The 144,179-nt window shown below is 38.9% G+C and overlaps 2 protein-coding genes across 2 annotated transcripts; one reads left to right on the top strand and one right to left on the bottom strand.

The window, feature by feature from the left end:
- Window positions 1-41,487: 41,487 nt before the first annotated feature.
- LOC137294742 (limbic system-associated membrane protein-like) lies at window positions 41,488-103,736 on the top strand. Its single transcript, XM_067825835.1, has 8 exons — window positions 41,488-41,560; window positions 88,802-88,911; window positions 91,069-91,273; window positions 95,845-95,997; window positions 97,161-97,289; window positions 99,292-99,579; window positions 102,950-103,156; window positions 103,633-103,736. Exons 1-8 carry the CDS (start codon window positions 41,488-41,490, stop codon window positions 103,734-103,736), a joined length of 1,269 nt encoding a protein of 422 aa, XP_067681936.1.
- A 9,358-nt stretch (window positions 103,737-113,094) lies between these two features.
- Window positions 113,095-134,354, bottom strand: LOC137294399 (limbic system-associated membrane protein-like). The gene is made up of 10 exons (XM_067825403.1): window positions 134,204-134,354; window positions 130,437-130,546; window positions 126,767-126,971; window positions 125,142-125,291; window positions 123,207-123,335; window positions 121,939-122,060; window positions 121,335-121,500; window positions 119,298-119,474; window positions 118,492-118,848; window positions 113,095-114,933 (listed from the first exon to the last, which is right to left on the bottom strand). Exons 1-9 carry the CDS (start codon window positions 134,352-134,354, stop codon window positions 118,727-118,729), a joined length of 1,332 nt encoding a protein of 443 aa, XP_067681504.1. The 3' UTR covers window positions 113,095-114,933; window positions 118,492-118,726.
- Between the last annotated feature and the right edge of the window lie 9,825 nt (window positions 134,355-144,179).

Genomic DNA, 144,179 nt, shown 5'->3' with positions numbered 1-144,179 from the left:
TGGAACCTTTTTAACCGAACCTCATACACCATTGATGAGCTGATAAGTTTCAAATAACATTTGTTACTGGTATATTGAACATAACTATTTGACTAACGATGAATTAATATCGGGATGTCATGCCGCACTACACAAGAAAGCCATTTGTCATGGAAACTTCTGTAAATGTTTTTTTTTCAGATATCAACCATACATCGTTTTTTTGTGATTTGTTCATTGATTACACGATGCCATTTAGAAAGTGGTCAAATGCAACATATGTCATATTTTGGGTTTCACTTTCTTAGTAAAGTACAAATTCTAGTACTTTTTTCGGTTGAGTCCCATCCGGGATTCGAACCCGCACCCTCAGAGTCTGGCACCTAATCGCCAGCACACAAAGTCAGCCGCCTAGCCCGCTGAGCCACCGCGACTTCCACAGAATGAAAGTAGGCTAGACTGCGTACTTTGTGTACCCCTCTGATGAGTGTAAATTGGCACGGCTACCACGGCCGAAAGCTATGATTACACGATGCCATTTAGAAAGTGGTCAAATGCAAGTTATGTCATATTTGGAATTTCACTTTCTTAGTAATCCCGGATGGGACTCAACCCAAAAAGTACTAGAATTTGTACTTTACTAAGAAAGTGAAATCCCAAATATGACATATGTTGATTTGTTCATTATCCGTTGATTTCAGAAACTATGATTAAACATTGTTTCAAACTAAAAATGTATTGCCTGAAATACGTTTTAACACGTAATTAAACTTTCGGTATATTGTCGTTCATACACAGTCAAATGACCCATTCTCCTCTACTGATCTACCCGCTAGGGCTGGTAATATGTGAGACCAGGCACAATATCTCTGCTATACGTTGAGATCAATGCGTGCATAGTGACATGATAGGCTGCATAAGAATACATGATAAAATGAGTCACTTTCAACTAGGCGACTGCATGAGTTCAACGTTAATTCTTATCCAGTAGGCACTCTTCATAAACAACAGCTTTTAGCAGAGATTCCTTAGCATCTATATTTGACACCATGCCGTTGATGCTTTTGGTTTTAGGTTTCATGTGAATATGACAAAAATGTTTTGTCGCTTTTATTTATCATGAATGTGGAACACCGTTTGTTGTTGTATCTTCGCTGCTAAACATTGTTAGGCCCGTTACGATCTGGGTTTGAATTGATCTTCAATAGCCCATTCTTGACAACCAACGGGATCCAAAGGTCAGACTCACAGACTTGGTTGACACTTTTCATCATATCCCAGTTGCGTTGATCCATGTTCAAGCTGTTGATCACTGGATTGTTTGGTTCAGACTCGATTAATTACTGACCGCTGACATTTGCTGAAACATTGCTGAGTATGGCATAAAACTAAACTCTCAACATTGTCTAAAAGCGACATGAAGAGAGTCCATCATTAAATACATGTATTCGTTTCACTCATCAAAATGTTTGTTATTTATCTATTTAGCGTAGCCAAGTCATGCATTCAAACAACAGTTAGATTTTAATCTTCACGTGTTAAGAGCAGTTTACACTACTGTTCAGACAAACGATGTTTGAAAATCCTCTGGACAAAAACTGCTATTGAGACAGTGTTTTATATTACTCTGCTCTATGGTGGTTACCCCACTCTGCTATTGGATGATGATTCTTGATGATTGTCTTATAGCAGATGGTTGTTACCGCACTGAACTATTAAGACAACAGTGTTTGGTATTCCTTTAGTTGACGGTAGTGACCCAACTCTACTGTTAACAAGAACGGTTAGTGAAAGATATAACTTAATAGATACCAACTTCAATATAGCATTATAAAATTTCACATTGTTTGTGTCACTTCTTGAGAGTTTAAACAGTAAGTGTTTTCTATTCTTTTCGTAAATCCAAATGTAGTATTAAGGTAAAAGTAACTAGTGTGTGGTACTCCAGTGGTAGATAAAGGTGTCACCACTACAGAAGTGTCACTACTACAGAAGTGTCACTACTACGGAAGTGTCACTACTACAGAAGTGTCACTACTACAGCGTTGTAATAAGGCAGATGGTAACTTGAGTAAAGGAAAGTAATCTTATATCCTCTGTTACTTTTTTCACATCCCGTGATATTGCCGGATTATCAAGAATGGTTATTCTTTGAGGTTGAAGTGGTGTATTCGATATGATAGAATATTGTATTTCAAACAGAGGGAAATAATCCTTGATAGTCCTCTCTCTGATATGCGGTATCCTACTGAAGTAAGACTACACGATACAAGATCGGTCACCCAAATGTATACAATTTCTGCTCGTACGTTTACAGTTCCTCTGACAGTTAATTTACTTTCTGTTTTCAGGACGGAAAACAAATACAGATGCTTTCAAGCATGGGTTTACCAAGCTGACGTGTGCTGTATATAAGATGCCCATGGTTTGTGAATCATTAGATAAATCCGAATCATACTTACCTTCTAAACCTTCTTTTTAAACCAAAGTGTTGATATACAACTGCTGAATAGACCATACCCCATGTGTTTGGACTGAGCTACATTGCATGCCAATTTGATTGAATGACTATGTGCAATTTGTCAACAAGGGTCATTTATATTGAAATAGAAAGTCAGCTTAAGAAAACATTGTGTATTATATGATAGCAAATATAGTCATTACCAACGATTTCGCGCAAGTATTAACATGAAAAGTCTGCCTGTAGGAGGAGAATCAGGAGTGTTGTACCACAGGTTCGGTACCGTTAGACTGGTGGCATCTGCGCCATGTGCTGTTACTTCACTTACTTCAGCCAAATTCTTTATTAAATCCCGAACCAACCGGTCATGTAAATTAGAGTACGCAAGACGATAATTTACCTTAAGCCAATAACGCTTGGTTAGCCCTCTCGATCAGTAGCGAATAGAGGAAGAAGGCATTACTAATGATTACTCCAACTGCTGGTAATCAATAACACACACGTCTGCACGTGCTTCTTCCTCTTCTTTCAGTGCCGTACTTGAACAGTGCAATATTTGACATGTCTTTTTTTCTGACCAGGGGAAAGGCGCTGAATGATTCTAGGGATAAAACACCGTGAAAATTTGAAGATGAAAACTAAACCTGTTGAATTAGGCACTCGGTTCTTTTAGCCCACCCATGTGATCCCCTGAGATGTATTGTGTCAGAAAGCAATATCATTTGACTGACGTATGTCAATTCTTGTTATATGGCATCATGTACTGTCGTTTTATTCAAAGAAACCAAGTCGGTGGATCAGTTGGAGTTCTAGACAAGAAATTCACAGGAATTCTATCAAAGGAATTGAAAAAGAAATAATCGAGGGCAGAGAATGCCACCTAAGAATATATGGTTCTTCAAAGGGTTAATATGAAATGTCAGACGGTCCTAGGAGACATCCGATTGGCTAATCCTCGGTTAGACGATTCCTACCAGAATTTCCCTGAAGATATTCGCTGCTTAGTCTTGAAATCAAAGACCATGAAACCAGCGCCACAAGGCAGAGGTAGAATTGACCATCGTTGTGTCAAGTAGCTCAAGATATTGTAGATGATATTTCGTATGAGCGTGCGAGCCTGTTGTGTTTATTATCATTCACACCTTGCAAGAGAAACCATTAACGGACACGCTTTGCTGAACCATAGGCTTTGTGCGGATATTTTGATATGATTAACTCGAGATTCACTTTTGCTTTAAGAGGAGCTCGCAATTGCACCTGAAGAAATAGTGGTGAAACATTGTCTTTAAAAAGGGTATTATCCATTTGCAAAGTTCGTGACATCTCGATCCGAGCATTATGTCAGATAACTCGACAGAGGAAATACTTTTTTTCTTTCATCTGCAAAACTCTCTGCAGTTTCCTGTTGCTAATGAACGTTAGATTGTAATGATGCAGGCCAAGGTAAACCTAATGAACTCAACCACAGCCTACATTTCTTGATCACGTTTGGAACTGAACATCAATACTAAATCTTTCTGTTAAGAACGAATTATATCATTGTAAATTCACTGAATTATATTTGTAACGAACATAATTAAAAGTGTCATATAAAAACGTGTGATGGACATTTAAAAAGCGTTTAACAAATTGGTAGTGCTCAGGGATAGCGCCCTTTAACTCAACCGATGGCAAATTCCATCACATTTTCAAAATTGATATTTGTCCCTATTGAGGCCATGTGGAAGAATCTGTGGTTTTGGCTGCAACTCGGACAGTATGAGCTTATTGGAAATATATTTTTAAATATATTTTCATATAAAAACAGCGAAACATTTTTCAGATAGGCGCACATTTGAAGATCTTTCATTTTGGCACCCGGAAATAACACAAAGCGATAAGAGATCCCTGGTTGCAAAAACTCTTCCAGTGACTGTTGGGTCGGTCCCCACTCGCCATCTTTCATGGTGATCGAGAGTATAGATCTATACCAACTGACGGCAACGGCAGATCTGAAAAGTCCCCATGACACAAGCTTAGGGAAAAAGTTGGGTGCACAGGTAAATCTAATTTCCTGCCGCTTGGCGTTGAGATCTTTCAAATCCTGAGGGATGCCAATTACCCATTTACATCAATCTCTCTCCGTTAACCGTCGCCAATGTTTGACGATAGCAGAAAATGGTTATTAAATCCTCCACTGTTTACAACCTTAACCTGTCATGAGTTCGGTGCCCCCGCTGGGCTTCGCTTCGGTACAGTGCCCATGTCTCCAGCTTTGATAGGCCTGCCTAACATTAGGACACACCGTAGGCACACCGTAAACAGTACGTGGACTTGTTTGTTCAATTGAACTTGCACATAGTGTAAATGTAAACGTTAACCAACAATGTTCTAACGTTTCAAATCTCAGTACATCTGACCAAGAGAACGGCTTCAGTGGAAGTAAAAGATATTTGAGAGCTATTGTGACATTTCTGGCCAGGTTTGCTTAAAGGTGCATGGGTTTCAGTCAGTGTGTATATTCCCTAGACATACCTTTTGTTTCAGTAAAATTGTTTTCGGTGATATATACAGGGATCGACTGGTTGGAGAGACTTCACATATAAAGAAATGCATTTTGGAAGATTTGTCAAGTTATCACTTCGCAAAAGAATTTCTGGAGCGGGTACAGTGTCCGCTTGGTATCATCACAACAACAAAATATGTACCTGATGAATAAAGAACACACATACGTATCCATGTACCTTATGTCACCAGTCCCATACGTACACATGTACCATATGAATCAACACAACACATATGTATGCATATACCTTTTGAATTAACAAGACACATACCTATTGATGTACCTAATGAATCAACAGAACACATGCGTCTCCATGCACTTGATGAATCAATAAGACATACGCATCCATGTACCTGGTATGTCAACAAGACACATGTGTATCCATGAACCTGATGAATCAACAAGGCACATATCCACTCATGTATCCGGTGTCTCAATAAGACACATACGTATCCATGTACCTGGTATGTCAACAAGACACGTGTGTATCCATGTGCCTCGTGAATCAACAAGACACGGACGTTTCCATGTACCTGACCAATCAATAAGACACATACATATCCATGTACCTGGTATGTCAACAAGACACATGTGTATCCATGTACCTCATGAATCAACAAGACACGGACGTTTCCATGTACCTGACCAATCAATAAGACACATACATATCCATGTACCTGGTGTCTCAACAAGACACACGCGCTGAATCAACAAGACACATGTGTATCCATGTACCTCATGAATCAACAAGACACGGACGTTTCCATGTACCTGACCAATCAATAAGACACATACATATCCATGTACCTGGTGTCTCAACAAGACACGCGCTGAATCAACAAGACACTTGTGTACCCAGGGACCTGATGTATCAACAAGACACATACGTTTCCATGGACCTGATGAATCAACAAGACACATACGTATACATGTATGAATGTAGAGTATCTTCCAAACACACAACATTAGGTTGAGACGAACATTAAAATGTGTGTAGGATTGGAATTACGCATGCCCATGTTGATTGTTATTATGATATTGTGTCAACGTTAGGTGTCATTTAACTCCAGCTTTTATGGAAACCCAACAGGTAGTCAGTACTTCCGGACTGTTCACATGCACAAATCTTGAATAGTTATCATACTCCAAACAAATATTCAAATCGAAGCATTCATTTAAAGGCATTCTTGTAAAATGCGAATTTGTCCAAGTGATGTTTCCATGACTATAAATTAAAACGTCCATTATTTAATTCAGAATAGCATTATTCTTGTTTAGCTGTGTGTGAAGCACAGTTACTTTCCCCCGCTAGTATACAAGCTCAACAGCGAAGCTCACACAACGTGTTTTTAAGTGCAGGTAACCGCTAGAGCGTCCATAAATTCGATTGACGCGCTGAGCCTGTTGAGCGTAAACATTTTCCTCGGGATGCGTACTCTCTGACAAATGTTTTCTCTCCAAGGTAAATTAGACAGAGAAAAACCATTGCACTAATTGAACAGCATCTCGAAATGTCCAACCCTGGCACAGCCGTACAGAAAAAGTCGCTACCTTCAAACATGGACGACGAATGAAGATACCTCCATACATATCAAAAATGCAGTGATTCAGTGGGAATGTATAACAAGGGACGACAACAATAGATGATGTAGCCCAATTGTCTTCCAAATAAACGAGAGAGTAGATGCATAAAAAAATTACTGACAGCACGGCGTAGTGTTAGGAACTGCTTGACAAAATGACTGGCGTGTAGGTAATGGATGCATGCCTATATGACTGCCACTGTAAGTTGAAAAACAAAACAACACATTTGGACCTGTTTTACGCAAACGTAACCACAAGTACGACCTGTGAGACTGGGACAGAAGTTTGTGTTATTGTCTTGGAGCCTTGACACTGGGTGCTTCGACGAACACAAGAAACAATGGAATATATATATACACAACGGATTTTTAAGCGCAGGTAACCACTAGTGCGTCCATAAATTCGATTGATGCGCAGCTGACAAATTGGTTACTTCTGCTTACACATTATTACGTTATTTGCAGCTGGTACCCAGGATACCCCTTCTTATTTACTGTAGGCACACTGGATACCTCTCCTTCTTTCGCCTCTGCTGACACACCAGGTACCTCTCCTTTTATATTTGCAGTAGTCACACTGAGTACCCCTCCTTATTTATTTGCAGATGGCACACTGGGTACCTCTCCTCGTGCATTGGCAGTAGGCATACTTGGTACCTGTCCTTTTTTATAGCTGGCACACTGGGTACCTCTCCTTATGCATTTGCAATTGGCACATTGGGTATCTCTCCTTATTTTGCTTCAGCTGACACATCGGGTACCTCTCCTTATTTATTTGCAGTTGGCACACTAGGTACCTTTCCTTATTTCGCTTTAGCTGAGACACTGAGTACAAGTCATTATTTATCTCACATTATATGTTTTACAGATTAAGATTGATATGCAGCAGAGAGGGTTTGGGTGATCCTGGCACAGTCAGGCTGGTAAGGCTAATCATCAGCTCAGGGCCCTCACCCCTCTACACGCAGCCCAGACAGCGAATGGGACTTCTCCCAGAAATCACTGCCTAGTCGAACCCACCAAGAACTTTCCGGAGAATATGGAGGCTCCACAACACTGCAGCCTTCTGTATTACCCAGACTGTCAGAAGGGCTGTGCTCCCGGTGGAGAACCCGGGCACTCTCCTTCATTATTATGTTTTACAGATTAGAAATGAAATGCAGCAGAGAGGGTTTGGGTGATCCTGGCACAGTCAGGCTGGTAAGGCTCATCATCAGCTCAGGGCCCTCGTCCCCTCTACACGCAGCCCAGACAGCGAAAGGGACTTCTCCCAGAAAACACTGCCTAGTCGAACCCACCAAGAACTTTTCGGAGAATATGGAGGCTCCCCAACACTGCAGCCTTCTGCATTACCCAAATTGTCAGAAGGGCTGTGCTCCTGGTGGAGAACCCAGGCACTCTCCTGATCTGCGCCAAGAGACCAGGAGGTACCAAACCAAGGGCACCGAGAAGAATGGGGAACCTGACGATAGTGAACTTGGGATACAGGAGAGACATTTCAAAGGCGAGATCCGCATATTTATCATGATTTTTCTGTATCTTGACAATCACATTGCTGTCAAAAGGGACAGAAAATTCAATGATATAAATAATTTCATTAGTTTTCAGAGAAGTCTGAAATTATCATTTTCCAGGACACCCTGGACATGTTCAGGGTCATACCATGGATGGACCTCGGAGTCAAAGCCACAGGCATGGCGGAGACGATAGTAAAAGCAGCGAGACATGCCATCATGTCTTTTAAGATATGCTGTTTGTGCCAAGGAAGGGCATCCACTGACAAGGTGTTGGACAGTCTCTGTGAATTCATTGCAAAGACGACATTTCATATTGATATTTTCTTTAAGAATAACATTCTGGCGATTGCGAGTGGGAAGTGACTGTCTTGAGCAGCAAAAAGGAAGCCCTCTGTTTCACATTTGAGACCAGCCGACTTCATCCATGCAAAGGAGTCGGTTGGATTGCTGTTCTGTTCCACACACTGCATGTACACTCGGTGCAGTGGCTTCTCAGACAGCTTCTCCACAAAGGACCGACTCTGGGCAGACTTGGTGAAGGACTTCACCTGGTTTGCTCTCATCACTGTACCGTCCAGCAGTACATCGCCATCAACAAAATCAACTTCAAATTTCAAATTGTGTCCAACACCCTTGGCACGTTTAAAATAGCTGTGGAATTCCTTGCTTTCATCGTGAGTCTTGACGTGCATCACCAGAGGATCATCTGACAAATAAATATGTACAAAAGTACACAATAAAATTCTGTCATGAAGAGCTTCCACATTAATCAAACCGCGTCCTCCCGAATTGATAGGCATATATAAACGATTAAGAGAGGAACGAGGGTGGTGTGTTCTGTTATCTGACATGATCCTTCTGGTCAGGCGGTCAAGACCCTGGATGTCTTGTTTTGTCCAATCAACTACTCCAAAGGAATAGGAGAGGACTGGCACAGCAAAAGTATTGGTGGCTTTGACCTTGTTTCGAGCATTTAGCTGGGAGCTCCAGATTTTCTTTAAACGAGATTTATACTCGGCCCGAAGTTTATCTTGAATCTGGGCATTCTGGAGCTTGTCTCGAACTTGCATTCCAAGATGGGTGTAGGCCTGATCTTCCACAAGATGCTCAATAACTCCTCCAGCTTGTAACCTGACCGAACCATTATTGGTTACCTTGCCACGTTTCAAATGAAGAGTATTACATTTGTCGAGTCCAAATGTCATGCCAATATCATTAGAGGACTCGACAAGGAGGACCTGTTCTTTCAAATTGGTCTCTCCTTTGGCAAGGAGCTCGATGTCATCCATGTAGAGGAGATGAGTAAGAGGCGTTGGGGATCTGTGCTGAGGAGGCCCGGGATGGTACCCCTCCTCCCTATTGAGCAGAAAACTCAAGGGATTTAGAGACAGACAAAAATGCAAAGGACTAAAGGAGTCCCCCTGGACAATTCCCCTTCTGATTGGAATAGATTCTGAAGTCTGCACCTCTCCTCGACCAGCAACTCATTAAAGACTTGAGTAAATCAAGTAGTCGCACAGGGAGGTCAATACACTGAAGAGACTTCAGAATCCATTCGTGAGGGACAGAGTCATATGCTTTTTTGTAGTCTATCCAGCACATGGAGAGGTTGCGATGATACGTTTTAGCCTCTTCCAAAATCATTTTCTGTACAAGAAGTTGATCCTTGCACCCCCAACATCCCTTCCTCGGCCCCTTCTGCTCTCTGTAAATTATCTCATTGGACGAGCAATATGATGACACGAGGTTCGTCAAACACCCTGTGAATAATTTGTATTGAGTATTTAGACATGTGATAGGGCGGAAGTTTTTGGGATCAGTCAAGTCTCCTTTTTTTGAGAGAAGTATTGTGCGACCTTTGCAGTACCATGGAGGAACATCACCTGTATCCACAAGAGAATTGAAACAGTGAAGGAGTGGTGCTTGGACACAGGGAGACAGTTTCCAATACTGGTTTCGAATGCCATCAGGCCCTGGAGCTGTATTAGATTTGGACTTCTTTATAAAAGTCTTCAGGCAATCTGGTGAGATGTAACAGACAAACGACCTGGTCAATTTCTCATGCATTGCATGGTCATAATCACTGACCCATGGTGCCTCCAGGTTACAGTCGCCGGGGACAGACCACAGCTGTTTCCAGAACCTTTCATTGGCAGCCATCTGTATTGGGCACTAGGTAATCTATGTGGATTTTCAGACGTATTTGCCTACAGCGTGAACAAAGGGAATCTAAACTACATCATCATTGGGCAACCGAGAATCTTGCCTGTATTTTACTGAATTTTGTATCCTCAGACTGGTATCTGTATTAACCTACAGCGCGACCCAGGGGAAAACAATTTGTATGTACCTGCGGCGTCACACCTGTATGTACATGCGGCTTCACCTGTATGTACTTGCGACGTCACACCTGTGTGTACCTGCAGCGTCACACCTGTATGTACCTACAACGTCACACCTGTATGTACCTGCGGCGTCACACCTGTATGTACCTGCGGCTTCACCTGTATGTACCTGCAGCGTCAAGCCTGTATGTACCTACAGTGTCACACCTGTATGTACCTACAGTGTCACACCTGTATGTACCTACAGCGTCACACTTGTATGTTTTTGCAGCCTCACACCTGTATGTACCTACAGCGTCACACCTGTATCTACTTACAGCGTCACACCTATATGTACGTACAGCGCCACACCTGTATGTGCATGCGACGTCACACTTGTATGTACTTGCAGTGCCACACCTGAATGTACCTGCGGCTTCACCTGTATGTACTTGCGGCTTCACCTGTGTGTACATGCGACGTCACACCTATATGTACCTGCGGCGTCAGACCCGTATGTACCTGCAGCGTCACGCATGTATGTACCTGTGGCTTCGTCTGTATGTACTTACAGCGTCACACCTATATGTACTTACAGCGCCACACCTGAATGTACCTGCAGCGTCACACCTGTATGTACATGTGGCGTCACACCTGTATCTACTTGCAGCGTCACACCTGTATGTACATGCGACGTCACACCTGTATGTACTTGCGTCGTCACACTTGTATGTCCTTGCGGCGTCACACCTGTATGTACCTTCGGCGTCACACCTGTATGTACATGCGACGTCACACCTATATGTACTTACAGCGTCACACCTATATGTACTTGCGGCGTCACACCTGTACGCACTTGCGGGGTCACATCTGTACGCACTTGCGGGGTCACATCTGTATGAACTTGCGGCTTCACCTGTATGTACCTGCAGCGTCAAACCTGTATGTACCTGCAGCGTCAAACCTGTATGTACCTGCAGCGTCAAGCCTGTATGTACCTGCAGCGTCACACCTATATCTACCTGCAGTAGCAACGCGGTTTCCGCACCTTACGACCCGCTCCTGATACTGTGGGTGGCAAACCTACATCGATGCGAATTATTTGCTCAATAATGTATCCCATTATTCAGGAAATTTGTCTTGAGAAACCGGATGTTTCTATTAGGGAACTAATTTGCTAAAACATGACAAACTTGTTTCAGAAGCGCTACAATTACACTTGCCAGACGGATGAGTCGTAATCCAAATAATCTGACCGCTCGCCATCCGGATTCAGGGATTTGCGTGTTCACAGGTAACGTGTCTCTGCACATGTAATCACTGTGGTACATATTTGTGACCTGGAATATTCTCGTGTACATGTCATATTTATTGTGCACGATAAGAGTAATTTTTCATGAAGATTCGAAAGCGCATAGTAATTTTCTAGTTTTATCTCATTCAGCAGATGGACAGACAGTGAGTCTATTGAGTCTTATGCTGTGTAGAACAGAATTTTAGTTGTGTCATGACCCACCGATTACTGACAAAAATCGTAATACAACTGACTTTGGTAATTGAAAGGATCGAGCTGTTTTCGATAAATTCACAATATATGTTTGTTTGAAGTATATCTTAGTACAGAGAGAACTGTTCCAGTTGTGTATCTAAACTATAGATTGTGGATTAACGCTGGTGTGTAATCCGAGTAAGCAATTTGTAATCAAATAATAGATAAGAACTGGGTTCGTATTCTGATGACACATGTCTCGGCGGTCTTAATTTGATTAAATCGATCAAATGCCATGTATTAAATACCACTTCAAACATCTGCTTACTCAAATTTTAATATTTCTGTTGAACTAACAAGTAGCGAAAAGACACACACCAGCTAGTCAGAGACAACAGCTCAGTTTTACATGCCTATTATGACGTCTAGACGAGTGCCTCATTGGATCATGGAACCTCCTGAAGTAGTGAGTTCTCTAAACAAAGCGCCCACAACTGTAACAGTTCAGCACAATACTATTCTCACATTTTGAAATATATTTTCACAAAAATTGAAGTAAACGTTCTTTTCCAACAAACGACCCGTGAAGGTCCGGGGTAGAATAGTCCTTCAGCAACCAATGCTTGCCATAAAAGGCGACTCAGCTTGTCGTAAGAGGCGACTAACGGGATCGAGTGGTCAGGCTCGCTGACTTGGTCGACACATGTCGTCGGTTCCCAATTGCGCAGATCGATGGTCATGTTGTTGATCACTGGATTGTCTGGTCCAGACTCTATTATTTACAGACCGCCGCCATATAGCTGGAATATTGCTGATTGCGGCGTAAAACTCAACTCACTCACTCACTCACTCACTTTTCCAACAAACAGAGGAACTGTATATACGTTAGTGTGTTATTTCTGCTGAATGTCTTTAAAAGCACATCGAATTTATGTATTTCTTTCTATTGTTTACAGGGAGTAATAAAGTGCTATGACGTCATAGAAAGATATAACAATACCGTGATGTGAAGTTTTAGAACGTTGCTGGGTTACACGAATTCCCTTTTATCGTAAGCAACGCAACACCTGTCATAAAATGGGAGTTACTTGTCTCTTTCATTTAATACAGGTATTTTAGTCGTAAGTTTTATGACGTAACCGTTATAGTGCTATCCCAAACTGCATCAGTTCGTGGAGGTGACATATTGATTGAGCATATTTCGCTGACTTCGAGATAGATTTGAGCTTGGAACATCAAACAGAACAGTTCCCAGCCTGCCTGAAGTAGTCTAATTCATCTTGAACTGTGTTGATAATGAACAGCTATTTCCAAACTAAAGTAACCAAAACTAAGGTAAATTGACCATTTAAGGGTTCATGTCCACGGTCATCGTTCATGACACAACATACTGCATCATCTTTATTTGTGAGCAAGAATGTCATACCACAGAAGTATCCTACTATTTCGGGTAAATTCCTTAAGTCTATACGTTTGAAGAATGTAGGTTTCTGGAAAGATCCCCAGTAGTTCCGGTACACCGATTTCATCCAAGACTATTCTGCGGTTACAAGGAATCTTAGGGCCAAAGAACACGCGCATTTGGCTATATACTTTTACTAAGTTCCTTCTGAGTTTCTTTCGTCTTTTTGCTTTCATATTTCGACAGAATCATAAGATCAGGTTTTGACATTCTGTTTGTGTCTGTTGTCTTGACAATATCAGTTTCTCAGTTTGTTAAATGTCGAGGTATGAAGGTTATTATGTCTTGTACGTTGCCAAAGGATATGAGAATGAGTATATAACGAAACTATTGTTTATTTTAAAAATGTTTTTTACGTACTTGTACGATACGTAGCTATAACGATGACAATGTTTGACTTTAGAAATATTGTTTCTCTCTAATCACTTTTGATATGATATAACATCATGATGTTGATGTTTTTTATGCTTTCTGTACACTAATCTTGAGGAGAATTCTGTAAAATCCAACACCCAATGAATGTTGTTTGTGTGTATTGTTCGAGCTGACTGACTGTGCTGGCATATATTCAACAACCACAACGTATTTCCAAAGCTTTAGTTAAGTCTTGAAAGAACCCTGTCTGCATTTAATACAATAATAACGTTTACAGTCGTCAACTAATTACATGAAGTACGTGTGAGGTAGGTCATGTGTCTGAGCATATACGTTCACGGGGAACGCTATATGTTTGAAATGGTATCAGGTTGTTGTGATGATAAAAACCAAAGGACCAGCCTGTCATGTAAAACAACGTATGTCAAAAGAATAAATATTTACTTTGTGTACTTGTTTTAGCATGTTTATTTGCAATTATTAAAGACAGGTTCACGTAACACTAATGCATAATGAACCGACGTTGGTGATGGAGAGAGTCGATCCGGCACGTTCCACGCCGATCCCACAAGGCAATATACCCACAAAGGGAGGTTTCTGTATCAAGAAACACGCAAACAGATCGATCCAAGAAAGGAACTACGTTGGAGAAAATGTCCACTGTTTTTCAACTTTCTTTGTCTCCCTTGTCCTATCAGATACCTGCGCATGCGCCCTTACACAATTTCTTTTTCAGGCTGTGATTACGTTATAACATCTCTGTCGAGATTTCTGTGTTGGAAATCTCTCATAACTGACACGGTATGTGCCATAGGGAAGGCATTTCTATCTTGAAACTGGGAATTAACACATCGCGTTGTACGATGAGAGTGAATTGAATGAATTTACGCAGATCAGAAATTCTTAGAAAGGTGTATTTTTTAGTGAAGCAGCTTCTTGAGATTCTACGGTTACCATCTTTGTTCCTTCAGTTATTGAATAATTCCGCATTATGCTAAACATATGAAACGGTATAATTCATTTGATTTTGCATTTGATAGCACACATGATGCTATCAAATCTTTCGTTATATACTCATCCTCATATATATACCTGGCTGAACCTAGTCATTGCTTCCTGGGTCAGTGTATTCCGTAAGAAGCAGTGATTATTACAGTTCACGAGTCATTGATAGTTTTGTAATCCGTTACTTACCAACGATGGGTTGGACGTTAAGGGCATGTTATCACCTGATTGGGGCCTCAGTTCTTTTACCTTAGTGAATAGCAACATTTTGAAATCAAAATAACAAGTATTTCGTTAAGCCCCAGATCATCATGAAATCAAAGTAATACGTATTTTCTTCAAGCCTCAGTATAAGCCACGGCCACGGTGGTTCTCGTAATACGTATCAAGATATCAATGCCTCTTGTAAACCTGCCTTGAGGGGAAATAAAGCTATCGTGAACAACCTGCTAGAGCCATTCGATCACATTTCCCTTTTGTCATTTTTCGTATCCCTTCTTCGTGTCCTAGCTTTGTCTGTTGAACTTCAATCTGTTTCTGTTATTCGAGGCAGAGGGGCTAGGGGAGTATATGTGTACTAATGATGAGCTTACTGTGCATCAATATTGTTTATGGCACTGGTGATATCATACTACATTACACTTTGAACACATAATGACTGTTATCGTTGCGTTTGTTGTCATATCATCAGTGTCTCCATGCCTATGATAACTGATAGTGATTAAAATATATATATTTTAGTCGCTTCGGCGAGATCCATCTTTTGTGTATTTTTTCCTGTATTTTGCTTTTTATGTTCTCACATGTCTCATTACCCACATTGTTTTGATCGTAATTAGAATACGGTAATATGTAGTTTACAGTTACACAAGAAAGAACTTCGATCCTGAAACATTAGTATTGTTATTTGTTATTTTCATAATTATTTATCTGACATTTCATCACTGAAGTCATTTTCTAATTTCTTGCCCAAAATATTGTTTCCAATACATTTTGCATATTCATGAGACATCTCAGTGACGGAGTTGCTTATACTATGATTCAGACTATTACATAAGACTATGTATGAGAAAAATTATCAAACAATTATGATGCCAGGAATTTTAGTAATGGCACCAGATTTGACAAGATGTTGGGGGCGGCGTAGTGGTTAAAGCGTTCGTGAACGCCATTACCGGTGACCCCGCTCTGATATTGCTGAAATATTGCTAAAAACGGCGTAAGACACTCACTCACACATCCCATAAAACCTTTGAATGCATGGCATGACGGATTGCGAACCCTCGATAGAAAGAGCTACCATGATAGTGCGTCAATAGATACTCAGAGATGAAGCTTGTGGAATACTGTTGGGGATGAAGGGAAAATGGACCACTTGAAAGTACTACTTTCCTTCTTCAGATGACGTTTCTAAGAAATTACCTTGAACCTCCGAAGAAGGACAAGTTATTGTATCGATGGTCACCACGTTTCGTAACAGAAGACTCGAGGATCAGCGAATGAAGTGTTTCGTGTGCAATTGTAAATTGTTGTAAAATGAATTGTTTTGACAGAACCAGGTCATCTTCTGACATTGTACACAACACAAGAAAATCCTTTGAATTGTTTTTGAGAATTCACATGGTATTAATTTCAATTGTCTTAAATATTTTCTGTAAACATAAGGAGACAACTAGATTGTGTTCACGATGATAGTTGGACGTATATCATACAACAGATCTTGCTTGTTCTATCGGAATATGGACGTTTGAATCCGCACAAAGGCGAAATAGACACTTTTAAAGGGTTTAAGGTATGCGATAATACTTCGTTGTCGTAATTACAAATGTTTAAGAGAGGAATATGTGTTCTTTTGAAAGATACCACAACAATGGCCAAATCGTTACACATTAAAGTGTACTACTATGATCTGACAGAGGTATTATTGCGGCTGGTATAAAAGTCTGTCTGGTCCTGTTGGCAGACCAAGGATCAGAAGATAAAAGCTTATATCCAGAGAAACGTCCGTGAGTGCTGCATTTCGTTAGAATTTCGGTACTTGAATAAGCTGCCAATACTTGATATGATATGAAATGAGTTTAGAGTTTTAAGAAAGCTGTCTTTATTCCCAAAATTGTCCTGTACCACGTGTAAAAGTCAAAATACACTGGGGAAATGCGTCCGTAAAACAAATCCATGATGGTCATGTCAACATATAAATATAGAAATACATCCAATGCTGCCCTCTCTTACAGATAAAATCAGTGTTACAATTCCAATTTGTGTCAATGTAAGTCCCTGGATGCCTTTACTTTATCAACCATTTGTTACGGAAATAAAAATGATGAGAGAAAGTACACCGCCCTGTGAAACAACAGAGGCTCTGCGGGTAACCGACGAACTAGTGTCGTTTATTGTTTGGTTCATAAAAGTGATTATTCACTTGATGACACTATAATTGCCATACGCCCGTGAAAGTCCGGGGTAGAATAGGCCTTCATCAACCAATGCTTGCCATAAAAGGTGACTATGCTTGTCGTAAGAGGCGACTAACGGGATCGGGTGGTCTGGCTCGCTGAATTGGTCGACACATGTCGTCAGTTCCCAATTGCGCAGATCGATGGTCATGTTGTTGATCACTGGATTGTCTGGTCCAGGCTCGATTATTTACAGACCGCCGCTATATAGCTGGAATATTGCGGCGCAAAACACAACTCACTCACTCACTACAATTGCCATGCACATCTGTTAGTTTTGACATGAGTGAAAGAGGTTGCATATATAAAAACGCAACAAATAAACCTCTAACATAATCAAAACATTTAACCAGATGAGCATGTAAGTCCCAGGACAAACACAATTTCTTAAAGGTCACATGCAACAAAAAAAATCAAACATAATTAAAACACATTCATCCCTTATTCATGACATATAATATACATTGCTGCTCTTAAAAAAACAAATAAACAAAATTATAAGCGTACAATCGCGATTCAAAAGTGCAATATTTTGTTCTTGGGTTTACTTCACCCGAAACGAAACCCTGGGGAGACCGAACCCAGTCATAGTAGGTGAATGTGTATTCAAGTGTAACGACGGCTTAAGATTGGCTGTTTCATTTGCTGATATGCTGAGGGTTGATTGTGTGTACAAAAAGATGATCTGTTTGATGGGCATTTTAGAAGTATAGCCAGTCACAAGAAAGTAAGATTCTTTATGGATAACAACTTTTTTATGTACTTTATGCGTCGTTTCAGTATGGATTCATATACTGTTGTCAAACAAAATCACGTACACGAAAAGAAGTCGTTATCCATGAAGAATGTATATAGAGATGTTGGGTTTTGAAAATACATATGCATGTTCTCTGAATTTGCGCTCCACCCAATAAAAATCATGTCAGTAGAGATGGTAAACTACTGCGTGGCTGGAATCTCGTCCAAGTACAAAGCAGGACTTGAAACTGACAAGACTTTGCACCAGTTTCCGTCAGATCCAGTCATCCGAAAAAAATGAATGTAGTTTGTTTGCAACCCACAGACATAAAAACATGTCATGTGTATCACACGTGCCTAATTACATAATGTGGCAAGGACGGGACTCGGGTGCACGAGTCATAAATCAACTTATTTTCGTTATGTCGTATAATCTGATAGGTGTTAAGTTCAAATTGCACGTGGTCAATGATTGAAGCTGTGTACTGCGTGTTGTCTTTAGCAGACAGGCAGGCAGATATATAGGTGTGAATAAACCAGACACTGAGCTTTCTCTGAGACAGAGACTGCTTACCACAATCAACAAGTTTTTTACGTAACGAATAGATTATTTACTTGTTTGTGTACACAACCAAGATTACACTACTGCTCACGACCTCAGACGCTGGGCATGCATACTGTTTCAAGCTTCACGAACCTAGTCACTGCGCATGCGTTATGGACGCAGCGCAGCAAAGCTGTTGAAACCAGTTTCCCCCCAGCGCTGGGGGGAATTTAGTGAAACGTTTGAACTCCGATTTCGCGGGCTTTTTTTCATCGCGTTTTTTTCGACTTTATAGGTTGAATTGGCATTTTTTATGATTTGTTTCCGTAAGTGCATACCAAAAGGTACCAGAATCTGCAAAGTTGTGTTTTACATTGCAAGTGACCTTTAAATTTGCTCGTACGAAAAAGCAAAGATTGCTTTATGCAGGAGTGGCATGCAAAACTCCAAAACAGTTCCTGCACCTTCACTTATTCCTTGTTTAAAGAAAATTTCATATCTGAACCATATGTACGCTGTATTAATATCAAGAAAGTATGAATAGCCATGTCACAGTTCCGTTCCGTTTATTATGACTTAAGCTGTTACAAAGGAAAATTCCATAAGAAATCCACTGTGTGCAAATACTGTAAATTGAATATCTTGGAGGACGAATACCATGTACTATTAATTTGTGATTACTATAGAAACATTAAAATCAAATATATACCCAAATATTTTACGATACAACCGTCAAAAGATAAATGTATCCAACTACTGTCAACATCCAATCGGATACTCATTGAAAATGTTGCTTTGTTTATTTATCATGCTATTTCGAAACGAAATCCACTCTGCTGTCGAACAGTTTTTATATATCTGTACTACGGGCCTGTGGCCTCCTGCTCTGAATAAAGATTGATTGAAAAGTCCAAGGAACATTTGTACCTCCAAGGGAGGATTCAGGTCTTGTCAGAATCACTGACTTCACCCGTTCATGTCAAGTGGCAGTTTAAAAACAGAGAAGCTTCCATATCGTCTTTTATCCAATAGAACAGTTCGAAATCGGGGGGGTATAAAGAAGCCTGACGATCTATCGGACGTCAGTTATTATCCAAAAAAGCAAACCTCTGCAATGGTTCTTGGCAACATAGTGACATTACGACAGATATGGGTTGTTGCTCTACTTTTTCCTGTGTATATGTTACAGTCACATTGTGATATCAGTACTTTCAGTCATTTCGTGACATGCCTACGTGGGTCAGCCATTTCGCGAAATGACTAAAATGTCCTGTTATTTCATGTAATGACTGATTTAGAGGTCTGACCATTTCATGGAATAACTGAAACGCAGTGAAAAGATGTCGTTGTGGAGAATATTGCTGGCAGAAAACATGGTGCGTTTTTCAGATAAACAAATCAAAGTGTGGTACTCAGGCAGGCAGGTGCACGCACGCATGCACGGACACGCACCCACACACACGGTATCGTCAGTACAAAGGATGAAATGTTAGTTAAATATTGTGGTGCTTAGTTGTCGTGTCGAATGTGCCGAAGGTGGGGTGATATCTATAGTGGCAATTCTGTCTACGTTTCCCGTGGGTTTCCAACAGAACCTTATAGTTCGGCTAGTATTTGACGTGTTCATTTCCACATGACGATAATGTTCGAAAAAATATTTCCATGCCCCCTACCATGATATTCGTGAGCGCAGTTTGTTTAGGGTACTTTCTGGCCTTAGCGTTTCTATATTTATAGGACATGTTAACTGATATCTGACACATATCAGATGAAACCTTAGTCAAAGCAAAGCAAGGCAAAATTCCTCACTATTCCGTCTCTTAGGTAATTTTCTCGTACGTGACCGTCTCTTGACATAAACCAAAATGAAAATACAAAACCGCTTGTAAATTGGAGTTACTGTATCGAGTTATTTCGTATATTCCTCACACCCACACCTTATACGCTTGATGTTTCACGTTGACATGTTACACAGACAGATTTTCATATCCAAAATAACAATACCTGGTTACCAGACTAACGCCATTTGAAGCAATAGATTTAATGACATGATAGGAATATATCCTTCTGACATGATTTTGACACCTCAAAGATACTTGCAATATGTGTACTGATACTAAATGTTCTTATATTAATTCTAACGCTCGAAATATAAAGCTTAAACGCCTGTGGTAAAAGCATCGTTTGCGTGTGTGAGAATCATCGTTTTGGCAGTGCGAGCAATTCGTGTCATGTGTCCAAGACAAACGTGTGATTTGTCACCTCACAGAATCATCATGTACCATTATCTGTCCTCCTGAAAATGAAGAATTCTTTCATGGTTTGGGTGGAACAACCGTAACCAATGCCAGATGGGTCAGCCTGATTTATTCATCTTGACCAAGAAGATCGTTATTCCCTAACAAAAATTTAACACTTAATCAATACTGAGAGTTATAAAAACATAATAATAGTAAAAAATACACATTAATACGAAGTGAGAACGGAGATAAATTATTGTGGTAACTAAGGGTGTTGATTACGTAGAACATCAATTCGGGGGCTTGTATTCATCATTACAATTTCTGGTATCATTCATCAAACACTCTATTTCATTCTAGTAATTGTCCATGAACACATCGAATTTAACACTCGTAATGACACTGGGTGTCACTGAAAACAATGTGGTTGTCAGACCATAGTCGCACGCTTTTATGTGTAACGATTTGGTCATTATTGCGATACCTTGTGAAAGAAAATACATTTCTCTCTTAAATATCCGTATTTTGACGTCGTCAACTTGCCTCGGGAACGCGGTTATGCGTGTCTTACTCATGTTTGGCTTTTGTTACTGAAGGTGGACTTCTGGAAATGAATTACATTCCTGGTCCGTGATCCTGCCTCCAGGTTGTGGCTTCTGCGCTTGAAACCTTTACTATAGTAGTCGTTGCCATCAAATCTTGCAGATTCAGCTCTAGTGTATTTTCTTGTTGATATAAGCCGATTGTCATCTGGATCTGACCATTGCTAGTTAATTAGTCAATATGTTGCAGTGCTTGGCAAGATATCTGTGGGAATTTGGGACATCGACGCAAGGGCGAAAGTGATGACGAACATCTGTTTACGTTAGATGTTTCAGTTTAAAAAAAAAATCAAATTGTCCCCGGGAAGCGTCTGTGCTGCTATCAGTTGGTTATCTGATACGTTGGTGAAACATAAAAGTATGGAGGTTTTGCTCATCAAAATACACAGCAAAGACCATTAAACATCTACTGTCTATAAGCAATGTGTACAGAAATTCAACAGATATAAGAGATAATCATTGTATTCTAACCAATTTATCAGCAATATTCGTAAAGGGTAAACGCACCAAAAGACTGTTTATGGGCATTAGGAGGTGAAAGATGGAATTGCTCAGTGAATGAGTAATGTTTTACTCCACACTTATAAATGTTCCAGCTTTGTGGCTAATTTGGATTCTGCTGAATAGGACGTCATACAATCATTCAAATGGATTGTTGCCTAATATGGATATTCATGATTATGAATAGTGTCAGAGTTCATGATTAACTTGTAGGAAATGGTAACAGTTTACCCATTAGGCTGAAAGCAACGATTATATGTATGGTGCGGTCAGGATACTGAACAACAACCTGGAATTCAAACATATGCTAAGTTTATATCAGAGTTTAGATATGGAAGACATCAAACACACATTAGGACGTTATTTTGAAAACGGAAACATAACAACACGCACAACAGCAAGTTTAGGACTGGAATAAAGTCGGTCTGATGACAAAAAAATATCTGATCGGAGGCCTCGTTAAGTAGACATACACACTAATGACATATCATTCCGATAATTAACAGACATTACAATAAAAGCAACAACAAAAAAAACCCCAATTCTTTTAAAAGTAGTTTGTAAACAACTATCTTACATTCAACTGCTGCGGTCATACAACGTACGTAAGTCGTGATATAACCAGTCATCACAAACACTGCGGATGCCAAACCTATTCAGGTAATGGTGATTGCAAAGCTTCATACGAATCTGATCATCATCAGTGTACATATTTGCCCCGGTTTCCGATAACTGAAACAAATTAGATTTCATCATGTTGGCAGGATGGAGCACGAGACAGGACACAAGGTGAAGGTCAACCTCGCACCGAGTGACAGCCGTCACTTATTCGGGATGACACCTGCTTCCCCTCCAGACGGTTTTACATTCGGCCCTAATCTCGAAAGAAGTATTACAAGGAACATCGCCACAAATGGCAATGACTGGAATGGCAGAATGGTCATTAGGAGTAACTGCAGCTGTTTCATGGTGTTCAGCCAGTGTGCATTTATTGTTACACAATCCGGATTTCATGCTTACAGCTGCAATGTCAAATGATTGATAACTGCATAGTTTGCAGTAAAAATGTTTCACAAAATGTCTTACAATGGTGTCGTGTTGTTAAACAAACAGATGTAATTCAATGACTTGTTATTCAATTTGATGTTGAACCTTCGTACACATCTTATACCCAACAACTTGAATACTTACTCATTACTCGCAGTCAGTTTACTTATATAAATCTCATTGCACTGTGAACTGCAGAAGGTTACACAGTCAGTTATACGGTATATTGTGTTTTTCTTTAAGTAACACAGATAAACACATCTGTGGGGGAACCGTTGGGCCAGTTGTCTGAGGCGTCGCAATATGCTGTGTATTTGTATTCCATGGACACAGCAGAAGCCTTTTTCTGGTTTTGAATATCGACTCTCCCCGATTATATTTGTAGGTTTGCTAGCACCAGTCCAGTTAGCTTCACTAAACTGAATCCGTAAAGATTTGTCTTCAGTCGTAGCCCATGCTTGTCGTTAGAGCAGGGTTTGATGGTCAAAGACACTGACTTCGTTGATACGTCATCGTATCCCAACTGATGTTTATGCTTATGATCACTGGAATACATGGTCCAGACTAAGTAAAGACCACTGTCATATAGCGGGGTTATTGCTGTTTAACAACAATTCCACCAGACATTCACTAAACAAGTAAGCAGGTAAGCGTCTAAGATTACCACTTCTGGTTTTCCTCGTGGCATCGACATGATGCGTCTCTCGTGATGTTTTTGAACAAGTAAACAGGAGAGACAAGTTATCAGGTTCACGGCGACACATCTGTGTCATCTAACAGTTAGTGTCACCTGTGTCTCATCTTGTCGCTGCTACTACCGCCTGCGACCAAGAAGCCAATAGTAACATCAGATGCTTTGTTTTAAGATTAAATCATTTAGCACAAGATTTCTTAGCTATTGTATTGTGTCCTTTAAGACCCAATTACCCAATGCGTGACTCCTACGCTAGACGCTTTGAACTTAAACCACTGAATCTTTCCTTTTGCACTTCGTGTGAGCTCGTTTTTTAGGGGGGTCTCTGCTTGATTAGTGTTTTAGGTTTAACATTTCATGGTTTTATATGTGAAGCTTAAAGGGGGTGCTGGAGTAGCTGAGTGACTCAACCGTCCGAAGACCTGGTTTCCATTTCCAATATGGATACTATGCGTGGTATCCCTCGTGACATTGCTGGAATATTGCTAACACCGGCGTAAAACCATACTCGTTCACTCACTCATTGTAAGGCTTATACGTGTTTTGGACGATACGTTCGTCAGACATCTTTGGATCTGACGTTCCAACACGTATGAACGTCAAACAACACAGGTCTGAAAATGACGGTCACTTGAAATACCACGGAATTCATGGCATGCGTAAAATGAGAAACGTATTATCATTTAGGTTCTTTGAACTCAGCTTTTCGGGATACACTGGGGTAAGTCAGAGGCTCTCCATGCCCGTTCACAAATAATCAGCTCATCGTTCAACACAAGGAACAAATGCACATACAAACTATCGCCTTGATCCGTGTCTAGACGGACAGCAATCTATGTAATAACCCCACTGTCTATGTGACACAGCTTTATAATCACTTTTCAATAATCGACCAAATGATCAATGATGACTGACACTTCTAATCGTCTCAGGGTCATTCACAATTTCGGCACGTAATCGAAATTGACTGTTCTCTGGCCTTGAAGGTTCATGTTCGGGTGCTACGGATAAGGCAGAGAATGCACACCTTCTGAAGAAGACTCCTTGTCATCACCACCCGAAGCTGATAGATTACGAGACTACGATACGGGCTAGAATCTTTGCAGCCAATGCCAGCTGTAGGAATAACCCGACTAACGGAATCGGATGGGCAGGCATGCTGACGTGATGAATGACTTTGATTGTTCATGATATCGACTGCTGGATGTGGGGTTTACACTCGAACATGTCGACGCCCGTTATACAGATGGAGCTGAGCTGTATGTTTGGTTATACAGCAAACAACACAAACACAAACACAAATGATTAGGAAAACGTGTCTATATCACAGTCACAATCGTTCACTGAACTTTTCAGACATAAACGGAAATATTTTGCATTGTGTGTTACTATAGTTATATAGTTATTTGTGTGTTACTGGCTCACTCTGCGCCAGCTAAAAGGGATCATACTAAAATATATATGAACCTATTGCCTCAACATACCCTGCAGTAAAGAAGAGTTTGTTGAAGTAGTGCAGGTAGATTGAAGAAACGATCGCGTGCTCATGGCACACAGTTACATAAGGCAGGAGAGACACACCCTCTGAAGAATACTCCTTGTCGTTACCATCCGAAACCATATTGAACCGACGGAAACAAATTAATGACAACATATTTGGATACACGTTACAGCCTTCCAGATCTATGTTTTATAAGAATCGATAGAATGTCTGGCCATTGTGTAGAATGTCGGCGGTCCAGTCCCTCCAAAACTCACTTGTTGTCTTTCTGGTGCCAATAATAAAACTAGGAGTAGTCCAATGGGAGTCACCGTACTGTGTCTGAGTGTGATATTGCAGTATGGGTAAAGTAGGGTGGGTTTGCATCATGCTCACACACGTACACACGTGTTCGCACACACTCACGCACGCACGCACGCACGCAAGCACGCAAGCACGTACGCAGATACTTATCGAGTTGTGTAAATACCCAATGATCTTGAACGCGGTTTAAGGTGAAATGCATGAGTAGAAAGGTTGCATTTTAACGAGACATTTATTCAAAAATAACATATTACACACATACGTAACTGAAATCAATTTTCTGAGAAATCGTTTTACATCACGACAAAGTAACCATGTTTAAAACGAGCGCACTGGCATTTTTCCTCATGAGCAGCTCTTACATTCTGACTGAAGTCAAAATATAAATCCGTTTGCAAAATGTCAAACGCGACAGTACAGTACACTTTTGTCAAGTATGAAATCTGATCCGAAGATATTGTTTGAAATGTATCGCGTAAGATGTCTGGATTTGATGAGTTTCCAAATACTCAAAGAAAAAACAGTTTGGAAAACCCTTCTACTATACCAAATAGCACTCAGGGTTAATGTGTTATAGAAATGATTACACTTTTCTCCGGCTTTGTAAAACCAACTCTCCACTTGAAAATGTAATCTGATAAAAGAATTACTGAACAGTTGAACTCTTCCTAAAGATCGCCACCACTCAGCTCTTGGTCAAAGATTTTGTTTCTTTGTTTGCCTGTTTGTTGTTAATGGAGCACTCAACAATGTTTCAACCATATGGCAGCGAGTAAATCGATAAATAATCGACTCTTGACCAGACAATCCAGTGATACTCATCATGAACTGATCTGCACAATACGATGACATGTGTCAACTAGTTTCATCGCACGATCACGTTAGTCGCCTCTTACAAGACGCCGAGGCCCAGTTCCAACCCTGTTATTTACCTAAACCTTACCTGTGTGCTTGTGTGCGTGTGTGCGTGTGTGCGTGTGTGCGTGTGTGCGTGTGTGCGTGTGTGCGTGTGTGCGTGTGTACGTGTGTGCGTATGTACGTGTGTACGTGTGTACGTGTGTACGTGTGTATTACTTTGTATGATTTGTATTGGTATTAGCTTGTGGCATGCTCGCTAGATGGAATATGTGTGTGTACATTGTTTCTGTATTACATCGCATTAGAGAGTTAGAATATGTGTTGGCAAGGACGGAATCAGTGTGTCGACGTATCCACGTTAACGTGTTGATGTCATTGTAACACCAGATAAAGTAATCATTGCAATAATAGCGAATGGTGAATTGGTGGGCTACAACCCGCACATACTGTAGTTGTTGCCTAGGTTTTGTAATTATACATGTAAGCCTAATGTCATATGTTTTGGTACACGATGGAGAACTTGACAGTCTTGAGTCAAGGTGCAAAAAATGAATACTTGAGAAATGAATAGTGATTAGATACATTTAGAATTTGATCATTTTATAAATAAAAAAAAATAGACTGGCGGAAAAAAACATAAACAAAAAACAACAACAATGCCCTATGGTCATACCTTACCATATCTTTGAGCTGAACTTTATTCACCTCGTGATTTTGAAAAGCATCTTAAAGTCGTTTCCTTTTCTGTATACTGGTGATAGTTTGGGCTCATGTTACAATAGTTACAATTTGATCTAAAGTAAATTCCTTATTTATTTTAAAAAATCCATTCTTTTGAGCAATGTTTTTGTATTTTCCACCGAGTTAATGCTGAATGTCTAGACATAGCCATTGCCAATTACACATAATTAGCAGTTGAAATGAAATGAAAACGTCAGGTATCGTGGTGCCTGTCAGACAAGTACAATGGGATCCACCTGACATGTTTGTTTTAGACAAACTTAAAGTTAAAATCACCTTTTCCTCCCCCACCTCCTCCACCTCGTACTTTTTGTTGTTGCTGTGCTTTTTCTTCTCTACTCTTTGCCTATTTTGTGGTGCACCCTTTGCGGATGATAACGAACAGTCAAGCTCAGCTGCAGAAGAGTTAACCAGAATGTATATTACGGTAACACTGAATTATTAATAGTTGCTTTTGGTAATATTGTTGCCAGGAAAAAGATCTAACCCTGGAGGAGAGCAAGTTGAAGACATGCAGATGTGTCCTATAGAATATGCCCTGGCTGTACAATGAACAGAAATTCAGTAACAGCATGCTCCCAAAGCGTGTGTTATCGAGCGCGCGTTTCAGATCTGAATTTGCCAGTTCGCAAATAGAACGAGTTTAGCATTATTTTAAAACATATCTTTCCTGTGTTGTGTATGAATATTTGCCTGTATTACTGATGAAAACGCACAATGTGAGTGTCAAGTTCTCACCTTAAAGCTGGAGAAACTAGCCGGGTCGTAGCAAATGTGATGGGGCCAGTGAGGCAATGTTCGGACAGACAAAAAACATTGAAGGGCGAACCTGAGAATTAACAATACGTTCAAGTCTGTGAAAAATGAACAAATGTTTTGATATGAATTTTAAACTCAGCAACATTGTATTGCACCCATATTTGATGGAATGCAAACAAGGAACAAACATTAGTATGAACATTTGTTATTCAGTTTAGGTTCAGAGAGGATTCATATAATTTCCAATAATTCAAGTTAATATATCTAAGAATGGGAAAGCGGTTTGCCAGTGACACATAATCTGAAATGGCGTAAGCTGAAAAATATGGATACTGACATGTTGTTTGAAATCATTGTCTGGAATGTCGAATAATTTTGTAATTTTAATAGTTTTAATTTGTTTTTTCTTAACGGCTTACCATAATGATACACATGGTACGAAAAAGCTATAAAGTTACGTTTGTAACTGCTATTTTCAGAATAGTGAAATATTGTTTAGGAATGTTATTATCTTGGAGAATACCTCAGTCGTTACTCTGTACATCGAAATGCAATCTCATGAGAACACGATTACGGACAATCAACGACACGGCATTGGGATATAATGTGAATAGGAGAATGACTTTTGGACAAGATAATATTTATCTTTAAGACACCTGATACCTAATCGGTTGATATGAACACAATGCATATCTGTCTCCAATCTCATACTTCTAAAAATACGGGGAAGTTTGATCTATACATTTCATTACATCGGCTAACGCAATACGTGTTGATTTTGAGCTTCGAGATAACAAAGAATCCGCTATGGGACTCTCCATGTCACTTTTAATTTTCGACACAGTAATCTCAACAGAGATGCTATAACGTAATCACAGTTCTGAAAAAGGATTTCAATATGACGCATGCGCAGATAACTGACAGAACAAGAAGGATAAGAATCAAGAAAAAGTTGGATGTTTTCTGCAAGAAAGTTTCATTCTTGATTTGATCTGTTTGCGTGTGTCTTGATACTGAAACCTCTCTGTGAGCACAAGACCTTGTGTGCGTAGTGTGTGACAGGTCGTATCTTTAGGCTCCAGTACTAGATGCAACGAACAATAAACCCCATAATGCCGTAAAGATGCTCAACGATTTATGTGAATAGAAGTACCTTGCCAGCGTGAAAATGTAGCCGATTTACATTGAATAGTGTAATCACTTTTTCCACGGCGTTGTTAAATTAGAGTAATCAGACAAACGATTTCTTGAAATCAGAACAGCACTGTCTTTGTATACCAAAGAACCAAAACCAATGAATGAAATAGTGCTACTTAATATGATTTCTGTGCGATTTCCTGAATGTACATGTATGTGTTTATATAGCAGAGAGAGAGAGAGAGAGAGAGAGAGAGAGAGAGTGAGAGATAGGGAGGGAGGGATGGGGGCTGGGAGAGAGAGGGACACTGACACACCTGGTCCCATCGAACCTGTGATAAATGGAAATATTTAAATACGCCCCTCAATTGTCCATTACATCGGTGATTGATTGCATGACATATCACCAAGACAAATATACCTATGGGAAGCTTATTTTCATATATTTGATTTGTCTACATCTTGCGAAACTGATACTTAGAGACGAAATGCAAGTACATGTACATACTTCAAAACTGACATTGTAGTAGAAGCAAAGAATTAAAGACATAAGAGATTTACGGACTTTTATAATTAACGTCTGTACTATTAAGTATTGCAAGCGCAGTCATCAATTACAGTGAGAAAAAACTTGATAAAGTTGATATAATCCATCCAAGAAATAAATTAATTTTCAATGTTGGTGTTCAAACATGATGCAAGTTAAAGAGACAGTATTCTAAAAATGGATTAATACAGAAAGCCAATACCTGTATGTACATCAACAAAATGTCATTAAAACAAGCAGCTGTTACACATATGTCGCTTTTGACATTATGTGTCTTTAGCTTTGGAAGATTTTCCTGGGTAGCGTTACGTCATCAACTATTCATGTATATAGTTCAAAGGTCAGTTAAAAATGATAATGTGTATTGATGCATGCATGAAAGGGATACCCGTTGGATTTTAATATTTCATGATGAGCCTTGAATTAGCACATGCGACGATAGATATAACGTGGACATCAATAGTGAGAGAGTGAGTGAGTTTAGTTTTACGCCGCACTCATCTATCTATCTATCTATATCTATCTATCTATCTATCTATATCTATCTATATATATATCTATATCTATATATAACTATATATATATAACTATATATATATATATATACCCTTTAAGACAGCAATCGTTATTGGGACTGTCAACATCATCTGTCTGAATCCAATCAGCCAAAGACAATAAAGTCACAATAAGAAATTATCAATCCACTACCTGTAATGGCACGTTTGAACGACAATGTCACATGAATATCAAATATCGTGTTTTTGTGTTGGAGGAGCTATGATGGGGTTTTGTATATTCAGTTAATCGAAATTGTTTACGAAGCAGAATCATATAGTATTTCTGGCATATTTCAATGCATCCCAGGGCGTGATTACCAAGATTCGCCCCAGATGACAACTAGTACGAAGACCAGCGAGATAGTTTACGCAATTACGGAAAATATATGATTCAAAATAAGTAGGGGATGTTGGGCTTGCCAGATTGCTACAATGGAAATGCTGAAGCCAAAGAGGAAACAGATGATGAGTTAACGGAAAATGTGACAATTCATTGATTCAATCTCTCTCTCTCTTTTTTTTTCTCTCTCTCTCTGTATTTCTTTGTATCATTTGATTCGGTTTGGCTTGTGATATGCCCTAACCTTTTAACCGGTCATAAAAATACGAGAACACGTATATATTGCGAGTAATGTTTAACAAGACATTTCAAATACACCATACCGATAACACGAATACATGTATGTCCGTTGACTAATTGAAACAAGATCTTCACCGGTCCAAAAGTGCAAAAAGGGTACAGATACGGCATAGTACTAGGTTTTTCATTACTTTTTTTTTAAAAAAGTGAAAGAAAAGAATTCTTCACACCAGTAAGAACTCGTCTGAGGCAAGTCTTCAAACAATTTATTTACTCAGTGTGCAAATAATAGACTTAAATGCCTGTTATAAGTAAACTATTTAAACCAGGTCCTGTTTTTCGCAGTGTTATTTGATCTAAACACTGATGATTACAGTTTAATCAAAAGAAATGTACTACAGATCTGCATCGCTGCGACATGTAATCAAACCTATGAAAGTCTGTTTGCAAGGCTAGTGATATTGAAGCCATTGACGGCGTTCAGGTTTGGGTGACGCTCGTATAGGCACATACAATAATTGGCTCAAATGGCAGTTTTCCAGCAAGATAATTAGTGGTGGGGATAGCATTATAGGCGGTAATTAAGTGCGTGTGTGTCAGTATATGGGTTGGAGAAGCATTTCTATTGGATTTCTACAGCAATCTGTCAGTTGAGAAACTACTTTCCAGTCAACCATTAGATAATGAAACGCGTATTAAGGCCTACGACGTATTTGATCACTTGTTATGCTTTTTCTCAATTTGGCCTCAACAGCATTTGACAAATTTCAAAGAGGCATGGAGGTATGTAAGTAAAGTTTTTGTCTCTGGCAGACGCTCCAGACAACAGAAGAGAGAAACATCCATTACATTCCTCCAGTCTTGACATAAACAAATAAAATGCCACCATGAAGTGGTACTTCATCGGTCAGCTTAGAAAAAATGATCGGTATCTACAACAGGGAACAAAGGACAAGTCATTTCGTATATGCTTGACATCTAGCACCAGAAAGGACCGCTCTTTCCAGAAGATCACCGACGTGTACTTTAACAACACTGTTGTGATTCACACCAGAAAGGTGTGCAAGCCACGAAAAAAGAAGAATGTTTGTTTGGGTTCGAAATCATGTTATGTTTCACGGTTAGTTTTTCTTCATTTCCATTCAAGATGGATTTGGGGGACGACCACGTCCCAGTGTTGCGGTGCTGTGACCAATAGTTGAATCAGAGATGGTTTTGTAAATTATGTGGATTTGCTACAGTGAAATAGATGTCTGTCCAGTGTTTTCTGGTGGTCCGTGTGTGTGTTTGCTTGTTTCGACGCATGGTCTATATTCCAGCTTATTTAACCTGGTCATTAAAGTAAAAATTCTAATAATTCTGAATTTTAATCTATTATCCGTTGGAACAGATTCCAGTCGGCATAAGCAGCATGACAGTGAAGACTATCATTTAAAAGAACCGCTGAAAAAGAACACTCCCACAATCTCAATTGTGTGTCTGACGCTCCCTCCAGCAATACAGTTTGATACGGATCATTTTGAAGTCATTTTCACGGGACACTAATATATACGGCGTCCACGTTGCTTCTTTGATGTCTAGCTCATGTAATGTGATGAAGTGAGACACTCTGAACATATCAGGTGAAGTTTCCTCACTATTACAATCTTGTATTCTCCTCTTGTTTTTCTAGTAAAGCAAACTGGACAAACAAAAACACAACGTTGGCGTCTTGAGATCAGGTATAACAGCGTATACTATAACGTCGCTGATAATGTGATGCTGTAGGTTTAACAGATCCCCTTACACGTTGCATGGTAACAGAATACCATTTGCTGGACAGGTAAGTGTGCCATGATGGACAAAGTTCACATTTGGTAAGTTAATCATATTAAGAATATTGTGTATGAAGACATGATGACGACAAAGCAACTCCCATCTTATCATCTGACAAAGTAGTGGTCGAATCAGAGTAAAGGGACATAAGCGGACAACATGGGTGGAAGGTCACAGGGACAGACTGACATGGAACCGTGTCGCCAAGGACGATCTCAGTACCACCACCCATACCAACAGCATCAAAGATGGCTTTGAGACATTCCAACTTTCTTATTTTCACGTCCATGACTAAGAAGGAACAGTCAATAATCAAGGAAAACATGGCTTCTCCTATAGGAGGAGGCAATATATCAGTCCATCAAAGGTGACTTAGGTCATGAAGAACTGCATATGTTTGTATCTTATTACCGTGTAAATAGTCGAGTCGGGGCCAGGCATTCCAGTGATAAACATTATGGGTATCGAACGAGAAGAACATCAACGTGATATGTGAACGTTGTACAAATATGATACATATGTACAAGAAAATGCAATGAAATGTAATACCTGGCTAGTTTGTTTCTCTGTAAAATCTGAAATAATGCCTAATTTAATAAAAAAGAAGAACGTCATCCAAATTTCATCCGAGTTTTTTCAGATAAACGAGAAATAAAGACAATGTGAAGAATATGCTTCATCTATTTAGAGAGAGATAAACAGTATCTGTGTACATTCACTGATTGAAACACGTATCCAGAGGTATCTGTGTACATTCACTGATTGAAACACGTATCCAGAGGTATCTGTGTACATTCACTGATTGAAACACGTATCCAGAGGTATCTGTTACATACACTCCGGTGTATGCGTCATGTAACCACTGGTAGCTTCTCGAAATATTTCATAAGATTATCTAGCATCAATATCGGAGTTTATCGTCTTGTAGAGAAAAATGTCCTTTTGGCTTGCAGAAGACTAACTAGGCGTGAAAACTCTCTGATGTATTTGGGTATAAGTAATGGATGACTGACAACTAGTATTCCATATGTCTTCAGAATGATCAACGGGTAGCTTAGTGCACGTGGTTAAAGCTCTCGCTCTTCACCTCACGTCGAAGCAGGGCTAAAATGCGTGAAGTTCATTTCTGGTGTTCCCCACTGCGATACTGTTCTCTCACATCGCTAAAAGTGGTGACTCACTCACTCACTCACCCACTCACTCCACTCTGAATGGTCCTGATTTAGCGTGGTTGTAATCTATAATTTGACCACAGACGACATGTTGGCAAGCATAATTATCACGTGTAGCATATTTTATCATCACTCACACATGAATGGCTTGGTAGTACTTCTTTATCTCAATTATTACTGAATCACTCATGATGCACGGAAATTATCGATGTTTGCTTGTGTCGTCTTCAAAATGACCAACATGATCATGAAATAGCGTTTTCACCACCCCACATACATGCACGGACAAGTGAGTTAGTGAATAAGTATGGTTGATGTGGCTTTGGACATAATTTCAGTATGACTAAACTACACCGTCGAATGTCAAATACTCCAATGACCGAACAGGGATCCTTGGTTTCAAGAAAGCTGAAAAGATACAACTGCACATCAAAGCCAAGAGAATAATCTCTCTGGGATATATGCCGATACATATTTTACAATACTTGATACGAATGGATCAAAGGAAACCGGCCATAATACCAGGTATCCGGTAAAATAGGAAGGAACTGCTCCCAGGATCAACATTCGGTTTTAAACTGGTACGTGGCCGTAATGTCCCCCAGCTATTTCTGCGGTTTGGGCATATGCCTCTGACTACTATGGGCCATTCTGAATCTACAATACTGGTCATATGTCCATACTGACCACCTGCCCCGAAAATGCTTCTCTGCCATTGGACCGAGAAGCCATATGAGCATATTGCTCGGCTACGAAACTGGTACACAAGATTGTACGCAAACGCTCGAATCAATGTTACGTCCCTTGATTCGGCGTATGATAAAAGTACAAAGGCCGCCCGATATGATTGTCTCGGGCTCATATGACTGGCGAAAGGAAAATGACATGTTAGTATATTGTCGGAAATTTTACTTTCCATGTCAAGAATCTCCCAAAAATACGTGCAGAGGCATGTATATCAGTTATGTTCTGATGACAATAAGATAGAAATTATCTCTATGGCAACATCTTGTAAAAAAGGTCAGTATCACCATGACATCTGGGACATCTGATAATGTCTGAATATCAAAATAAAAAACAAAGATATTGTGTCATATTCTAGCCAAAAATGTATCGTAGCTAATGTGGATTTAGCCCTTTAAGAAACATCATTATACATTAGTGCAACATGAGAGATAAATGGCAATTTCCCAAAAGAAACGGATTGTTCCACCAAGGTTTATTAAATGATGTAGGTCAAGATTTTTAAGAAATCTGAACTCATTACCGGAGGTACGTCTGTATGTATTAACTTTGATTATCTTGTCCGGGCACGCTTCGTTTTAATGAGGCAGATTTAGCAGACGTAATGTATCCATTTTCAATCGAACTAATGTTTAGGAGAGCCCCTCGGGACAAGCTTGGAGAAACATAATGAGCTGATGTCTCAAAATGACTGGAGCAAAAGGTCAAAATGATCAACATCGACTTCTGTTGAAAAATCATTTGTAGCAAAGTCGAAGCACACATAAACATGTTTATGATGAAGCTTAATTTAACATACAACTACGTATTACATAAGCGAGTAGATGAATTAGAATACTTTTACGCCGCAGTGACAACAGAGTACGTTTCTTCTTTGAGTGGCATTTTAGAACTTGGGAAGTAGGATATAGAACAAACTTTATTTCATGCTTGACAACGGTACTCTGTATCGAAACGGCATACTCACAAATAAAAGAATTTGTTACTTATAAAATTTGTTCTATAATGAGTAAGTTGGTTTGGTTTTACGCACTTTTAAAGCAATATTTCAGCAGTACCAGTGTGGGGACTCCAGAAATGGGATTCAAACATTGCAACACTGGAAATCGCACCCGGATATTTAATTTTAACCACTAGGCTATCCCATAGCTACCGCCCTGTGACAACAGAATTGAGCCCCGTTCTGGGACCAAATAAACCATCGACCTTGAATCTAGGGATTATATAGACACCGGTGCAAAACAATACCCAGTCCAGACTCAAATTAAGTTTTTGTTCGTAGGGGGAAAATAGCTGTGCATTGACACCGGGTGCCCGCGAAAAGGGAAAGTAAGCACCGTCACCACGGCAGCACCCGCCATTCATGTAATCAGACTTTATGAGAATGTAATGAGGGAGTCTTGGCCAGGCACCAAGGTTGCTTGCGTGATATTCTTAAGTACTCTTTTACGCAAGATGAAACTAGGAACCTAGCTAGGACACCGACTGCTCTGTTCAATAACTTTGATAAGTATATTGGTTATGTAAACACTGCAACTTCCCCCCACCCCCAGTCTCACCCCCACCCAACCCACACCCCTACAAAGAGAAGCAATTATGCTTGATGTTTGTGGGGACTGATATAGACAAATATCAGTGATTTCATAATCACTTACCATCGACAACAAATGTAACGGGTATGTCAATAAGGGGAAAAAATTGAAAACAAACAGCATTCGAAAGGATCGTATGACAAGAGGGGAGACTTTAACATTCTTATGAGGCATTGTCGAGCATCATACGACTCTAGGCCAGAGGCTGTTTGATCCTAATTGCAACATTCAAGGCCTACATGACGTTCACAAACATTTTCATGGTACACGTTTAGAAAAAATAATTTTCCAAATATGTCATATCAGTGACGTAGGAAGTGAGTCTGTTTACTTGTGGAATATGCTTCGTTGGACTTGATTTTGTTTATTACATGTGAAACAGGCTGTTATCCTTTTCACCAAGACCTGGTGTCACGCCTGATAAATAGGGATTGACGAAACGTCCTCATAAGATAGTGAGGGGTTGTCGGGTAGCCAAGTGAACCCGTGTTCGATTCCCAGCATGGGCGCAATGTGTGACACCCATTTCTGATGTCCCCTTGCCATGATATTGCTGGAATATTGCTGAAAGTGCCGTAAAAACAAATTCACTCATAACATTGACGGAATCGTAAAATGGACCATGTCTTTATTAGTGATTTTACTGGGGCTGGGACGGGTCCGACTGTTGTACCTCACCTCTTCCCCTACCCTATCCGGATGCCCGTTATGTTAATTCCTGACATCAAATCTGAAAGAAATGGCAATATCACTCTTCATCTCGGAGGCTAAATTTTCGAGTTTTTTTCAATATCCTAACCATATATTATATGGTCGTGACCTGGTAGTGATTCTAATTATGTCTAATTCAAAGACAATAAAACCTTTTAATCATGAAAGACATTGTTTAACCTATCATATGATTATATCAGGTCCGGCTATTGACACGGATACCAGGGTACAACCCAGTACCCACATGTCCCGGATATCCGGATTACCGATCCCAGGCCCTCTTATTACTTATGATAATAAAAAGTGTCTTAACGCTTTTTGAACATATTTGACTGTTAAAAACGTCGCTGCTCCGAGGGCAATGTTCTCGCGCAAGAGAACATAACTGCACTTAAAAGCCATTGATAATAGCCATGTTTTACCTATTAAAACATTAAAACCCACATAAGGAAAAAAAAGTTTCAAGAAAAATGTGTCTGACAAGACTTATCCGTCAACGTAAGAACGAATTTTGAAAGCGATCGAGAAAAAGGTGTCTGCACGACTGTCGAGGAGAATGTGTGTTTTGCGGGCCCGTTGGTTAAGATCTCACTCTTTAAAAAGGTTGTTTCATGTATGTGCTATGAACACAACCAAAGACCTTTTCAGTGACGTGTTCGGACATAACTGGGCATATGACAGAGGAGACACAATATTTCGACGTCGGTTTTCAAAGAAGGGGAACACTTTGTAGGTATTTCTGACTGTTTAAATGCCTTCGTGAGTGAGGACATGATAAATACGGGAGGATAAGTGCAAAATACTCCTGCGTGTATGTACCTGCTTATGTGCAGAATGTCCATAGGTATGTAAATCTGCCTGTGTAAACGGGGTTTAATTAGAAACAGGTTACTCACGTCTACACTTTCACGTGAAGAAGCCCAATGTGTTTGTTGATCTATTTGCTGTGGTCATATTCCAGCTTTATGATTGTGGTCTGTATATAACCGAGACAATGGCTTACATTCGGACCTTAGTCAGGGTACGATAGTACTATCAACCGAGTCACCGAGCCATGAAGTCGCCTCCATCGAAATGTAAAGGTTTCCAGAGATCTATTCCAACCCGAATCCCCATGGGAGTCACAGTGGCGTCAGTCGGGGGATTTCGGGGCATTGCTGGGCCTACATGAGTCAAACCAAGGACCATGATTGCTGGACGTGTGGGAGAAAGAGAAGGAATACTTATGCAAGGACAATTACGGTTGACACTTAAAAAGAGGCACCGTATACTGAGTCGGTATAACTTCACCTCAGACAGCGAACGAAATGTGTAAGAGAATGGTTTTAATAGAAATGTCAAGAATCGACAATGCACAAAATACGAAACGATTTTTTTACTGTGTTACTAGTAAGCGCCCAAAACCAATGATCTGACCAGCTTCTTTCATGAAACTGATTACACTGTCACTGTCAAACATCATCTCAAAAATCTTTTCGAATCCAAACATAATGATCACACTCCTTACATGTAAACAATTTTGTAATCTATGATATTTAAGTGAGTGACTAAGCGAGCGGTGAATAAGTGACTTAGATCCACGACCATGGACTTCAAGAGGGGCAAATGGACGACTGATAGTCAGGTACTCCGTTGTTAGTGTGATTGATTGGAAAGGAAAACAAGTGACTGACCGAGTTTTGTTTTACGCCAAACTTAGCAGTAGTCCAGTCATAAGACGGTGGTATGTAAAGAATCTAGTCTGGACCGGACGATCCAGTGATCAACAGTATGATCACGAACTATGCCATTGCGAACCAAGTCAGCGAGTCTGACCACCTGATCCTGTTAGTCGCATCTTACGACCAGTATGGGTTACTGAAGATCAATTCCAACCCGGATCTCCATGGGTTGTAAACACAAGAATTGATAAACAAATCAAATAAGATGGCCATTGAATCATTATTGAATTATAATTAATATGAAAAAAAATCCAGTCAGTGGTTCTTAAAATATTCCAATTCGCACGTACGTACGTACGGACGGACGGAGCCTAATACTATACTCCTCGCTTCTCGCTAAACGCGCGGCGTGGGATAAAAGTGCAAGCGTATGTGACTTCTAAATGTCATGAACCTACCCAAAAAATAGCCGACATCTATTTAGAAAACATATAAAAGATATAAATCGGATCAATAACCTCGGGAAATCTAGATGTATTGTATAATGGTATACAATTTCAATAGGTCAAAAATCTTCAACGATGAAAGGTGTATCAAGTGAAGAAAAAGCAAGCTCTATGGATAGTAAACTTCTTTACTGCAATGGCGGCGTGGTTTCGGCGTAGGTACTAATATCGTTACTTGCTTGATAACGGTGTTAGTAGCTACGCAGAAACGTCGCCCACAAAGAAGTTGACTATCCATAGAGCTTGGTTTTTCTTCATCTTTACAACACCTAACAATGCCTCTAAAACATGTATCAAGTGGTTCCTGTGAGCAGAACATACTGAGACAACAGCGACAAAACCGTTTACACGACCATAGGAAATCACTGCTAAAGACATAGTACGATACTGACCTCAAATATTCTATGGTCAGGGTTACAGCATTCAGAACGTTAGTAGAAAGGTTATTGTAGACATTCCAAAGTGTGAATTTCATGTGCAATTCTCAATTTTGACTTCCTTTGTTTTTCTGTTATTAGTAGTTCAGACGAAAACGTGACGTGCATGTGTTTGTGACGGGTGCCTCCGGGTCAGGATACGCTCTTTTTCATCACAAATGGCAAACCGTAACATACGCTGTAGGCACTATCGTTGAACTGACTTTCTTTGATTAAGCAAATGGCTTGGTTGCTTCCATTGTGGTGAGTAAATCACCCGCTTCATACTTTTCATCACTAGTTTCCCTTTAACGCCCGGTAGAACCTATTTCGATCGATAATCGAAACGTTTTAATAGCTTATGAGTATATAAATAATTGATTTCATTTGACACGACGTCAAAGCAATATCCGAATTTCATCAAAAGTTTGTATTTAGGGAATGGTGTCATTCTGTAACGTAGACTATCGTATCCATTTTCATACTGAATAGATTGAGGAGATACTTTTATTAAAAATATATTTACAAACTGAATGACCGATTACACTCACCGAGGATTTAGACTTTATAACTTTATGGGATTTTGACTGCAGATATTCACACATCTGAATCCCAACAACACATCACACCTCGCATTGTGCGGATACTTACGTTACAACGTGTCAAAGATGGCAAACTGATAACTGCTCCAGCCGTCATGACAGATGCAAGTTTGACGAATATAGAATTTTCTCTCGGACCAACCATTATTCTACTCACATTTCAAATGCTTGATACAGCATACAATAGCTATAACAGTACATGCACACATTGCAATATAATACAATATTGAGGTAAGTAGTAAACCTATCTTATAATATACAGTTACAAATTTAATTTGGCGGTCTGGTCTCGACATGCTATAAATGTACAGGAGGAATGGCCCTTTCTCTGTACATGTTTATGAATGAGGAGACGAGAGTAGAGGATCGATAAAACTGTCTGGTCACTGAAAATCCAAGAGAAGGAAGGCAAATTAAGCATGGGTGGTTTGTATTGTTTAAAATAAATTATCTAAAGTAATCCTCTGTAATTACTTAAACCTTCCATGGTCTTTCCTTCAGTGAAATGCTTACATATAATACATAATTCACACAGCAATTGTTCAAGTACTCTTCCACACGCCACCATGACCTTTGTTCAATTTCCAGTAGACGGTTCTATTAAATTTCCCTTTTTCCTGTCTTCAAATGATAATTAGTCGAGCACATGGATGGGTCGTGAGTATTTGATAATGTGTTATTGCGCAAGTGCGTGATTTGTAGTAATAAAGACAACCTTTATCGAGGAGCAGACAAATCTCCATGATTGCTAAACATTTAATGCGTAAAGCAATAAAACTTCATTGACTGGTTTCTACATTTCTGTCAACCAAAATTTGAACACTGATCAAAACAATCCACCGTTTATAAATTAGTTCACTGATTACTAGATACAGAGCACTGATATTTGTAGGAAAGTATGTAAATATGTCGAACTGATGACAAAGCCGTGGTAACGTTATGTGAAACGCTTATTGCAAAAGAAAGAACTAACGTCTGATACTGAAACCAGCGAGTTATCTTTCCTTCACACTAATGGTATTCAACAAATGGAATTCCTTGTTTAAACTCACCCGTCAGTGTAATACCACATCTTAACCACAAAAATCAATTTTTGTTGTAACAGAAGAAAGATTTATGGAGCTAAGACATTGTCAAGCGGTCTTAAAAGAACCATTCGACAATGGAAACACCATTGCGATAAGCTTAATTGGCCGCTGCATTCTCTATCGACACAAAATTACTAGAGAGTCGAGCGATGTTGATTTGTCTGTGTGGGGATCTTGTAGCAGTGGACTTCTTTCCGTTCCTCTCCGCACCTGACTGTGCAGCTTCACGGTGCAACTCTCTTCTCACACTCAGTAGAGCCAATAAGCAAATTGAAAGTAGCTGTGAAATTGACATGCGCTCATTGGGTGTTTATTTCCGGTACTGGACACGCAAAGAGAAATATACCTCCCTGGACTTTGCATCGACTGGCTTCCAGGACACGTGGTTTGTCCACGAAGGCTGACAAGGGCTATTCTACCGCCACAGACCGAGAAAGTCTAACTCATGTATATAGAAACAGGGAGGGTACGGGGAAAGACACTTCGGAGTGCCTGTGTGTTTTGCGGAGATGCCTATTCTACTCAGGAGGCGGGTCAAGTGTAGTCACTGACGCGGCTCTGACTGAGAGACGCTGTTCGCATAACTCATCGCGGGATTAGCGTTGATGAACCAGATTAGGGATAATCTGTATATAATGACCAACCCATGCAGGATGGATTTGGAGTGTCTTGCACTTTCACTTTTCCTTATTTGGTTTACTTCGTCAGGTGAGTGACAATATTTGTGCTTGATAATGGTTTACTTAAACATGCCTTTGTGTAACTAACGTTTGAATGACCAAGTGTCATTAGCCTGCATGATTGACAGATACAAACTATTAAACGTCGGAAACTTTACATAAAACTGTATCATGTTTGATATTAAACTTCTTTATTTAAATGATAAAGCCATTCGTAAATTCGTTACAGTGACGATGTTTGCATGTAAATATTCCTGGATCCAATTATTCCCACTCAATGTGCGCTTAACGAAATTCCCGACGCGAGAATGTCGAACTGTCCAAGACCAATAATCCGGGGAAATATCTCACTCATGTCAAGGAAAACGAGCAGGCATTAAATGGCCTTACAGTTTAATGTTTGAGGATTTGTGATTCGAGTAAAGATGAATTAAGTCCCGTGTACCGCTCTGAGTCCTAAGCCGTCGTTATTGAACGGGTTATGATGAGGGAATAACCGCTTGGTGTATTTACACTTCACATCTGAGACATTTCCAAGTGTGACGTGTCGTGTTATCTCTTAAGTCATGCAGAGACAGTTGAAGGACGTCCACAAAGCAAGTATTGATACTAACAACATACAAATTAAAAAGCCTTTAGATGTTAAACATCTTTGATTTTTCAATCATTCAAAATGCATATATGAAACTGAACTTTCCATACGTTGTCATTGCTTTCATCTGATATTTTACGTTGAAAATGACACGCGATTCCCAGACAATTAGGTGTCTATTTCAAAGGCGCAAAATCAGACGTGGCCAGAAGACGTAGGGAGGGTAGCAAGTTTTATGATCTTCTCATCAAAATGTCACCGCCTGTAATTGTACCAGAATGTGCTCGTCCTTGTAGCTAAAGAGGTAACATGCTTCCATCGCATGGAAGTATCGAGTATAATTCAATGTATACTGTGTGGAGAGCCGTCTCTGGTATTTGATAACCACACCCTATGGTCAATGTCCATTTCTTTGAGGCCTATAGTTTATGAGCTTTGTATCACATTGTTGGTGCAACTGTCAAAGAGGAATGCTACTTAAATTTCATATGACCTTAATTTTGAAATGTGTCCATAGGCGTTTGTCTTATTGCATTAAATGTCTACAAACACCGATGTCGCATGTTTAAAGGACCAGTGTAGTTTCCCTTGAAGACCCGAGATAATGGTCACCTGAATCAAAGAGGCAAATGAGGCAACTGAAAGCGTCACCAAAAATTGCGATGGAACAGCTAAAAGAAGTAATTGGATCATCATTTTAAATATTGTGTGCCAAAATATGTAAAAACAAAACATAAGCTGTTAAATTGCTGTTTAGTATTGCAGTGGTCTTTTTCTGTTCCTCATCATTTACAATACGGATACAGCTGGCATCATCCGTATACCAGGGGTAGAAAGGAATAACATATCAGATAACGTATCTCATAGAGTGCCATCAGTTTTGTTCCACAAAATATTTTGAGAAACTCAAAAAACTACACTGAACCTTCTAGTTACCCACAATTTTTCTGATATGCACTTTGTGGTCAAACGACTTGTCTTGCTTCAGATCAACTGTGGTTATCATCATTAATATTGGCTATATTGATATTAATGCATATAACCATCAAACCTGTTTTCAGCTCATCTGATAGCTTCTGTCGGGCTATTGTGTTGCTGCTCCTTATGCAACGGCAGTACCTTTAAAATCAATGACACCTACCACTACTACAACTACTACTGCTGCTGCCGTTACTATTAATAGTAATAGTGGGTATCGTACATTATTTATGGTGCGAATATACGAGAAATGTGATCAAAGTAGCAGCAGTAGTTCTACTACTACTACTACTGCTGCTTTTACTACTACAGCAGTAGTTCTACTACTACTACTGCTGCTGCTTTTACTACTACAGCAGTAGTTCTACTACTACTACTACTGCTGCTTTTACTACTACAGCAGTAGTTCTACTACTACTACTGCTGCTGCTTTTACTACTACAGCAGTAGTTCTACTACTACTACTACTGCTGCTTTTACTACTACAGCAGTAGTTCTACTACTACTACTACTACTGCTGCTTTTACTACTACAGCAGTAGTTCTACTACTACTACTACTGCTGCTTTTACTACTACAGCAGTAGTTCTACTACTACTACTACTACTGCTGCTTTTACTACTACAGCAGTAGTTCTACTACTACTACTGCTGCTTTTACTACTACAGCAGTAGTTCTACTACTACTACTACTACTGCTGCTTTTACTACTACAGCAGTAGTTCTACTACTACTACTACTACTACTAGTAGGTGTTTGCAAGATACCCACTACTACTAGTAGTAGCAAAAGCAGTAGCAGCAGTAGTAGTAGTAGCACTAGTAGTAGAACTACTGCTGCTACTTTGATCACATTTCTCGTATATTCGCACCATACGATTGTAAGTATTTATATACAGATGCATGTTTGTCCTCTTTGCTTGGAGTGAACACCTTCACAAGTTCATTCCCATTCATGCAATATTCCCTCTCAGTTCTGTGTGAGGCACATGCTCGGCACTCCATTTCGCTACAGTTACCTCCCTTAGTGGTGCCAGGAACCGCTCACCGTTAGTGCCTCATCCAAATGAGATATATATTTCGTCATTTAAATGCACTATTGAGTTGTTACGTGAAATGCAGAAAGGTGGATGTATTGGCTTGACGTGAAAAGGTAGCATAGACCAAGGTACCATGTCGATCCCTTCAAGATATTCAAACGCCACACTTCAGCCACGCCGTGTCAAAGTGACAGACTCAGAAAGAAAACACCAAGAAAATAAGAAGCCATTTTCTCACGGATCAGACTTCAAGTAGTGTGATTGGGTTTAAGATGGCGATATCTCGCATTATCACGTTCCGGATCACGTGATCGATATCAGCATTGCCCACCATCCAAAATTCCCCTCATTACTGCCTAAATCGAAAGTTCTCTCTGCAGTTTTGAATCATAAGTCAGTAAAATTATCCCATCAAAGAGATTTGTTATCATGGGATGGTGGATGTCCGTACCATCCAGGTAGCTAGCAAGTTGAGGCGACTTTTGAAGTGCGCGCCATGATTGATTGAAGTGGTTAGGGTAAGGGTTGAAGGAGGCTTGCCGTAAGAGCATTATACTCCTGGAGGGAGCTTTGGAGTCCGCCTCAATTGCTTTCAAAAATATCCCTCTTCTTAGGGTCTGTAGTATGTGTCCGTGCAAGTGAATGAATCGTCAGCTAGCAAGTAAGAAGTTAGTAGTCCACGAATCCTTCATCCCAATATCGTCTATTGTAGATTCCGTGGTCGCCAGATTACGTAAGTTACTAGCAGAGATATTGCCAAATCCCTTTTTTCAACATCAGTCTTTATTCTTTGAGATTTGATATTTTGTTTCGAATTGAAAAGCAACGATGCGTGTCGTATAAGTTTATTAAAGAACAAATAAACCAAAGCATAATGAAATGTGGCAAAAATGAAAGCGTGGCTCCTTCTTTAGACGATGTCAATATTGGATTAAGTACCACGAGTCGTTGATGCGTGAATGTGGTTTGTTCACAGTTTGTCCCCACGGAATCTTCAATAAATTTTCAAAGCTGAAGATTTGTTATTTGTAGCCTGGCCTGTGTTTTAATCTCAAGGTGGTAGATTCACTGGAAGTGAAACAGGAAATTGACAAAGGCTCTTCTATTTCCGATTAAGCCCCAGTAACGAGACGGAGGGACAGCCTCAGTTCAATTATTCTTGAAAGGGCGGTATAACGGATAAGGAGAATTCAAGAATACTCAAATATCCTTTGAATCAAGTGGAATAACGAGGGAGGTGCGGTACTTTCAACATAGTTGTTTCCACCTCAGAAAGATGTTCTAGTCTTGCGACTGACAAAGCAATAATTGTTTTAGATATGTATTTTATGTGCCGAGTAAGTTGTCATTATCACAAATGACACATTGGTTGATCTGTATCTGAAAACTTTGTAAATTCTTGGGGTGGCATCATTCAACGTTTCTTCTCTGTTTTATGGGGCCTAGATGGACTAGCGGTCCAAGTCAGTGCAGCGCAGATTGCTATCCTGTAGGACGTGGCAGATAATGAATGATGTTTGGTTCTTGTACCGCTCTGTCCTAATAATGTATTTAAGTTTGTCAGTAAGTTGGTAAACGTCTCTGCCCTTCATCATTCATAGACAAGACGTGATATAGACAGAGCACTGCTCAAAGCACCGTTTAACGTGAGAGTGGCTTCTGTCACTTGTCCACTCTCTCTCGATGTCAGCCATGATGTTCTCGGATATGCTCTCTATGCTGGGCGTTGCACGAAGTGCAGTCAAAGTTTCCTGTGGGGATATTTTGCCACCATTTTTACTCCTTTACCCTTTGTCATTTTTTAAGTGAATGAAGGTTTGTACCAGAAAGGAAATAAGTGTTCTGGTTGACTGGAGAAGCCAGCGTAACTAGAAATCGGTTGATCCGCGCAAATAATATTTCGGAAAACAGGACTGATTGTCCTATCCAGTGAAGACGAAGTACATTTAACATTAACTTTCCTAAAACTAATGTATAGGCGAGTCCAATTTGGCTAGGTTGATTGCAGAGACCTGTTTGTCTTCATACTCGCCATCTTCACGGTTTCTTTTAAATGCACTCGGGCATGCTTTTCCTCTCTTTTCTTCTTTGGGGTATTTCGAGTGCAACGGGGAGAGGCACATACTGGGTAATTCTAGATTCTACGCATCAATGACACAAATGATGTGTAGATGCAGTTATCTGTTTGTGCCGTGTGCTGTGTTTGTTGGGTGGGTGGACAATTGTCGTGTCTTTGCTTCTGCTTGTGACAAATGGCACCTCGGAGTGAGACTGACTATGGATTAGGTTCCCTTTGGTCGATCACCAGGTGACGTGATTATTGGTGATTCTCATGTTATAGTCGTAATACTACCAACAGCACTCAAAGATGTAATAGGAATATGGGCCTTTAAACTTTATTTGGATTTTAAGGTTAAGATATACAAGAATAATGATATTCAATATACAAGTAAGCGAAATTCATTTTGCCTTATAGTTATATAGCAATATATAGTCTGGTTCATAATTATTGAGAATTTTTCTTCTTACTTTGAGCTATCCTAACACCTCAACTGATTCACTGATACTTAAAACTAAGTAATGGTATAAAGGAGGTAACTCATCTTGGCCTACTCAGTATAGTACAATTAGAGTTACCTCCCCTGAATTTGTAGCAGACGTCATTTTCCTCAGCACTGTCAATAATGTCTGCTGAAGATAAAAGAAGGTTGATTTTTGAGTTGTGTAATCAAGGAATTGATGATGTAAATACATTGGCAGAGAGAACAGGAACTCCTCTTTCTACTGTGTATAGGATTGGGAAGAATTTTAAAGAGGGAAAGGATTTTGGGCACCAGAAAGGAGCAGGGAGGCCCAGAAAATTGGACTTCTCAGATCGCGTCCGGTTGGGAATTTTAGCGTCTAAAAAGCAAAGGGCAAGCATCTCCAACATCAGGTATGAAATGATAGAAAGGGGATCAACAGTTGTATCAAAATCTACAGTTAGAAGAAATTTGATTGATCTTGGATGGGAGAAAAAGACTGGAATTCCTTCTCCTCTCATGAAACAAGAACATAAAGACAGGCGTGTTGAGTGGTGTTTGGCACATGCAAACTTTGACTGGGAAAATGTGATTTTTACTGATGAAAGCTCAATATGGGTATATCCCAATAATGTGAAAATATGGACAAAGTCTGCGTCAGCACCGTTGTATCAACGACCTAAGTACAGCCCAAAGTTTCATGTTTGGGGAGGGATATCCTTATTAGGAACGACCCCGCTGTGTGTGTTTGAGGGAAATCTGACAAGTCAACGCTACACTAACATATTAGATAATTTTCTCCTTCCAAGTGCACATGTGTTTTATGGAAATGACTGGATTTTGCAGCAAGATAATGATCCTAAACACATCGCAAAACATGCCAAGCAGTGGTTTCAGGAGAAAAATGTGACTGCATTACCATTTCCTGCATATAGTCCTGACTTAATCCCATTGAGAACATTTGGGGGATGATGAAGGAATGTGTGAATCAAAAGGGGTTGACAAAAATTGAAGACATGAAGAGAGAAGTGGTCCGATACTGGGACAGCATAACTCACGAGACACTAACCTCTCTGATAGGAAGTATGCCTACCCGTCTTAGACTGTGCCGTGAAGCTCAAGGAGACTTGATAAAATATTAAATTGTTACCTACACAACATGAAAAGGTCAGTTCACTTTCACAATACATTCAGTTTTATCTGATTTGTTCTCGTTTAATAATATGAAATGCTGTAGCTATTCTCAATAATTTTGAACCATACTGTACATGTGTATTGCATTCATTTTGAGTGATATGTTTATAGCTAGCTTCAGCCATCTGTTTATTGGTAATTTTACGCTACCTACGACAACAGACATATATGTTAAATGCTTACAGGATAGGTTTCATCAGTTAGAAAAAGCTGTGACTCTAACTGTTGGTTTTCTTCAATAACATGTTCCTTAGAAACCGAAAGTTTTAGGATGTCTCGCCTTCAGAAGGTTCTTGTTACAAACAACAGTGCCGAATGCAATAAAAATGCCAAAGTCGGAAAAATATTAATTGATTTATCAGCTCCAGAGAAGAAAAGCGTAACAAGGTCCAGCACACAGAGAGACACCTGTGGCTGCAGTTTCATTGGTTGTAGGATCCCTTGTGTCCTGAAATACTCATTGAGTTATGACTGCACATCAGCGATGCAGTCTTCTATAGCCAAAGAATATAAGTTTATATGTGATACCTTCATACTGAAACGTTGAAGCATTACCGACTCTAAACACGAGAAGGCACAGTAAAACAAGCCGGACTTGAAAAAAATGGTCAACTGGGAGAGAATATTTGTTAAGCCACTCACGCCAAATGGAACCTTGCGAAGCTTCAACAGAAATGGTGTAATAAAACGGAATCTTCTGTAAGACGTGATACATATTTGCTCAATTTGTACAAATAATTGCTTAAAATTGAATTAACGCAACGTCTGTAGTGCGTTAATACTAAGAAAGAGACTGAATTATTTCATCCTGATAAAGGTCAACAGGAATTCTTCTCGTCTTGTGATGGTATGATCTCCATGTGTCCGTTGATAGCGTGCGTGTCGGTGAGATCGTGTCCAAGACAAGCTGCGATTATGATCCTGATTGCTGGTAAGGTTAAACGTAGCTGGGTATATGTGCAGATCAAACATCGCCTCGGATAAGATAACATTAGTCACTTGACGACCATAACATCGGAAATGGCACACATTCAATTAAACAACCAAGGTTTTTATGTACAGGCATGTCGACATAAATTGTCCGCGTAAGCACGAACATTCTCCATTAAACCGACAGTCTAATTCGTGTCTAAGTACCAATTATGTAATCCCATAGCTGCCCTTAAGGAACTTAATGGACTCATTAAAGTTGTTCATCCATCGGTTATATCCATAATTAAAGAAGTTCCTTCCTACTGTGTCATGTCGTTACCATTGTCCATAACAGCATCATGTGCCATGTGCCTGTTGACGTGTCTCGGGATGCAAGTAGTCTAAGAAAGTTTGGGGGCAAATAAAGGGTATTTTGCTAATGATTCAACCTCCTGCGAATAACATGATCCAATGGTAGGAAAATGAGGCCAGCATGGAGAATGAACCTGTTCACTTAGTAAACCCCTGTAATTGACTTCCATCCCCTGCGCTGTTGTGAAGAGAGTGATTTTATTGGGGTCATTAAGAAGCCGTAGGTGACATGGAATGTACTGATCCTACATTTTAATGAGTGAGTGAGTGAGTTTGGTTTTACGAAGTGTTAGCAACATTTCAGCAGTATCACGGCGAGGGAGAACAGACATTTCGTATCGTCTTCACTACTCCATCACAGCCAGAGCCCCCCCACCCCCCCCCCCCCCCCCCCGCCTACGTTTTAAGGATTGATACCCGTAGGATGGAAAAACTCCCATTTGACTTTGGTCCTGACAATGTAATGATGGTCGAAAGGACCATCCAGCGTCACGATTATTGATTTTTGTGAAACTAAAAATCACATCAAGTTAAACCTCAGTATCAAGACAATTATGCATTTTGTTTTGATATCGTTAAAATATTAAAGGTATTAGAATGCAGATAGATGTGTTTGTTTGTATCCATGTTCTGAAGTCAGTTCAGTGCTAATATGTCATGATGACATTGCACTGTCCTGATGACATAGGTAATTTTATCATTAATTCTTTTTTAAAATGAATTAGTTAGTAACCACTGTGTTTTCACAAAACCCCTAATCTTACGGAAAATCATACAATATACGATAAACTTATACGATATAATTAATGTTTTCTTGTTTACTCACCAACTTTATGTTTATTCTTAGTTTATCTGAAGAATGGTTGTTTTGGGTTAACTACAGGAGTTGATTTACTTATTTAATTACAGGGGGCTTCTGTTTACTTCATGTTATGGGTAGTTTTCTTCACTTCATTAAAGGGTAGGATGTGTTTACGTCATCATATAAGATGTTTTGTTCACCCATGATATGGGTGGTTTTGTTTACCTTATGCGTCGTAGTGTTGCCAGTTTTGTTTACTCGATTATATGGGTGGCTTTCTTCATTTCTATAGTCTCTTTTAAAACCACTCCTCTGTTTCCAAGCATGTTTGTTCAAAGTCAGTGAAAGTGAACTTTAGATGTGAACGTTAAAAAAATACTCACCAAGCTAACAGTCGAGTATGGCTGACAGGAGAAGTGTGTGACTTTGAATTGCCCTCTGAGACAATGAGCAAAATTTTCACTTGATTTGTTCATTTTAATGAGCACGGTGTAGAAAAGCGACACTAGCTGACAGCTGTTTTTCCCGTATTTCTTTATGAAGCCACTCAGTGGAAAATGACCTAAGAAAGGGCATGTACAGTGTGCTTGTTCTTAATGCACAACGTCTCGACATATGCTAATGTATATTTATGTAATATCTGTTTTTATTAAATTTGCAGAAGTTTTATTTTGTGGTCATTTTTAGAAGTAAAATCGTGAGGTAGTTGGACATGTTGCAGTAAAATGTGCACATATCTCCGATATAAGATAAAAGGTGAATGCAGGTTTACTATTGCGTCTTTAGTTCAGCTGAAACAGGAAATCGGATTGGGGAATAGGAGACATTCATAGTTGACAGCATCTTGCCCATCACTTGACAAGAAATATATTCACCAGGGAAACCAGCAAGGAAATGTTAGTGAGCGTATTGTTTTAATGTCAGGCCTGTCATCCTTCTTCTGTTGGTGGCCATATTGAGTAACCTCGGGTGGTTTGCTGTAGATACATTTCACAAGTCTTTTAAACTAGCGGCGATAGTTTCCTTAGCAGTTAAAGCATTGTATTATCTTATAATGCCAAGAATCGATTGCAAAGATAAAGTATCACATATCTTTGTGACTTAAACATAATATTAATTTATCCTCTTTCTCTTTATGATATGCCTCTAAGGTATTTCAATTTAGTTTGCCATGTAGTGTTTGGTATATAATGTCTTTTTGATGGAAGTTTGCTGACTTCTCGAATGAATTTCATGTGCTTTTGTTTGACATTTTCGTGTGTGAAGAAGTAGGACGTTGATTATCATTTGATTATTACAATGAAAGCCTTATTCGTAACGACTGGTAAGTTCAGCATAGCATAGAAAGCAATTTAAGTCAATAATTGATATCAGAAGCATTTCAGCTACATGTCAAATCTCAACGGGTTGTCCACAACATTGTGTCTACTTTTGTAACCAGTTTAGCTTCAATAGGACTTCACATGACCATCCACGTGTAATGTATGTGTGTAACATACACAAGTAACTGGACGTTCCTGAAACTTTAGTTGTGACTGCAGTACATGGGCGGATCCAGTGGGGAGGGGTTCGACAACCCCCTCCCCTACACACACACACACACACACACACACACACACACACAAACACACACACACACACACACACACACACACACACACACACACACACACACACACCTGTTTGGATAGTGTCTCACACCCGTTGCATGTGCAATTCCCAGTAGAACCTGTCACACTCTACACCAACTCATTACACCTTAACCTAACCGTATACCTGGTTACAGTTACAATGTATGGGCATATCAGTTTAGTGGGATTCTTATAGCGTCGTGTTGTCAGACTCAAGTTTTGGTTCCCCAATCTTTTCGAGACCGTTGCTAATGTGTCCTGACAAACCCGATACTGGCCATCAGACTGCAGGAACATCAGGACTGAACATGTAAATATATTCATAATTCTGATTTGAAACGGATGAAGAGAGTGATGTTCTGTGCACTATTATGAGTTGGTATGACACCAAGTGTCTAGAGGCTTTGGATCACAGGCAAAACTTTCGGGCATGAACTGAAGACAAGAGTGTGCATCTGATAGAGTGGGCTGGAACTCGCCTCATGCATTATTAAGGAGGAGGGCAAAGTGAGTAATACACTCTGCTTGCTTCGTGCTCGGAATGCAATCGATCCCGCTCCTCCCGTACCTCTACCGTTCCAGCATTTCTAGATGTGGACGGGCGTAAATTAGAAAGGAAATATTGTCTTTTACAGATTCTGAGCAAGATAGATTGTTTTCTGCATCTGCCACAGACAGAGCATCTCGCGTTTTTAATGAAAGTGCACACGAAGAATGGCAAAGAGACACTCTTCCTGCCTGCTCCCAAACAGCTTTCTTTGTCGGGTGATTGACTTGGGGACTTGTCACTTGGATGCTTATGGTGTAATTTACAATAGTTACCTTGGAGGATAACACATATTTGCACTTAACGTTGTAAAGGCAAAGTAAATATTTCAAAGAAAACGATTATGTCAATATTTTTAGTCGTTCAGTTGTCTTGTAACAAGGCTCATATTGGCTTCTCAACCTTTCTATCTGTCGCTTCTAGTGTAGCCGTTAAGTCAATTCATTTAAGGCACATGGTCTGTTAAAAGAAGTCAATTACGTGTGTGAGACTTTCTTATACACTAATCAGTTAAACATTAACTTGTAATGCATTTTGAACATCGGTATTTGCATTATTGCGTTGCTGATTGAAAACTTTAGGTGATATAGAACACGTCAACTCGTGAGTTTTAAATGCTCTTTGAAGAATGGTAACAATAACAACAATAATTTGAAATGTTTTGAATAATGCTATTACCGCTATGTATTGTGACATATTATGTTACAGTTCCATTGGGACCATTTCTTCAGTCCAGCTTGTGTAAACTGAAAGGCAGTAATGTATTATTATCCATTATTGTTAAACTTGATAATCCAGCTCCACAGTCTAAAAGACAACTGCAATGGAAGACAAATACTATATTGGTTGCACGAGTAATGTCAAAAGCTTTTGATAATAGCGCTGGATAAATCATCTCATTTAATCATGCTAATAACAGATCAAGTATGCTGGACTCTAATATATTAATCAAGTGTGTTGATCCAGTGATTACAAAACCAATTTTTATGCATGATTTATTTTGTGATCGTGTTTAACAGGATATGAATTAATCTTTTCTAAAGCAACAAATTAATGTTCGGACACGAATGTTTTCAAACCTGTCTTCTCTGTTCCCTTGTTCCACGCTGATTGTATTAAAATATTTAACGGATGAATGAAATAAATGGCTTACAGGGTTTGTATGTTTGAATACTTACGATGAAAGGACTAATTTAATCAGCATCTACCAGGACGGATGCTAAACAAAGCTTGCCTTTTCTGATTGATCGTGTTCTATTCAAGGTACTGCCTTGTAATATATATGTCACTGAAGCAGATTAAAGCTACAAAACTAATGGCTGTTGCTGACAACCTTAACATGTAACATGATGTCACCCCATACACAAACTTCGTCCCTTTTGCGACTTAACTGAACATAAAAACAGTATTGTGGAACATGAATTCTCCAGTTTTAAGGTGGTCTTAATTTGAACAATGAGCCATAATTTGGATGACATGGATATCTGTTCCAAAATAATGTCATGACTTGCCATACAGTGCTATCTACATGCCATTTTGTATTGTGACTGAAATTTCATTCATGAAAGGCACTACTTGCAGGTACTACACAATTAAGATTTCCTGACCACCAGGTGTCCCCAATGTAAGCGTGCGACTGTTCGTCGGGCAGTATGAGTATTTTATTTCCTCCATGTGTCGGAAGTATGATACTGAATAATCCAAAGGCTTTGATAAATAATAAAATGGGCTAGCGTAAATACGCAGGATTGCACAATACTGAGTACACCAACGTGAATGTGATCATTTCGCGGTCAACATGTTTATACATGGTTATGTTTCATCCTGTTTTCTTGCGTTACCGTTATCGGAATATGACCTTATGGACTCCAGCAAGACCGGCACGCCCATGCAGTTCGAGAAACGGACAGTGGGGTAGACTAGTGGCTAAAGCGGCCGCTCGTCACGCCGAATACCCGGGTACAATTCTCGACATGGCTTCAATGGTGTCCCCCACCGTGATATTGCTGGAATAAAACCATACTCACTCACTCACTCACTCACTCCTCCCAATTCAAGAACTTACGGTGTTTACCTGCAGATATGTCGCCAAAAAGTATAAAATCCTTAACAAGATATAAGACCTTTATGGGTTTGCGCGTCGACACGTTATTCAAACATACAAATTGTGTGAAAGGATTTTCCTCACCATTACATGAAAGCTCCATGAGAAATGTGTAGTTTACGATAACCAGTAGAGACTAAGTCCTAAAATCCCAAACAACAACAGTAAGGTATTCAGGAGCGAATTCGTGTGAATAGTACAACATGTATCACGGTTATCATGTTAAAGTGATACATTGTTACTACAGTGATTCAAATCTTGGAATGACTAATGCCTATACGTTCTTATGTGTGATTCATGTAGTGAACGTGCGTAATTCAAAGTGAATTAATCGAATCTAACCAAATAGATGGCCTAATAGCAGTGTTTTTAATTACATGGTTTCCAAACATTGCAATAATCCATTCGCTACATGACTTAGTCGCTTACTTTTGTGGGCAGCTGACTAAATATAGTTTATTTTGTTGTAGGCAGTTTAGAACATTCATAGCATTCTGTTTATAATAGACGTTATAATGCTTACGTAATAGCTAATGCAAGTAAACGGAATTGGCGTAAATAAAATTTAACAATATAAATTAGAATTACGTGAGTTTCTAGATGATATATAAAAGAAACCCTATGTAACTTTATATGCATAAGGATGCTATCAGAGAGTATTTACACTAAATTCGTTTGAATGAAAATCGGAAACAAGCCTGAAGCAGCTTCGCAGAGTACATGGATTTGCAGGCGACTTTGGTCACAGTTACCTCCGTTGACACAGCAGAAAGTGAGTACCCGGTAGGGCAAGTCATGTGACTTATAAGCCTATCTCAGGTTATCCTCGATAATAATGTGGTAGCACTTTGAGCATGCACAAGTGTGTAACTGGCCATTATTATTATATCTACCATTGCTGTAGTTGACATCTTCATAGCAATGCATTACATTTGCAAGGGACAGTTTTCGCGTGTCTTGTTCCTACAAATGATTCCGAGATTCGTTTTGTACAAATCCAGCCATAGGTGGTAACGCATTTTCATCTTATTCTTGCATTCTCCGTCATATGCGTGCACCAGACGGCACAGACAATAATAAATCAATTTGAGCAGTATTATAGGTATGTTACAAGGATTCAGTTCTTTGTGGCTGGAAAATCCGATAGGCAACCAGGATTCGAACTACCTGAGGATCCTAGGGCATGTGAGGGATGGAACACTTGGCATAGATGCGCGCCTTTAACGATGCTCACTCAACTACATTTCCGATGTATATAGGATGAGAGGGGGGGGGGGGGGGGGGGGGGGAATGAAAAAAAATGCTTTTGGTATTGTGAGTGGGGTGCATCTGCGATGGTTTAAAGATTTTTATGCACAACAAATATTGTATTCAGAAGGATCTGAAGCATCACATAGATGAAAAATTTCAGACCTGAGAATAATGTAAATATCCTACAGATCACAGAAGTTTTTACATGTAACATGGCAATATCAACGATACAGTCACTAAACACTAAGGATGTATTTGTTTGAAGAGCTACAAGTCGAACAGTATCTAGATCACAATCTGAAAGTTAGCCAGTTTGTCACAGACTTCCCAACATCAGCTTTATATCATATCGATTCGGTGTCTCCAACTATATCCAAATCCTGTGTTAGTATTCAAGAGGGAGATTGGCGGACAACTTCACTCAAGCTCATGGATTGGGCCATGGTAAGAAGACCGAATCAAAGATTACATTTCCGGTTGAATTGACCTCCCAATTTTCACGATACCCAACTCAATCGCAATTTCATTGCATGGCGAGTTTATAACATCGGAAAACATGAGCGCACCGCCGGCTTCAGGAATAATGAATTTAGGAGTTTCGCTCGCAGAATTCTTCGTTATTATAACGAGGGGAAGTGTTTAGTAAAGCATATTGGCTTGCCACTTAGAGAGCAGTCCAGCCTAAATACGGTAATCTCAATTTCTGTATCAAATCCCAGTCATCGTCTATGGTGCAGGTTGTTTGAAATATTTGATTTAGTTTGCGAAGTTGAGTAATTTTTACAATTTGATTTCGGTGACACATACAAGCAAGAAGTGTCACTGTTGAACGGAAATCCAAGTGGGCGTTTAAATCAAAATCCCTGAAGAAATATATTTTATGCCCTCTGGTTTATAAGTTTTATTCATCATTTCGCTGTCTGTTCCAATACACGTACCAGTCTTCATTCCCACCAGTAGCTGCAATCAGCGGAATCCGTGTTCTAATTCTCTGAGTCAACTTAACATAACGCTTATTATACGGAGAGTACAACATAACACATTGCACACGGTGATAACGTAGGGGTCAATACATTTCATTATGCGCTGGACAGTGCGATAAATGTCTATGTAACCGAGGGCTCAATTTGGTATTGAATTCTAGAGTAGCCATAGGTTTTCAAGAAAAGGTCTATCTTCAATGACGTAAACTGGAAATATAATACATTTACGGGATTAGTCTGCGTTTGGCTTCATGTTACTCCACTGGTATATAAGTCACCATGTTGAACAATATATATTGCTTTTGAATCGCAGGAACGGCATTTTTATAATAAGCTAATTTTAGAATCCCATTTAGACGGCGGTTGTTGACCAGAAAACACTCTTTATCATAGACGTGGAGGCAGGAATAGATGAAGTACTCACAAAGCAGTCTAAGGGAAACATGTTCAAATACAAATGCCAACCGAGAGAAATGTAAGAATATGATTTAATGCAACACAGGTGATATTATGCTCTGAACAAATAACGTATTGATCACGCTCACACACACACGCACACACAGACAGACACAAATCCGCGCGCACACAGACACAGGCACACAGACACACCAAGTGCCACCATTTTACGTCATTCGATCCAATAGACCAAGTTCTAAGAACTATGAAAAGCAAGAGAGAACAATGCCCCTTGTCCTCATTAGACTTTGGGTTAAATGCAAGGTTGGTGTTAATGTAAGGGTTATGTTATTGGGGCTTCACTCGATCACAGTGGTGTTTAAAGTGATACCAAGAAGTACAGAGTCTCTTTTGGGTCTCTTGTAGAAGCAAAGGAGGACCCATTCCACTAATAGCATCCACCAGAGATTCTTGGCTAATGATTTATCCCATGAGATGTTGAGTCACTGCTACAGAGGCTTCGCTCCCACACAAGTAGTCGTTCCAATTAACTGGGCAGAACCATCAGTTTCACATATTTAAGAGTGTGACTTGTGAGACGTGCAGCATGTGCATATCAGAGGCTGATTTTCAAACGATTTTTGAAAGATCACTGAGAGCATAATAACTTCATAATTCTTTATTTCTTTATTACACATTGATGACCCTCCCAAAGTTGTCCCAGCTAATAGCATTTCAGTTAACTCAGATCTAAACACAATACTTGGCACGAACGTGCAAACGAAAGCATTGGATGAATGTTTCGGTAATCATGCACGGACGAAAACAGTTAAATGACGTTCTTATGGTTTGCTAAACATTGACTCAGCGTTACAGTCCCTTGTGAATAGCTGTCAAGGTCTTATCTGAAACAGTGGGATCTACTGACGTACATTTAATAGATTTTCTTGACTGTTGTAGATCTCCATCAATAGTCAATAATACGTATTTGGCAGACAGGAATGTCCATTGGCACACAGTAATTCAATGAAGCCACACCTACACTGGAATAGAATTATGGCATGGGTGTTGTTTACGTGGTCACAGACATTTCATATTATCCAGTGCTTTGAATTGTTATGAGCACATATGAAGTTACGTTTAAGTAGAGTGATAAACAGTTTCTGTGTATTAATACGAGTAGTTCGATCTTGCCCTGACACCTTATGATTCCTATGAGTATAATCTCAACTATATGCACAATCCATTTCACAATTATGATTATATCATACGTATGCCTTCGTGGATCGTTGTCAAATACTGATGATGCAGGTGTTCGCGAACAGGTCAGCGTATCCTAACCATATGATGGCACTAATCAAACATTAGTCTATAGCAATATTTTATATTTGAGTCTGTTGTAGTGTTTGCAGTTTTCATGATTCACCAAACAATCTTCAGAAACAAAAGCAAAAGAAACAACAATAGAATCTATTTTGATTATGCATAAGAGAAAAGTAAAATTGCTTTACTGAAATCTTTTGTAAGCAAAAAGGTTAACTGCAAAATAATGCAGTATTTCAAAGTTTTAATGTATCAATGATAAGAACCCACCATCATCACAATCGTTGTAAGATGCAGTGACACTAGCACTTAGACGAGGACTAGCGGACTAGCCTAGTGTATCTGTTAATTTTTTTCATTATCTTGCTGAATAATATTTTACACTCTAAAAACATGATATGTTTTGCTGAACAGACTCATAGATAGTCTGACTGTAGACGTAAACACAGCCGATCAACCTTTAAACTGCATATAATACAATCTGGCTGGCATCCATCGTAATCCTGAAATGGAGAAAGCAACCACTGATATATTAGTACTGGTAGACAAAATGTAGGCGTCAAGCTGGTGGTCACATACTATATTGGCAATATTGGAATCATGTTGCAAATTAGCACACACTGACCACAAAGACCAGACTCACCATAGTGGGAAAACACACATGAAGATTAAGGGATGTTCACACATGTGTGGATAATATCAAACATTAGTATTAAGTGCCAGACCCCCCTGACAGGCAAACTGATGTCTTGTTCTTTAGGCAAAGGAAAATATATGTGAGCACTTCAATCTCTAAACAAAACACTTTTTGGAAAAAAAACATAAGGAAGGATTCTTATTTGGACAAATCTTCAACTATTATTGATCACACTAGTAATGATTACAACATATTTTAAATGACAATTGACGGGACCATTCTTCCAGTTTTCATACTTCCTCGGTAAGGCTTTCATGTCATTAACAAGATCTGTTCAGAGAATCTTCAATAATCTTTATTGTGTTTCCTATACATCCATCACATGCACATTTTATAGAGACAAAAATCTGCTACAGAATTTCCTGCCATGCAAATGTCATTCAAACATGCATTTCATTCTACTGTGTTTTACGTATAATTAAGCATTTTACAATAAATAGAATAATTATTTCTATAATAAGAAAAACAAATAGGTCTAAAAACGGATATTATATGTCATAACAGAACAACACATTGTAGCATCCGCTTGCGGTTTTTCAACAAGTCATCTATACAAAGTGATGGCATGGCAAGCATGATGTTCCTCCAATATGTCTGTCCTGTTTCACATATGCAGACAGCGCAGCTAGACTTGCACCGTAATACAATATTATTGAGGGGAATTACTTTCAAAGTCTCCTTCTGTAGCGTGGCAATCTGTCACAGTAATCGTTAATGTCACTTACATGTAACGTTCCTATCTCTCCGAGTATTTAAACACCAGCAAAGTCGATATTGATCATTGGGTGTTTTAAACGGAATGTGATATGAAATGTAGCTTTTTGTATTAAATGACACACAAAGAATTTCTTGTGATCATGATCAGAGAAAGCACAATTTGTTTCTTTCAAATTCTCCTTAGATGTGCTATGATCATTCTTGCTTGGTATTACTTGTATCTAATCAAATATCTTTGACACTGACACTGGTGATAATGGTAAACAGCTTTTGACCCTATAGACGAATGTGTGCTTAAAGGAAAAATAACCGTTTACTTAGTTAAGTTTACCAGTGTTTTCTGACTTGTTCGTTTGTGTCTTCATGGTTATTCGTTTGTGTCGATGATTCATGTCGGTGACTGACTGCACCGTTATTTGCCACGGTAAGCGTCACAAGTATCGTAGACATTTCAAATTTGTCGCCTTGTTGACCAGAGTGATTCCATATTTGATTCCATATGTTCCCGTGTTTCTTCAGTTCAACGGTTGACTTGAATTTGGATGTGTCTGTGACGGACACTGCCGGTAGGGCAGGATACGACAATCCTTAAACAACATCGTTCTTCATGACATGCTCAGAGTCAGTTTCTCATGAGCGTGGAAAGCATCTTATCGTTTGTGTTTCGGTTAACCCTTTTCTCAGAAGACCGTGAAGATTGTCTTTCAGCATCCAGTGCTTGTCGTATGAGGCGACGAATGGGATCGGGTGGCCAAGCTCGCGGACTTGACAAATCATGCAAGTATCTGGAATATTGCTGCGTGAGGAGTTTAACAACAAACAACAATCAGTTTTTTCACAGAAACCAACAGATACATATTTCATGACTTACAGTTTTATATCATATCTAAACGTATACTGCCACATGATACTTACTGCCAAGGTCAGATGTACAGTTGATAGTGGAGTTGTGAAACGATTGGTATCGGTTAGAATAATCTACGTTTACAATAAACAAAAGGAACCATGGTTGGCCGTACCGCCAATGGTCACGACAGAAAACGTCTTATATATTCATCAGTGTTCTTGTGCATTTGTTGAACATTCAACGCGTACTGGAGTCGTCAACGTAATAACTATGTAGTTATTCTGAGAATTTGAAAATTCATGATTACACAATGCCATTCAGAAAGTGGGCAAATGGTCTTATATTTGGGATTTCTTTCCCCAGTAGGTACAGATTCTAGTACTTTTGTTGGGTTGAGACCCATGCGGGGTTCGAACCTACACCATCAAAATCAGGCAACAAATTGCAAGCACTTACGGCTGGTTATGATCGATGGAGTACGAACCGAACATGGAAATTCATAGGCTTACGAAGATACCAACACCAGTTCCCCGATCGGCTGTCAGTGTCACTGAACATACGTCACAGGCAACTGGTGCTCAATGTCACGCGAACATTAAAGTTTATTTGCTGTTCGAAAGGTTAGTTGGACGTTTCTAAGGTGTGCTGTTAATTGTCAAACGTAAGCGAAGATTTGTTCAAAACAATGCCTGCTTTAACATAAAGACTTACAGGGAACTAGATAACCTGACGCAGTTATTTGAGCGACCAGCAGAAATAGCGCCACCTAGCATGTGACGTAAATTATTACTATGCGCTAATTTGTGACGTCATAGTTGATTGTGTACATTCCACGAAGTTGACTTAATGACTTGAGGCAATTGAAATCACTTTTTAAAAATGACAAAGTATGAATGACAGTGTATGATAAATAGGTTATCACACTGTTGTGGTTTAGGATGGTTGTGTTATATAGTGGTTAAACACTAAATACAATGATTATTCCCAGTGCAAGATATTAATATCCCCAAACACACTCGCTACCTAACCTAGATTTAACTCCTGACTGACTAATTCCGATAGGGAACTGAACAGGTAAAATGCCAAGTGAAATGAAGGGGTTCCATTTCATGTAAGTATACCGTTTGATTGGTGACTTACTTCATTTGTTCATCATTCATTTTCTATATCTGTTTTACTGTGATGGATCTCAACGCTGATTTGTCAATGGATTGTGCAGGCCGTAACCTTTGGGTATATGATTCAGGATTCAAATCCGTCCGATTCTCACTTGCTCAAGTGCTCAATCAACCACTCATGTCTATAAATGCGTACATGCGCGGGTTCGCACTCACAAAAAGTCAATCTGGGTCGACGAAGTATGCAATTTGTCATGTATTTTTCTGTATACATCTAACGGTGTCGAACTACATGTATTTGCTCTTGTACAAAAAGCCAACTTGTGTCGAAGTGTGTACCCTGTCAGGTATATCCCGATTTGGATATACCTCTTCCTGTGTCGAAGCACATGTTTGTACTTTGTACGGACTATCAACTTAGGTCGAAGTGTGTACCTAGTCAGGGATATTCCCATGTAGATATACCTGCTACTGTGTGCTATGTCGAATTACATGAATGTACAAAAAAAAGTCAAGTCGTGTCGAAATATGAACCTTGTCTGGTATTTTCCGGTGTACATATACGTCTCACGGTGTCGAAGTACATGTATGTACACTTGTACAAAAAAGTCAACTTGTGTAGAAGTGTCTTCTCTAGCTTCAAGTATTTCTCATCATGAAAAGGATTATAAACTTATTATGAACTGGGCACCATTTATATTCAACCAAACCTGAAATCTTATTCCACTGAAATGTTATTTCTGTTCAGTTCAAAATATGCTTACAAGAATACCATGTCTGACATTCTGTTTTCAAGAATTGCAATGTCTGACATTTTGTTTTCAAGAATTGCAATGTCTTTGTCATCAGTTTAATCAAATGGAAAAGGAAAGTGTATGGTATGAATCTGACTGTCACTATCAAATGCAGATAAAACTAGATGTCTACATGACGGCTTGCGTATCACGCTCTAGATGGCGCAGGAAATGAAATACTGTTATGCAATGATAGAATATAACGTTTGCATGCTCACAAACAAACTGACACAAAGATTTACTTAAGTCTGTAGTGAGTGAGTGAGTTTAGTTTTACGAGGCAATATGGCGGCGGTCTGCATAAGATAATCCAGTGATCAACAGCATGAGTATCGATTGGGGCATGATGACATGTGTCAGCGAAGAAAGCGAACCTCACCACCCTACTCCGTTTGTCGCCGCTTACGACATGCGCGGGTGACTGAAGATGAGTTCTAACCCGGATCTTCTCGGATGTATAATTTTGTAAGTGTAACGTTACGTGTTATATTTAAACAGGTCTTTCGGGGTTTTTCTTTGTGCACAAGATCGGAATAAATTGCTAAGCATGCGATCTCACGCTTAAAGCTTTAGATTAATATTACACAATATATGAATATTTTTTTAAAAACCCGAAAAGTTGTGGATGAAATTGCTATAAATACCTGTCTGTAAACAGACCAAAAGAACGGTAAATTCTTATCTTCCACAACGACGGCGACAGTACCATCTTAAACAAGCATGCATTTACATATATCCAGATCACGCATGCTCTGTTTAGCAATTTAGGATATGTACAGTGCGTTCGATTGTTACTGATTGGTACCGTTATCATGAGTCATCATAAGACTAAATATGCATATGAATTAACATGCAACATCTAGACCATCATCGAATGTCGTAAAAAGGTCTGATCTGATCACTTCTACTCAGTAAGCGGTGAATCCGTGGCACGTTGAAAACCACGTTTCTTTTCCTGGATACATTTGCACAATATATGAACCTAATACTTCATTCTCATTCTCCGCTGAAATAGTGCTTAAACGGTTAAATTGCACAAAACACACTACTGCCGTTATACCCGCATCCATGCCATGGCTAGTATGGCTTTACGCTTTCATTGAGCAATGTATAAGAAATATCTTTTGTTGCTATGAAGGAAAACTTTGAAAAAACTAGGATTCCTTCATTGCATGAGTGCCAGTCAGGCTTGGTATAGTTCTGAAGTCGAAATGTCTGAGATATTCGTTACTTTTGGGTCTTCAGCCCACCCACTCACTCACTCACTCACTCACTCACTCACTCACTCACTCACTCCAGCACCTGCACTGATAACTGTAGAGACCATTCGAAAGTTCTTTGAGTATTCATGAGTATTAATTCACAGTAGCAAAACAAATTGTCAATTACTTAATGTCTGAATGTCATTACAACGTAACAGCTTGAGAGTGACAATTAACGGCGAGACGGATTGCATTAACTCATTTGATATTTCAGTATTAAAGGTTGAATGAAAATAAGTAAGACGCTAAGTATGGTGAAAATTAGCTCTATCAACGCTGATTTGACATAGATTCGTGTGAACGTTGTCGTATGTGTGATGGTACTATTACAAATATAGGAAGACTATAACGGGTATTCAATTCATATGGATACGTTACGCAATATGAAATATTATGTTTGGATTTTCTGTGCAAGTGAATATATAATCCATAAGTAATAATTACTCTTATGTAATTTATATCTTATGGATAACAAACTCATATTTCGTGATTAAACGCCGAAATGTTTAGGATGACCCTCATGTGATCTTGTTCAATGATGACGTAATGCCCTATAGCCATGGGTGGCTCAATCTGTAGCGTCTTGATCTTTAGCAGTATCACGTCTTGTTGCTTCAGATAGCGAGTAATTATGTGTGAACGGGGCACCGAAATTTGTGCATAAAAATATAGTCAGACTGCTGTGAATTTAAATAGTTAGCACAGTTAACGTCTGTAATAAATATTTCAGAAATACCTTCCTTAGAAAAAGTTAAATACTTATATTACAAACCGACGGACATGATCGAGGACCGTAAAGATGGTCTCTCGACACATGTGTTCAACAGCGGCAAATTGCGTCAACACTTGCAGACAGCTAATATTTTAACATCGGAATTTCCAATTGTTTTAACTAAATTACACCTGTCACTGTTGGCTATAGTTAAGCAGCTAGTCGTCCAAAAGTTTGACTCTCGTGGTCCTGAGGGAATAACTGCATGTAATGAGTCGAAATTAACTATGAAGCTCTTTGTGGCTTGCTTTTAGCATGAGCTGATTATGTATGAATTACTCGGCTGGGTTTCATGACATACGTTAACCAACCATAAATTCTGGGTGAAGACGTGCTGAGATGATTACGTGAAACTAGAACTTAGAAAAAATAATACACGTGGAAAGAAAGTAATAGAATTATATGTTCTTTAAATAGTAGAAGCTAATTTAGTCGAAACAGTATGTTGTAAATGTTTACATTGAAACCCATTTATTCAGTTCTTTATCATTCTTCGGAAATCTGGATAAACAAAAACTTCACTTGAGGAAAAATTAAACGTTTTAGGATACATATTAAATAGAGACCTAAACAGTTCACATTTCGATACTTTAATATATGTCGTAAATGATTGTCGTTCGGAGGTATATACGTATGACACAAAACCTCATTTTGGAAATGTTTAAAGGCTGACGATACACGTTGAATAATTAGCACAAAACACACTGGGACAGTTATAACGTATGTTGAAGATATGCAAACAATAACATATGTGTTGCATCATTTCAGTCTTAAGGAACACTCTTTTGGAAAATATTTACATTTATATTTTATCAAAATTTTATACAATAATATTTCGACAGATGGTGTGGATCAAGAAGGCTTTACTGTACATAGGGTACTTTTTCAATTGTATGCAACAACTTTCCACGGTGTATTCCGACAGACGGTGTGGATTAAAGACTGTTAATACAAGTGATTTAAAAACCCTTTTCAGGTTAATATCAAATTTTGTATGTGTCACGAACACATAAATCTTAAAAGAGTTTAAATGACCTTGTATGTAGAGAACTGAAGAATATACATGGCCTGCACAAATACACTTAGTATCAGCGAAGCGGTTAAACAGAGGTGCTAGTATTTCCTTAAAGCTCTATTTCCAAAGTACCCCTGTGTGAGTTAGTTAGTGATGTAAATGAGGAACCAGAATCAACAGGGCGGATGGGAGTCTGAGGGATATTGATCAACGCTGATGAGTGAAGCTGAAACCCACCTGCCACTGGAGAGAAATAGAGCAGAAGAATTGTATTCTCCAACTAAATTCTGTATTCGTTACATGAAATGTTTTGTAAGTTAATTAAGGCAGCAAAAGCATGAATATACTCATAACCATAACATATTTGTACTAAAAACAAAGGCAATTGCGTAATATCATAATCATTTGTTTATGAATTACTATCAAATAGTGATGATACGGGTGTTCGCGGTAAGATAATTTAAAACGTATCCAGCCCACCATATCACCCTTCACAAATGTAAAGGCAAGTAAACACGTTATCCACATGTCTGAGATAATAGTCAGGAGAGGTATATGCAGTTATCACTACACACAAACCTGTTCACTTGATGTCCATTGTATAAGGAGCTGCCCTGTTACGTTGGGCGCTTCTTGTTCGCGTAGAAAGAGGACGTCTTACAATAATACAACCGTGTGGTTGTATCATTTCAAGTTTTATTGCGAAGATGACATTTCTAACTGAAAAGCTGAAAAGAATCCAGCGTGCATGTAGATTGTGTTGATGAATTTGGTTGAGCACCTTGAAATTAATTCGTTTCCTCAGAAACTTCGTCATTCGCATCTTATTCTCTGCATGCACTATCGGAAATATAACAGTGATGCACTGTTGGTAAACACGATAAATATGCAGTGTTCAACAATTGAAATAACATCTTCACGAAGACCTTGTCACTTTGTTATAATTTTACTTCCATCTGCCAAACAATAAGAAAGTGAACAACAAATGTGTGGTGATATCATGTTCTGATCAATTACTACAAACCACACCTAAACTGGCAAGCAAAACAACATATACATCTTATTTTACCTTTAGCCATGAGATACCACCTAAAGGCGTACGCCCATACATGTATTAAGTCTTGAGTTGAGATAAAGACAGAGGTGTGATACACTAAATCTGTACATTATATGTATGTCAAGAAGCCTGACGTCCTCGTAATCTACTTATTGGATAACTTTGACATCGCCAAAAGTAAAAGGTAAGGTTAAATTCTATGAGAACAGATTACCACTGTGAGGATTAAGATTTGTGAAAGGAAACGTTACATTATCTGGTCTTAATTCTAGGTTTCTTCCATACAAACAATGATGTTTTCATGTCCTTAACACACGTCCATGTCATTATCAACCCAGCACACAAGCAGCTAACCCCCGCTATTCTAGATATTGTTAAACTTATTTGATGTCCTGTGTGCGACCTTGGCTTACATCTAACTTATCCATCCTAATTCTGTCATATTGTATCATGCTACACACAGACTGACTTCATCAGAATGTCTAGGAGATTTATTACATTAGATCAGACACACACACAAAGACACAGACATACACACAGACAGCGGCACATGCACGGAGACAGAGATGCACATACAGATAGAGACACATACATATGCAGAGATAGAGACAGACACACATTGAGACAGAGACACACAGAGATAGAGACACACATATAGAGACACTCGCATATGCAGAGATAGAGACAGACACACATTGAGACTGTGGCTTACGCAGACACAAACACAAACTCACATACACACAGAGACAGACAGAGACGCACATACATAGACAGAGCTACAGACACACATGCTCACATGCATAGAGACACAGGCACACAAACATACTTACACACGCATCTGGGCACGAACAGATACACAGACACACATACATAGAGACAATCACACATACAGACACACACACACAAAGTATGTATGTATGCATGTGTGCGTGCGTGCGTGCGTGCGTGCGTGCATGCATGTATGTATGTATGTATGTATGGATGGATGGATGAATGGATGGATGGATGGATGTGTCTGTATTTTTTAGATAACCTGTGACTGATTAAGTTCAGATTGGAGTTGTCCGAGCTAGAATCTTCCAATGGAGACACATCTGTGCCAGGTTATGATGGCAAAGATCATAGTACCAGTACAACGCCACGAGCGGTCCCTGGTGCACAAACATCTCGTGCGTGTTGCCGTGGCAGGAAGCATAAACCAGTGTAGTTATCGCTTTGTGAAACATCACAGCTATAGGACCAGCGTTGTTGTAATGGCGAGGAACTTAATCAACCCAGTCCAACTAGTAATGGTTATTTTGTCGTATAACTTGAAAATAATAAAAGACTTGTATTGCTGCTTAGGAGGTTGATGGTTAACTTGGCATTCAACAAAAGACAATGAGGTCACGATCGTCACCTGAGGCCTTCATCAGTGTTTGTCTTACACAACCTGAAGAACACTGTTCTGAAGAAAGAACAGGACCTAGCATCTGACTAACTTCAGAAACAGCTGTGGATACATTTGTTGAACATTATCGGGCACAAATTTGATTGGTTCTTTTCAGATCTGGCGAGAGATAAGCATAATACAGTATTGTATCATTTATTGTCCATAGTAATTTAGTACCACGATATAGGGCTCGTTTCCTGAAGTCCCACATGAAAACAAGAGGATTTCATCACCTCACAAATTCATCCAAAGATTTAGGTGTAAAAAGAGCTCATGAGATGTGCATTTAAAACATTAATAAAACCAGCTGACATTGGCATGAACGCTGTATAGAATCATACAGTTGAGACAAAAATAGTCAAGAAACCTGATTTCGTGAGGTTTACTAATATATGAAAAGCATCATATGTGTAACTGATTATTGCACACATCTCACATTTGCAAGATGGAGAAGGAAAAAGGGTCATGGGTCAACCATAACAATAGCTTTAACAGTTGACGTGTTCAATGAGCCAGTGGTACTCTTATCCTACCTGGCTATCTGCATATGCCGTTGTTCATTTGCAACTTCTGTCGCATGAGCTCAACTGTGTACGCCTTATCCTCAGATGAAATCAGGATGAAGGCCTAATCGTGTTCTGGGTACGGGATACTCAATAAAGATTAGGACCGGGCTCAGACTTACATATTGACGGGGAAGTGAAAGAGGATTATTATTCAGTGTTTGATTAACTTTTCCACAATGAAATATTCACGGTGAGCCGTTGGCCATCCTCTTCTTCTCACATTAAAAGGGGGACGAGGTGTGAAGGCAGGCGTTTCACCCAATATTACCTGCTGTTGGCGGTCTCAGTCGGCATAGACTCATCTGGACATGAGGCTTCGGGTTTAGTAGTCCCCAGATTTTGGCCAGCCCCCAGACAGGTCAATGAGTATTAGGCAGTAGTGTGAAGTTAAAAATCGTGAGAGTTAGAGCTGTGAATCTTTAAAGACGAAAGGAGTCTTCTTGTTAAAGTTCATGTCTACTTAGATCCTTCATAGAGGTGTTATTTTCACGACTTCTTTTTCAAAGCAAAAACCTTTGTCTAAAGGTACGTTATTGATGGGCAGGAAAGTACTGCAGCTGAAAGAAGTTCGTGTTAAGTTTTATTCTGTACGTAATTTCATTACAAATGTGTCATTGGTCACATACTGAAGCAAAGGTATGTAGAGGTGATTGATATAGCACCAAGGACAGACGTCTGTGTCATCAATTGAACACGTAATCGTTTATTTCAACACATCATTTCCCAAACTGTAAAACACCTCATCAACACGATCGTTATACCATTTGGGTGGAATAAGACGGCCATGTATGATTATATTATTTGTCAATCTGATATTTTAAAGAGTTTGACATATGTCACTGATATTGTGAAATTAGCAATGCTGCAAAATCTTACGCATGTAAGAATGCAGGGTAATTATATCATCCTATTGATAGTTAATGAAAAGTGTAAGGTCACAATATCCACCTCTGCAAGAAATCTATGACAAAGAAAGACAGATGTATGATACAATAAGCAATGATAAATGAGACAAAGAGAATTGTACTGAACGTTATTTTCGTCACAAATGCGTCAAATTAGGAATGTCCTGCACGGGTCTACCATATACAGTTTTGAAAGTTTTATTGAGACTTTCGATGTAACAAGCGGTGTCTGAGTCGTATTGCGCTGTTTATGCTTGATAATAACGAAAGTAGTTATGAAAACGGACCTGTTCATATCAGATGAATAAACAGGCCATGACAGTGAATTCCTCGTTGCGCTAGTCTGTTCAGCCCACCAACATTGTTTTCGTCGGTTAACATAGTGGTGAGATGTGCAATATTCACCCATCCAACATTGTTTCGATCGGGTAGATGGTGGTCAGATGTGCAATATTCACCCATCCAACATTGTTTCGATCGGGTAGATGGTGGTCAGATGTGCACTATTCACCCATCCAACATTGTTTCGATCGGGTAGATGGTGGTCAGATGTGCACTATTCACCCATCCAACATTGTTTCGATCGGGTAGATGGTGGTCAGATGTGCACTATTCACCCATCCAACATTGTTTCGATCGGGTAGATGGTGGTCAGATGTGCACTATTCACCCATCCAACATTGTTTCGATCGGGTAGATGGTGGTCAGATGTGCACTATTCACCCATCCAACATTGTTTCGATCGGGTAGATGGTGGTCAGATGTGCAATATTCACCCATCCAACATTGTTTCGATCGGGTAGATGGTGGTCAGATGTGCACTATTCACCCATCCAACATTGTTTCGATCGGGTAGATGGTGGTCAGATGTGCACTATTCACCCATCCAACATTGTTTCGATCGGGTAGATGGTGGTCAGATGTGCACTATTCACCCATCCAACATTGTTTCGATCGGGTAGATGGTGGTCAGATGTGCAATATTCACCCATCCAACATTGTTTTCGTCGGTTAACATAGTGGTCAGATGTGCACTATTCACCCATCCAACATTGTTTCGATCGGGTAGATGGTGGTCAGATGTGCACTATTCACCCATCCAACATTGTTTCGATCGGGTAGATGGTGGTCAGATGTGCAATATTCACCCATCCAACATTGTTTCGATCGGGTAGATGGTGGTCAGATGTGCACTATTCACCCATCCAACATTGTTTCGATCGGGTAGATGGTGGTCAGATGTGCACTATTCACCCATCCAACATTGTTTCGATCGGGTAGATGGTGGTCAGATGTGCAATATTCACCCATCCAACATTGTTTCGATCGGGTAGATGGTGGTCAGATGTGCACTATTCACCCATCCAACATTGTTTCGATCGGGTAGATGGTGGTCAGATGTGCACTATTCACCCATCCAACATTGTTTCGATCGGGTAGATGGTGGTCAGATGTGCACTATTCACCCATCCAACATTGTTTTCGTCGGTTAACATAGTGGTCAGATGTGCACTATTCACCCATCCAACATTGTTTCGATCGGGTAGATGGTGGTCAGATGTGCACTATTCACCCATCCAACATTGTTTCGATCGGGTAGATGGTGGTCAGATGTGCAATATTCACCCATCCAACATTGTTTCGATCGGGTAGATGGTGGTCAGATGTGCACTATTCACCCATCCAACATTGTTTCGATCGGGTAGATGGTGGTCAGATGTGCACTATTCACCCATCCAACATTGTTTCGATCGGGTAGATGGTGGTCAGATGTGCACTATTCACCCATCCAACATTGTTTTCGTCGGTTAACATAGTGGTCAGATGTGCACTATTCACCCATCCAACATTGTTTCGATCGGGTAGATGGTGGTCAGATGTGCACTATTCACCCATCCAACATTGTTTCGATCGGGTAGATGGTGGTCAGATGTGCAATATTCACCCATCCAACATTGTTTCGATCGGGTAGATGGTGGTCAGATGTGCACTATTCACCCATCCAACATTGTTTCGATCGGGTAGATGGTGGTCAGATGTGCAATATTCACCCATCCAACATTGTTTCGATCGGGTAGATGGTGGTCAGATGTGCAATATTCACCCATCCAACATTGTTTCGATCGGGTAGATGGTGGTCAGATGTGCACTATTCACCCATCCAACATTGTTTCGATCGGGTAGATGGTGGTCAGATGTGCAATATAGAGTCTGGCATTATCTTTGTGCTAACTGGTTAAAATGGTGGTCATTTATGCAATGTTCACCCACCCAACATTGTTTTGATCGGTTGAAATGACGGTCATTTGTGCAACATTGAGTCTGGCATTATCGTTGTCTAAAATAGTGGTGAGGTGAGTAATATTGGGCCTGGCTTTTATATTGTGCTAGATGATGAAAATGGTGACCAGTTGTGTAATACTGGGACTGGCATTAACATTGTGCTAGTTGGTTAAAATGGTGGTCAGGTGTGTAATATTGGACCTTGCATTGATATTGTGAAGGTTGGTTAAAATAGTAGTCAGGTGTGCAATATTGTGCCTTGCATTGACATTATGCTAGTTGGTTAAAATAATAGTCATGTGTACATTATTGTGCCTTGCATTAACTTTGTGCTGGTTGGTTAGAATGGTGGTCGGGTGTGAAATATTGGCCCTGGCATTAACAATGTGCTGGTTGGTTAGTATGTCTGTATGGTCTGTTAGTATGATATATAATACGTCATTATCAGGAAGTGGTCTATAGGAATATACGACTAGTTATAAGTACAGCTACATTTACTCTGTTAGTATATAAAATATGTCATCCCCATGTAGTGTCTACAGGAATATACGAATAGTTATAAGTACAGCTACATATCACGACGAAGTTATCAGTACACTTCAAAAGCTTTTAATGATGACAAGTATAAGAGAATCATTAGTGTACGTTTTAATGTTTTGAACCTATAACATCATTGCAAATGAGAGGTGAAAAAACAAAGCTAACAATTAGGAGGTAAATTGCGTGCTGAAACCGCACTATCTGTACATTTCATGATATTCAATAATCATTTATTAGTTTATTGACAAAGCATTGTTTCGCTTTGCTCTTTTCACTCAAACGAAAATACTCATCTGTTTCAGTTTTATAAGGTTACAAAAATTGAGACCAGGCGTATTTGCAAGCATGCCAAATCATCGACAACTTTTATTAAAGCCTCTAATAAGAGCCCTTGACCAATCCAAACGGTCTAATTTCTGCTACGCATATTTGCAGTATTTTAGAAGCTCAAACAGACATGGGATTGAATTCCTTGAGAGTGTCGGGGAGAACCACGCAGTAGACCCAGCTGGGCTTCTAGCGAAGCTCTCACTTCAGTCACAGATAATTAGATTTGGTGCCCATAAATTAGTTTAGTTAACTCCCAACTTTCTCTAATTGCTGATTAGCTGTGTTAAAACGATATACATCATTTCTCAGCTATTGTCTATGTTTTCCAATGTTGCCGAACCCGTGGACGGTTGGGCTCGTTTCGAGACGTGGTAAACACTATTTCAGGAAGACATTAATTTTGCTCTGGCCAGAAGCAGGTTTCTATCTGACCAAATACTACAAATTCAATCTTATGCGTTCCTCGGCATTCTTATATCACATTAAACCATTGAGGTCGTAGGTTTCCCCAGACAGACGATGGTAATTTTAACGTCGGAAATACCATGAAAAATAAGATGGGGAAAACTAGTTTCAGGTGTAGGGCGTCGTTTTCAGTGGAAATAAAAAATGTCGTGTATTAAAAGAGTATGACACAGTCAACGAGAAAACATGAATTCAAGAAGTAAACAGATGACATATCATATGCAATATTCACGTTCTCGTCGGTTCTATTTTTCTATCTGTCGTACGTGTATATGAAACAGTTTAGTTAGCGTCAAAATGTTTTACTGTTATGTGACACACGTTACAAATTGTTCCAGTTACAGCTATAGATTATTACTACAAATTACACGTTTCTCAAACTGGATCTCCATAGCAGTTTATCTGTATCTCGTTTTCTATCGCGGGTATATTTCTTTCTTTTTTTCAGATAAAAAATGTATAACTGAATCCATCCACCAACATGGTGCTTTGTGATGCACAATACACTGGGCTGGCATTGAATATGTATTATTGAACTCTCTCTGTAATCTTGCCGTTTTTATTTTCTATCAAAAGAGATTAGGAACACGATTTGTAGAAAGTAAGATATATGTTGGGTTGTCTGTAATTTCGATAAAAAAAAAATTTTCCCTTAAAATGAGTCAGTAGCAATGTTGTGAAACGTTTACACAATGTATACTTGCATGTATGTATGTATGTATGTATGTATGTATGTATGTATGTATGTATGTATGTATCTATGTATGTATGTATGTATGTATGTATGTATGTATGTATGTATGTATGTATGTATCTATGTATGTATGTATGTATGTATGTATGTATGTATGTATGTATGGATGGATGGATGGATGTATGGATGGATGTGTGTGTGTGTGTGTGTGTGCATGCATGTACGAGCGTGAGCGAGTGCGTGCGTGCGTGCTTGCGTATGGATGAATGTTTCTGTTCCTGTGTGTGGAGGTGTTTTTCGTATGTACGTATGAATGTACACTGACTTTGTACTGACATGTTCCAAAGTATTCTTTAAAGGTTTTGCAGTTAATTTTGCCTAACATTCACATATTTAAGTCTTAGGATAAACCTTAAGGACTTCAAATCTTAGGGGGTATAACTGCAGACGAAGTGCCTCCAGCAGAGTATTTCTTACATTTCCCATTACGCTTATTCTAACCAATCAGAACCAAGCATTCTTTAGTGCCATCGTAATGTTAGAACAAGGAATAAAACCGAATATGTGACATTTAACATTTGAGTTTAAGGTATATTATATTCCAATATATTTAATACGAAATGTCAACCGAAATCAGAGAGAGAATTAAAAACGGTTTAATTAGTAAATCTGGCGATGTTAGTATTTCAATCTCCTCAAAAGTGTCTGACAACTATAATTGATCTTATAAGTATGCGAAAAATGTCTTTGTGTTTGTTTAAAACAGGCATGGAGAATTAACTGTCTATGTGGAAGTTTTGCCAATATGTTAAATCGTGGCTTTATGACAATCACAGTTTCCATAGATTTCGCCTTCGACCACAAATATGAAAAAGGAATAGGCCGAAATAGGTCTAACTTAAAGGAGACTACAGGCATACCTTGTATACGTTCGGGGCGTGAATATGCACACAGACGGACGTGCCCACGTACGCACGTGCACACACGCGAGCACACATCATACACCTGTATATATGCAATGAAAACTATTGGGTTAACACACACACAACACACAAGAACCTGACACATATGTAACATCCCCTTATCGGTATCACGCCGCTGAGCACAACGCAAATTTCCCATACTGCTCAACAACAGTCCTCACCAAATACTACATTGTCTAAGATACCACATCACACTGCACAACACAATAGCTTTCAAACGGCCAGATGCTGACTGATTGAACGGGTGACTGAATGGAAGGGTGAATGAAGGATTGAACGAAGGAATGATTGAATGAAGGGATGTAGATTCATGTTGCGTGGCTTCGTCTTGTGGTTTACGGTTGTGTTGGTTTAGCGTTAAGGAAGATTGTATTCTCAACAACATGTGAGGCTAACTGATGACTTCCACCTGGGTTTCTTCCTATTAGTCATGCCCAACTGCGGTCTTCACATTGGTGGGAAGTAATTATCACTAATTATACTCTTTCTCACTGACGTCTTCAAAGCTGAGTTCAAACTCGTTGCCATGTTATTTCATTCAGCTTTCACCTTTTGTGCATGCTTTTCTGTCTCATATTTCATAAACACGATGCAATACATAAGTTCAGTAGTAGAAGGCTCATACTGGTTTCATTGTCACCGAAAGGTTTCTACCTTAGTCATTCAGTTTGAAGAAATAGTGTATGATTGTTTGATTGGTCGACTCCGCAATCAGCAGGTCTGTGTACATCGATTTTTCATCAAACAATCCAGTGATTGACATTATAACCATTTTGGATACCATGACAACTCACTCACTCGGGTGACTTCCTATGACAAGCATCGGTCACTGAAAACCCGGATATTCATCGGTCAGAAAATGAATTGGCTTCAGGTTAGCCTTTACCAATATTCTTGTTGTATTCGGCTTTCCGGTTGGTATGAGAGGACGTAATGAGGTAGGTGTCGGCTTTGTACCATTTTGGTCTCACTGACGATCATAGGCATAGTGTTGGAAAAACCTAGAAATATTCTCGAGGCGAACCGGGATTCATACGTCACCGACATTCTTAGAGAAGATATGTTGCACTGCGACATACAGGACAGGACTACCCCTGTCCCCTGTTCTCCTAATATAGACAGATAGATCAACGACACTCAAACGCCACAGCTACAGCCACACCCACTGCTTATCCTACAGAAATACCGTTCTTTTCAACAATATGGAGCCCATATATCCATGCTTCCTGGATATATTTGCTGAAATTCTTGACATGTGTTCATCCTTGTTCATCTCAAGATACGTACCCCACGGTGTAAGGAGCTAGAGAGCCATTTATCGCTGGTGAGGCAAGTCTACAGATTCGTTCTCCAGACCTAGAGTGCTCGTTTATATGGTTACATATGTACCATAACTTCACCTGATATCCATGGGTATCAGTATTTGCTGTTTAGTAGTTAATGTGGCAGAATTTCTGCAAAAAAGTTATGTGAATAATTATGTAAATGAATGTAACTGGAACCATAGCTAAAGGGTTATCACAGATGCAAACATCATACTCAAGGATGCTTATGATATCATGTTTGTAATATACTTACGTGCACACTAAGTTCACCGCATACAGTTTAGAGTGTTTTCAGTGAGCTGTGGTTTGAAATACCGCTTGCGAAATAGCACATGTGAATGTAATTTTGTGATTACATTACTGTGCAGAATGGCATGGCTATGTTGCAGGAAAAGAAGCCTGTGTCTGATTTTTCCATGCGCGGACTGGTAAGAATGGAACAAAGATCGACGCACACAAATAGCAAGTAGAAGGTTACATTTACAAGTCACAACTCCTCGTGCGTTCATTATATGAAACACACGAGAAAAACTGGCGGTTGGTTTATATAGATGTTAACACTGAAAACATGCACGCATGATTCAATGAAACTGAATCCTGTAACATGTCTGCTTTCCTGATGGAGTGTTTGGTACAAACAAAGGCGACTTGCATCGCCTTCCGCATGTATCAGGTCAAGAGCAGGTTGAAAGTCTTCCCGGCGAGTTCTATAGGGTTGTAGATGGGATGCACAGACTATGCAAGCAGTCCCTACTGGGAGGAAGATTCTCTAATCACACGGCCTCATACACAACAGACCGTAACACCGCGGCTAATGAAAAGAATTAAATCATTGAATTGCTGGAATTTCTTTAGGTGTCAATAGACGGACGAACTGGGTGCCACAGGGATGGTTACGATAACGTGTTGGAGAGGCTTCCATCAATAAGACACTAACGGCTTGCTACAGATGCCATCAAAACATCGATATGCCATTGATACTGCCAATGATCGCGCCGCGGAACAACTCAAAGCATTTAGCCACTTGCTTGCAATCGTGTTTGGTGGGCAAATACGTTGGTTTTCCGACAATATCGCTACAAGGGTCGACCGTCGGAATGATAGGCTAATCTTCTCGCGATCTTTAATAGGGCTGATTAGGGGGTGTCAGGGGGCGCGATTTACTACAGCGATTACGGGTCATGGTTGCAATTCGGACGAGGAAATAACGCCCGTATGTTCTGATCGTGCAATAAGAACTCCGCATCAATCAGTTCTGCTAGTTCAAAGCGTAATTTCGTCTTTGTAATGAAATTGTTGTGAATCACCGTTAATCTTGTACAGATGTGAAAAACCGGGCTTGATGTGGACTTTACCTCGGGGAAATGTACGTTCGCTTTGATGAGATGCGGAGACAATTCTGAAACTGTCTTATAAACTGTCTTCAAAAAGTTTCACTGAATTTGGATCATAGTTTCAGACTTTTTTGTGACTTTCAGAAAATATTTACCACAATGAACAGCCAGCACTGACGGTTAAGTGGTGATTAACTCGTATTTGAAGATCGTCTCCGCAACGGTGATACAAATATTGTTCCTTCAGTGGCAATATAATGTAATTGACCTCTCTTGGTGCTGAGAGTCTTGGCGTTTTATTCCTTGTAAACCTATATTGTATGTCAATGGGTACATGGGAATGTCGCGATGCAGTTTTTGCCTTGTGAACTATGTCTTGCGTAGCATACTTCTTCATGATATTGGATTATGATTGCGCTTTATGAGTATTCATAGCCTTGGATCGATTTGCTGGTTCATCATTAGCCTGACATCAGCACTAATCGCCGCATGACGAGCAGCAAGGGGACTGTATAAATGGGTTTCACCAACTCAAGCAATCGATGTGTGTGACCAAGAAGACCAGTTGCCTACCTCTCCATCTTCTTTATCTTCTTTATCTGAATACATAGCTGAAACAGATCACGAATTACAATTTCCTTATCCCAGTTTGAAATACGTTAATGTTTGTTCCGATGTAATTGAAGGATATATTCCACAAAGAATTTGGAATTAAGGTGAATATGAGACATATATTTCAGGCGATACGAAACGTAAGAACATAAGACATACTACTTATACCACTCTGAAGAAAGGTTCACCGCTGATCTGGAATGTGTTATATTTATAGCACGGCGTGACAGTTGCGACTGAAAGAGAACCTGAAGACTTCAACAGTGTACAGCTTTAACAAAGTTAAGGGTAGATTTCTGACACACCAAGCAACATGTATGAACATGCGAGTACGCGAAATGCATGCTGCTTATAAAGATAACAAACAGGCAAACACAAAGACGTCCGTGGACAGATAAAATAAGGTTTTCGTAAAAGCGTCAAAACAACTGTTCTCTGTGCAGCAACCGATATTCTTTAGATAGGCAGCGTCAGAGAAAACCTCAGGGATCAGTAAAACACCTTGGGCAAGAAGGAAGGTCACATGGCAATTTTGTAATGAGTTTGTGTTATTTTTAATATGCTTTTTCCACCACCCCTTGTGGAAACGTTATTTTACAAGAGTCAAGCACATAAAATGCATGACCTCGACATTTGAAATGAAAGATTAATGAAAGGAATCGAATTTTGAGAGTGTATGGTTAATTCCCATGATTAAGACTGTCAAAATGTCAAATGTAAACATGACACTTAAACACTAACGTGAAAGCTTGTCCCTGATTGATTAAATAATACAATATTAATACCACGCCTTCTATTTGAGTATCAATTTGCAAGATGAGTGATACAATGATCACATCTGCTGATGGGGAAGACATGATCGCTTAAAGATCAAACACAGTAATTAGGCATTTCGATGATACTCTAGAATTTAGTTCATAAACATTAGATACTCTTTTCTAAGGACAAATATTTACTGATCAAACCGACTAATCCTTGGAATAGTATCAATATTTAAAGTGATAAATGATCGCTTATAAACGGCTGAGTACTTTTGCAACGATTCGGAAAATGTATCAGAGTAAACATGACTGTTCAGCTCTCGAACTGAATCACATCAGAACTATATCATTAGAGGTTCATATTACTGGTCGGTGCAGGATCATCATAGTCTGCGGAATCCTGCTCAACACGCCCTGTCGTTTTATTCAAGAATTGCATAACACACTATAACATATGTCATAATTTTGAATTACACTTTCCTAGAGAAGTAGAAATTGTAGTACTTTTTTCTGGTTGAGTCGCATCCGTTATTCGAACTCGCATCTCAGAGTCAGGTCACTAGTCGCCAGCACACACAGTCAGCCGCCTAGCCCGCTTAGCCACCGTAAATTTCCACAGAGTGGAAGTCGGACAACAGGTAGTCTAGACTGCGTACTTTGTGTACCCCTCTGACAAGTGTAAATTGGCTCTGCTCCCACGGCCGAGAGCAATGATTACACAATGACATTTAGAAAGTTGGCAAATGTAATATATGTCACATTTGGGATTACACTTTCTTAGTGATGTACAAATTCTAGTACTTTGTGCTAGTGTGCTTTCGAGTAGGTGCCTAACCCAAAGGGTACGGGTTCGAATCCCGGATGGGACTCAACCAAAAAAGTATTAGAATTTGTACTTGAATAAGAAAGTATAATCCCAAATATGACGTCTGTTACATTTGACCACCTTCTAAATGGCATTGTGTAATTCCACAAATACTATTACTGGAAGAACATGTTGCAATCTGTTCATGGCGTTCTTGTTCAAATGGCATCCCCGGTAAACAAAGGCTATCTATTATTGAAGGAAGATTAAAAGGTGTCCGTCTCCCAGTCACTACAATCCATTTCTTCAGTTGACGGATAATAAGAAGTCCTATCTTCTCCAGTAAGAGCCTGATCCATCTTCTCAATGCTGCGGCACTTTGCGTGTCTCCACGCTCTCTAAACCACCGGCTTTAACACCATTAATATCATTTCATATCGACCTTTATCTCATGCAGTGTCACTTAATGCCCATGGTCTGTAAATCACACCCGAGGCTTATCATAACTTGCATTGCATTTAGTGGGCAGAGTGGGATCTTATCCATTATCTTTTCTCAGTTTGAATGTAAACCTGGCTATATAAGCTGATGCGAATTGAAAATATCTTTTGGAATTTCCCAGTTCATCAAATTCTGTCAACTGATACATGTTACGTTGAACAACAATTAAAACCCTGCATAATTTTAAATTGGTGTAACTTATAATCGAGTGGATATGAATGCATGTGTTTGTAGTTCCGTCTCCGATTAATTTATAAAGCTATATAGCTAGCAAAACTATAGATTCGTTTACATATAAGGCCTCAGTATATTCATTGACGATATATTTATTATAAACGAATACCTTCGCGCAACGTTTAAATAAATCTGTACAAGCTCATGCTTTGTTAGAATTTCGATTAAATGAACATGAGATGGTTCAATTTAATTACAACAGAAAACAAAGCGCATTTACTGTATGTTATTCTTTGGCTGCAGAAATCTCAACAAAGGAAGAATGTTGGCTCCAAATGTCAAAAGCAGTATTATTGCATTTCTTCTACTCCTGTACAAAGATAACACACTAGCATGTGTTTTGTAATATTTGTTGTTATGGGCTGACATCTTCGATTGGAGTAATGTTTGTTTAATGGATACAGAATGCTGATATAAATACGAGAACCATTTGTTCAAGAGTATACTTACTGGAATATATATTACAATTTGAGATAGGGCTTTGCATTCTGATCAGTGAAGTGTGAAATGTGTTAAGGTTATCCACATGTCCAACTAAAATATAATGAAAGTTTAGCAAGGCATTGAATGTTGTAAAATAGCTGGTAAAATGAATGCAACAATATGTTTCTTTGTGAATGTGGCAGATTTCCTCTTCAACTTGCTTTTATGTCCAGGGCAGTTCAATATTGGTGTAGGCGTTTACCTCTTCCAAGTTGTAGATTATTTCATCTGTTTTATGTAATGCTAAAGCCTTTTGAGGAATCTGGACTGACAACATGGGCATGGCATATCAAGGATATATTATTTAGATGTCCCTTTGTCTTTGTTTGGATTTCCCAGGATATTGAATACACTGATGACTTCATTTCTGCTTTCAAGCAAAGATTGTCTGATATCGTTCAGAAGATTGGTACTCACCTCTACATGATACAACTAAGTGTTCTAAACATATACTTTTCAAGTCCTAAATGTTATAAATAATTAATGCCTATTGCCATATAATGTTAAAAATGAGATTCTAATTTTTTTATGTAAAACGCGTGTAACACATTATTATATATATGTATGTATTTTGGGCCAGTGGCCCATTACTGAAAGAAATGTCTGTCTGTCTGTCTGTCTGTCTGTCTGAATGTTGTAACATTGGTCAAATGAACAGCCTTATGAAATATACAATTAATGATAATATACCACCCTTCTGAGAGTGGAGGGAGCGCTTCATCTGAGAAATCCCATTCGCTGTCTGGGTAGCGCGTAGAGAAGGCAAAGAGTACCTGAGGTAAGCAGTCTGGCTGTGCCAGGACCCTCCAACCCCTCTCGGATGTACTGTATATTTTAAACGTGTTAGAAATAACAATTAATATGATATTAATGTGTACTTACATCGTGGTACCTGCCGTATGCAAAATGCTAACATTATAATAGATTAGCTAGAACTGCAACGGAATCTGCCCGTTAAATATTAAAGGCTTAACAGTCTATGACTAAACCCACTGGGTACCCATCCACTGCTGCACAAACAAAGGCAATTTTGAACAAAGTCTGGAGCTACCTGGTGCTGAACCTTCGATGCTAATGTCACCAATGTCAAGAATAATCGGGAGATGACATGTTGTGGTAATTTTGTATTCATAAGGCAACTTGGCGGCATAGCCATTATTGAACGATCAATAAGTTAAACGTCTTGACCAGATTTCCGTGTCTTAATTGTGCCGATCTGACCTGAAATTTCGATTGGTATGATAAGTATAACTCTGGCACAGTCACGTAACAAGCGAAAAAAGGATGTGCTGTTCATAACTGAACATAATTTAATAGCCGAATAAAACAATCATATTTGAATATTTCAATGCAAATTTCTATTTGAACCCGAGGCGTTTATCGTAAACTAAATACGTCATTTGACATTTTCTCAAGCAAACATAATTTCTGACTATATGACCTTGTACAACAAACATGAACTTTCTCCGGTATGTTCTGTTATCATTATACCACGGGTGACGTCTAACGCTTCATAACGTAGCTATATAGCTTCACATCGTAGCTACATAGCTTCACAAGAAGAAACCAGGTCCTGTCTAGCAAATATGTTATTGGGAAGGAAACAAAGGTGCAGCAAGATGGGTATTCATACAACGTAAGAAGTCCGAATGATTTGTGGGATACAATCCCATTCAACAACGTCCTCAAGCCATTCGATTGAAGCACATACCGACATTTATGCCAGAATAGTGTATGGTTGGATGGTGATGTTGACATGGCGTAGTGCACACTACCGTTAACGTCTGAAAGGTTCCAGTTCTCAGCAACACGTATTTTGCACACAGTAGCTAACCTGTTGCTGTGTGGGTGGTAGGGTAGCCTAGTGGTTACGGCTTTCGCTCGTCAAACCTAAGATCCGGGTTCCATTCACCACATATGCACAATGTGCGAGAATCATTTTCTGGCGTGATATTGCTATAATATTACTAAAAGCGGCGTAAAACTCCTCTCACTTACCTATTACTGTGACATTTTCGAAGAGTGCTGACCAGGTTTGAACTCTTATGTTTACCAATCTTCCGATAATTCCTGTTGTATCATGCTTTGTCATTTCAGGAGACAAAATCAATTGTTTCCTATGATATGGTGGCCGTAAAAGGCTCATAAGAAGCAGACACAGAATTACATACATAATACATGCAATGTGCCAGAAAAGTGTGTCCCACTGAACGAAGCACGTACTTGCCATGATGGTATGTGTCAAACAGTTTGACCCAGTGTATTAATAGTATGTGCATCATCCAAGCGGTAAGATGTTTTTGTTCACGATCTCAGATTTCCAGAGGAAGAATTCGTTTTCATAATAGAAGGAGATTAATTTTCGTTGTTGCTATTGTCTCATGTCCACCCCCATCTGATAAAATATACATGGTAAGACCGGGTAATAACAGTGATAGTTTAATTTAATACGCATTCATCATTCAAAATGATGAGTGTACGTGAACAAGCTCCATCGTATAGCAAAACCATCTTGTGAGGATTGAAATTCCTTTGTGAAGTATGTTCATTTGTTGCCAGTGTTTCATGTAAAATATTGTTCAGACACAATTCTCGATAAATATCAGATTCAATATCCGGATGTACGTCTGAAGTTGTAGACAATATCTCTTCACAAGTTGCAGGTGATGTTTGCACTCATTTATTTGCAAAAGAAGTTATTTACATGTTTTTGTTGTGATAGCTGGTGAGTTAATGATTTCCATGAATACTATTTTTTCGAAGTTGCACGTGGGGAAATGAAGCAACTGTTCTTGATGGAGTTATAAGTGTTACGTTTACGGCAAAATATCATTGTTTATATTTTTCCCACATAAAATGCGTAATAAAAACGACAAAGCAAACGTGTCAAAATTCATTTGCTCGACCAACACCAAAGTCAATAAGTCACATGAGCGTGGCTTGAAGTCTAGTCCCCGTTAAATCGCCATACGAAGGCATGAATAGCCTGTACCAATATGTGTACATTTCACAAAGAATGAAATCTGGGCTTCAGGAAATGCAGCCTTCTCGAGCTGGTTCTGTGTTGGGGAATCAATGCTGAGAGACGGCCTCCGACATTGATAAAACGTACACTGTATTAACAGACATTTCTTCGGCAACAAATGGGATCCCTTGAGTATAGAGGCCGAGTTTTTGACTTAATTCCATTACACGGAAAGTTCTCATATTGGATTGTGAGGCAAAAACTTTGTACATGTTTTTAAACAGTTCCCTTTTGTACTGCCAAGCTTTTGAAACCCATCCTGTAAATTGTAATAATTGGCTGAGACGGACCATGTGACAAGGTTTGGTGTTGTGGATCTTTTTGCATTTTGGGAGGTTTACTGGGGATATCATTGACGCTGGCTACATGCATTTGTGCAGGTCAAATATATCAGGTAACCGTTTAGTCCATGATTGGTCTAAGAAGACCTTGATGCCAAATTTCCTTAAACCTTTAAGAAAGGAACATATATTGTATACGCTGACTATTAGTCATGGAAATGCAACTCGCATTCCATGAACATTTGATTGAGCCAACGAGCTGTTGTTTACAGCACCAAAAATGATTGACATTTGAAAAAGTGCTCGACATAAAGTATTAAAAATGTCTGACTACAGCAAAACATGCTTCATCCAGATATGTCAGAGGGATATACCATAGTGACCTATATGAAGGACAAAAAGGAATATCTTTCCATGCATCGACTGTAACGCTTGAACACAAAAGGCTAAGAATATATGATGCTGAAGTGCGTACATAATTACAACAGTGTGACTATTTTATTACGCGTTCCTAGGTAACACGGTTTTATGTTGATAGGAGTCAGACATTATCGACCAGAAAATAACCTGTTTATTACCCTTCATCTTTTAAGGGGGTATCATTGCGTTTTTGAAAAGGGTTGCATGCCAGGTGTGTTGAAACATTGGGTATTCATGTATTGAGGATGATTTGGTGAAATGTTACCTCGTGGGATTCAAACTATGTACCTTCTTTGCAATGCATGTATCTTTAACATTGTCGTCAAGTGATATAGCGTGATAGATTACTCGTTACATTGTGTCTTAACGACAGATGCCACCTGTTATTTTACGAGTAGTGGTGAATAAGCGAGCGATAGTCATGCATTGGTAACACTGCTAATACACACGAGAGTCACCACAACAAATACATAACTGTGAAAGACGGTGCATCTACATCTGGAGGTTGTCATAAGCTGACATGTTTCCAGACCTATCAAATGTACGCAACTGTGACACTACTACATGTATCCAACAGTGACTCTCCTAGAGGTACACAACAGTGATACTACTGCAGGCATACAACACTGACACTACTACAGGTATACAACAGTGCCACTACTACAGGCATACAACAGTGCTACTACTACAGGTATACAACAGTGCTACTACTACAGGTATACAACAGTGCCACTACTACAGGTATACAACAGTGCTACTACTACAGGTATACAACAGTGCCACTACTACAGGTATACAACAGTGCTACTACTACAGGTATACAACAGTGCCACTACTACAGGTATACAACAGTGCTACTACTACATGCATACAACAGTGCTACTACTACAGGTATACAACAGTGCCACTACTACAGGTATACAACAGTGCTACTACTACATGTATACAACAGTGCCACTACTACAGGTATACAACAGTGCCACTACTACAGGTATACAACAGTGCTACTACTACAGGTATACAACAGTGCCACTACTACAGGTATACAACAGTGCCACTACTACAGGTATACAACAGTGCTACTACTACAGGTATACAACAGTGACACAGCAACATGTATACAACTATGACTCTGCCATATGCATACATGGATCACGTGATGTACATAAACATGCATGGAAAGAATAAGAAGAAGAAGAACAAATGGGTTAACCCAGACAATTTAAGCTGAAATACCACGATTAACGAGGGTTTATAAGGATGGCGCTGTAGTTTTGTTTGTTCTTTCTATGATTGACAAAAGTGTAGTCGTATCTAGTGGGCATACTCTATGTTATTCTGTCGTAAAAGAGTCGTATCACAATTTGGAATTACAAATATCTGCTCATTGAATGACTTTCCTATATATCAATTTGATAATATCACTTCCAAATTGTTTCAGTATTTAATCTTGTATATACATGTAATCCTTGGGAAGGGAAGGATACGCGTGACATGGCTTTTATCCCCTTTAATATTACATTCAGCGTGTAAACTGTTAGAGGAGCGGTCAGCCTGAAGGCCACATTGACGAAATGATAATATTTCTTATCAATACAATTATATGTTTTATTTGGCCACAATTTCTCGAAACAAAATCTGAATTTTAGTCAAAATGCATTTCCCAGAATGAACTGGAATCGATTTTTAAAATCAAACATAAACAATTTGAGTTTGGGGGATAGATTTCTTATGTTGTTTGGGCGCTTTCTTTTAAATATGCAGTTGAGTAAAAAGTTCAGCTGTTTCAAGTTGTCAAAATCAGTTTAAATTTGAGTAAAAATTGAAGTCTGTGTCTTAAAATCGGGCATGGACAGATGTTACCTATCTACTACCTAAACAAACAAATAACTGATCAAAATAGTTCAAAATAGGACAATTTGATATGAAACAGCAAGACAAACACCAAAGATACTTCATTTTTCATTTTTGATTGCGATTATATTTCCCATACCTAACGTCCATCCTTCGTTTCAAAGATGATCGTTGTACATGACATTCGGCTTTTGGTAATGAAACTGTGCCCAGGCCCTTCATACCAATTTGTTTTCAGTCTCCTTCAAAATAGTTTTATAATGAGTTCGATAAAGATAAATAATTGCCCCCTTCTTAAATTCGCGTATGATGAATGTCCCTCTTGTTTGATTTTTTGGCTCAGAAAAGACTGAATGCTGAAACACGATCAACGGAAAATAGACATCCTTGCCTGTTTCGTGCCTAAGGGTATCGATCTTAATAATGTGTCTGGTCCATTAGGCATGGGCAGAATAATTAATTCACTTCTGTCAGAAACATCCCCAAAGTTCACGTTTGAAAGGATATCATCCTTCTTTAGAAACATTAAAGTTTTGGTTGTCAGTGATAAACCCTCCCTTGCGAGAGGAGTCTATCGCGGCGCATTCCAAAGCCTGTATGCATTTTTCAGAACCAAACTGGAATTACCTAATGCCTTCGGACATGCTTTGCTTATCTGGGTACTGGAGAATGTTTCCATACTACGTACATGCACTCGTTGCCGCACCTACCAATACATGTAGCTACACTGCACAGGCTTTGATCTGGCATCATGAATACGTGTTTGATAACATAAAATCGAAATAATTGTGTAATACAATTTGACTGAATTATTTTGTGTTTCAGTTTTAATTACCTTCTACTGCCTTAACAGTTTTACATAATGAATAAATACAATTCAGTTCAACAGTTGAAATATCAGCATCAAACGACATATAGTCACATAAGTCGGACTAATATATACCGGGAAGTGTCTGTTCGGCACATAAGACACACCCACTGCCAAACCGCTGCAATAATGGCGATGCGATGTAAAATTACAACTCACCTGAAGGAGATTTAACCAAATTTTTCAATGTCAGTGAAAGTCAAGATGTTTACGATATTAGCAGACTTTTCGAGATGGAGATTAACTCTGCAGTGACTGTAAAGTGAAACAGATGACGACAATATCAAATGCAGATGTTGATCTACATTCTCTGAAGACAGGGACATTAGCACGAATGTGTTCACATGGACATTACCAAAGTAGAAAGCGTCTTCTAACTGGCTTTTCTCCTACCATAACACAACACTAGGTGTATAACGTCTTTATATTAAAGTTTCAGTTATTAGCTGTTATGACGGAGAACAACAATATTTATGGATTGACAACGTCTTTATTGCTTGGATGCAATACAATGCATCTATATATCGCAGTCTTCGTTAAACTAGGCGCAGCTTAAAACGATGTTGCAACACATACGTTTTGCTGATATCGCTGTGACGATAGTGGAAATATTGTAATAATATGCACAGGCTAATGCTGGATATCAACTCATCGCTCGTAGCAGCGTCGTGACCATTACAACCTTTCACCCGTTTCTCCCGTAGCCTTATCTTCCCTTATAGTCCAGTGGGCAATATACTCGGGCCTTGCACACTGCCAATACACGTGAACACAAGTGAAGTAATGACCTATTTCGTTTGCGTTTTTATCTTCACAATTTACCGATATGGCAATGGAATTTCTGATGAATGATACGTTCGATCACCCTCAATGACGCTGTCATTTATCCACTTTAGCTTCTACCGATATCCATATAGCCATTAAATATATTTGCATAAGTAGTTTCCGGATTATATTTATGTTGCTATGTATACAAATGTTCTTGTTTTGTGTTACAACTGGTGTACATTATATGCGTTATATGTACGGTCATCTGAAGGCAGTTGGCATTCTGAGGCATCTCAGTCTTTGAGGCATCTTAACCTTCTTTATTCCAAAAGTATTCAGCAACATTTATGTAGAGAAGACGCTGAAATTTATTCGGATGTCAACGTTTCAAGAGTTCCATAGTCAGTGATAGTACCATGTGCATATCAAGTATTACAATGACTTCAAACTGTTATTCAAAACTTGATACGGAAAACTGTTCAATTCGAGTTAATTCATCCAAATCTCATATGCTGTCCCGGAAGTCTCAAGATAAAAGAAATAACAAATTTACTTCAAATGTAGTTTCTGATTTTCTTTCACTAGAATATGCGCAATCGTACTACTGTCAAGCGTTATGTAAATGACTGTGTTTTACTGAAAACAATCAATTATTGATTTATGAATACAACATTCAGTGTTGAATATCCATATGATTCTTTTGAATTATGTTTATATATTATAAAGCTACACATTGTGGTTTATAGAGTTCATGTTCAAATGTTTTAAATGTTCATTCCGCACTTTCCTCTGTGCTATATATATGCTGTGGCCGTGACCTCTTGACAGTGTAGGTCAAGGGCGTGGCCCTCTGTAGACTGTATGTATCTTGTTTCAGACGGACAGAACCTCACACCCAGTTTTGATGTGCCCTTCATGAACGTCACCGTGAGAGAGGGAATGACTGCAATCTTACCATGCTCTGTTAAAAATCTTGGCAAACACCAGGTAAGCATAATAGCAATTAAATAATTAAGCGAATGATATTTTTCCCCGCCGTGAATGATATTTACACCTCCATCAAGGACATACCTTGTTTGACCTCGGTTATCTATAAATGATTACGTTTTACCAAGCAAACAACTGATGACAAGTTAATCAGAACGATATTATATAAAGGACGTCTTCTGAACTTTAATGAAATCAGTTTACCTTGTCTTTAAATTTCCGGGCAACATCTCATTTAAATATCATTACCCATCCTATAAGTATTAATTTAAGTCAACCTTTGCACTATTAATATCGTTTTTGTTTGCTGAAATTGAAATTCGAATAACGTTAACGGTGAAAACCCAAATGAATTAGTGTTCAACCACATATCACCATCATCAAGCTGGCGATAATAGCCTAGTTTCTGTTGACAGTTCCGAGAGTAAATGTTCTAAAGGAAAGCCATTTTAAACCAGTGTGCCAGGGAGGCATCGTGCGCTTTTATTGCTTGGGCAGTTACATTGAGGATCAATGCCGAAGCGTTGTTATCTGGGTAGAAACCATACATTTAACTTGCCTCTGACGGAGAGAATTCAACCTGACGGTGGGTGGTAAGAGGTCTAGAACCATCAGGATCGCGTGACTGAACTTGGTAAAGTGTTGAGTCACTTGGAGATCAGCAGTTTGGAATCATAATCCTCGCCATTCCAGAATACAAGTGTATCATTGTACCGAGGCACTACGCGGACTTAAAATTGGGATGACATGAACAGTAGAAAATGTACAACCTTGAGCGCATATCGGATTCACTTTGATATATTCGTTGCACATGCCTCCCATGAATATCTAGGTGTTGCACGATGGCCTTTAAATGCTTTAGATCTGTATCATTCAGAAAGTTGATATTAACCTCAGTAGAATTTTAATAGTTGGAATTTTCACAGCAACAGTCTTTGAAGGCGCATGTTCCATTAATTCTGCATTTATGTAAGGTGAATTTATTAAAAGTGAAAAGTTTCTCGGGCATCTGCGTGTCACTTTTATTTGTGCGCGTAACAATTTTTTATCGTCATTTAAAAAATAATAATTTTGACTTGGCCGCGTCCCGATCATCCATTTGTCCACTGTTAGAATGAGTGTCTGTAAGTACGAGTGTGACTGAATCTACTACTCAATACATCGCATGATGCAGTTCTTGTGAATTTGATAGTTCGGTAATTCGTAATGTTGTTAGAATATTGCTACAAATTCAGTTTTTAAAAATATTTTATAGTGGACATACGGTAAATAATATCACATTTGACATATCGGCAACCGTCATGATATCAAAATCCCTATTTTGATCTATACCACACGTTCCCATGTTTTGTCTGATGCGCAGTTGACAGGCCGTTGCGTGTGTTTTTGACGGGTGTCATGGAGGGGACAGGATACGTTCAACTCATCAACGCGATCTGATAGTGAATTAGAATCACACGCTCATGACATAGTCTGAAATGTGTAATCAACTCTACTTTCAATATATTTATTATAGATGTGAAAAGGGTTTTTGTCGTTTTATTCGTTTATTTTATTATCAATGTTATTAGCTAAATTGCCACACGAAGCTACAGGTTCATTTTTAGTATTCATAATAATTTATCTCAATTCAATGATGATAACACTCTCGATTCCCTTCAATGGGACCGATCAGATCCGGATCAGAATTGCATTTAGTCACTCATGCTAGTTAGAAGAGGCAACTAAAGGGAACGGGTGGTCAGGCTTGATGACTTGGTCATCGGATTCCAATTGCGTAGATCGATGCTCATGGTATTGATCACTAGAGTTTCTGGTCCAGACTCGATTATTCACAGTTCTTCCTTATATAGCTGAAATATGGCGGCTTTACACAACATACCAACAAAACATTCAATGGCCCGGTTTCGGAAATGACGACACGAGCTCACCAAGCACTGTTTCAATAGCTCGTGACAGTCAGTTGATTGGACAGCTATTTAGCGTTGTTCAGATGGTGCTCCTGACAACGGTATGTTGGCAATTTGGTTGATGACATTTACCGTAATAGTCAGATGTATAACATACTGATTAACTGGTGATGATTGATTCTTCGCGTTATTCTCTTACGACCATTGACATGGAATCTGACCAATCATTGATGTTCTTGCTACAAAGGTGATATGGACCGACCAGTGGTCAACGCTGCTGACCTTTGAGGACCGTCGCATCATTGACGATGAGCGTCTGAGTGTGGAGCGTCCATACACGAGGGACTGGAACCTTCATATCCGCGCAGCCAAACACAGCGACCAAGGAGGGTACAACTGTCAGATCAACACAACGCCTGTCAAAATTAAAACCGTGCATCTCAAAGTTCAAGGTTTGTCTCAGCTACCGTCTAGCTTTCAGTACATGACCCTTATAGGGGATTTTACTGTCTTGATATTATACTTTCAAAACTCCATGATGTCGGATATTACTGGAAAATATTATGATCTTTTCAGCACCCTTCACATCCTTTTGGTATTTACTGCTTGACAAGTATTAGATGAGCTAGCGCCGTGAACGCGTTTATGACAAGCAGGCGAGGTAAGTCATGTGGACGAATACACTTGGTTGCTACAGGTAGATTGGCAATTAAGCACGTACAATACATGCTGACCGTGGCGTGAAATCAATACCGCTACTGTTTCACACGTGTCTCGTAGAGCGATTTAGTTCAGTGAAACACCATCACGACACGATTCGCACGAGGAAAGTGAACATTTCAATGGTTAGACGGCAACCTGTTTCCCTCTTGTTTCAAATGGAATGTTCTTGAGGGCGTTCCCATACATGAAAATGTGGGTCATTTGTCAGGCCCTGGCTCATCTAATACTTGTCAAGTAGTAGTTACCTCAAACACAGATAGGTTCAACTTCGTGGTAATGATGATGTACTTCTTTGAGAGGCATTTAGAAGTTGGAACAGTAAGGAAGGATGCCAATATATAGATGAACAACTTCTTTATAGCTATGAAAGCGACGTTTCGGTGTAGGTTCTACGTGCGTGCGAGCGTGCCTGCCTTTCTACCTATATACCTACAGACCTACCTACCTATGTACCTGCATACATACATACACACATACACACACGCACACACACACACACACACACACACACACACACACACACACACACACACACATACATACTTGGTGGTTAGAGCGTTCACTGATCATGCTAAACCCTGTCTCATTCACCTCCTCATCAGTTTTATACAACGCTGTGAAGTCACAGCCATCATCAACATATAGAACTGTTTGTTGAAAGATCTGTACTTCTACGAATATACGCACCCACTTATTTATGACGGGCATTGTTTTTTTCAAAACCTGAAAGAAGACACATTTCTGTTAAATAATTCCGTTATCTTTTCCATTCTTATCATTTATATGACTGTCCTTGGAAGCAAGGTAAACGGAGAAAAGAGACCCATATTTAGAAACATACAATGTATACTTTGTTAATCCCACACGTTGTTTCTTGTCAACACATGGCCTTGTCAAGCCCATAAATAATTATGGTTAAGTCTTTCTTTGCATCTCATATTGCTGTACACGTACACACATATACGCAACATCAGCTATAGACTCATACACAGGGATGAGAGAGACCGACATTGGTCGACAGACAGACACATACACAGAGATGCTTCAGTGATACCTTGGTAGGATCGTTCCATGTAATCTGCCAGCGCCTTGTAGCCGTAGTTGTAGTTGTAGTTGTAGTTGTAGATACTTCATGCAGCTAACGAATGATGACTCAAACCTTAAGAACTAATACAAAATGGTACCTGTAAACCACTTCCATGCATATGTTACTTCCATGCATATGTTTCACAGATATCTGGAAGAACAAAGGTTTATGGATGTCGACGTGTGTCTACGAGGAACACGGGGTCTCGGAGTACTAGTATACATGTTAACCATATTTTGTCAGTAACCGCTCAGTCCTTGATAAAAGAAATGAATGAAAAAGGAAAACAATAATCTTCAATTCATATTTGCATATAACATGTCACTTCAGAAACTACTACAGGTAAATACAAGCTCTTTTAAAAACATGTTGTTTGTATGTACAATATAACTTTGACTCTTACCATGTCAACGTTTATACCACAAAACGAGGGCATTAAATCTACAAGTACACAAGAATAGCGACTTCAGAGGGAGATACATGGTATTTTCTTGCAATTTCAAACATTGCAATTCTTCTTTAAAAATTTTAAAACCTTGATAATCAGAATTTCCTTTCTTTGAGGGCATCATTTTGTCTTGAGATCGGGAGAAATACCAGTAAGTTTGACACTAGTTCATTTTGTTAACATTTCAGTACGTCAAAATAGAGTTAGAGCTTTGAAACTTTCAACTTGCATACCAATATAGGGCGATTTTCTGAGTGTGACATAGCCCAGATTTAGTTCTATTCAGAACCCATAAATCATTGTTTATCTACAGTGTTTCTTATGAGTGCACCAGATATCGATAGCAGCATAAACATTGTCTTTATCATAGGCATTCTACAATACGTGGTTGAGACGAAACAATTCTAACGTGCTATTTATAGAAGACTACCTGTAATTTGTCAACACAAATGAAACATTCAAAACCTTTTAGTACTTCCCTGGTGAGAAGTAGTGCTCGTGTTAAATTTACTGCTTTTGGAATAGAATGCACAGTGCCGTCGACGAAGTGGTTGGTGGCATTGACCTCGTCATATCTGATCTTAGCATCGACTCCCTCATTGTTTGACGGCATTGTCGGTTTGTGCTAATTCATCTAAAACAGACACCGCGTAGAAGTGAACGAGGTAGGTTTGCTCCTGTGGTGGTTCACATTCGAAGTCATCTTTCCACACGAATCCTTGTTCGATGTCAAATTTTCATTTTTGTATTTTTGTAACATTTCTTTGGAGAAAGTGTCAAAGATGAAAACTGCACTGAAAACGATGTGTGTTCTTTAGCCACACATTTCATGAGAAATATATCATGGGTATGGTAATGTGTCAATACATACGTATGAAAACATTCCCTTCAGCCAAGGCAAAAAGGGGAGGGGAGTTAAACGGGTTTCTCTGTGGATTCTACATGCCCGTATTTATTCTTTCGCGCCATGACCTTGTTGGCATAAATGTGATATAAAACCATACTCACTCAGTATCATCATTGCCGGAGAAATCATTCACACTTATTGTGTATAACAATAATATTCTTAGAAATAACAAGCATTAGATTGCTATATGATCTCCTTTCAAACTCTGAATATTCTAACACTTTAAAGTTCGTGTGACATTTTGTACTAACGCAAACAAGATAGAAATTGCATATGTCAATAATATCAACATTCATACTTAGGTTTACGGCGTCCTCGAGGTGCTGTTTCAGCGACCTCTGGTCAGATGTAAAAACTATATACATATCATCTTGAAGTTTATGACTGTTTAATGGCGTGCCCTGGGCCATCATATTGCTAACATTTCTTAATGTAAACTGTGCCTTGGTCAGGCACAAACATCTGATAGAGGGAGCCATTGTCCAAAAATATTACTCTATTGTATAAAGAATGTCTTTCATTGTTGGTTTTCTTCACAAGAAAATGGACCCCTGGGGGCTTTGAGAAGATAAAGAAGACTTTCCTCATGAAAAATTCAGAGCAATGACGTGCTTATCTGCAGTTAATGTGACACTTATTGGGGATACCATTTGGAGACCTGAGCGGTTATAGTTTACGGTGAAGGGTTAATGTTTGTCATGTCTAGCACCTTAATCAACATCGACTACGCCATTAAATCATGGGTATATAACGTAACGTATGCAATAAGCCATTAGATAACCAGGAGGCGATCGTGTATATTACTTTTGAGTGTATATGTAAGAGGTAAATTAAAATCTAGAGTTGGGTTTTATGCTGTTTCATCAAAATTTGTCTTCATTGTAATTCATTTGGTTATATATTTCAATTCTAATTGATATTCTGTAAATTTTTCATGGCAGAGCGCTACTTTTTACGAATCCCTACCTGAAATTATTTTTCATGTCTTTAAGTCACTAAAGAGCGAACCATCCTTAAAATATTTAATTTATATTGCTAGCTCGACTTTCATGCATGTTGAAACGATCTATAGACCTCTAGAATTCACAGCGAAAAGAAATTTACATCATGAAATATTAACACCTTTCAACGACGGATGCGTGGAGAAGTGTAATAATTGGAGGAGGCTTTGTCAAAGCTATGGCAGTGTATGTCATGGGGGACTAGTGTCATCAAGCACAGCTAATTACTGGCCAGTTAGTGGGCAGTTAGACGTTTGTGAATTTTACACTTCACTATGACTTGACAATACCTCGCCTTATTAGGGACACATGGCATCGGAACTTTATAAAAATGATCCTCAGCACATGAAAATTTGGAATCATATGATCGATTCTGCAAATTGCAGAGATTTCCTGTTGCTGTAAAACGTTTATGTTGCTTTTATGTCTATTACACAAAAGAGGAGAAATTAGCCAACCCTTTAAAATTTTGTTGTGATTTGTAATCGCATGATTCACAAATGTGAGTTTTCCTAAAGTTAATAGAACGATTTCATGTACTCAAACATACACATGGGATTTTAGTGTTTGTGTGCGTGTACCTGTGTGTGCGTCTGTGTGCGAGTCAGTGTGTGTTCTGGATAGTTGTGGGTGTACGATTATAATTGTGCCTCTCTTTGCTCTGGAATTGTACAAATTATTTAGAACTAATTTTAGTCAGATTAGAAGAATAGCAAATTGCTAATAATGTATCAAATATCATCTCCAATCTCTTTAGACCAGTCTACACTCATCCTGCCCTTCGCTCTAAATCATATGGGGCGTTTACATATAATTGTGTTATAAAATAAATGATATATTTTCTCATATAATTTCAGTACCTGCCAAAATCAATCATGACGTATCATCAGAGGACATCACTGTTCGAGAAGGGGATACGGTGACTTTAATATGCAATGTCTCGGGCATCCCTACGCCAACAATCACGTGGTACAGACACCGGATTACTGACGATGACGTCGAGAAAGAAAGTAAGACACCTGAAATGGGGCCTAATCATTAAATTTGGTCTTCACTTTTTTTTCAAAACGTAATTTCAGTTGCTTTGTCTAATTCTTATTTGATGATTCAGAAATCTCATATTCAGTTTGAATTTTAAGAAATGTTTGTCTAGATTTTGTGCTTAACGAGCGTCTATCTGCTAATGTCTGAGTGCATTCATGTTACAGGTCTATATAAAGATTACCAAAGAGTGAAACTAATTCTTGCCAGACAAAACAAACTTTATGTGTAGCGCTACGTTTCCGGTTCCGGTTGTGTATCATGTTTCAAAGAATCCGTCTAGATACTTAAACACTGCCGAGAATATGTCTTTAAAATCCGAACCCACCAATCCCTTTGCAATGCTTTAGATAGTAGTATGTTCTCCAACAACGTCAGACTGGGTTGCGCAAGGTGATCAATTAATGGTCGATGTTAATTTCTCTTTATCTCATATATGAAAATGGATTGTATCTCATAATTAATGTTGTATTCTTGTTGTGCAACTTCATGCAAACGTTTTATTTCTTCTTCATTGTTAGTAGAACTGTTTATATTAACTATGAACCTCTGAACCCTTTATATTGAAAGAAACTTGTATCTGAATTATAAATGCACTTTATAATTCATATTGCGACACAGCTTTGTGGTGTGACGATAAACAGAGAATCACTTTTGATATCAATACATCACCACGACTTGATAAAGTTGCAAATATCCGAGGCTTGCCGAGGTCATTAACGTGTGTTGTTACATGTGATATCAGATTCCACGAATGTGGGATTCTATTTATCATAAAATCACTTTTTATTAGTTTTCAGTGAAAAACGTACTTCCCTGAGCATGTTACTGCCATTAGATTTGCGGTGCAGCGATGTCATAGCATTGTGACGCCATCAAGTCTTTTTCCATCACTCCATTGTGGGTCAGAAAATATTGACGTCATGGCACTGTACAAAATCTACTGACCAAACGATATCGTTTGATTTCACACAAGCATCATTGAGGGCAGTTTTGGATGATAAATACATTTTCTGTAAAACTATGATATTAACTATTTTCTTTATGAGCATTACATAGATGCATATGCATATATATCCGCCGCGCTGTTACAGTGCGAATAATTTGAAAGTAGAAATGCTTGTGACAACAGGAATAGGAATGAGCGGCGAGGTCCTTCTCATCCACAACGTCACTCGCTACTGTGGCGACACCTATGAGTGCGTGGCCTTCAACGGTGTTCCCCCTGCCGCGAACAGGCTAATCAAAGTCACCGTTGACTGTAAGTATAACATAGAGGGTATTTATCTTGTGTCCAGTAAGGGTCTCTCAGGATCAATGCATATAAAATTTCAAGGGAAGCGTAAAATCCAAACTGACACGGTTCGTAGGAGTCATAGCTGTCTGTCTGTCTGTCACTTACGACATTCCATTTCCCTTTAAGTACAAAATCAAAAGCGCTGTAAACGGACACACCAAGATAAATGCCTAATAATGAAATAGTACTTCCATACAGAACACTCCAGGTACTTGGTCAAGAGTGAATAAAAGAAGGTAAAAAGATTACAGTCAGTTTTGCTTGCACGTGGTGTGGAATTATTGTTTATGTTAAGTCGTTTCACGTAAAATGATCTGGGCCTGATTTCTCGTAAAAAAACTTTAGGTTTTCTGAAATTTCAAACTCAGTTTGACAATTTGAAACAAGTGAACTCTTAACCCAACTGCATTTTTAAAATAAAAGAGCCCAAACAACTAAGTAATCTATTCACCAAAATTCAAATTGTTCACTTTGAGTTCAGTGTCGATTTCAGTTCATTCAGGAAAATGAATTTTCCAGCGTTTTACGAAATATAGTCAAAAGTCAGACTTCTTTATGCTTCGGGAAATCGGGCTTGGTCATATGCGCAGATACATTACACGACATTGAGAACTGAATCACTGTACATGCAGATTAGTCACGATAAAGTCGGAACTGCACGATGGAATCTGAATTAAACAAGAAAATTCTCAGGACGATAAAGATGGTATTGTCGCCTATATTGTAACGAACTGCAGCAAGTAGCATAACTCGTTTCTGAGGTATTGTCTGTCAGTGATATAGTGATCCATGGAGACAGGTACCTTATATCATAGTCTATAAGTCAAAGTGTCACAGTATATAGTGTTCTCACATTACACTCTAATGTATCAGTGTGGCCGAGGCACCTTAAGCTTCATATTTCATTTGAAATAAGTAACTATCTGGAACGTGTTTCAGAATTTCATACGTTCAAGAAAATAATTACATAGGAATCATAAACTCATGATGAACAAATGACAGTTTTAATGATATTTGAAATCTGTTTTTCTCTTTTATTCATAAATAATTACCTCTTTATATTTGTAACACTACATGATGTATTTCAAATGTCTATTTACAGACACAAGAATATGCATTATATTTGACGTATACATGTGTGTAACGTGTGAAGGCCAACAGAATAACGAATTAATTAAGAAGCAACACCATACAGTAGATCCCTTTATGGGCAGACTAAGTCAGGATCCTAGATGATCAAGTAACTTGATGATCATGGCATGTTCAAACTGTGACATTTTTGCATCAGTTGATGTATTACTGGAGACGGAAAATAGTTTTTAGATTAGCAGTTGGCTTCAAATGCCATTGGCAACTGTTAACTTATCGTACTTACAACGTGTTAATGAATGTGCCAGAGCCAACACAGTACAGGAACACTTCTCATTGTCGACCATGATGCAAATGTCAGCTGCAAAATAGTGGCGTCAAGGCGGAAATGTATACCATATCATAAAGTATACATATGTGTCATACTGTTGACTGACAAAGTTCTCTCTCTCAGATCTTAAGTGCAGAACTTTCAATGAACCCTGGTCTTGACAAAGTGTTAATATAGAATGTTGGGTATAGGGAATGTTGCATGTATACCTAAAACAAGAAAGAAGAGTGAAGATCAGGCATTTGTCAACGACAAGATCAGGCATCTGACTTTCCAACACAATGTTACCTCTGAAGCAATGTCAAGTTACCACTAATTATACCCGATGAATATTCACGATTGAATAGGTTTAAATACACTGTTTCTTAAGATACTTTGTCGATGTGATGTGGCAATAGGCATGTTATAATTTTCTGACATTTGGCATGTTATACTATCATTCACATGCTGTCGTTTCATAACTTGAACTCTTTTTGTGTATTGTTGCGACGATTGTACAGACTACCCTTTATTCATAGTGCGACATTTCGATATTGACGTTTGCAGTTCCACCAGAAGTTAGGCTTCCGAACAAGAGGATCGGTCAGGTGATGGGGAAAGAGACAATCTTGGAATGTATGATAACAGCAAACCCATTGGAGATTAGCTACTGGTCATGGAAGGGACAAGAGATCCAGAACAGTGCCAAACACCGAATAGAACTTTACAATGATGCCGATAATACCATCACTCTTAGCCTGAGGATACGAGTTCTGGATAAGGAGGATTTCGGGGAATATACATGTTCAGCCTCAAATATTCTTGGCGGTGACTCTGAGAGCATGGTTCTGTACGGTACGTTTGCTATGGCAAGGTTGTGTAAGTGATTTGCCACCTCCGAATGTTACATGACAAAGAACTGTTTCGACAGAGTATCTTCTGTCTTTCTGTATATGCACCGACATCAGTCATCCATCTGGGTTTCATGTAAATGTTACGACTTAAATTCAGCCTTACATTTAAATTCAAAGGAGATGTTATTTTTCCAAAAAGGCTGATGCCCAAGACAAACTTACTTTCAAATACATGCCTCAAATAGGTTATCTTTGAGGTCATTTTTCAAATAGGTTATCTTTGAGGCTGATGTCCAAAACAGACTTCCTTCAAGTAGATGCACAGGTTCTCTTTTAAACAGATGTCTCAAATATATTACCTCTCATATAAGTGTATGTGCACTTTTGATGCGTAAATCTGTATGGCTGCACGTCATAGATGCAAGCTGTGCAGACATGCCATCATGTAAATGAATGTATAGGGGAAACTCGAGGTTCTTGGCTACATACAGGTGTGTCGGTAATGGATATGGATGGGCGTGTGGAGCACATAGAATCATGTGTGTATGTGTTTGTGTGTGTGTACCACATGCATCCGACGTGTGAATTCAACCGTGATATTGGTGTAATTGCTTCCGTGCAGCCCTTCTAGTAGGTGTGTATCCACCAGTCACAATAAAGCCTGAGGCTTCGTGATGAGTTTTACATCCCAGTTACTGCGCAGATGTTTTGTTTATATAAACCCTGTGTTCTGCACATTCGTTAACGTCCGTTTCACGTGACAGGCGAGGATGGTCAGAAAAAAATGAATCAGGGCAACGAGTACACGTCAGTTCATGTGTGTCCACTAGGATCTTAGTATAATCATGAGAGCTAAACACATGAGGTTGTACATCTGTCCAAATGTCTTGTTCTTGGGTTCAAATCCCTGTTTTGATATCGGTTTACAGCACCGAACCAGTACTTAGTGGTTTGAACAATGCCCAAGACTCCCGTCAATTTTGTGCTTCCTTTTCTTCTTCTAACTGCATGTAACACCTACACATTCTTCAGCGATGTGTTTACTCACCTACTAAAGCTATGCTCATTTGCTGTTTTTCGTTACTAGGCCACCAATTTTGAATTAGCTGCATGGAGACAATACCTGTCCCTGCAGGCGACAGATACTATAAACCAACTTTGTCAACGGGCATCATATCCTATAGGATGCGAGTTATATGGAACATCATAAGGCAGTAGTTCCTCAACAAAATAAACTGGACATTTAATCATATATTAGATGTTTATCTTAGAGTTTTGTGTTTGAAGGTGGGCTACGTGTGGCAATGCTTTGTATATTTCTCTTGTCCTAAACTCGTGACACATCATTCTCGAGCTGAAGAACAAATACACAGAGAAGACCAAACTGTCTAAGTACAATACACGCCATTCACAATAATGTATATGACTTACACCAAGACTGAAAATGAGCAGCAAACAATGGCTTTTGGTCGTTCTTTAAGTATTGAGCCTTGAACCTACACCCCGCTGAAAGACTGCGCCTTTAAAACCTGATCATTATTACTGTCAGCAGCAAGGAATGGTAAAGAATGGTATTATACAACGGTTCTGCTGAAGTGTCGTGAAAAGAATGGATCTGTAAGGCCACGTCCTGTATAAATACAAATGCAAGCGTTGAGATGCATTTCTAGACTGAGGAAACGAGAAGTCAAGTAACGGATAATAACCCAATCAGTTGCCAATGCATAGATCTGCAGACGCATGGTCAGCAAATAAAGACGCCGTTATCACTGAAATAGATCTCCATCTATTATAGATACCCAATATGACTGGGAGCGAAGGAATAAACGAATTATCCTTATGATCTTCATTTAGCATTGGTCTAATTGGATTGTCTCTTCTTGTCCATTGCGTATTGGTTATCTCCCTTTGCGTGGAATGGAATAGGTGCATTGTCACGGAGGGTGTCAGTGACGAAAATCGATAAATGTCCTTTTTTTCAAAATTTTGAATACGTTTGCCCTTGTGACTTTCACGTGATACATAAGTTGCGTAGCCTACCAATGAATCATTATTGCCATATAATGAGTTGATAACTTTAAAAGTGATACTAGAATTAAATTTAGCATGTCTTTCAACACACCAGGTGTCTTCACTGATGTTCAGTAATGCAGTCACGTAATTCAGGCGTTTCGTTCCCATGTGCACAAAACTTAAATTGTTTTGGGTGATAATCAAGACTGAATATTATTTTCTAAATCAATTTTATTTAATATGGGACAATTCCATTAGCACTAATGTGAATATATAGAACAAAATTGTATTCCTTTGGCCTTAAGCAACTACCATGTTTGTTTACTACATATCTCGTCTCTTCAAATACAGTCAAGCGGTCACTTGGTTCGAAGATTTCAAAAGGTGTCCTATGACACATGCCTAGAAGCTACTTTTCATTGTTACAGCACATTAGGTCTGTGTTAAGTTTCAAAACGCTTTGTTCTAAATTAGATGCAACAGTGACCAAAAGAATAGCTTATGCAATTCTCTAATTTCACTTGTGTAAATGAATCCCGTGTTTGTTCATGTGAACTGCAGTAGCGTATTGCATATGGTTAACATACTGCCGTATTTCCCAACATACTGTGAAGCGGACAGATGTATGTGCTGTGGTCTGATTGAATAAAGATCTCGTTAAATGGCATTCGAAGTCTACTCACTGTGAAAGAATACTTTTGGGGATGAATAACATGTGCTACATTGAAGTATTACTTATATCAGGAGCATTTCGATTGTATTAATTTTCTTATCCTGCAAAGGCGAAATATGGCGTCACGCCAGCATATGACACCCTTCATTGTATCGTGATGTCGTATGCAAGACTGGCATGTCACAACTATTTTCCTGACCACGTTGAAAGAGAGCATATAGGAAAACGACTGATAGCGTCTTCATATAAACTATGTTGATACAAAAAGGTTTGCTTGATTTATTGTAGTGTGATTTCGTTGACGACTGTTCAGCTGAAACTGACGAATCAAATCTAATAATCTAATAACATGCGCCAGTCTAAAAAAATAACAATTATGAAATATTATCTAATGTTCACAATGTGTATGGGACGAAGCTGTGTCATTAAGATGTTTCAAACCTAAAGTGAATGCTTGTGTGTTTGAACCCACACAGTGAAAAATGTATATCCTCCAGTCTACTAGTCGCACATGATCATTTGTTGAAACTATTGTACAAGCAAACTTTAATAAGCAAACCACAAAAGAAAAGTACATTATCTGACACAGTGTCAAAGTAGATGTACCTTAATCGTAATTAGATCATGGTGACATTATATATAATCAAATCTCTTCATGTATTACACTAACTTCTCGTATCTTCAGACTATAAAGCCTATCGGCAATTGATGATGACAACATCAACAACCACAACTACTACGACGGAACCAACTACAACCGATCCACGCCTTCGTTGGCAAGTTGAGGATCAACGTTACCCTCCCCACGTGGGTCCGAACGGCCACAACACTGACTACGACGTCATTCATCGAGTGACTACGATGATTAACCAGAGGAACCAAATTTATTCAAGTACCTAGCATGATAACATGACATCTCATCATATAGCTCTATCCAAGTTCATCAGTATTGAACTGAACTCCTTAAATATTAAACGGAAAATGTCGTCTTTGATGTTGTGCTCAGATGATTAAATATAGGCACTTTAATGAAATATTTTCGGTCCATATAACCTCATTAAAAGGGACTTGATTGAATATATTTTTTTGAGACAATGGTACTGACTTAATTAAAAATTCCGAACATGACTACTATGATTATGTTATTATGGTATCAATCTGTCTACTGTATCATAATACTGAAGCGGGAAATTATATTTTAAGGATTATTCACCTAGATCCCGAGTGTAGAGTTCATTGTCTCTTGACTCACACACTTTTCAAAGGGCACATAGAACAGAAAGTAGACACGTGTGCATAGTAAAAGGAATATCATGACGTATTACATGAAATGAAAGAAAAGTATTGCATATCCTATTTTATCTCCAGGTTCTAAAGGTCGGCCAGTGACTTCCACCGGAACCAGCGGTCGTGATGCCTGTCATATATACAGTGTTCTGACACTTGTGTTCATATTTCGCATTGTGTTGTGATTGCAACTCCTGGAGTGTGCGAGGTCGACTATTCCATCTTGAGAGCAAGACACCCAAACCTAACTTTCCGTGAAGACAAGGGTAGGATATTTCACCAAAGATGACAACCAAAGACTTGTATGAGTTTGTCATTACATCAGTTGTGAAATCATTTGATGTAGAAGGTTTAGATGTGGCTGAGATTCACTCGTTGTGTTTAACGGACCATGAACAAACTGGGCTATACATTCCAGCAGGTTGGGAATTTCAAGGCAATCATTGAGGTGTTGTACAAATGGAAAATAGTTCACGATGGAGACAAATGTTCCTGTATCTACCGGAACGGAGCTGTGAACGTTTTGCGTAAAGCTTCGGTAGATGATTTTCGTCTACCTCGGCATATCACCACTGAAGTTCACAGTGACTTACTGTTTACACAGGTATATTTATCTTTAATGACTGTGAACATTTCAAACAGACAGAAGGCGTAAACATATTTGTTAATCCACAACGTCAGTACTATCCCCAGTCAATATTAAATGAACTTGTGTTGCGACGCTGTTGATCCTCTTCAATGTGACTTTAATGTGATAGTCTGGTGGCGTGTTGAATTGCATGACCATCTTCCTACGATGACCATTTGTTCCTGTGGAATCATTAGACCAGGTAGAATTTAATGGCTTGGTACACATCTTTTCATCTGGATCATGTAGAGTACGGAGTTGGATTTCTGCTTTTTGTGTCCAGGACATATTTCTACTCATTTACTGTACTTCAAAGCACGGAATCTTCACTCGCTGATGACTTTCGGAGAAAAGCTTTGTACAAACTCTACCTACACTGTTATAAAGCACGAGCAAAAGTAATTCCAAACAGAACCATCAGGACACTACGTTTCATGGGGAGCAGTTACGGTTCAGGAGTGCTTTAAGATGATCCGAATTGGTGAACTATATTGGTAAGGGTAGGGGGATTAGCAATGACAGTGTTGTTTTGATATCTTGAATCATTGCTTCTTATCTAACCACATTATGTGACATTTTACTTGAAAGTGGTTTGCCAGTAATATCTCATAACAACACAATCAGTTTATGTGTCGTAAAGTGAGATACGAGTTTGTGAAGACGAGACAGATGTACAGAAAGGATGACTCACATACTTCTTAGCACTTGCGTTGTTCTCACATGTACATATACAGCTCCTAGTTTTCGTTCACCTTATGAATTACAAGACTCAACTCTGAAAGCTTCCCCCATTCATACAATGTTTATGCAAATGTATTCGGGCATATTTTATACCAATCTTTCTTTTTATGCCTTTGCTTTTTAGCCACCAAACACTAACAGTAGGGTAGAGGCGATGGTTATTTAAGCAAGTACTTTAAACAAAACATTGGATTAATGTTAATTTCCTCAGCCCCCACACCACCCTGTCCCTTGAGACAAGTAAATCAATCCTCCCATCCAGAAGTTAGTATTACACATGCATTGTCCCATACTTAGTTTCCTTATACATGTGAAAGAACTGATTAAAGCAACTACTTGGCTCTCATTAAGGGCTCCCTAAAAAGGCCATCGAAACACGTGATGTTGCGTGTACAGCTGTATCCGCAGAGGCTATGTGAGCAGAGATCTAATACCTCGGGAGAGAGTCTTGTCACTTTTAGAGAGAGAGGTAGAAAAACTAACTGACTGTTCAATAATTCTGTAACGATGGGCCAGCTGGGAATCGACACTGGAGGCAGTGTGGTCTGTCTCTGTGGAAGCATTATGCTGTCCTTTCCTGAAGATCTGCATAGGCTTCTTAGATACGAGACTTTGTTGTCAGGTCTTTGACAGAATGAGATGCGGAGGAGTTCGGTGCAGGGAGCTGATGGAGGCACACTTTACCTCCTCCCTTTCATAATATTGAAAGAAGGAGCTAGTTAAATTGCGAAAAGACTCCCATTTGGTGAAGGTACTCCAATCAGTAATATACAGTCTCGGGGTATTGAACAAGCGTTATTGAGCTGCATCTCACAACCAAGCCTAATGACTACTTTAGTGTTCTAGACTGTCCAGTGTATATCCTTTCATGATAAATGTGTTATTTCTCGTTAAGGAACATGTTAAATGACCAGCTGACAGTCCATGGACTTCCACGGATGTTTGTGGATTTGTGTGTGTGTGTGTGTGTGTGTGTGTGTGTGTGTGTGTGTGTATTTATCGTTGACAAAGATTTGTATGTATAATCCATTTGTAATACAGCGATTATCCACATATACTTCTTATCTACTATCTCGTTCTAAAACATGAATTATTTATTACTGAGGATACATGTTTCTCTTTCTATGTACCTGTATGAAGTTGGTGGTTTAAACAGTTTTGACTACATTTCAGTTGTATTCCAAACACAAACTAATGCAATTATATTTCCTTCATTAGATTGATGTTACTATTATTAATACTTATTCATTTGAATAAGTTGAAGTTTGAATTTATAGTTTGGTTTCAACGGAATGTTCAAATCAAGAGCATATATTTGAAACAATCCAAGGATTATTCTATACTGGCTGGTAAATATCCACTGCATTTTAATGAATAAATGAAAGAAGCTTGTTATGATGTGTCGGCAGCTGCCTTGTGATATATTTGAAAACACAACTATGTAACCTTAATGACTTACGAGACTCTATATAAAGAAAGCCAACGGAACATAAAACATAGATGACAGATTAATACGAGCTCTCATAAAAGACCTCTGACATTCACGTGACCTCTATGACATTGTCATCTTTAAAACGTCTTCGAAACATTAAAAGAAGTCGTTTCTCTTGATTATTCACATTTTGAAAATGATATTACCTAAGATTGTTCTTGTTTTCTAAATAGAGATATTTTGCCACAGTTTTCAATTATCTCGAGCGTGTAGGCTTACGTGAATATCATTTTATATCGTGTGTGCTGATGAGTCATCTCAAATGTTACAGGTCAGTTGTGTTTTTGTAAAGAAACAATGCTTTCTTTCAGGTTCCAGCTAATAGGACAAGTTTCCTACACTGTCTCTAATTATAACGATCAGATGATTCACATCTTTCATAGAGTCAAGCTAACGAAACTAGAATGGAAACATTGCGTACTGCCCATTACCTAAGTAAGTAGTGACAGTATCGGGTAGAACGCGTTAGTTAACCTACAATTCGAGTTAGTTGAATAGCCAGATGGATCGCTCGACACACTGCGACACATTGAGTTAAATTCCCCAAGTTATTACTATGAAAATAAACATGTCAGTAGTCACATTGTGTATTCACTAATGTTATGAATAATTATGAAATGTAGAATCAAAAGATTTGTATTATTCTGTCAATTTTGTGAACATATACGATGGTTTTCATGTCATTGATTTGTAAGAGAGCAGATTATTAAGTTTTTCATACCCTATGAGTGTCCATGTTCGCCTACCCTACGAAGGGAAGTAACTGTGTTTTTCCTTATCATTTCCTACAGTGGCACATTAAGCGTTGCAGAATGGTGAGCCATATGTCAATACCTCTGAACTTGTTCGCTATAGTATAAATTACCGGCAGTTTTCCTTTAATTTTGTTTTCATTTTAATTCTGAAATTTTAGATACCGAATAGTGATTTAACTAATTAATAATGCTCGATTGCACGCACTGTAATCACAGTGCTAATAATTTCAGAAAACACGATGGTAACCAGAGTTTGGAAACCATGCTCAAACTGTACAAATGTGAGATTACAAGACTGACTGAAATAGCAATTCCAAACAGATACACTTAAAAACATTGCTCCTGAAATATGTATTTGCTTTATTGATTTGCATTTTTTCCAGTTGTTCCGTTTCTTGTTTTAATAGTGATTATTCTTTGACGTTAACGTTTTGAATTGTTTATTCGAATTCTTCACAGAACCGTTGAAGCCATTGCTATCCAGCTTAGACGATGCAATACACAAATAACAACGAATATTTAACCGTGTAAATATATCAATTGTTAATATTCATCGTTATTGATACTTGTTCTTCTTATTTACGACTTTGGTCGATTGAACACAATATAACCAACTGATTTGCAGATGATTAATTATGTTGTTATTGCATGGTTTCCACAAAAAACCAAACATTCTTGACGCAAAAGCAAATTATCGCTTGAAACACGTCAGGATAAATGAACATCTCCCGTGAATGGCGTCGAGCGAAAATAGCGTTGGACGGGAACAGTCTAAATGAGTCATCATGCAAACATTCATCTTAGTTTTACAAGGAAAACCAGTTCTTTTACAATTTGTTCCAGATTAAGCCATATAATGACTTTGGAGAGTGATCATGCTTAGACACTCCGTACCGATTCACATACTTCCTCCCAAAACATTGCAGGATGTAATCTATATTCCTCACAATAATGAATTTCCCCGGAGACATAACAAGGTTTACCACAACGGCTATATTTGGGAGTTGGTAATGCAGATGGACAACATCTCTCTACGTCTATCACAGGTATATTGGCACATAAAACACAAATGTACAAAATTAGGCAAGCATAAACATTCATTTAGTATTTATCGGGCACGCTATTAAAACTACTGGTGACCTTGTTATAGCCGCTATAATATACAACGTCGGTGCAAAGAAATGCTCAGTCTTGGCTATCCTCACAGACAAATTCTGCTTGTTGTTATGGGACAAGAATGTGTGAAAATTACATCAATGAATCTCTGAAAATCGGGTGATCCTTTGCCACCTGTACTCTCTACCAGTGAAGCATTCCTACTAAAATTTGTAAGTAGAGTATTATTTGGTGATGCCGCACAGCAGTACCTTCAAGTGATACTGACCTGTCAGCAAGCCAGACAATGAAGATAGATAATTTGGAATTACGTTGCTGTGAAGTACACTTGTTCTGGTGCTTATAAGTAAGAAAAACGTAAAGAAATAAGAAAATAATAAGCAATGCATCTACCTGTTTCAATACCTCTTGAAAACGTTTCGGACATTTAGCTGTTGACATATAGTATGAACCTACTACTATAAATAGTACTGTGTATTGTGAATATAAATAAAGACTGGTCACTTGAAAATATAAAATCAGCCAAGAAAATATGTGTATGTTTTTAGTCCAGCTTCTAATTAAACTTCTTATCAATATTATACATTGCATGCATGTGTAATATACTTTAGCACAAATGCTTATGAAAAGTATGTACATTGTGATGTAAATAGGTTGAATACCAGTTTTGAATTTGTTTGTTCATGTATCATCATTTTACTACTATAATATTTCATGTACACGTATATGCACACAGTAAGCATGATCTCACGTCTTTTGTCACCTGCTTGTATACTATTTCAGAAGAATGCCTTTCAGAAGGGAACCGGACCACACAGGCAATCCTTCTTCAGCAGCAAGTGCCATAGCGACTATCGTTTCTTGTTACAGGAACTCTATCAATACCCGCAGAACACAGTGTTATGCATGTTTGTGGTGAAAAATCTCATCTCATCCAATGCACATCGCCCCTACATGTCAGAACATGTATTTAAAGTCCTTTAGCGATGTCGATTTATTGTATGCCAAAATAAGATCAGAAATGTGTCTTTGTGATTCTTGATCATACATGAACTGTCTCATAAGTGTCATAATCGTATGAATCATTATTCTTGTCCCAAAACGTACCACTAAGGATGCGCGACAAAATCAAGCAGGCTTTCTATGAGGTAGGTATGTACGAGTTGTCTACCCTTCATGATGAAATGATGTTGCTTTGTGTATTGATGTTAAAACTGCTAACTCTTACCTAACCATCATGTTGTATGATCTGTGAAATTAGATAGTCGTGTTTTATGACAATTTATCGGACTCTATACCAGCAGTTATTATTAACTAGCTAGTGCTGGGCGACACAGACTGCGTATATAATACATATTGACACATCAGGTGTGCCCTTCAGTTGCAAGTGATGTACAATGCTAGTTCCACTTAACGATCTTCTCACCGAGCTAAAGTGTTATTGTAGACAAACAACATTGTGCAATGTATATTCCTGACTTATGCTCAGCCGTTCTTGTTTTTGGGAATAAAACATATTTTTTCTACGTGTAATGTTCTTATACATGGTCGTTTCAACATAACTAAGATATATTTTTGAACACAAAGAATATTAGTGATTCAATTAAGTTTATTTACTTTCGGTGCACGTGACTCGTCACGTCGATAGCGTGATGGAGCCTGTAGACATTAAACATTTACAACAAAAACCGTTATTTACATCCAAGCCATAATATTTACATGTGTTAAAGATGAAGAAAGGACATGGAATGATGCCACAGAAATCACTTATCAACATAATGAAATACAATAAACCTTGCTATACCCACACATCCCGGGAATATCTGCCGAAAATCATTCCATGACGTATTCTGGCTTGTTGTTTAACGCTGCAGTCAGCATGACTCCGGCTATGTGACTCTGGCCGGTGATCGATAGCATGAGCAGCGTCCAACGCCGTCGGAAGAAAAGTGGTTATGAGCATACTGAATATGAACCGTATATGAATGTAACACAGAAGGATACAACCGTTAGTACTTACATACATAGTTACAATATACCACAGACATATCTTATGTAAATATTGTAATGGCCATTTTGTATTTACAAATATCTTCGATGGAATGTTAAACAGATTCGTTTGCAAAAAAACAAGCGGTTCTTACTTCGATTGTGGCAATTACTGTGTTATGCATGTGTAATGCTGTAAATTAGCTCTATATGGAAGAACAGTCTCAAACGCATCAACTGATTGTTTGATTTTGCCATGTTTTTATAATAATCTAATGGGCTATCTACGCGTACACCTTATTTAACGATGATTTGTGATAAATATATACATACACATTAAACGCATTGGGAAATTGTGTTCTATTGGCACACATATCGCAAACTACACATCTACCGTCATTATCTGAAGACAGTCACGTTACAGTTTAATAAACAGCTGACATAAACACGCCTACTCCACAGATTGGATTTTCATCGGTTTTATACAAATACTCATATACACACTCGTCACACTGAACACATTGACGTGAAATGCACACAAACGGAACTTTCGGAACACACAAATGAATAGTAATTAGATTTGGTATTACACTGAACATCGGTATGGTCACTTTCATCCTACGACGTTGTACAAGATAGGTCAAGGTGGACGTGACGGTACGCGCCATCCTCGTCTGACCACCGACCTGCCTGAGCTTCGTGCAAGTAGAGGAGCGTCGGACCTGACCTAATGATCGCACGGCATGCCGCGACGGGGAGATTAACACTTTAACTGACAAGTGTTGGGGAAGCAACAAAGTCTCAGGAGACGTTTGAAATAACCCAGCGCCCTCTGTAATTCAATCATAGCCAATCACCAGTGTCAGTTTGCCTCAGAAGCTTGGTAGGAAGTTCAGGAGAGTAATAGATTTGATTGACACAGCCATATACAGTTTCACCGAGGGCTCGATCAATACGCGATATTGTGGAGGTGCGTCGAACTGGACTCTCCTCCGATCCTCAAGTGCCTTCTAGTCTTTGCTTAATTTTCTTAACGTCAAAAGTAGTCTGATTACCTCTGGAATTTTACAAGAAAATTTTATTCCATTTCCTTTGAGAATTGGGTTAGACAGACAATGATAAAAACGTTACAGAGAGAGGTGGGAAATAAACTCAGCTCCAAATATGATTGGCATGTTTCGATTAAAGCGACCGCAACAGTCATATTATATGGTAAAAGTCAGAAAATCAATCCTTGTTTGTAGAGGCATAATGCAATAGCGGGTCTCTTGTAAGACGGACAGATTAGATCATTTGTGGCAGTTTGTGGATTAGGTGGGTTAAGATCTAGATCTAGAGGCTAGTTAGCCTTCATTGTCAGATTCACATACCTAATTGTGGGCAGGGATTTCTTTCATGAAATCATTTGGATTTCGGGGTTCACACGCATCTACCGTACATGAAATAAATGAAGAAAGGGAAGAAAAACAGTCGAGAGGAGGCTTCCAGCAACATAACGCTTGCTGAGACTGATACTGGCATAACTACCACTAGAAGGGTCGAAATGATTTGTGGCCGTTACTTATCTACTTCTATAATGACGTATATATACGTGTGTTGACGTTATGGGTACTATGCATGAATTTGCTTTTGGAATTGTGGCCTAATACATAAAGAGTCTAGCCCAGTTTGATAGATGGTACTTTAAATGGTTAAAGGGACACGTTTTAATGCTGCACATACGTAGCGTTCGTTGGCTCTTGGATGCATTATGCGCACATTACACCATCGACTTCCGGAATCGCCAAATTACAGCGAATGAAAGGAGACACACCAAGAACTGTAGATTCATGGCCACAAGAAACATTAGTTTGATTAGTACAGAACTATGGATGGATATATCGAGTTTCTGATTGTAGGTATAAACCACTGTACATCAGTCGCATGGATCTGTCAGAATCGTCGGAATGTCATTTCAGTCGAAACGAACAAGACATGCACGTGCACGCATGCTTAGTCGGTTGATGACCTAGTTTATGACGATGAAACTAGAGTGAGTGAGTGAGAATGGGCGTAGAAACATTTTAAAGAATACTGCGCGTGGAGTGTCAGCTTAATGCGTGTTTGTTTTTTGGGGGTGGGGTGTAATCCTGAAGAGATACAGGTCACAACGATCACATATATAAGGTGGGACAGGTATACAGACATAATCGAGACAAACCGGGTTATGAAACCAGACAGTACCAAGCGTACGGAGGCAGGAAATACTTTCAAGTAAGAATCGCCGTTTTCGGAGATGAGATTCGTGACATACGACAACACTTAGCTGCAGTATATTGAATCGAAACTATCAGTAAGACCTATTTATTTTGAAACATTGGTCCGATGTAACGTATGTTATATTTAGATCACATTTTCTCAGTACAGCATCTAGTACGCGTGAGTTCCCTCCATGCTCAACTGCGCCCTAAATCGTGTGAAATGTAAACACCAAAGTCTAGAGCAGTTGGAATATAGCTTAACATGAACGGGACGTTGACTGTTTGAAAGCTGAAATAATCTCTTTCATCACGAAACACTGTCCGGAGTGTTTGTCACTCTGAATCTTTATACATCATCATGCAGTTATGAAACAGTTGGGGCGGTCTCACTTGTAACCTTAATTCAATGTTCAGGTCGGTAGGTCAGCGTAAGTAAATTGGCGAATTGGTGGTTATTAAATGATATTAGCTCATCGACATACCTGAACCTTATGTGATCCAAATGCCTTGTTTGGTTTGGCCAATCCGATCAGAAATTCTGATACATAAAGAAACAGACCCCCGAAAAGGCAAACACAATTGTTCAAAATTTACAAAGATGTTATTAAACTTTAAATGACATTTGCTTTCATCTCTGACAAGATGTCCTGAATCTCTGAAGATAGATGTTTGCTTACCAAGTATATTTACAAATGCATCATGGGTCAAGGAATAAAGTAAACGGTTATGTCAGGTGCAATAGGTTACATTGTCCAGAATATCAGAACAAAAACGAACTATTTAATTCATCTAGTTTCTCTATTTTTTGGTTTCATAATCAATTCATATTAGTATCAGATGATCCACATTAAACTTTGTACTACACCTTTCCTGTTATCATGATACAATTTCAAAATTTTACCTGAATTGTAAAGGCGACAAAAGATGTGACTTCTTCAGATAAATATACGTCAAAATGTTAAATCTACATTAAATTCAGTATAATTTTGTGAAATGATTGTAAATAAAAATGATTCTGCTGTGGAAGAACTTTCACACAAAGATTCAGGACGATTACGCGACGCAGTGAAGTGTCGTCTGGTCTTCTATTTAGTTTGGAGGAAACAAAGAAGATCGGAAAACACGGGGGAATATTGATTCGGTAAATGTCACCATGACCTTACACATTGTGGCTATGTTTTCATGGCTTCGTGAAACAAGTATCGCGGGAATGTAGGACAAAAAACACTAATTCACTTCAAGCAGCTATGTTGAAACACAAGTACTGTCCATGTAGCGAATTGTGTTCGATTATCTAAAGTAAGCATGATGTACAACAAAAAGAGAAATATGTGGCATTCAATACCACCAGAGTCTGGTGACGTCGCTGTGTCTTTAAGGTCTGGCACTTTGAGCCTTTTCATGTGTTCTCATTATAAACACACTCAGACCTTTCAGAGTGTCATGTGTTCTCATTATAAACACACTCAGACCTTTCACACTGAAAAACTTTCAGAAGATTAGATCTAGACTATATGTGTAAATGCGTACACTCAGCAGGTGAACAAGTGTAAATTTCACGAGTAAGACATTAAATTTATCATTAATATATTATGTACACGTTCACGTATATATCTACGTGAAATATATATATATTTCATATCTACAAATAAAAGACCTTTGGTGTCTAACAGTAAAGAAAACACAGTAACCTTTAGATACAGAGAAAATGAACATTTGGGAATGACTGACATAGTAATTTGGGCGGTAAGGACACATGCATCTCAGCGGAACATTACAAAATACAAGACATATGATCCATCGCTTCATCCAGCCAAAAATATGTTTCTCACTGTTGTTCTTGCTTTTGCTTACGATTTCTTCAGTTCGGAATATAGAATGACAGCTTTCAAAACTGAATATGTACGTATGTCTTGTCACTGAACCATTTTCAGTGGCGTCGAGAATTCATATCAGGAATGTACTATCTGTGATTTGACTGAAACACTAAAAATTCGATATAAGCAAATATTCAATGTCCGTTGAACTTAATAGTTCAATATCAGCAGCATTGACAGAATAACGGAAGTAGAAAGCATAAATTTCATACCATGATAAAGAAACGCAACATTCAGTTGGCAAACACATGGGAAGGGAGATAACCGTATTATGGCATTCGACATCGAAACCGTGGCTCAACAATCAACACACCACGTGACGTGAATACTGTATGTGGTATATACATAACACATGTATAGTAGCGTATACTTCGAACTTCGATTATCGGTAATTAAACGTAATGGCATGGTCACTCATACAGTTTTGTTCATGGTCATTCGAAGCAACCATTCTTCGATGGATTTTGACAACTGTTGCAAGCGCACATAAAATATCCATAGTCTTGCCATGTCGTCGCCAACATTGAAGGGCGTTGCTTGTCCCCTGAAAATACAAAGTTTCATCGTTTAGTATGCAGAGAACCAATCATGTTGGCATGAATGACAGTAGAAAACAGAGAATATTTGATATGGTGCTTGAGTGCGTTACTGGATAGTTTATGCCCGGACGGGCTTCATATGTCAAAATGCGTATGGGGCGCAACGGTTCGGTGAGTTATGTCCCTTACTTCGCGTGGAATCAGTTGTTACGGTTCATCCCGGGTTTGTACTCGGCGGTTGCGAAAAAAACGTTATATTACAGCCACTTCAAGCTGACCACTCTTGCGAATGTTTAACTCGGCGTCAAGCCCAATTTACAGACCATCATAAAGTGACCAGTACTCAAGGACTAATCCACTAAGTAACATGTTTCAGGCAAAGGGTAAATGATTAATTTAAAATATTTTGTTGATTTACTATAAGGGGTTTATGAGTTAATTCACTGGGGATTATCCAGGAAATGTCCATTCAGTTGATCCAATTTAACAACGTTTTGAAGTAGATCAAGTTGTGGCCCGCACTTGCAGATCAACGACACCAGGTTCCCCTAAAACTTTAAATATATATCATAAAGTTCCACAATTAACTTACATAACCTTACTGACCAGCACCTTACTTCAACATGCGGTGTTGCATTTGCACTCACATATGCAACTTATGGAAAAAGTTCCTTTCTTTCACTGAATACGGTTCGCCTCACTATTCGTTATGGCAGAACACTTCGTGACTAAATAGTACTGCTATTTGTCACAACTGACATTACGATCTGACGTGGTGACAACGTACGGTCAACGTAACCCCCAAAATCTAAAACCATATACAGAATGCATCGAAAATGGCACAGACTATTCAGAGGATGATGGTCACTGTTTGGTACTGTTCCATCAAAGCATGCTCATAATCGAGGGCTCCAAAAGGCGAACCTCGGTAAGAGTACATAATCTATGTAAAAGAACTCTTTTCTAAGAAACATGTTCCATACTTTTCAAACTAGTAGCAAGGCAGATACCAATGTTTGGGGTAAATATTTAATTTACAAAAACAAATGTAAGAAACATGCCTACACATCACTTTCATGTGTCCTTAAGCAACCTTCAGACTTTAACTGGTATTATGTTATATCTTCAACATTTCTGACAATGTGCTACTATTGAAAGAAAAGCAAACAAATGTTGACATCTAAAAACAATAAACTATAAAACCTTGAAAAATAAAACAATAACCTATAACCCCGACCTTCATCTTGTTAGTTCAATCTAAAACCTAATCTAAAAGTTCTGAGTAGGCGAAGATGGTTTAAGACGTACGTTTCAACACGTGCGAAAAGTTACAACCTGCAGCTGATAACAATTGATGGGCTTCAGAGAAAATCCAGAACAAACAGACATTTTACTGTACTTTGGTCAGTTTCTGCTCTAACAGTGTTTCTCCAGTCGGGGTCGTGATTACTGAGAATAATACAGTCTATTCACATACATCCAATTAGATGATTTCGATCTGTAAGCAAATATCTTGACGAGTGAACTTCAAACACGTTAGTAACGACTACAAAGTAGTTCTGCTCTACATGTTAACTGGTACATAATTTATGGGCTACGTTCTTAATTCATAATCTGTAACAGACACAACTGAGTGTTGTGTACAACCACTCGAACAGTCTAAAGAAGTTTACCGTTGTTACTGTTTGCACATAAATCTGCCTCTTGGACTTCTGATTTATGGGAAAGGCCTGAAACACATTCCTAATATGACACAAACTATATCAGAAAAAGACTTTTTGAAAATAAACATCACGAGAAACATCTAACGATATCAATGCATCTAAATGCATTGAGCATCAACAATATGCAGAACGTCACAGGACATTGTGACAAGGCTTGTGGGTTCCGATGAGCCAGTAAGGGATCTTAACATCCCTCGAGCAATCCTCCATTAGCATCGCTTGTCCTTTTAATTTTGAAATGTACAACAATGGAAACTTTTCAGTTGTCAAACGTTTAAATCTGTATTTTATGCTTTCAATTTCAGCATCAAAGACAGTTATTACATCTGTACATTACAATGTTAAAAAGTAAGTTCAAAAGATGAAAAAGTGTTAAGCGTTTAGGTCATATCTGCAGATGTAACATTTTTAATAAAGTAAAAAGTATAGTCGCATGTGGGGAATTAAACCTCCCACATAAACCTACTGGTCGAGAGCTGCTGCTGTGCTGGTGGCTCTCCTCGGAACACCTCGAGTACCAGCACGTCACACTTGTACACCTGCGTCACTCAGAAGAGACGGGGTTGTCATATTACAGACAGATCTCAGAAATAATTGATACGATGAAAGAAAGGGATATACCTTTAATCTGCCTAATTGCCCCACGCCATCGTGCTTCTGTTTCTTTATCTTTTGAATAAAACAACACTGACGCAAATACAGCGTGGAGACCTTTTCCATAATCATAAGATACATCTACTAAGAGCCTGCAATATGAGCATGTGTGTAAAACTGTTGCATGCTGCTGACACCGGGTGTTCCCGAAAATGTGATTCGATTCAGGCTTGCCCAATCACAAACACAAAGGCTAGCCAAATGTTCGAAAGGGGGCAATTGGGTGAGTGAATGGGTATGGTTGTGCGCCGCTTTCATCAATATTCCAGCAATATCAAGGGGGAGAACACCTGAAATGGTATTCACACATTGCGCCTATGTGGGGATTCGAACCCGGGTCTTCAGCGTCACGAGCGGACGCTTCAACCAATAGACTACCCTACAGTCCATGTTCTGACGGAAGGAAGTAATAAGAAAGAACAAAAAACCTTTTGCTTAAATCGTACATCTATATTTACAGCACAGTTTTAATAACAACTTGAATATGACGTTAATATTTATAGTAGCAAAGTCCAAGTTAGGTTTACGCTAGGAGCGGAGAAGTGAGCTCATTATATTACACCTCACAAAAAACATGAGGAATTACTGGTTGACACAAAGTTTGAAATAACGATGGATTGTTAGATTGAATCCAATTCTAATTAATGCAATTAATAATGTAAACACTGAAAACAAATTACTAATGATATCCTTTGGCCCTTCTACCTTCCTCCTGAAGTTATGTAAGTATCGAATAAGCATGTTCGTAAGCGTCAACTTAACTGAATGTGTTAATCTTCATCGGTGACCTGTCTGAACTGTCATTGTGCCCGATTACATTGGGCTTTGATTATGCTCTCAATTTGATTGTTCTGTTGGATCTGGTCGAGGTTTAGATTTATAGACATACATGAAATATTAAGAAAGGCCGTCAAATATCATTTCTTACCTGAGTGAGTGAGTTGGGTTTATGGCCTGTATGATTATACTTCTAGCTATAACACACCGTGCCAGCTCGGTTTGGGCGAAAAGGTCGGACGTTTACGATTACAACTCTCGATCTCCACTGTATTGCTGACAAACCAACAAACACAATGAGAGCAATCCGGGATTTGAACCAACTGTCAGGGGCACACAACTGAATACGCTCTAGGCGACTTGATCATTCATGCTCCAGCGCCATACAAACCTAAAATATATACTTACACACTGCAAGATCTGGATCGATACCAATACGATGATCCATGATAGCAGCAAGTCTACAGTGCCAGCGTTGACTGCGATGGCGTGTCCCACTCGTCGAACAAAACATTGCAGTCAGCCAATGAAGTCAAAGCCTACTATACTCCACTCGAGTCTCTCTAGCATCTATACAATATGGAAGTCACTGGACGGCGTTGGTTGAGCAAATATATGTAATAGTGTTTAAACTTCCCAAGTTTCACAACCACTGCTTTGAGAAGAATACGGTAATAGTTGCTGTGGTTGCAAACAGCGCTGTCACGGCGTGGACGGACGTCACAGCATTGGTGTTTCTGGTCTCTAAAGGTCTGTATGCATCTCCTACATGAATGAAAGCGTAATATGTCAGTACGTTTTATATAGCAATTACTTGGAATGATCATAATGCTTCAAAAGATTCATAGATAACTAAAGTGGGGAGTGCAAGTACTTTCTAGAAGTCAGATTTCTATAAGACTTAATGATTTCATAAGAATTTCTGTTTAGTCGTTATGTTGGCACAGACAATTAACGATCAGATTTCAGTGCTGAAACAAGCCTTGATCAAGACATTTTCAAAGACAATCTTTCGTATTAACCATAGGCACCAGACCTATTTCAAACTATCATAACACGATTTGATACTCTCTCCGAAACTAATGACAACCTTAGTCTGAAAGTTAATACATGTACCTCTAAACATTTGAATGGACAGATCAATATCATGGAAAACAGCCAGACGGTTAGCGTTCTGCTGATATACTACGGCTACAACTGAACAGTAAAATTACCATTGTTTTCAGGTATGTGTTTCGTCGTCTGTTTGATGGTGACAAACTGCAGCTCTGTGCGGCCCCCATGCCCCGGGGTCCTCTGTGTGGCTCGGGGGTAATGGGAAAAAGGTGTATACAATGCAGGGGGTGAAGTTGAGGGAGACCGCGTCGTTGTTTTCGTGTATATCGAATAATCTGAAGGAGAACAAACCACCGCCATAAAAATACGGAATGGAATACGATGTGTGTCTCAAGTGAGCGAGTCTGACCATTCGATTCCATTAGTCGCCTCTGACGACAAACATAGGTTGTTGAAGACAAATTAGAACCCGGATGTTCACGGGGTACATGTACAGAACATAGCAACATGTATATGGTCGCTTCTGTGTTCGTCTTGGAGTCACAGATAATGTCGTTATAGTAACATCAGTAACATATATCATGATGTCGGGATATTCGTATCTTTAATACAAATTCAAAGAAGTCAGTTTATTTTGTCGAAAAGTTAAACGTCACCCAATATATTCATCAACTTTGGTATTTGAAAACTCCCAAAGCGGCCATGGAGTTGACAGATAACTTATAGGTGAAGTTTGGGACTCGAACCAGCAATCGTATAATCCTTATCAGATTTAGGACCACAACTCTACAGACCCACTGCACCCACTAACCGTATCAAATCTCGGTGTCATGAAATCCAGTTATTTTCTGTAAGATACACTGACATTTTTTCGTCATGATTCTTATCTGTATTCTTCCTATTGATTAAACTCCAAACAAACGAAAGTGTGCCTTTTTTTCAGAAATTGGCATTAAGACTAATTCGGCACATATTGAGAATAACATGACAATATTTTGTTTAAAAAAAAACAGTCAACAATCTGCTTGTTTCTAAGTTTGATTGTTCCAGAAGGACGGGATCTGTGTTGCAAGCACAGCTGAAATAAAGCAGCAGATGTTTCTTTCACTTTGATTTTCCTTTGGTCCATTTAATCCCTGTGACATTTGCTATACACCATTAAACAGAATCTATTATTTCAGCAATGAGTAAAAGACATTATACAGAAGGGTAATTCTGTTGAGGTTTGTACTGAACGTTTTACATATACAAGTCGTTTATTGTTTAACTTTGTCGAAGCGAAGACGCAATATGATATATCAGTTTTCGAGAAAAGAACACAAAAGTGACTGAAAGAAATATGCAACTACACAGAGAAGACATTACACGTGTTGTTGGAGAACATTATAGTTGTAACCAACAAACGATTCATACGTCATACGCTTATTTGACTCTCTTGCTCCTACAAATATTGCTGTTACTCAAATACCGCTGTCATTTTCTTTGTTTTGTGAAGGATGCTGTCAGTTGGTGTAGACATGTTTCATCACGTCGCGGGGTGAGAAAAAAAGGACCACATCAACACCTTTCTACACCCAATGCGTTTGCTGGTTCACAGTTTGATTGTTCCAGAAAACCTAATAAATCCTAATAATTACTTGCATTTAAGAAAGCAAATGATGAAACCCTACTCAATGCTAGGGCTATACAGAAACGTCGCTAACGGCTACTTAATGTTTAATTAACGTATTGTAATCCATTTGGGCGTCATGAGCAACGAGGTGCATATTGTATTTTACTCAACAATGAAACAGTGTGACGTCATATGTTTCAAACTGGAAATCACTGAAATGGACATGTTCAAATATCCTAAGTTAGTGAGTGAGTTTGGTTTTACGCTGCTGTTAGCAATATTTCATCAATATAATGGTGGGGGACTCCAGAAATGTGGTTCACGCATCGTAACTCGAACCGTGTCTCGTCGGTGTGACGAGGGAACGCTTTCACCACTAGGCTATCACAGAACGCAAAATATTAAAAGGTTTTTATACATGATCCTTTTTTACGTTATGGACATGATATAAAGATAAATGAAAATCAGAAGCCAACTTTTCACATGGGCTTTACAGTCTTGGTTACCGTAACGCGTCATACTTCTGAGTCTAGCTGCAGGATCATATATTCAAATGAGATCCGCACCGCTGTACACAACTTACCGTAGAGCGCCATTGTCTCCCTGTCTTTGCCCAATATGTTCGAGGCCATACAGGTATACTGGCCAAAATCAAATGCGTTGATATTTCTAATCCTCAAACTTAGAGTAATGGTGTGGTCCTTATCTTCGTATATCTCAATGCGATATTTTTCACTGTCGGTCAGTTCCTGTGGCCAAAAATGGAAAAAAAATGGTAGGACAAAAATGGTAGGACCAAAATGCATTGCAAGCACATATTCCATATGTATAAATTATCATAAAGAATGGGAAAAACCTACTTATCAACAAGGTAATTAAGTGTTCATATTCAATAGCAATCTATTTTCTTTATCCCGAGTGAAAATGATATCATATAGTGATTTCACTAAAATATATGCACAGTATTATTAGTTATAATCAGTTTCGTCACATCCGGGTGTGTCTACATGACGCGTGAAGCCTTCCCCTTAATAGCCAACAACATGTACAATATTTTTTAACAGCTAATATTTGAGAAAACAAAATTCTTATCAAACACCAACATGAAAATGAAGAAAGAAAACCGCCGTATTCCATATAGTGTTCAAGTACAGTGAAACGACACATGTAGGAACAGTTAAACTAACCTTGCCATTTCGAATCCATACGCTTATCTCGTGTGGACTGGCAGAAATGACACATTCTAAGATAGTTTCCTTGCCAACAGCCTGCCCTATGCGTTTGGTGGGCAATCTGACCTCAGGCGGAACTGTAAGACAAAAACAAGTTAGCACATAGGACTTATCTCACAAATCTGACATTCATAATAACATCGAAATATTTCGATATTTGGTCACTGATGCACACTGAAGTTAAAAATGAAAATGCTATTCTTCAAAGGCGGTCAAATATACATTCCCTTTCCACCAAATTTGACGTAAAGGTACAATGACTACATTTATGGGTAACTGCAAGAAAGTCCATGGCATGCATCACAACAATTACCCGGGAACATTCGTTGCCAATGATGTACTGTGTATATAATCCACTTAAAACGGATTCTTGAAAACCAATCTAAAGAAGGAGTTTCATTACAGCAAAACAAAAACCTGAGGATGAAGGGCAACTAGAATGTAATTCCTTGTTTTGTATTGTGTCTTAAAACGACATTTGCAGTGTATTCAGGAAATACATCAATACACTTTATTATCTCTGCTATGTTGCGGTTTATCATATCGTCAAGGGAATTGATTCAAGTATTTTATGACCGCTTGGTTTTGTGAGAGTTGGTCATGTTGATCGATACTTTGAGACGCTACTCTCGACGTTAAAGGGGCTGAGCGAAGGGGCAAAGACAGCGCTTTACGTTCGATTTCTATCTTGTTTGCGCAGCATCACATCGATAGTGTTTGTTATGTGCTGCTTGTAACATATAGGAATACCTTTTGAACATAGCGACTTGTAAATGCTGAAGTTAATATAAAATTCGTACATTTAACTTGAGAAGACGAGGAAAAGAATAAACATGAGGCAAGCTTTATCAAAGTTATTTTGTTTAACGATCCAAATGATGAACTTGTGGCAGCAGATATGGTGGCATTATCAGGTCACATGTAATGTGTAATGCGTCTGAAACAATGGGATTCACGACTAAAACGAAACAAGCTGAAGTTGCAAAACGACCTCTAGATGACCAAAAAACAATAAAACCCATCCAAGATTCAATCTACACAAAAAGGTATTTAATAAAATCGATTGTAAAAAATTAGTTACTATAACAAATTGTATTTAGAGGTTCCTGGCTTGTTGCGAGTCGATTTTTACATTGTTATTTAAGCATTATCGCTTGACTGGAATAAAATTCTCATATTTTTTTGCTGAGGGTGACAATTAGCTGCGATGAGTCGCTACTTACACTGCACGGTTACTTTTATCTGTCTGTTCACTGCTGGGGGAACATCATTGAATGCCACACATTCGTAGGTGTCGCTGCAGTATCGACTGACGTTGTAAATGACAAGGACTTCACCGTCCATGCCGATTCCTGTATGGAGAAAATAATGACACTACATTTTTTTCTGAAGCTCTATATTTTGTATGTATTACTTGAAAAATACCATGTGGGGAAAATGTTGGACATTCGAGTTCATTTAAATTTTATCTTGTCACGTACCCCCTAGAAAAGAGTGTATTTTCTAGAGGTGAATTTCCCCATAATTATATACCCAGGAGAATATATGCTTAACAAAGAAGGATATACTTGCGGGCGAATAAATAAAAGAAACTGAGTATTTCAAAATTCAATTCTCGTAAAATGTATAAATGTATTCCTACTTATTGCAAAGTACTGTACCACATGAATACAGCACATGGCTTTTCTTAGAACTCTTGCAATAAACAAGGATCCAAGCGTTACAACTGTTATTGGTAACATACGAAACCCTTGATTACAGAGAACACAATCAATTTAATCCAAATGTAATTAAAAGAGACTTTTTAAAAAAATCACCGTGGCTATCTAAGGACATATAAAGGTTTGTTCAAGAGTCCGTGGCTGTCTTCGCTTCATCGATGAACGGAGCAATCAACACGTACCGACTTCATCTGACTTCATCTGACCACCAACCGCGTAACGATCGAATGAGGTCGGGGACAATGTTTGAAGACATGACACTGAGAGATGCTTCCATCATTCATAACCTCCGCACCACAGGTCGCATCAATCTCAGCTGCCGGTTACACCATCAATGTCTCCTTTGTATCGCAATATTCGCCACGGCGTCAATGCTTTATCGCCTTTGGGAGAAGGTTACGTTGTTGCTACGGTGCGGATCAAGAGTTGCCACATGGGAAATAGGAGTATAAACCACAATTACATTCGGGATGGCATGGCCAAAAGGACTTATTGAAACGGGAGATATTCTTGATTTCAGGTCTGTTTGTTTAGGACATTCCGTTGTCTCAGAAATATAGTAACATTTGATTGAGTTGTAAATCTCCGTTGCCTTTGTGAGTGAAGACGGGTTCACTATATTTTAAAACCATTTCAGCAGTATCTTTCGCAGGGTGGTTTGCGTGTGACATACAAATGCTTTAAATATCCGAGACCCATCAACACCACCTGTTTCACTGGTCATCACATAGCTTACGGCATGGAATGAGAATGACACTGAGTGGGTGAATTTAGTTTAACGCATGTTTTTTTTTCACGCCGCTGAACATGGTGTCACCCACATCGCGTTATGGGAGGAAAAGTCCAAATTGAAGCAAGTATGAAAAAATTATCACCCGTTGATAACCACGAGCAACTGACTATAGTCCAGTGCTAAGAACAAGAAACTGACAAACTAATAAACCTTTATTCTGTTCAGCCTAAGGGATGCAACTCTGCAAGCAATTTGCAACGCAGAACACAACTGAGCTCCATCCCTGCACAACCAGTAAAAGGGTCCGTACATGTATATTGCTGAAATTCAACAAGTGCTGGACGTGTCAAACCATCAACGATGTAGAGAGCAGAATCTGTCCACAGAAAATGGGTTTAACACCATTTTGAACGGTATTACAGGGCGTTAGCTTGGTGGTGAGATCCAAGTCACGTAGCTCGCAGTCATTAAACCACTTAGGCCACGTGAACATGTGGCGCTGCCGCTCTAATAGTGATAATCAACCATACCAGCCAGTGCTAATGAAGAAGTGGCGCCGTGGACCACTGCATGACTCCTTCCCTCCTCCAGTTATGCAATTGATGTAAAAATAGTACTTTGGTAAGCTTAATACACTTTATAATTTGTGTAACTATCCACGCCCAACATGACGTTATATTTTCAAAACAGCTCAGGTTACTTACTTTCCTTTTCGCCATCGTCCTCAAGCGGGTGTCGGTACCACGTGACTGTTGGCATCGGAACACCTGTCACGTTGCACACAAGCGTCAACGTCTCTCCTTCAAGCGCTGTGACATCACTGGATGATAGATCGGCTATTATCTTCGCAGGGACTGGAGCATAAATAAAGATATATTTGACAAGATAAAAACAATCTCATCACTTTTTAATACTGGGCCAGCTGAATACATGTTTCATGGGTCATATGTCAAAATAGATGTTATTAAATACTGTTATTAACATCGGTCTATTGTCATTAATTACGCTGAAATCGTTGATGATTGAAAATATGCATGTTTCCTATTACGATCCTGTAAAAAATGAGTCTTAAATAAGATTTCGGGTTGGCAAATGTTTTCCCCTAATCACATCAGCTTGAAGATTTGGCATTTAACAATCGCCCTTTTTGCTGGGTCAACAATGAGGCTGCACACTAAATGTTTTATGTCTGAAGCTAATTTCACAATAATCAAATGATACATGTTTTAAAAAATGGCCGTTGCAGGAACCACACAAATCCTCAGAGTTTAAGATGTTTTGTGTGTGCTTTTTTTTATTTCCCTGAGGCGAACACCCTTGCAATACATAACATTTTCATTCTAAAAGAATGCTTGTTTAGAGCAACATTGGGGAATAAAAGTACCAGCGGATGAAAAAGCACATTTCTTATGAATATAAGATTTCAGATGCCCTTTACCTTAAGAGCCCGGGTAACTGACAACTAGCGCATTCACTTGAACGTCAGTCCCCAGTGAGCTCTGATGCTTGCAGCTAAGCCCGTGTTTAGACTGTTTTACAAGATACAGTTTGACATTTTCTTCAACATATGACTTTGGTTATGATGAAACATTGATATGAACTATATGACTGAAACAACACTAATACGACACAAATTCATGACAAACCCACACCTGCCTAAGAAGCAACAGCAAATATAATAAATGCTTTCTATGAAATAGAAATACTGTAAGAACTATTTTGTCTTGATGATGAAGATGGAAGCCCCACACCAAACAGTGGATGTGAATTATCTGTTATCCTGTACGTATTTGTGAGTCATTGTGGATAAGAAATGACGTTGAGCGAGGCAAGTCTCATATTGCCGCAGATTGAGATCTAGGTCTGTTCATAGAGACGAGGTATAGATTAAAAACAGAACGATTATTTCGCAACTGATTTGGTTTTCATTATTCATATCTGTATCCGTCAAAATATAATCAACGGTAGAAATGGATGCAGACCAAATTAAGTACATTTAAAGCAATGGTATCATCACTGGCATGCCATCCATCAAATATCCCAGAATATACTAATCATAGACTGTCATATCTAAGGATTTCATGATATAAAGATTCACTTCTTCCACGAATGTGAAAAAAACTCGGATAACCACATGCTCAGTATTTATGTCTCCACGTCTACTTTTTCGTAGAATGTATTATTCATGAACTGCAGCATTCACCATAGAAATATCATTAAACCACGTTTCCTCCGGCACCATGGTTACTTTAAATACACGGGATAAAAAGTAAATAATGTCTTGTTAAATTCTGACGTGCTGAAAATTGGCACGTTGGGACCTCCGTACCTTGTACAAACAGGTTGACTGTTTTAATCTTGACTGGGCTTGTGTTGACTTGGCAGTTGTAAACACCCTTGTCCGTACTCCTGACAGCTCGGATATGCAGGTTCCAGTCTTTGGTGTATGGTCTCTCAACACTGATTCTCTCGTCGTCAATAATCCTTCTGTCTTCAAATGTAAGTAAAGTAGACCATTGGTCCGTCCAGACAACCTAAAATCAGTTTATTCAATAACACACATTGAAAACATTGAAAACAACATTTTATACTCACAAGTAATACAACCGAGTACCCATACGCTGTTTGGTAAACAGTTAAATTCCTGAACAAAATGTTCCATCTTTTTTCTTTTCTAAACGACGCCTTGAAACTATGATAAGTCAATTATCCATGAAATGTCACCCATTCAGCACCTGTCCTATACGCTGTGTACAATGACACGTTCGTGTTCTTGCTATCACGCCTCGAACATTGACAAGGCAACTTTATTATTAATGGCGGCATTAAAATGTTTAGGTATATGCAGGAATATTTTATTTCCGTACACAATGATATTGTATGGGCGAAAAACGTTCACTCTGCAAAGAGTTTTGATCAATGTGGCGAATAGCATATCATACTGTGTTGTCACAATGTATGTCAGTGTAGTTTTGCGGTATACCCGTGAACACAGTGTGTGAATTATACGGAGACCGCTCGGAACACCCCCATCCCAAACCCAAATTGTACGGTATCATTATGCCAAGTGTTGTGAGGAGCCAAATTGTTTTATGTAGTGTAATACGAACAATATCTGAACATGTTTCTGAATCACCTACATACAAGTTGAATATCAGGTTATGATAAATGTGGCATTGTGACATTACATTCAAACACGTGTAGTTTGATTAGCGGTGCTTTAGTTGTTGAAATTTCTGAAAACTATTTTCTGAATTGCTTGTGTTACAACGCATATCTGTCTCATTGACTTATTATAATACGGAAACAGAAGGCAATATACTTAGCGACATAAACATATTCAAATTTTACAAAATTTTACGTTCATGCACTCTACATGAGCCATTCCAAATGTGATTGTGTGGGTGGGACTGTTCAACACATTGCAAATGAAATATTCTTCTTCTTCTTCTTTATAAATTCCTTGACAATTTATATAAAACCAAATCATCCTCATTATTCGAGCTTTTGGTTTCCTGAAGTATGGATTTGTGGGATCACGTTATGTTCAAGTGAGTGATGTGGGATTAATGTTAATTGACTTGCATTTCACTCATATCACTGCGTGCCAGCTTGATGTGTGAAGAAAACACGAAGTGATGCAGCTCGAGGACAATGAATAATTTTATGAATAATTTGGGGATAGTGGTATAGTACCTACAAACCATTGCTCAGAAACACTTACAATGAACACACTTTTGTAACTCGGGCATGATCCGACGATAATGAAACGATAATAATTGTCTTGATGAAGCATACATTGTATTAACCATATGGAATCGATGTGACTAATGAGACAGTGAATGGCACTGTTGATGTTTATCAAATTATGAGCGTTAAGAGAATGCCGTAACAAAGTAATAATCGATTTGTTGTGACCAAAAAAGCATCTTTTAAATAATAGCTCAAACAGATACTTCTTGGTGTTGTGTTCATGTATATAAGCCTTTGGCATTTGATATGAATATCCATAGATTATTAGGCAGCTAAACTTTAAAGAGGAATTTAACATTAAAGAGAGTAACCAGGAAAATTGTATCAGGAATAGCATCATCATGAACGAGAACATTAAACCATCAACTGCGCCACATAGAAAAAAAGTTTAAAAACAATTTAAGTACTGGATTGCAAGCATTAAATGCGTAAGCTTCAGTTAATGAAATTTGGTCCGAGTGCTGGTGTTTTGTTGCCTTTAATCTATGGTTCAGCGTCAAGTTGATTAAATATTTTTAACAGTGTCTTTCCGCATAATTTCTCCAAGTGTCTTGTTACAAGATATGAGAAATGTTTGTTTGGAAGGTTGGTGTCATTTGGCTTGAAAATCTTGCTTTGGTTATATATGTCATGCAGTTGGTGAGTAAAGAAGCCATGCAGGTGAATACCCTAACGTGGAACATCTTTAATTCATATGCCACTGTTTAGATAATATTTTTTAATTACTTTCCCCATTAACAAAATACTTGTGAGTTGAGCCTTCAGTCGGATATATAGACTGTCCATGGAAGATCAGCTGGAAACTTTAGTTCTTGGGCTGAAAAGGGGATCGTTATGCAAATTTAGGTTTTTGTCCACATCGCCTGCACGAAGAATACCTTCACGAAACTGTCACTTGGTTTGCAGACCGATTTGAACAAGAAATCAGTTTTATAAAAGCTTTTATACTTAAGAATGTAATCCAGTTTATACACAGGCCAAAGACATCTTCACTACGTGACCTTGTGCACAGGTCACAAATAACGATGAGTTAGGCAACGTTGGTGGTTAAGTGTAGCTGAATGGGTAACCGAGTTGCGCACCTTCCCCAGGGATGGCCCAACCATCTTAGCCCAACCATCCACGGATATGTAAGGCATGCAGTGTATCGAAGGTTAGAGAGGGAATGACTTGGTACTGCTTTTACCAACATTCCTGCAATATCTTGGATAAGGGCACAAGGTGTCTTCGGCATGACACCACCAGGGTACCTCACAGCTTCGTTCGAAATGACGTTATTCACACAGCAGAGGAGGGGTAACCGTCACCCATTGATTTGGTAGACAGATTATAATAAATACATTCACAAAAAAAGGTTTGGATTTGTTTTTCTTGTCTGGCACAGTCTGGTGAGTTCAGGACCCCCTTTTCACTCCGCCCAGACAGCAAATGGGTGTTCAGTCAGGAAGCCCAGTCGAACACACCAAAACCTTTGATAGCCTTCTGCAATACGCGGAGTCCCAGCGAGGTTATATTGTTGGCCGCCAACGCAGGCATGCTCCCAATGTCAGGTGTATTGATGATACTAGAACAATGGGGATAACATGACACTCGATTTGACAGGTCCTAACGAGGACTTTCCATGTTCGTCCTGAATCTTGTTAGTCACACCCTCGCCAAAGGTTACAGAGATAGTTGTGATAATAATAATCCTAATGGTTTTATAAAATAGGCCAGGTATGTTGGCCTTGATACAGAGCCAGATGTTTCCTTAAAACACAGCACATGAATCGTCAACGCAAAACCTACCAATTTCACCAAACATGCCAATGCACTAAACAATATAATCAACTAAAGCGAGGATATTCGTGGAACATTCATTTACAAGATACAACACAATAATGGATAATAAGAAATCTAAACAAACGCATAACATTAAAACATGCACGTTATCTTCATAGAGTCACCCACTAAGAGCCACGTTAGAACAGACTTCAGTAACCCATGCTTGTCGTAAGAGACGAAAAACTAGAACGACAACGAGAACGTTGTCAGGCTTACTGACTTGGTTGACACATGCCATCACTTCCTAAATACATAGGTCGATGCTCATGATGTTCATCACTGGATTGTCTGGTCCGAACTCGATTATTTACAGACTGCCGCCTTGGTATATTACCAAGTGCAGCGTTTAACTAAACTGACACTCATCATTTGTAAGAAGTTGTTTGTACACAAAACACATATGTCTGGAAACATCCGCTTACCTGATGAGCACCAAGATGCTTGACGGAGCATGGTAAGATGGCTGTCGTCCCAGCTTTGACAGTAACGTTGATAAAAGGTGCGTCAAATATTGGCTCGGACTCGGGGGCCACTGTAATCGACAATCGAAAAGTCAGTCAACGTGGGAGAAATTTAGTTACAGGCATCTGGGAGAAATCTACTGTCTTGTGTGGGTCCTATTACAAGGGCCGCCCGACATGGGCAGACAATTAGACGTGTAACACTAGAAGTCACCACTCATTTGTTCAACAGAATGGTGTTTAATTCCCTTTTAGGCCCTCATCTTGGACATGATGATGTGGAATGTGATCCAGAAATAAATGAACAACGACATGTAAATGCACATGTGGAATTGTACAGAAGTTTTTTTCATATATCCATGACCACACGGCAAGAATTAGCTAGGATATTTTCCTTTTCTTTAGTAGTGCGTGGTTTGGATCGTTTAGGGTGGGATTGAGGGAATTGTACCTGTAGATCTGATTAATTGGGGAAAGACTCGTATTGTTAAAGTCAATGCACTTTTGCATATGTGATGTTACAAAAATGAAATTTAATTCACATGCAGTTTTTGTGATGTCTGTTGGTTAAATGCCACGGAAATAAACACACACAAGCAGTAGAATACACGCCTGAAAAGCGTATCCCGATTCAAGGGGAGAGAGAGAGGTATCGCCACTAGCAAGTTGCAAGCCAGATCAACTTCTGTTGACGTTACCAGGCACCTTATATCGGATGCTTCCACAGATAGGCGCTGTTCCGGGTGGCCAGGGATAAAAGCATGAACATCAGCTGAAGATAGACACAACACTGTTTCATGCACGCACTGCACAGTATCACCCGTCTGAGAGCACCAGGGATTCAAACTCGACGACCTTATGTTTTATCAAAGCATACACTTTGCATGACCAAATACAACGGTGACGACGTTGTAACCTGTGGCTTAGCAAAACCTACTTCTTCAGGTTTCTAATGAGTGTTACGAGTGTGAATTTTCTGTATATTTTGTTATTAAGTAATAATTATTTTTGGGTCACAACGTTTAGTGTTTTGAATAATAATCATTATAGGTCACATTTCCTACAGAGAATTATTTAAGCGGCACGCCTCTAAGCCAGTTCTTTAGAGTTATCTCCCTTTGAAAACAAATAAACACTATTCGAGGGCGTTCCACGTGAGTGACGATGGTCGCGTGTGCCCGAACTTTCGGGAAATGACTGAATGTATAATATAAAGGCCAGTTGCCGTGTTGGGATGGGACACACATTCACATTCACTGGAGTATCATCATCAATCGCTGCCAACTCGTCATCTTCATAGTCACCGTCAGACCTCTCGCTTTGTTACATTCTGCATAATTGTTTCTCTCTCGCTTCTAAGACTTTAATGAGTTTGCTATATTATATTGTGTGACCCATTGCCTTAGATTTTGTCTTACTTGTATTGTATTTGAAATCGGTATTGTGAAATTGACTACTAATACAGTATTTGAATGTTTTAGACTTGTCTTTATTCTGTTTTGCTGGTTCACAGGGGGTTTCTTACATCGTTTGTCACGGCAAATTCTAAACCGTAACACGAGGCAATCCACGTGCCGCTCGTACAGTTACCCAGGAATGCCTTACACGTTACTGATGGGCGTCTCTGAGGTCACAAGACTTTCATAGTGACGTTCAGTCGCCATGAAGACCTCAAGTGTATTCGAACAGCAATTCAAACACATGCTTTCAAAGAATATTGTGTTACAATGTGCACATATATTTTTGTCTTGTGTTTTCTGGTATTTCACGGAACTTGTTTTTCTTTGTCGGATTAGTGGCACGTATCATATACTGCTAATCCTCGAGAGTATTGGGTATAGAACTGACTTTGTTGGAAGGAAAATGGCTCTAAATAAGGATTCGGAAAATAATCACATGTTCTTTTGACAATGATTTAGGACTGGACTGTAATTACATCAGGGATATGCTGCTTTCGGGCATTTCGAAAGGTCAGATCAGCACGGGATAACAGAGCAAGTAAACTTACACTTATTTCCACAGATAATATCAGGACATTAGAAAGAAGTATTGTCACAGTAATTTTACAAATACTGCAGGGGAGGTTTAGAGATTTAATAAACAAAAGAATCAATTTCTTTGAACGAAAATTATATTACCCGGCAGAACATAATAGTTACACAACACATAGCCCAGCAACAGTACATGACATGAATGCATATTGAAATACACATTAATACACAGTACATGGAATGAGTACACATTCATATATGGAGTTATCCACAGTTAATATACATGTACACGCACTTCCCTTCCACGACCAGAATATATGTGGTCAAATAACAGCCGCTATGACGTAACTACAATGAGCAGGCTTCGTAGTCATAGCCAACAAAATAACATTTCCGTCTGCGTGATGTTCGATAAGGCGTCTCACAGTTGGTGTCAAGTCCCTTTGGGCGCCCTATACCTCATACTGCCATGAGATCCCACTTACGGGATCGGGCGGTTACAGAACATGACATGATTTAAAGATGCCCAAGAACTTGTTTGCCTGGCTAGACACGAAATATATACAGGATGTCTTATGAAACTGTACTCTTACCTGAACATACTGTGTCGATGGTAACGAGTCTGTGCTATTCGAAACTGCAAAACTAACACGCTCTTTCATCAAAGAGATGCACTGACCTTCAATACAAATTTACGTTAATGTCATAAACACTGTGTTGTGACGCATAGGATAACTTCATTCTTCGCCTTGATCATGACTCGCGCCGTGTTCTCTGATAGGAATTCATTCTCATATAGGAAGTGTAAACAGGAAACAAATTTCGATTATTGATAAGAACACATTTATTTCAAATGAGATATATATTTCTCAGACGACAGGAGACATGGGTTACCTCGAAATACTATAAGTGTGGTCGGGATAATGTCCCCAATTTCTCGAGTTTTCAAAAGGAGAAAGCCAGTACTTGATCAATGTCAGAACTCAGACGGAATCACGAAATATAATTTGTTTCCACGACCTGGGAATTCGTTCTATTTGCTGGTGATAAGGGGAAGTCTAAAGAGTTCACTTTTCATCAAAACAAAGGTTTGCGTCTGGTAACCGAATAAATGTTTGACCAATTGGTTTGATTTACATCGTTAACACCCATGCTGGGACCTAGGAATAAGTTCCAATTCGTGGACGGTTTTAAATATGACTATGTTCTAACGAGGATCTAACACCTGGATCTTACAATAGGTTCTGTAGCGAATATATTCCAGTGAGGCGCATATTAAAGATGTAAAAGAGGTTGTTGCTTTTCTCCCCTTAACAAACGTCCTATCTCCCAATGTAGACGTCACGATGGTATGATTTTGTACATTACTGTCATCCTCATACCAAATAGAAGTGAGAAATGTGGCAATTCCTTATCCACTTCGGTAAAGGAAATCCAACTCACACAGTTGCCAAAGGATTAATTTGCAACGAAACCGCCATCTTGAATGCTGGACAGACAATCCAGATCGTTCTATTCATACATGTATTTGCTTGTATTAATACAACCGCCCCTTGGAGCCACAACGTGGTCAAAAGGATCAATATCAATACACCGAGATATGGATTAATCACCAGACTTTACTCGCTCCATCTCTGCTTACTGGTGACCTGTCAGTTACAAGGCTTCTGAAGAATTGCCCGAGCCAATGAACATGTATGTTTTCACGCTCCATTGATTGATGTTAGTGAGTGGTACGTGGCATGTGTGACAAGCTGAAGGAATTTGAAGAGGACAAGCGGTCACAGTTCCTGGCAGATGCTGACACGGCTTCTGAGAAGCGGCAGAAGATGCAGTATAAATTGCCAGTATCGTATACTCCAACACTGACATTAACGACCACCGCCATCTTGCAAAGTGCCAACGGCTGTACTAAAAGAATGACTGAAATTATTATGTATATGCAAGAGTTTTATTCTGTATAGTTTCGTTGATTATATTGTAAATGCAACATGTACAAAAATTGCCTCAGTGAGTTTAGGTTTAGGTTTGAGCAATATTCCAGCAATAACCTGGGGGAGACACACAAAATGGGCTTCACACATTTTACCCATGTGGAGAATCGAACCTGGGTCTTCAGTGGACGATTTAACCACTAGGCTACCCCACCGCTCCCTCAGACTATTCCTTATGCGATATCACGTATTCGATGGCACATGCAATGTGATGATATGAGATGATAGAAGACATCTACAAACACTGAGATAAAAAAAACATGGACACTTTGCAACGTGCCAATGATTATATTTTAATAGAAACATGCACAGGAATTGCCTTAGACTATTCTTTATATGATATCACGTATTCGATGACACGCGTAATATACGTTAAGGAGTTGGTAGAAGACATATAAACACCGATACCCTTGAACAGGGACATGGCCACTTTGCAACGATTGTATTTGGAAAGAAGACTAAACAAGAAGTGCCTGAGGACATTATTTCGTGATGCTTGGAGGTCGGTTACATGAGTGTAATACCCTTGTGTGAAATGTTATAACGCATTGACAGTGCCGTGACAGTTACTTTTAAGAGCACCACATACACCAGTGTCTCTAAATAACCTGTGTGTCATACACGATGGCAGACAATATACTAGATCATAAATACTGATATCCTGAACACAGTGTTCTGGAATATGTGTTTAGTTTCCCATTGTCACCAGCAATGCTCGTGAGTAATCTGTAATAGCGTCTTACATTCATTGGAGAGGTTCGATATTTAAGTTTACATATGTTGGTACATGCTTACGTACTCTCTTAGACACTATCGCCAAACACCACGGCGTTGTATCATGTATTATATTATTCTGCCAATCTTGTTTGGGTGCAGTTAATGTATGGACAATTATGTCATTACGTCTACATCACTGATAAACGTAAGTGGGATTTGGGCCGGAATGACTAATATGACTCATTAAGACAGGGAATAGCAAGTTAATTGAATTTATCGTAGCTTTCAGGAGTATAGGTTCAGGTGAATGACATGTGAGCAAAATCGAAATTATGATTGTGATTACCATTATTATCTTTGTGCTAAATTAAGGTGTAACGTATTCACTAGCATCAACTGAATTATTCTTCCATGCATTTGGCATCCTTTGAAAGTAGTTTGTATTTGTGTTGATTTTACAAACAACAAATTAGAGATTAAACCCATTTTTACTAATTTCCGAATCGATTACAATCAGTTTCACGCAGGAGTAACACGTCAAACATTTTTGTAAATTCAAAAACCATTTACTGTGGCTACATGTACACATATTAAACGTAATCCACATTACAGTCACCTAACGATGATCCGCATTTATCACTTGCGGGGAAGCTTCTGCCCAATAATTAGACAGCCTTAAAACATCCCAGTTCTGCAAATTGAAATGGATAGGATTATGTTGGGTCATCTTATGATAATGCTTTGGATAATGTAATTTCCTGAAAACGGAACATTGTGTCCAGAAAGAAATTTTCTCCAAATGACATAAAACACCTTTGTTCATCTAACAGATCAATAAACCTTTATCAACTTAGATAAAACAAGGCATTTATCTGTGTCGTGAAATGCTACAACGGCCCCAATTCAAGTTAACGTATATGTTTAACCCTTACTGTACCTTAAATTCAGCATGAACTATTCAGAGTTTCTTACTAAAGGTGATCTTAAGTCGCATCATGTCATTCATTTGACACCTGTCTGGAAAAACACAGTGAAACCACTGGGTATTCTTTAGCACGAAACGTTTTTGTGTTCATAACTAACATAATACTTAGTGAACTATAAGTCTTGCAAACCATTTTGTGGCAAAGTTTCCAGAAGGATTCTCCTTTCACGATTGAAATGCAACTTAATGCATTTTCATTTCCAAGAAAGCATGACATTTTAAGCATTGGATGTCTCCAGGCAACAATTGTCGATTACATTATTGAAAATGTTCAACATTGACATGTGTCTGAGAGAATGTCATTACGTAACGTAAAGTATGTTGATTGCACTGGGTCGTATTGTAAGACAAAGTGAATCGATTTGCAATATAATATTCAGTGCCTGAGGGAAATTTAAAACGAGACCAGCCTCAGTTTTGACTAAAAAAGTCGAACACGTCAGTTAGAATCGCACATCCAATCTGTTCTCAATTCTAAAAATGTAAAAGACCAAGAGTTCACAAATACAACTTATTTCGTTGATTCAATTTTTTGGCCCAAATGATGTTTTTTGCCGACATATTAGCACGCCATCCGAGATAATCTAGAAAAGGTGCCATTTAAGTAAACTGATCCATCATGGCAAACGCCCTCAAACCCTTTGCCAACAGCTTCTTTAGTTGGGCCAAGTGTTAAAATCAACCAAACACGTCAAAGATTAAACATGAAACTGAGCGGAAATTGAAAATTACCCACAGATATCAACATGCAATTATAGGGTTAAATCTGATAGTTGAGCAGTGAAATCAATCACAGTGTCAGTGTCTTAAGGGTTCAAGGTCACAATGTGATTACATGCCGATGAAATGGAACTAACAGTAAGCCCGTTCCTGTTCCTGATATGCTACACCCTATTCCGACCATTAACCCCACCTAGCTCGTGCAAGTATGTATAGTCAGGTATAGTACAAAAGCAGGGAAATCAATATATATTTTTTTTCAAAATGACTACTCTAAAATGAAAAAAAACCCCTAAAATCAATCTCTGAATGGTCGGATCAAAGTGTGGATGAGATGTTAGCTTTCTATCACATGTTGGTCTCTCCCTTTACCGCCTCGATTATAAAATTTCTATCTTTGCCAGAGGAAACTGTCACAGGGCACAAATATACCCTCCATAAAACTTTTTGGAACGTAGATGCAATGGCGTTGGAAAACAATGTACACTACAATATAACAGCGTAGCATTATCGTTTCGCAATCATATAGCAATGATGAGATAAATTCTTGACTTGCAATATGCTTGTGAGACGTTTCGTTCTATCAGATAAGCCTGTACGTAGACTGACTGCGCTTTCACCTGACGCCTGTCTTCAGACCGTGTACTGTTTCCAAGTAATGGTCGCATAAAACCATAATAACGAATCATAGTATTTTGAGCAAACTGGAAAATTCTATTTTTACCAGTATCTATGGCTATTAACACGGCTAATGTACAAGCATTCGCATTACAACCACGGATAGATGAACAATATAGTCTCCATTTCCTGAAGATCAGAGGTATTGCCAAAATGACATATGATGGAAATTTGTACAGGTTCAATATTCCTTTGGATCGACACATCTGAGACTTCCTCATAGTTCAATGACTTGCCACCTGGAGGAAGCCGTGTTCTATACACTGGATACAATTCACCGGTTACATTACTAAAGGCCGAACAAACGTCTGTACAGTGAACCGGTTTAACTTTTAACGTTTCAGGAATCATAACTGAGAACATGTTTATGGATATGTTCAAACCAAATGCCCATCTGCTGAGAAAGAAACAACAAAAGTCCATCTTACATTGCTTTAAAATATCTTTGAAAAAAGAGACCTGATCTAACCGATCACGAACTAGACGTAATGTTGGGTTGCGCAGTGTGAAGACTTCTTAACTTCTGATCGCTTGATGGGATTTCACCGAGCAGTCCCTTGGTGAATTTCACAAATTGATAACCATAGGTTTGTTAATTCAGCACTTAAATGTTACTGCAGGCAACGTTCAAAGGGACCCACCACGTTGGGTACCGTTCCCGTAGTGGACTCCAGCCGATGACAAAACATCGTCAAGAGTGTGCAACCAAACTACGCATCTTACTTCGACACAGGTCCCAGACACGCACAGCCAGTACCTTCCATCGCAACAGGTGCTTATCTGCATGGATTGCTCGACGACGTCTCCATTTAGACAGCATTTGTGGCTGACCAGATGTTGCTAGACTTGTGAACAGTTGTGTCTGACACCGTGTAGAAGTGTCATCATGGTTTGCAATGGCCCCTTGTTTGCCATCAATCGGAAATGTCTGGGATGAATTAGAATCATGTTTGCGACGTCTTCCAGATTCCCTAACAACGTTGAACAAAACCCCAACCTCCGGCCTTACTTCAGACTTTAAATTCCTAAACATTTCTTGGCCTTAATGAGAACAAGGCAGTTGAGCTGCACCATGCACAACCCACTCCCTACTGTCTGATCTAGCTCCCGATTCTATGCATTCCCTACAAAGCCTGGGGCCCATTTCTGCCATGCAACTCAATATTTGAGTAAATGAAGGTCCATATCTGTTGCATTCTTTGATGTTATATGGACACGCTGGGAAAGGCCTGAATCTTAAATGCACGGCGAATACAAAGACATCTGAGAAAGGCATTTTGATTAACATCAAAGTGGACTTTTTGTACTTTTTGATTTAATTTGAATAAAAGGGGCCATTGTCATAATTTAAATACGCTTCCGAATTTGACATGTGATGAACGACACATCCAGAACTTTTTAAGTTGTTTGCATACTGCAGGAGTAATGCCTGATATTTTGGTTTGGAGATATGTTTATTTTCAGGAATCTCTGCACTTTATTCTTTTGAAACTTCAGTTCTTCAAGTTTTATGTTTATATAACCATGGTAGACATGATTTCCTGATTTCTAATTTGCAAGAGAGTTCTAAATAATATTGCACAAAACAGAACCGTTATACACTTACATGACATATTACTTTAAAAGGTTCTACACGTTAGTCATTTAAATGCATTGTAAATTTATGATTCCAGTTTCATAATTCTAACTTTAAGTATTGGTGGACTTGATTTCCCCAAATTCCCCAAATTCCTAAAACATAACAGTTATATGTACATTAATTATTCATAATCAATGTCGACAGACATTGTAACCTACATCGACAAAGCGACTATAATAACACCAAGAAAGTCAATGATAACAGTAGACAATGACCACATTTCAAGAGCAAATATTGTTCCCAACTAATTGCAGCGTGCCGTTCAGCAAAGAGGCTGTATGAATAGGTTTCATCAAAGCGGGGTCTCGATCCAGTGATACGTGTAAACAAGAAGATATTTTGCTTACTTCTCCATCTTCTTTATCTGAACATTTAACAGATAGTTGACACATTCGCAGTTGCAAATATATTGCTGCTTGTTAGGTTGTAAATTGAAATACACATTTGAGAAAAAGTATTTGGAATTAAGGGGAACAAAATGCCAATATTTTAGACGACACTAAAAACCAATAACTTCCATACTTCTTCAGTCATTCTGGAGTTAGGTGCAACCAAGGGCTTTTGAAGTATATTATTTATAACAATAGGAAAAGTCTCTCAGGTCCCAAAGAAATTCCTCGGTGTCTCGAGCACGGTTATGATGCCGATTCACTGGGGTCATCATCAGGACAAACCAGTTCCCTGAGCTTTAACAACTGGGATCTTCACGGAAGAAAAGAGATAAATGATTGATAAGAAATAATTACATATGTATTTGGCAATATGTATTGTATGGGTATAGTGATAAAAAGCACGATATTTACTGCTGTACATTTGGTATCAATCTGTTAAAGTGTTTCGACCGTTGAAAATAGATCACTACATATGAAATAAAAAAGGTCCTTTAGTGTAACTGCACTGCCGTTGTAGTATGTATGTGTTGGAATCTTCAATTTAGTTTGTACTACATATTTTAACCAATTGTCAATCGTTATTCGATTTATATTACCTGTGTCTAAAAGAAACCCTACATATAGCAACAACAAAAACGAAGTAATTAGTTTAGAAATGTCTGACTACTGGATCTACGTAAATTACCCTACTGCGTGTTCTATGTTATATTTAAAAAGTATATTTTTGAAGTTTGACAACTAGATTTTAAAAGTTAAGGTCTCCGATGTCATCACTTTGTTTTTAGCCATAACAAAATAATCAAATTCCATTTTCACAAACTACTAACACATACGCTGGTTTCTATCTTGTAATATAACTTTCGAGGCACTAGAAAGGTTTTCAAACACCATGTGAACAAATTGAATTTAAGTTTTCCTGGGAGACTTCATCAGAGACCTGCTGTCGATGCAGTATTTATCACATGACGCTAAACCTGACCACACTACATGAATGCCATGGTGGGTCGAAAACTGGAGAGAAATCAAGCCTTTGGGATTTAAATAAAAAAAATAAAATATTATCCAGTATGACAGCATGCTTCATATGGTTATATACCGTGCTCTGAGCTGTGGTGACTAGCATTTTCAACTTTTCATACACTTGTATCTCATGGGCCAGCGAGCTCCTTATGTCTTTGATATTCCAAAGCCGACTATGTAATGACAGTCAACCTGAACAGTTTCACACCTAAATGTAGCATCACCCTGTGAACATGGTGGCCTAAACTACAATAGCGAAGTATTCATTTATAAAGTCTTATCTGTGTAAATGTTTTAACCCTTAAATCATTAATAAGCATAAATGATGGCTTTCACACCAACATGTATTCCGATCCTATGTCAGCATGAAGTAAATCGTTCCCCTGTAATCGTCAAGACTACATTATTTGTTTCAGATCCAAATGATGATGTACAGTCTGCCGTCAAACAGGCAAATGAAATATGTATCAATGCTGCACAATGTATCCCCATGCACACACACACACGCACGCACGCACCCATTTACACACACTGCGGTAACTCTGGATTCTTCAACAAACTGCTATTTTAAAATGCGTTTCAAACAGGATACATATTCCTTTAGCCATGAAGCGTTATATGCTCATCATGAACGCTAATACCGAAATACATATTGATATTTGATACATATTTACAAATATGAGATTCTTGGTCAACAAAGCATCATGTTATGATGAACACTTTCTTCCCCTTTACAGGAACAGATTTAATAGGGCAACATGAGCACACACAGAAGCAATTACAATGGGAATATGATCGCTTTGCATTTTAAGCCACCTGACATATCTGTTTAAGTATCTACCAGTGCCGGATTAGAAAGAGACATTATGAAGTGCACACCTGTAATATGACCCAGCATAGGCCCGGTATTGTAAAACGTTGTGACTGACAGTCAAGATGATATCCGCAAAGGCTTGATACCCAGCAGTACTTCCACTTCGTATCTGGGGGATCAGAAAAGTCAGTGCCGTATCGGGTCCTCCTCTTATCGCTTCATTTAACGGTGTACCATAAAAACCTTGTCTTGATTACAGATCAAAGTCTTCTTTCAACAGGGCCAATTGATTAGCAGAAGCCTGATATCAGTCGTGATATTAAAGATTTAAAGCATTGCACTTTCCGCCAAATTACTAGACTAGCGTGAAGTGGAAGAATTTTGTTTTGAAAGCTATACTCAAAGGACAATTAAAGGACATAGTGGAATCCGCTTTCCGTCCTTCTTTTCATAATGTCTATCAACTGATCAAGCTTAAGTCCTGCCGATTTCAACTCGCACCACATTCACCCTCTCAAAATGTGTCCAAATAACGCAATGACGGAAATCAAACAATTCCAAACATTATCTAAATCCAACAGAATACACAAATTACAAAAGCAATCGCTATAAAGTTGTAATATTCGTCGTATTGTCGCTGATGAATCTGTGTACAGAATCCTTTATTAGAAACGTACCATGACAATGAAACGATTAGATAACGCTGTTGATCGTGCAGACTCACGCTCCAAGACTCCAAGCTCCAAGCCCACTACCACTGTCTCAACTCAGGCACGTATTGCGTCAAGTTTATCCCTTTTGATCCCCCTGGCATAACATCAATACCCTCTCGCCATTTGGCTCCACAGGGCTGAAGAGCAAGCTGGAAGAAGTCACGAGGCCTCGCCGGGAAGCTTTCTGTGTAGTTAGAAAGGAAACGTGCTTGCACTGCAAACATTGTCTGCACTACTCTTGCAAAGCAACAGTACTCCAGCGTACCGGATGGGTGTCGGACAAGTAAAAGAGGTGTTTGCTTGTGTGTTTCTAGTCCAGACACAAAGGCATCAAATTTATAAAGGAAGTGGATTTTGTTACTCTAGTGTTGACGCAGAAGAATCCAGGAGAAGTGTAAACAGCTGTGAAAATGACGCATTCAGACATCTCGAGGAACACGGCTGAGAATAATTCTGTTAAGGATGTCTATCAATATTAAAGTGTCCCACTTGAATCTAATGGTTCAATGCAGGTAGAAACATTTATCTTAAAAACTTCAAAGGGATAGATCGATATGTACATCTACTACGATGCTTTGCATTGTGGTAATCCAGTAGTTCATGATGATAAACCAAAACATCTTATCTTTAATGTCCTTCCGAAAGAAATACAAAACACCATTAAAGATAATAAATATCAAGAACAGAACAGATAAAGATGAAAGCACTCATCTAAAGAGTTGATCAGATATATATGTAAATGAGCCGAAGGCATACTCCGACGCATTTGACCACTGACACAAGCATACGGGCATAATGCGTAAGAGAAAACAAATCTCATGCTCATGGATTTTTTCAGAATGATGTACAAGCAAATACCACTATGACAATGAGTAGAATGACAAACTATATTGAACACATATTGACTTCATTGTCTGCAACTGGCAGAAAACTACCATTGGTGTCAAAGGGTATGTAAGATGTATATAGATGTATTGTAAGATGTAACGTTGAATCTTACTAACAGTTTGATGACCAAACGTTTGCCTAAATAATGGGGAAATTGAAATGAATAAATGAAGTGCGGCTTTTTTTGTTTGCCCATTGCAGGAATATAACGGCTGACATATCAGAAATGATCTGAACATAAACCTTGTAGCTTCATAGACCAATATATCAATTAAAAGTAACTCCATAAATCATTGTGCGACAGTAAAAATTTCAGCACCCTAATGATCGTTTTCAATATAAAAAATGTCATGGTAAAGGCGCTGTTCGTTCCCCGTATGGAGCTCTTTTGATCAAAGGTAGGTTTGGAGGATGAAACACCACTTCACCAGCCTTTCACAGGCAACAGAGCCTTCGACTTTTGATCTGCCTTGTTTGAAATATTGTCCGTATGTTCAACAGCAGGTTGTCATGTATTTGCTGTCGATGACTGAGAGGAAGTTGACTTTATTGAACAGGTCAACATAAATCCATTTACTTTCCCAGCCAGAACATATTGTTCCCTAATTGTTGTAGTCTTGGTTGTACTGCACAATAGACAGTTGAAATATACCGTCGGTTTGTGACTTCCAGACGAGTCTGCCACAACAGTGTGAAGGAAAGTCCAGATTCACATGGAATGCCCATGATTTGTTGCAGTGATGACACGAGACTCAATTTGAATACTGATCCCGTCGGCTATGGCTTCTAAGGGACACTGCGATAAAACTTTGACGACTACACCAGGAGCCGCCGGTAACATATGTAACAGCATGTAACCTTGTTTTCCTGCGTCAGATCCTTTACGTGTATAGTCAGCGCAAGCTAAAATACCCACATTTAGAAGAACCCATTGATGGCATTGCTTCCTCTGCTTTGTGATTAGATGACTCCTGCTGGAGTATCGTGTAGGAAGCTGAAGCCCTTGGATCTGGCTGTTATAGGTGCTAACAGGTTACAATCCAATTGTCAGTTGTATTGTCCCATATTCCATTGCTACACTACAATACGCTTTTCAAATGTATTTACTATACGCAACTATATATAACATGTGTTAAGTTGTAGACCAAAATGT

Source organism: Haliotis asinina, chromosome 8 (assembly GCF_037392515.1).
Source record: "Haliotis asinina isolate JCU_RB_2024 chromosome 8, JCU_Hal_asi_v2, whole genome shotgun sequence".
NCBI lineage: Eukaryota > Metazoa > Mollusca > Gastropoda > Lepetellida > Haliotidae > Haliotis > Haliotis asinina.
The sequence above is the reverse complement of the archived record's forward strand: the minus strand, read 5'-3'. Positions and strand labels throughout refer to the sequence as shown.

Excerpts from the sequence above, each read along its gene's own strand:
- LOC137294399 (XM_067825403.1), bottom strand. The coding sequence starts at position 134,354 with ATGGCGGTGGTCGTTAATGTCAGTGTTGGAGTATACGATACTGGCAAT. Across the intron at positions 123,336-125,141 it reads GGACGATGGCGAAAAGGAAA|GAATCGGCATGGACGGTGAA; the intron begins GTAAGTAACCTG and ends TTCTCCATACAG. Across the intron at positions 121,501-121,938 it reads TATGGATTCGAAATGGCAAG|GAACTGACCGACAGTGAAAA; the intron begins GTTAGTTTAACT and ends TTTTGGCCACAG.
- LOC137294742 (XM_067825835.1), top strand. The coding sequence starts at position 41,488 with ATGACCAACCCATGCAGGATGGATTTGGAGTGTCTTGCACTTTCACTT. Across the intron at positions 91,274-95,844 it reads CGTGCATCTCAAAGTTCAAG|TACCTGCCAAAATCAATCAT; the intron begins GTTTGTCTCAGC and ends ATATAATTTCAG. Across the intron at positions 99,580-102,949 it reads TGAGAGCATGGTTCTGTACG|ACTATAAAGCCTATCGGCAA; the intron begins GTACGTTTGCTA and ends TCGTATCTTCAG.